Genomic DNA, 129725 nt, shown 5'->3' on the forward strand with positions numbered 1-129725 from the left:
TGCTTCGGTGGGGGCTCGAGACCACGGCCGGTTCAGTCCTGCTTGGAGGTGGTGGCCTTGCCGCCCTGGCCACCTTGCCGATGGCGGCGAGGCGCTCCCTACATGCCGCGACCCCTGTAGGCCTCCTGAGACGAGGAGCGTGCCGCCTGGCGGTAGGACGACGAGCCACCGCTGGATCCCTTGGAGGCACCCTGTCTGCCTCCGGAGCTCCAAAAAGGGCCGTCGTTGCTGAAGGGCTCCTAAGGCGCGGGCCGTCTCCGTGTCCGTTTTTATGGCTTGGAGGGACTCGTCCACCGCCTTCCCGAACAAGTTGCTGCCGTCGAACGGCATGTCCAACACCCTGGTCTGGACGCCCTGACGGAAGTCGGTCGCCCGGAGCCAACCCCGTTGTCGTAGGCAAACACCGTTGCCAAGCTGGCGGAACCCGTTTATCGGCAATATCGGTTGCCACCGTTATGACGTGGTCCGACGCCACCTCGCCCTCTTGCAGTATTTCCAGGGCCTCGGACCTCTTGTCGTCCGGCAGGAAGTCCAATATGGGGGCCAGCTTAAACCAGAGCTCCCTGTCGTAACGGGCCACGATCGCCAGGGCATTGGCCGCTTTGATTGTCGTCGCCGCCGACGAAATGACCTGCCGTCCCATGGCGTCCAACTTCTTTCCCTCGCCGTCCGGCGGGGAATTCGACGTCGAGGCTCCTGACCCCACCGCTTTCTTCTTCGCCGCCGCCGAGACGACCGAGTCTGGCGTTGGCTGGGCCCTGAGGCACAGGGGAGCGGTTTCGGGGACCCGGTACTTCTTCTCGTACCGGTCCCGTTTGGCTGGTGCCGTGGAGGGGTTTTTGAGAACCGACAGGCCCTCCTCCCAAATGTCATCGATTAGGGGCACCGCGATGACCGTCTTCCTCTTGGCCTCCCGGCGCTGATAGAGGAAACCTTCCTTTTTCTGCTCCTCCGGGCAGAGCTGGAACAATTCGGACGCCCTGGCGATCATGGCGTGGAATGAGCCAATCTCGTCGGGCGGCGAGGCCCGTGCGACGGGAGACCCGTTCCGTCGTCGTCGCACTCAGAACCCGTCGTCGAGCCCAACGCACCGTCATCTCCCGACTCGTGGGAGGATGAGGAGGGAACTGTAGGCCTTACGGGGGCGAGCGGAGGAGAGGGTTGGGTCCTCCGTCGTTTGTACTGAGGACTTCCCGACGGGCCAGGTTGCGGTTCCTCCGGCCTGGGCCGTGGGAATCTCGTCCTTATCTCAGAGCATAAGGACTGGATGGCAGACAAAATGGCCGCCGAGCCATCCTGAGGCCTAGGATCCGGCTGTGCCGGAAGGGAAGGCCGCTCTCCCTCACCATCGTCGTCTTCCTCAGTTATCTCCCGAGGATCTTCCTGACGGGATCGAACCTTCTCGAATTGGACTTCGAGGTTCCTCACGGCCTCGGTCAGTTCCTCCTCCGAGGCTGACTCCGAGCTCGAGGAGGGCACCGTGCCCCCCCTCGCTTCTTCCATCATGGCGGCCACGACGATGGGCTGAAAAGAGGATTCCCTCCTTGGCGGCAGGGAAACTCTAGTCCTGGAGGCAGTCTCCGCTGGCGGTGTCTCTGCCGGCTTGGCAAGAGTCGCCACGATAGCCTTGATAGAGGCCTTCGCCTGCTCGGTAGGGGCCTTCACCACCTTGGTGCGTCCCGGGCCTTCTCCTTCGGGGGAGGGGCGACGCCTCGCTCCCCCTCTTCCGAGATCGGACGGGGCTTCTCCCGAAGCTTACCCGGGGTCTCGGACTTTCTCTTCCTCGAACCGGAGCGTTGGCTCGTGGTTGACGGTGCGCCCAGCCTGGCGACCGAAGAGTCCGACCTTTCGGCGCTCGCGGAGCCAGCGGACTTGCGGCGCTTTGCCTGGTGTTGGGCCCCCGTCGCCGGGGCGCCCGCACAGGACTTAGAAGCCCGCTCGGACCCTTTCTTCTTCTTCTCACCCGTCGAGCCCTTCTCCAACCAGCTTGCGAGACGGGATCGACGGTCCTTCATGGTCCGCTCCGACAAGTTCTTGCAGAACTGGCAGTCCTTCTCTACATGAGTCTTGTCCCCATAAAGACAGTAGAGGCATCGCGAATGTTCGTCTTCCTTAAACACATTCTGCAGCCCGCATCCAGGGCAGCTGCGAAACAGCTTGGGTCCTGGCGACGAACTCGCATCCTGGGCCATCCCGAAGTAGGCCGCAAATCTTCTGGAATCCTCCAAGAAGTTGATTCGACGAAATCATCACCCTTGAGGGGCGTAGGAAAATCTCGCACCGGGTAGCCGTTAACGGGAGTAGAAACGGTGGAGCTTGAGGCTCGATTAACCGAAAAAATGTGAAAATTCACCTGAAAAAGCGCGAAACACGCAGTAAAAGCTTGTGAGCTAAGCACGAGGACTCCCAACACTTGAACGTGCGGTAAAAATCTGAAGATGGCTGCCAGAGGCGGGGCTTAGGTAGACGGCAGTCATTGGCTGTGGTCAGTATGACGCAGAGATCAGTGATTGGTTACTACTACGAAAGACAGATCAGAAACGAAACTGATACTGATTTTTTCTTTACCGAGGATTCCCAGCCTGACGACAGGGAATATTCATGAGCATGTGAATCCATGCCAGACCCCATGCTGGAGAAGTGTAGCTTTTGGTGGAAGTTCTTCTTTCTCCAGGTATATTGGTAAGGTTGTAACAAGGGGAAATAATCCATGTTGGCCAGTTCTTGCGTGTTTTTGATATTGCATTTTTCTCTATGGTATTGCTCAGTAATGTTTTTTACTGTAGTGTTTGTTAGCTATGGGAGTTTGCCTTGATTTACTAATTCAATATGATGCTCCATGTTGTATCTCGTAGTTTTTGTCGGTACTACCCATGCTGTAATTAAGATGTTGTGGTCACTGTTTGTTCGTTTGACCTCAAAGAAGGAGATCAGTGCCAGGGGACTCCTGGACACATAAATATGGTCAGTGTTCGCCATTCTGCCTCCGTGTTCCCATGTCGGGATAATCGGTTTGTGTTTGGTCCTTACAGTATGTAAGTTATGAAGGTCTCTTGAGGTCATGAGATGAGCCCACTGACTGCCTCTTCGACCAACTGTAGAGGTCTTTTTCTCTGGATACATCTCCTCAACGTGGTTGCCATAAGTGTCCATTCCAGTTTCCGTTCCTTGGTTTGCACAGGTGGCGTTTAGGTATTAGAACGTGACTGATCTCGTGATCTGAGATAGCTTTGTCGATGGCTAGTCATATCTCATTCAGAAAATTCTCGTCAGTCTGCGCTTTAGGGTTCCAGTAGATGTTGATTAAGAGTAAGAGGTCCTTAGCCTTACTTCCCCTTGATGTTGTAGTCTGGCTTCCCGCAGTTGTGATGGCTAAGATGAAGGCGTCAGTCCTCAGAATGGAGTCCAGGTAAAAGCCGCTGCCTGGTTGAATTGCTGCGAGTAGGCCCTCAGCCGGTCTTCCATTAGCACCTTTTGTTGCTGGGGAGCTGACAACCTCAACACCATCTAAAGTTGGTGGGTCTAGTAACCAGGTCTTTTGAAGTCTTCCTTCAAGAGACCTGCGCAGGTCAAAATCACCCAGGTTATAAAATTAATAATCTCCCTGGAATGGGAAATGTCTTTAAACATGCAAATGTTTTTGTAGTTTGATGCTGTAATGAAGAAGCATGTTTTTAGAACATGTTGGCATCAATAGTTTAGTAATTTCTTTATTAAATAAACATAGCCTTAATATATTGAACACAACACAGAGTCCAATCAAGTCTCTGTATGTATGACTCTTGGATTCTGGGTCTGAATGGACGTTCCCTTCACAACCACTGATTGTCTTTCAAACTTGGTCAAGCTGTGCTGGGGCAGACTGTTCTATGGCATAAGTCTGCAAAACATGTGCATTTACAAAAGACGCTAAGCTGCCAAATTAGTGTTATGGATAATAAACTTTTACATACATGTTTATTAATGTCAGATCCTAGTTTTGTTCTAGTGGTCCCTTCATGCGCCTAGCGATTTAAGACCCACAAATATCAGTGTTCAGGGACATTGTAAAAAGCAGATTCACCTGTATGAAAAACAAGGAATCCTATAACAGGTGGGGGATGAAGTGGGAGGGAGACTCTTTAATAACATTTCAAAGATAATTCCAGATGGACACAATGCAATGAGGTTTCAATTACCAATACCCACTTAAGGTCCTGTCATTGTATTGCTGTCCATGTATCTTTTTGTGCTTGAAACACATCTCAGTCAACAGAGCTGAGGAAATCTGGAGAGTAATAAAATGTCTGCAACCTTGTGCTGCGTCACAGACCATAAATGTTTGACTTTGTGCCACTCTGTAATATACATTTGAATCCATCAGTGCACTAAAGCTTTTAACAAAGTATATTGACATAACATATTAATTGTATGTCCATAGCTGAATGCTTTTAGAAATAATTAAACATGCAGTAGCATTAATGGGTGATCCCTATAGAAAGAATTCATTGTGTCTACAAATCCGTCCCGTAGCCTACATTCTATATATATATACATCTTTGTAAGGTGGCAGGCAAGGCTTGATGCATTTACAGAAAGTGAGCTCCATTCAGTTGGCATTCATGTTCTGATGATCTGGGAGTTGTGCCCGTCTGTGCACTGTCGTTGTACCCCACATGCCGCTATTTGAGGGGGCTTTCTTCCATACTATTTAATGCTAACAGATAGCTGTGCTTGAAGTTTCAGCTTGTGCAGATTTGTATATTTTTAGTATTTACCATTTTCCTGCCTAGTCTGGTCTTGTGATGGATGTGTATAAGCAGATGACGTAGGAATGTTTTCATCAATGTTTTCACACTAATAAATAAAACTTATTTTTTTCTCCTGGAGCAGGCATTCTTTGTCTGCTCATCGCATTTTAGCTGCATTTACGTTATCAAGTTGTATTGCCTCTAGAGGTCTTGAATTGGGTGATTAACTTTTGCATTGATATACAGGTATTTTATCAGATCTGCTTCGTGAAGGCGAATGTGCAAATATCCTGAGTAGTTCTTTTTGATCGCCTTTCTTTTTTCGCCAGGCATCTTACGTTTTAGCTGCATTTACGAAGTTGTATTGCCTTTAGAGGTCTTGAAGTGGATGATTAAATTTTGCATTTATATACAGGTATTTGATCAGATTTGCTTCGTGAAGTCGAATGTGCAAAGATTCTGAGTAGTTCTCCTTGATCGCCTTTCTTATTGGAATGTTTTTCGCCAGGCATCTTACATTTAGCTGGTTCCCTCCTCTGGAATACAAAGACAAAATCGATCAGAACAAACTATTAATTATACCATAGCAACGCATAAAGTTTGATTATTGTTTAAGGTTTAAAAGAATTCAAACCTTTACAACTTTACAATTCATTATAAATCAAATCCAAAGAGAAAGAATAAGAAAAAAGAGAAGAAAAGGATAAGCAAAAATTCATCAACATACATTTTTTCGATGGGTTTTTTGACGACTTATTTCTCTTGAAAAACCCCATTGGGAAAAATAGGGGGCTGTCTGTCAGCAAGGGTATATAAGGGGTGGCGGGTCAGGAATAGTGTTAGATTAATGGGGGAGGTTGGGTGGGAGGGGCAACACCCCTAAAAATAAAACACATTTGCGATGGGTTTTTTTGAGAAAATAAATTTAGGCAAAGAATCCATCGAAAAAACGCCATGTCGATAAATGAACATAGAACCGTTGAGTGCCTACTAAAATCTTAAAACACTCCATTATCAACATAATTTACATAATAAAAAAAAATCTTACTACTGCTTCTATCAAGGAATTTGAGGCCCCATTCAACATAGATAGCCACAACAGATTGGACTAGCAAATGTTTTCAGCTCTCAGTCATGCCTGGGAGTTTGCAGAATCTACACAGAGAGTTCTCTTGATCAAGACCATTCCTAATGCCCAGTATTTCTTTTCTGCCCAATGCATGTAGCTGAAACCATATAAAATCTGTCATACACTTGTTGTCAGGGAAACAGTGGGCATAAAATTCCATTCTTCCTGCTTTTTTAGATATCGCTGTCACATGACCATACAGGTAATATTTGCTCAAGTCTTCTCCTATGTTGATCCAGTCATTCAAATGAATCATTGCTTTCACCCTGCCTGGATTTGTCCATAAAGTTTCCTCAGACAGATTCAGAGGTTCTAGCTGGGTTTTACAATTATTAACACACTCATTCAGGGGTGCTTCACAGCGGTGCGCACATTCTTTACCCAGATGAGAGTACATCAGATCATCTTTTGCAATTCTTCATTTTGTAAACTGTGCTAATTGAAGGCAGCCCACTCGACTTTTCAGTGATTGGAGACCTAATTCCCAACCAAGTGCCATCAGGGGGGTATATTTTGGTAGAACATACAGTACTTGTTTCCAAATCATGGCCTCCAGGCTATCCAGTTCCTCCAATTGCCAGTTCGGCCTCACTTCCATCCCATATACACGTTTTGGAACAACTTTTCCATTATAGAATTTTACTATGTGGTTCAGGGATAATTTGCCATATCTGTTATTTATGAATGCCATCCGGGCGGCTGGCTTACTGGCTTTTGTTTTCAAAATCTCTCGTAAGGTGGATTTCGCTGGGGTGGCTGTACAGAGAAACCATGCTAAACCAGACCGTCCACTACTTTCAATCTGGATTTCCCCTCAAAAACTAAGGACAGCTCTGCTTCTTCCTTTTGTTGCTAATGTTCAAAATTATCGTTTTCAGGGTTTTCATTTTTTATCTGTTGGAGTTCATATAGTTTTCAAATGCAATCTTTGGGTGCCTACGGGAGTCTTGGCAAATAGGACAAAGCATTTCACGTAAGATAGCCATTTTTTTTAAGACCCCCAATACGTGGGACAATGAAGGAAGCCTGATTGAGGTGGACCCCTATATCAGCTGCGTACAAGTTAAATAGACCGGGGTCCAACACACATCCTTGCCTCAATCCTACGAGGGTTTTGATTTTAACAGATAGAAGGCCCTCTCTGTCTAGTTTACCTATTTCGTGGTATTCTGATGGAGATGGACTAATATGCTTAATAAGCCCTGATCAATTCCCCATAGACCTAATTTGGACCACAGCACATTTCTATCTACCATGTCATAGGCCATAGATAGATCTAAGGATGCAACGAATGTAGGGGGTTGCATTCTATTGCCAGGCAGATCTTTGTATACATGACATTATGAGCCTGTTGCAATCCGTCTCAATCCCCCTTCTGAAGCCTGTTTGATTTATTATTTAGCATGCCCTTTTGGTTAATCCAGGCTTCCAAATCTTTTAATATTAGCGCTGCAAAAAACCTTGTTGTCAGCATCAAAAGCGCTATCAGGCGATAATTGAGCGGCTCTGTTCGGCTGCCTTTCTTATAGATTGGGATGATCCCGGAATGTTTCCATGATATTGGGGGTCCATTTTTTTCCCATTATATCAGAAAACAGTGAAGACATGGTTACTGCCCACATCTCCGGGTCCCTTTTGAACAGTTTATTCGCAAGTCGATTTGGTCCCCCGGCTCTCGAGCTGCTAGTCTTCCGAATGGCTCTTTCTATATCATCCACTGTGAATTTTAAACGCCACAGACTATTCTTGTTTGATACCACCAACGTCACATTACCTTCCTTATATCCATACAGCGGAGTGAAATGGTTCATCCATGCCTCCTCCAGTATTGGTATAGCTTGCACATGTTCTTGATTCAGCTCTAAGCTATTAATCATTGCTCACAAATTCGAATTTTGGTTTTGCATCAGCATGGATAGCATTATTTCTCCATCTTGTTAAAACAACTGATGTCTGTGGTTAATCAGCCAGTTCTTATATCTCTGTCTCCCTTTCCTGACCAGTTCTGCAAAGACCCATTTAATTTTATTTACTTTTTTAATGTACTGGATAAGCTTTGCAAGTGTTTTTTTTTGTTCTGCCACTACCCCAGCCATTCTATGATTGTTTTTTTAAAAGGGTATGGAGAAACAACATTGACGCAGTTTCCCGCAAAGCATATCTAACAAGGAAGCCATATTCCTGGCCAATAACATTTCAACCTTTTGCTGCATATTGCTGTTAATCATTACATGCCTGAGTTCAATATCAGTGATCCCAATATTATGGTAATTCCATTTGACCCTGTTACCAGCCCAGCTTACATTCAACTCATTGCCTCAATAACAAAAGAGATGCATTTGTCCAACAAACCGCGAGAGACAAAAATAAAGCCGATGGTTCAGCTAGATTGACCTGACACCTCAATATTCATTCAACAGATAAAGACCCTGATTCTATGCAAATTGTTGCCACAATTCACCCGTGAGCACTCTTATCATTAGATTGACTCAACCTATTCAATAGATGCACGCAGAAAGAACTGGTATCCCCGGCTAGCATGACCAATCCTCCCGGAGATCTTGTGAGCCACCCTTCAGGATTTCTGACAGACTGGATAGGAAGCTTTGGAGACCACAATGCGCCTTCTGCCAATAGATGTTAATAATCAAAATATTTTCTACCACTGCTCCCATTCTTCAAAAGCCAATTGCCAAGATGCCCCTATTAGAGTCCCATCGTTGCATAAAGGCAAACCATGCATCATTTCTAACAGCAGTAATAAGGCCCCCCAATGGATGCCCCTGTTTACCCTTGATAGCTGGCTATAACCACATCTGTACCCCGTTCATTGCTGGAGTAGAATTCAACCAGACCTCCCATAGGAGAACAATGTTTATTTTATTATTTATAACACGCACCAGATCCGAGGGTATCGGGGCGCAGAAAGAGACCAGAATATTTTCAGCTTGGTTACAGTGCTGTTCACATATATACAGTAAGGAGGTAGTCAATAGGTTTATACAACAGACATGAGAAGGGTAGGGAGTTCCACAGCTGGGCAGCTTTGACTGAGCAGCTACACCCTCCAGTTTTGGATCTTTTAAACCTAGGTATCGCCAGGAGGTTCGTGTTGGCCATTCTTGTAGGACGGTTAGATGATTGTCTTTTGAATCTTTCTATAAGGTAACGCCGGGTGGCATTATTTAGGCACTTATGTGTGAGTGAGACCGTTTTTAGCAGGATTTTGTCATTGATGGTGAGCCAGTTGTTAATTCTCCCTGTCTCTGAGATGTGATTTTTTTTGCAATACCCAGCGCTGCTCTGAGGGCGTTGTTTTGTAGAATCTGGATTTTAATAATTATATGCTTGTTGGCTCCCAGATACAGGGCATTACAATAGTCCAGTTTCGAAGGAATTAGGGCTCTGGCCATGGTAGTGCAGCTGAGCGTGGAGAAGAAGGGCTTGGCTACTCTAATTAGCTTACAAGTGCAGGCAGAGGCCATGGAGTTGACCTGTTTGGTGAGGGAGAGGGTGGCGTCTAAGTAAAAGCCTATTGTTTTAATTTCTTTGTCAACTTTGTGTTGCCATCAATGTCAAAACGAGTGTATTTGTGGCCGAGTTTATTAAGATTGGGGGTGGTGCCGAGGATGATGAGCTCAGTTTTGTCATCATTCAGGCATAGACAATGGATGACCATCCATGCCTGGGTGATGAGGTACACCCTATTCACCAAGGCCAAATCCTTGTCATAATCTCCCGTCAGCGGTAAGAGGATCTGAGTATCATCTGCATAGTTCGTGTAGGTGATACCAAGACCATCAAGATCATTGAAAAGGGGCTTAGTGAATATGTTGTACATAGTGGGTGACACACATGAGCCTTGTAGCACTCCGCAGGTGATGGGAATGGGGTCAGCGGATGCTGTTGGTGAAAAGACATGCATGGTCCTATTTTTCATGAAGGATTGTATCCAGCCTATTGCTTCCTGCGGAAAGTGTGCAGCCGTGTCCAAGTGGTACAGAGGACTTTGTGGTCTACCAAGTCGAACGCGGCTAATAGGTCGAGCAGGAGCAACAGGGCGGTTTTACCATTATCCCTAAAGTGCATCAATTTGAGCCTTGAGGTCTATCAACGCTGTTTCGGTCCTGTGTTGGGGCCTGAAACCTGACTGGCGGACTCCTAAGAGATGATTTTGTTCTAGATATTTCTGTATTTGGATGTATGCTACCCTAGCTAATATTTTGAGCAGGAAAGAAATTGTGGTGATGGGTCTATAGTTTGTGGGTATGGTGGGGTCTAAAGATTGCTTTTTGAGTAGTGGGAGTACCCAGGACTCCTTGCGGTTTCTGGGGATAGTAACAGTGGAGAAAGATGCGTTGATGAGCTTCGAGATGAAGAGTGATAGGTCTCTGGCAGCATCTTTAATAATTTGGGCAGGGCATGGGTCTCCTTGGCAGTTGGACGGTTTAAGTGTGAGGATGAGTGTCTCAACCTCTAGGATAGAAACTTAAAATGAAGCGATGCGTGGGCTTGTGTGTGGATGTGGGCTTGCTGGGTTGTTGGACTAGGTTATTTGTTTTTTTTCATGGCAATCTTGTCCTGTAGGGTTGCTACTTTGTTGGATAGAGCTTTTTGAATACTGGTGCACCAGTTGTTATCCTTAACACAGGTGCCTGGTACAGGTATTGGGGATTCGAGTTCTTTAAGGATTATGAATAGTTCTTTTGTGCTCGAGTTGGCTTGCATAATTCTCTTGTTATAGGTGTCTTGTTTGGCTAGGAGTATTCCATTCTTGTAGTGGGATGAGTGCTTAAATATACTCTGGCAGAGGAGGTCATTGCTCATTGGGGGATAAGCAGCTGAGAGATTCCATGGCTCTAAAGGTGCTGCTTTAAGTCTCTCAGTTGCGTAATTGATTATTTTAATGAGAACGCTAACCACTGCCACTCACTGGACCCTAAGAGGTTGGCATCAGTTTTAATTTCTTTCAGCTTCTTAATGCTGCATCTTAACCGGGAGCCATCATTGACCCCGACTGCTGGCATATGCCCTCCTTCTTGAGCATATGCTATCTGGCCCCCTCACCAGCCAGGCTCCTCACTTTATAGGGAGCAAGATAGTAGCCCAATTGCCTCAAACTGCAGATTCCATCCAACAGAGCATTATAATACCAGACGTGATGTGATGGTCAATACCACTCGATCAACATGGTTACTATCTATAAAATCAACCTGGTCGATATCCTTTGATGAAATAAGGCATAGGATAGGTACCTCATATAGTAGCTCTAGCATCTTGACTCTATTCAACACAACTTGGCCACCGACTTCGAACAGATATTCTAACATCAACCTGGTACGATTTTGATTTTTAATTCAAACACCATCCGACCACACTTTTTACACCACACTTATTGCCACCAAGACCCCCTTGTTGTTTCTATGAGAACTTTCTATGGGAACTGTTCCCTGATCTTGTCCAAGTGGCATGGATGTTTGACAGTCAACATGTCTTTGACCTGGTTCTGGATGATCATCTCCCCTCTTTACTCCCTGTGCTCTTGTAGGGGGTGCTGCAGGAGATCTCAGCAGGACAGTCTCGCAGCAGGCCTCCACGAACCCATCTTTATGCATATCTGGCGCTCCCCTTCAGAAAGGGTTATTGGATTGATGGTCATCCCTTCCCGCCAGTGCTCTCAGGCTGGCATCCCCAGGAATATTCCAGTTCCATATCTTATTAATCAATGTTTGGCATGCTGTAGTTGTAGCTCCTATAGTCACTGGAAAGGATTCCATTTTGCCAGTTTTTCGAGAACATATTTTTCACTTGCTGACCATTCCAATGGCTTTTTTCTTTTTTGCAGTTACCCCTAAATATTCAATTCCTTTCCCTTTGCTACAGAGACTTTTTATTGGGGCTGGAGGTCGACACATGAGCTGCAGAATCCGGTCTATCTTCATATAGGAAACTTCCCACTTTAATAATAGACATTTGCTATTCAGCATCTATCAATGATGTTGTCAGTGCTGGATCAGGATTCACCAATGACATTTTACCATTTAGTGAGACTTCCTTTTGTCTCCTAATAAACTCTGAAAGAGTCCTTAAGAACTTTCTAGATGAGTTAGGGCCTTATTGGATATTATTGTTCTTTTTTTTTCCTTTACCCTTACCACTCATACCTGTGACCTGTGTTAGTCCATTATCCTTCACCACCTATTCTTTCATGTCTGTTGTTACATTCACTGTCCTTTTATCCTGAATGGGAAGTGAGGTTTGTGTGGGGTTTAGTTGGATGCCCTTTCTCTTTCCAACCCTTTTCCTCCCGCCCCAAGCTGGTAGTCCAACCAGAGTCTCCAATTCTCAGAGCTTGATTTTATTTAAGGGACACAGCAATCGGGTTCAATATTCTTGTCTGACCCTTTAGTTCATCCAAAGGTTCTTCATGTATTCCCTTTATTGAGGAATTCAACAGGGCATCCGGGTCTAGGTTCTTGTTACGGCTGGTTTCTCCAGTATTCTTACCCCTGATTCATCTTCAATCGGGACTTCTGAGCCTTAGACTGATAAATCCTCTCCTGTAAAAATATGCGGGGTGTTGAGCAATGAGGCTGATAATTGAGGTAAATCAATTATATTAATTTCCGTCCCCTGCCCTCCCACTTCTGAAGGAGCCGATTTCCCTAAAATTTGATTTGTTTATTGTTCGAGGTAAGGAGCCAAGGTCACTCACTTGAGAGGCTTCTAGATCAACTACTGTGCTTGTAGGAGATAGAAAATAGTCATTTTGGAAATGATGTAGAGCCTTTTCTTTGGGTCGACAATTGTTGGATGGCCACTGATGCACATGTTGAGGGCAAACTGTCAGACACAATATTAGGAGAGGGAGAAAGTAGCATGCAACTGCCCAACTCATACTATTGCGGTTGTTTGAGAAAATCAGTGCCGCTTCCAAGAGCAACACTTTGGGCTGAGGTCCCCCCTTTCCTCCTCAAATCATACATGATGCACAGTAGGCGCAAATTTCACTCCGCAGATCAGGCAAAGGGAACTTTTCTTGCGTATGGATTTCAACATGTTGCACGCTACTGCAACTGCGTGGTAAGTGTTTCCTCCACCTGACACTCACACTGTGCAACCAAGCAGCGCCCTGCTTTGCACTTTGCTTTGCCGGGCGTGCTATCTCAGGGGTATTTAATGATCCACAACAGGAAATCCCTGCACACACACCTCCAAAGCATCTAGAATGTTAACTGCACTTAACTCATCACGCACTGAACGAGGATTGAGAAATAGGCTTAGCCGGCAGAGATAATGCCCAACACTAGTTCGAAAGCGATAACCACTATAGTCCCAATCAGGCACTGCTTACCTGGTCTAGGGACAGGAACCTCTAATGCATCCAATCTACTGAGTTGTCGGAGTTGAGGCGGTTTTACTTGGCTCAAACCGGGGGTTGTCGCCACTCCAGGTCTTCCTTCTCAGCACAGTGTTGCCTTTACCAAATGGAGAACTTTCCTGCTCTGTCTCGCCCACAGCGGCAGCTCACTACAGTATCTGCAGCGTACTGCATCAGCCGCTTCCAACCAGAGGAGAGCACCAAGAAACGGGTAAGCATCAAGTCGCACTGCCTGTCCCCGAACGCTCACGCACTAAGGCAGCCGCCTCAGGCACTTCCTTTGTGGCTACAGTTGGCTTATCAACATAATTGGCGCAGCATTTCACCTGGCCAATAGTATCATTACCCGAAACAGCCTCTAGCAGAGGCAAAAAAAAGGTATACAGTTACAATGACCCCCCCACCCCCAATCAAGGGAGTGGGGGGGTGTCACTAAATATTTGAAACTCTTCTCGTCCACTCCTGCTGTGTCACTCACAGGGTGCCAAATGCACTCACCGCACTGACACAGAGCATGACATAGAGCAAGACTATGGGGACTAGCACCACTCCCAAGGCACACACAGAAGCCCACAAGAAACTTGTGGCACTATGATGCACTGCACAATGGCTGCATGTTCTTCAGTCTAATACGCCTATTAGCCTGTTAGCCTGTAAGCATGCAGGACTCACCACAAGCATGGAGACGCCCCACCGGGCTACGAGGCTACTGGAGTGACGCGGCTACCCTCTGGGAACCGCTGCACTGAGAACCTGTGCCACTGTGTCATGGGCTCCCGAAACACCCCCTGAGTGTCCCTCTCAACCACTCATCGCCACACAGTGAGCCCGGGCACAACTTGATCGCGCCTCAGACCTCGTCCCTCCATATGCTCTCAGACAGAACCGTGAAAGGCTCTAAAGGAAAGCACCAGTAAGCGTGTAGGGCGTCAACCTGCACTGCCTCAGCTCACATCGCTTTGATGCTTCAACATGGCAGCCACTTTCGGGACCTTCCCAAAGCCAGAACTCTGTATACATATTGTTACATAATGGCCAAACACCTGGTGGGTTCTGCAATTTGGTTAGCCGTTTGAGCTGTAGTTATATGTGATGAAAGGATTCATTATCGGGCTCATCTTTAGTATTTTCCACTAAATTGGATTTCCTACGATAACCACTTTCCAATACTGAGTGCCTGATAATTGGAGGGTTTCCTATAGTAACCCTTTGGTAATCACCAGTGCAATTGATGTAACTTTTATATTAAAATCATGTTGATCCCCGCAACCCTTTCCGCAGTAATCGCCAATATTATATTAGCAGCCAATACCCTGGTAACGTCCAATGTAATCCTTCTGATCTATCCTGTAGCAATGCTCTGCTAAATCCTGATCTAATCCATCCACCCTCTCCTATATTATTATCGAACTTAATGCCTGGAAACTCTCGTATAATATTCTGCGTCAAACCCACAAGGTCAACCCTGTAACGCTCTGTACAGATGTCCCCTCTTCTGCATCAGCTCGCCAGTGTACTCCCTCAACATCGAGGGTTAGCAAGAGATTACTAAAGGAACTGATTAATCAATGTCATGCATTATACACGAAGACCAATGTTAATCTCTGCAATTGTTTCTGAAATAATCCGCCCTATCACATGGAGGCGACGTCTTCTATAACCTGATAATGCCCAATGAAATCCTAGTGGCCCATCCCAGAGCAATGATGTGCTATTCTCAATGCTGTAATCCCATCAATCGCCCCTATAATAATCCTTGCGACCTTCCCATTATAGCAATATGCTGCCAACCCATGGATCAATACTCCTCATATTTAGCAAGGTATTCAAATAGCCTCTGGTGTTCGAAGGCTCGTCAGGATATAACTTGCAGGACAGATGCATATTGTTTCTATGTTGACCCTTTAAGGCCTTGCGAAGGGGTTTTCTCCCTCAGACATCCAGGAAAGTCTCTGAAGAGGAAGGGACGGAAATGACGCATGGCACGTCAGCAATGGTGAAGGTGCAAAACTGGGTCTACCTGCTTCAGCAAAGTCACCATGAAACGGTGACCGGCCTGGAGTTATTCTGACAGACAATCCCACGAGAGGAAAGGAGCCGCTGCAAAACTGAGAACTGCACCTTGTCTTGTACCAGCCGCACATAGTAATACTTTTGGGAGCTCGCTCCTGCCTCCAATTCCCTTGCTGCCCGATTACTGGAACACATAATGAATACCTTATTTGCACCAGCATCGGTAACCCACTGTTAGGAAAGATTTCGTAATTGTAGGTAATTTTCCTTCCATGTGGCAACCCCTAAACTTTTTGCTGTTGTTTTTCACCTTGTTCTTGACTTTGCCAGCGAAGTGCAGCCTTCTGCCGCACTCCTCTGGGCTTTCGCTCCTTCTTACGGGGAAACTGACATGCCCTTAAGACAGTCAGTACCGGGGAACGCTGTTTCCCGTAGTTTCTTTTATCATGTTGCGGCTTTCGTGCAAAATGACACAAGAGGGCACTGTAAGCTAAGTTACAGCTCTCTTGGGTCTCTAGCCTTCTACAGGCCCTAGATACTCGTTTAGGATTGTATTTGATCAGTGCAAGTCATTCAGGGACTGGAATGGTGGCAGCGATCGTTTTGTGTATTTTGAGCTCCTTTTGGCGTACTAAGCGCGTTTTTCGCGCTGAACCCAAAATGGTGGCCTGGCTCCAAAAATGGCCAGACCACGAGGCTCCTTTGTCCTGTCCGCTGACCGTCTTGCTCCCTTCACCTTCCCCAGGTCGAGCCGACCCGGGGCCTTCCTTATTTGGGCATGTACTTTCCCGCGAAACCTGGTTGCTTTCGCGGGCTTCTACATGTCTTTTGTGTGCCTCCAGGGTGTGGGCTGGGATGTCTGGTCCCAATACACATCCTGGGTGCCAGAGAGTCTAGGGTGGTGTGAATGCCTGGGACCACCGTGGTCCGTGATTGGTCCACGAATGGTGTGTGTGTTGATGAGCGGATCTCCCATTGGCTCCCCTCCGTTTTGGCGCGAAGGGAACCGTGGATAAGAGGGGGCTGGAAACACCACTACCATGTCGATCTCCTGAGTTCTCACGAACAAAGGGATACAGGAGCCAAGTATCCTGCAACCAAGAGGCTGGACCGAGGAATCGCTGGTGACCCGCTGAAGGACTCCTCCTTTGCACTGCTGTCGTCCTGTGAAACCCTTTCCTCCTTTGATCGAACCAGAAGGCCTGTACTGGTGCTTCGACCTTTGGAATAGCAGGAACAGCTATTCTCTGCGACTTCATCATCTCCTGCCAGTAAGCCTTCGGAAGCGTCTCTGGGCCATCCAGTTGACTGACCAGCTTACACGGGAGTCCTGCTCTGTAACCGCCGCCAGGTTGTGTTGTATTTCGAGTCCTGGTCACTCTCACACGCTTCGTACACTTGGCGTTCCCAAGTCTGAAGTGAGTAGTGTACATTTGGCTCGTATACACACGGCCGCTCCGTTGCCCTGCTGTGGTGACAAAACTGTGCAGGTTTCTTCGATTGGGACGTCTTTTTTTCTCTACACGACGACGAGGCATTCCCGGCTCTTCTGAACCTGCCAGCTGCTGAAACTAACGTGGAGAAGCCTGGGTCTGCTTGCATCGGGGACCGGTGAGTAGTATAGCTAGGATCTGGTCGCCCTCCTGCAGTAGCCCATTGCTTTTCCCCGCTGTGTAAAAACAGCACCCTTTTGTCCGTACTCGCGCTCTGCTTCTGCTCACTGTGGAGGCTGCGCTTGAGTCGCGGAACCTGTTCTTCTTCTGTTGTGCACTACCCGAACTGCCTGACTTCCTCCGAAGAGCTTCTCCTTTTGCCCGTTGGCACCAGCGTGTGCAGGTACTTTGAGCACAAGGCTCCACTCTTCACAGGGCTCGGACTTCCATCTAGTTAGGTGCCTCTGAAGGCGAACTGAGTCTAAAGCATTATCGCACTGCCTGTTTTCCTTCCCTTTCAGGTGGACTACACATTTCGTGCGACTGTCGTATTTGTATATATATTGTGTTGATATGGTATGTGTTGGCTTAATATTGTGATATTGTGATTTTCTCGCTGCGGTCATTATTTTAAAGGCCTTAAAATATATTTTTGATATAACAACTGTTTGGAGTAGTTTGTAAGCGCTCTTGCTTTGTGTGCTCATTGCGGGCTTTCAGTCACCCTCACCCCTCTTGAGACCTAGTCTTGACCGCCGCGATCGCTACCTTGATTGGTCTGGCTCGTCCAGAGGTTACCCTGTTCCAAGTAATTAGGTTGGCCTTCTGAACTTCTGCGCCACCAGGACAGAGTTCAGAAATCCGTCTTAACAAATTGGTGTACAGCGGTGGGATACGACTGAAGGTATCCAGTGTTGCGCACGAACGAGGGCATTTCAGGTTATTCCAACCAGGACACGTAGTGAATTGTTGTAGTATAACTTTAAAAAGGCCATAGTCCTATCTAACAGTATGGAAACAAATACCTTGTTAACTTTAAATGCTTCCAAATCAGAAACATTGAAGAAGATGTGTGCGGAGAGAGGTGTTTCCTCTCAAGGCACGAAATTGGAAATGATCCAAAGAATCGTGGCGTGGCAAGAAGCGCAGCTTGACGCTATAACTTCTGAGGACAGTGCGGAAGGTGGTGGGGCTGCTCTCACTGGTAGAACCGACGGTTCTGCCGCCGCACTGATCCATCGCGACCACGAGGACAGGGAGGACGAGATGTCTAATGTTTCCTCTGCCAGTGTTGATGGGGATGCTATGCTTGAATTCAAGAAGCAAGAGCTGCGGTTTAGGCAGCAGGAGCTTGAATTCAGCATAGCCAAACTAAAAATCGAACAGGCAGAAAAACAGAAAGACAGGGATCACCAGTTGGAACTGGCCAAGCTTCAGGTTGCAAATGGGTCCAAGGGTCCTGGACATGGGTCTGGGGCCTCCTCTCATCCACGGTTTCCGAAAGATCTGCTCAGTGTGTATGAGGAAAGGAATGACATTATGGACTGGCTGAATGCGTTTGAGTATGCATGCGAAGTTCAACAAGTTGACAATGCTGATAAGATTGCCTGGTTACTCAGCAGACTGCCCCATTCTGGCTGTAGTGCCATTATGGAAATGTCGAAGGCTGAGCGAGCTGATTTCGCAATGTTAAAGCAAACTCTCATTTTAAAGTTTGGGAAGACTCCGGCCCAATATTTGAAACGTTTCAGAGAGTATAAGAAAAAGGAAGGTGGTACTTGGGTATCTTATGTCACTGAATCCTTGAAAAACTTAACTGGCTGGGTCGAATCTTGTCATGCTGGAACACATTTTTGCTTCTTCTTCCCCGGAGCTTAAGCAGTATTTGGCCGATTCGAAGGAGATAGATCCTAAGAAGCTGGCCATTGCAGCAGACTTATGGGTGTCACATCGAGTGTCCCATAAGGACAAAACTCATCCTGGTAAGCAGGAGGAAGGGAAAAAGTCCAAAGATGTGGAGGGTGGAGAATCTGCTAAATCTTCTTCTCATAAGGGCCACAAAAAGAAAAATAAGGGTAAGACACAAGAGAACTCGCAGGGTAGTGGAGGTCCGCCTCCGAAACAGAACTCTGGTTACAATAAGCCTCCCTATGTAAACAGACCCAATGGATCTTGTTTTGCTTGTGGAGCAACTGACCACGTGAAGGGGGATCCCCGTTGTAAGGTTAGACCTTTGGGGGTCCACTCCGCTAATCTGGCCTTCTCCTCCTACGAGGAAGAAGAGATTACAGGAGCATCCTTCTCCTCAGACTCATTTCCCAGCGGGATAGAGGCTGAGGTAGTTTTAGTGTCCCTGGGTTCCTGGGAGCCTAAAGTCGCAGAGGCTTATGCTAGGATTCCGGATAATACCAAGCACTACTTTAAAGACAGTGTGCTGATCAATGGAGTAGATACTCCAGCTCTTAGGGATAGTGGGTGCAGTCGCACTGTAGTGGATTCTACCTTGGTAGACTCAGAGGAAGTTGCCAGAGCTACTCTGATGCCCACTAAGTTGGCTGACGGCCCCCTCCGTATGTTTCCCGTAATACCTGTAAATCTTACTTTAAATGGTACAGCAGTCAGGATTCCAGTGAGCATTCAGAGAAACGTCCCGGGAAAGGTCTTGTTAGGTAATGGTCTCAGAGCTTTAGGGCTCGTAGGAGACACTGCCGAAAGACCCCACACACGGTCTCAAGCATGGGCAGCATTGGCCAAGTCCAATACGCCGCCCCAGCCGAAGGGGAAACCCAAGTCGAAAGGAGTCGACAAGTCACGACGAGGGAAAGAGAATATTCCCCCGAGCTCGCCTACCACTGCGGTGGAGGAAGTTGGTCAATCGCCCGGGCCTGACGAGGAGGTGGCGATGCCTGAAGTATTCGACCCCAACGATCATCCTGAACTAAAAGACTTGTTAGTTGAAGGAGGTCCTGATAGGGACGAATTCAGTAAAGGCCAACGTGAGTGCCCATCTCTGGAAGGCCTAAGGAGACAGGCCTGCTCCCAGCTTGAGGGTGAACCTCCTGGGACGCATAGGATTTATTGGGAAGGTGGACTCCTGTATAGCGAGCCCACAGAGTCTACAGAAGGAGACCATAGGAGGTTGGTGGTTCCCCTTGCTGTTAGGCCCTTCCTCCTGCAGTTGGCGCATGAAGTTCCCCTTGCTGGTCACCTTGGTATGAAGAGGACCAAGCAAAGGTTATCCATGCACTTCTACTGGCCCAAGATGGGGGTGCAAGTAGAAACTCACTGCAGGAGTTGTACCTCCTGCCAGTTGTCTGGTAAGGTTGGCGCGTCAATCCAAGCTCCGTTGGTACCGCTCCCAGTTGTGGGGGTACCATTTGAAAGGGTAGGGATCGACATCGTTGGTCCCCCTGACCCGCAAACATCCTCGGGCAATAGGTTTATCCTGGTGCTGGTCGACCATGCAACCAGGTATCCTGAGGCCATCCCATTGAAAACTGTAACTGCCAAGTCAGTTGCAAAAGCTTTACTCGGCATATTTACTAGGGTTGGCTTCCCTAAAGAAGTTGTGTCGGATCGTGGCAGCAACTTTATGTCGAAGTATATGCAGGCTATGTGGAAAGAATGTGGGGTCACCTACAAGTTCTCTTCTGCATACCATCCCCAGACCAATGGTCTGGTGGAACGTTTCAACAGAACGTTAAAAAGCATGATTGGGGCTCTGGAGGAACCTCAGAGAAGAAAATGGGATCTTCTTTTACCATGCTTACTGTTTGCCTACCGAGAGGTACCACAGGAGGGTGTTGGCTTCAGCCCCGTCGAACTTCTGTTCGGTCATCCTGTACGGGGACCCTTAGCCATCGTCAAAGAGGGATGGGAGATGCCCACTCCCCCTGTTACTACCAACGTAGTTGATTATGTGCTAGGGCTCAGAAAACGGATGGTACTTCTGATGGGCTTGGCTAGTGATAAATTGAAGGCAGGACAAGCGCTGGTGAAACATTGGTACGACCAGAAAGCTTCCCTCATCAACTTTACACCTGGTCAGCAAGTCCTGATCATGAATCCCATAAGGCCTCGAGCTTTACAGGACAAATGGTCAGGCCCTTACACAGTGGTGGAGCCCCTGGGTGAGGTTAACTATTTAGTGGACCTTGGAAGGCCTGGACAGGCTCCAAAAGTGTTTCACGTGAATAGGCTGAAGGCTTTCGTCCCAAGAGTCGTAATCGCAGCACTGCTACTGGCTTCAGACGTTGAGGAAGAGGAGTCTGAACCTCTCCCCGACCTGTTCCAAAGCGGTCCTTCAGATAGCTCCTTTGAGGGTGTTCGAGTGGCCCCTCACCTGACTTCTGATCAGCAGGCTGAGGTGAAAAGTTTGCTTAGGCAGTTTTGCCCCCTGTTTTCACAGTCGCCTGGTTTGACACCTTGGTGCAAACATAACATTGACACAGGAGACAGTGTACCTACCAAAAGTAGGGGATACAGGATGTCAGACAAAGTACGGTCTTATATTAAGACCGAGGTCAACAAGATGTTAGACCTTGGGGTGATTGAACCCTCTAGTAGTCCTTGGTCCAGCCCTGTGGTTTTGGTTCCAAAGGCAGGCACTTCTGAATTGAGGTTCTGCGTGGATTACAGGGCTCTGAATGCTGTCACCAAGACAGATGCACACCCCTTGCCTCGAACAGATGAGCTGGTGGATACTTTGGGTGCCTCCAAGTACCTCAGCACGTTTGACCTCACTGCTGGCTATTGGCAAATAGCTTTAGCAGAGCATGCCAAGGAGAAGACAGCATTTTCTACTCCAGACGGCCTTTACCAATTCCGGGTAATGCCGTTCGGGTTGAAGAATGCACCTGCCACTTTCCAGAGGCTTGTGAATCATGTGTTGAATGGGTTGGACGAATTCTGTCTTGCATATCTGGACGATATAGCAGTTTTCAGTGCCACCTGGGAAGACCATGTGAAACACCTCGGGATTGTGCTCCAGGCTCTTCAGAAAGCCCACTTGACCATAAAGGCTAGTAAATGCCAGATTGGACAAGGCTCAGTGGTTTACCTTGGACATGAAGTAGGTGGAGGGAGGATACAGCCTCTACCCAGTAAAGTACAAGCAGTACAAGACTGGCCTACCCCCACTACGCAAACCCAAGTGAGAGCCTTCTTAGGACTCACGGGGTATTACCGCAATTTTATGGCAGACTATGGCACCATAGCTGCTCCTCTGACTGCCCTCACAACTCCGAAGAAACCCAAGAAGGTAACTTGGACCGACGAGTGTGAGAAGGCCTTCAATGGCTTAAAAGACTCCTTGTGCCAGGCCCCTGTCCTCAGGGCCCCTGATTATCAAAGACCTTTTATCATGCAGACAGACGCCTCTGACACTGGGATAGGAGCTGTACTATCACAAGTAGATGAGAAGGGTAAGGAACACCCTATCGGTTTTATTAGTCGCCAGCTTAAGGACAGAGAGCTCAGATGGTCCACGGTAGAGAAAGAATGTTTCTCTGTTGTGTGGGCCCTAAGGAAGCTGAGGCCCTACCTCTATGGGACCCACTTCACTGTGCAAACTGACCATAAGCCGTTAAAGTGGCTAATGAACATGAAGGGGGAGAATCCAAAGTTGCTTAGGTGGTCCATAAGTCTACAAGGCTTCGACTTCACTATTGAGCATAGGCCAGGTGTCCAACATAGCAATGCTGATGGGTTGTCCAGAATGTTTAACCGACCTGAACAAGAGACTCATCCAGGGGTGGATTAGTTCCCCCTGTCCATAGTCTGGGAGGGGCGAGTGTTAGGAAAGATTTCGTAATTGTAGGTAATTTGCCTTCCATGTGGCAACCCCTAAACTTTTTGCTGTTGTTTTTCACCTTGTTCTTGACTTTGCCAGAGAAGTGCAGCCTTCTGCCGCACTCCTCTGGGCTTTCGCTCCTTCTTACGGGGAAACTGACATGCCCTTAAGACAGTCAGTACTGGGGAACACTGTTTCCCGTAGTTTCTTTTATCATGTTGCGGCTTTCGTGCAACATGACACAAGAGGGCACTGTAAGCTAAGTTACAGCTCTCTTGGGTCTCTAGCCTTCTACAGGCCCTAGATACTCGTTTAGGATTGTATTTGATCGGTGCAAGTCATTCAAGGGATACAGGAGCCAAGTATCCTGCAACCAAGAGACTGGACCGAGGAATCGCTGGTGACCCGCTGAAGGACTCCTCCTTTGCACTGCTGTCGTCCTGTGAAACCCTTTACTCCTTTGATCGAACCAGAAGGCCTGTACTGGTGCTTCGACCTTTGGAATAGCAGGAACAGCTATTCTCGGCGACTTCATCATCTCCTGCCAGTAAGCCTTCGGAAGCGTCTCTGGGCCATCCAGTTGACTGACCAGCTTACACGGGAGTCCTGCTCTGTAACCGCCGCCAGGTTGTGTTGTATTTCGAGTCCTGGTCACTCTCACATGCTTCGTACACTTGGCGTTCCCAAGTCTGAAGTGAGTAGTGTACATTTGGCTCGGATACACACGGCCGCTCTGTTGCCCTGCTGTGGTGACAAAACTGTGCAGGTTTCTTCGATTGGGACGTCTTTTTTTCTCTACACGACGACGAGGCATTCCCGGCTCTTCTGAACCTGTCAGCTGCTGAAACTAACGTGGAGAAGCCTGGGTCTGCTTGCATCGGGGACCGGTGAGTAGTATAGCTAGGATCTGGTCGCCCTCCTGCAGTAGCCCATTGCTTTTCCCCGCTGTGTAAAAACAGCACCCTTTTGTCCGTACTCGCGCTCTGCTTCTGCTCACTGTGGAGGCTGCGCTTGAGTCGCGGAACCTGTTCTTCTTCTGTTGTGCACTACCCGAACTGCCTGACTTCCTCCGAAGAGCTTCTCCTTTTGCCCGTTGGCACCAGCGTGTGCAGGTACTTTGAGCACAAGGCTCCACTCTTCGCAGGGCTCGGACTTCCATCTAGTTAGGTGCCTCTGAAGGCGAACTGAGTCTAAAGCATTATCGCACTCCTGTTTTCCTTCCCTTTCAGGTGGACTACACATTTCGTGCATATAACGCTTGCGACTGTCGTATTTGTATATATATTGTGTTGGCTTAATATTGTGATATTGTGATTTTCTCGCTGCGGTCATTATTTTAAAGGCCTTAAAATAAATGTGTATATATTTTTGATATAACAACTGTTTGGAGTAGTTTGTAAGCGCTCTTGCTTTGTGTGCTAATTGCGGGCTTTCAGTCACCCTCACCCCTCTTGAGACCTAGTCTTGACCGCCGCGATCGCTACCTTGATTGGTCTGGCTCGTCCAGAGGTTACCCTGTTCCAAGTAATTAGGTTGGCCTTCTGAACTTCTGCGCCACCAGGACAGAGTTCAGAAATCCGTCTTAACACCCACGAATCACAGTGGGACTAAAAAAAGAGTGCATTGCAGAGAAACCCCCAGCTTTTTCGTATGAAGGACTCTAGAGCAGACTCCCTATTTGCGGCAGCTGTAGAGAAGCGCCAGCCTCCCTCTAGGTCTTCAGGAAGATGAGCACTGCTTCAGCCAATCCCACAGGCGCAACAACTTAATGAAATGACCAATCCTTATGGGCCTATGTCCAAACATTTGCCGTTTAGTTTCCAATATACGAAATGTGCCATATAACCTTTGAGGGTGCAGAGGAACCTTCCGCTGTGGGACCTGCGCAACAAGCTCTTCCAACCTTCATCTTTCCACTCCGAAACCAAGTGTCCAGCACACAATCCTGGACCCACTCCGAAACCAAGTGTCCAGCACCCAATCCTGAACCCACAAACCACCACAAACCACATGTCCAGCGCACAATCCTGAACCCACAAACCACTTGTCCACTGCACAATCCTGAACCCACTCCGAAACCATGTGTCCAGTGCACAATCCTGAACCCACAAACCACATGTCCAGTGCACAATCCTGAACACACAACCACATGTCCAGTGCACAATCCTGAACCCACAAACCACATGTCCAGTGCACAATCCTGAACCCACAAACCACATGTCCAGTGCACAATCCTGAACACACAACCACGTGTCCAGCATACAATCCTGAACACACAACCACATGTCCAGTGCACAATCCTGAACACACAACTACGCGTCCAGCACACTTGGAACAGGGTATAAATAAACTAAATACAAATACAAATACAATCCTGAACACACAACCACATGTCCAGCACACAATCCTGAACCCACTCCGAAACCATCTGCCCAGTGCACAGTCCTGAGCCCACAAACCACATGTCCAGTGCACAATCCTGAACACACAACTACGTGTCCAGCACACAATCCTGAACACACAACCACATGTCCAGCACACAATCCTGAACCCACCCTCGAAACCACGTGTCCAGTTGCACAATCCTGAACCCTCGTGTCCAGTGCACAATCCTGACCCCACTCCAAAACCACATGTCCAGCACACAATCCTGAACCCACAAACCACATGTCCAGCACACAATCAATCCTAAACCTACTCCGAAACCACATGTCCAGCACACAATCCCAAACCCACTCCAAAACCACATGCCCAGCACACAATCCTGAACTCACAAACCACATGCCCAGCACACAATCCTGAACCCATAAACCACATGTCCAGTACACAATCCTGAACCCACAACCACATGTCCAGCACAGAATCCTGAACCCACTCTGCAACCACATGTCCAGTACACAATCCTGAACACACAACCACACGTCCAGCACACAATCCTGAACCCACTCCGAAACCCTACATGTCCAGTACACAATCCTGAACCCACAACCACATGTCCAGCACACAATCCTGAACCCACTCTGCAACCACATGTCCAGTACACAATCCTGAACCCACATGTCCAGCACACAATCCTGAACACACAACCACACGTCCAGCACACAATCCTGAACCCACTCCGAAACCCTACATGTCCAGTACACAATCCTGAACCCACAACCACATGTCCAGCACACAATCCTGAACCCACTCTGCAACCACATGTCCAGTACACAATCCTGAACCCACATGTCCAGCACACAATCCTGAACACACAACCACACGTCCAGCACACAATCCTGAACCCACTCCGAAACCCTACATGTCCAGTACACAATCCTGAACCCACAACCACATGTCCAGCACACAATCCTGAACCCACTCTGCAACCACATGTCCAGTACACAATCCTGAACCCACAACCACATGTCCAGCACACAATCCTGAACCCACTCTGCAACCACATGTCCAGTACACAATCCTGAACCCACATGTCCAGCACACAATCCTGAACACACAACCACACGTCCAGCACACAATCCTGAACCCACTCCGAAACCCTACATGTCCGGTACACAATCCTGAACCCACTCCAAAATCACATGCCCAGCACACAATCCTGAACCCACATGTCCAGTACACCATCCTGCACCGACTCCAAAACCACATGTCCAGCACACAATACTGAACCCACAAACCACATGTCCAGTACACAATCCTGCACCCACTCCAAAACCACATGCCCAGCACACAATCCTGAACCCACAAACCACATGCCCAGCACACAATCCTGAACCCATAAACCACATGTCCAGTACACAATCCTGAACCCACAACCACATGTCCAGCACACAATCCTGAACCCACTCTGCAACCACATGTCCAGTACACAATCCTGAACACACAACCACACGTCCAGCACACAATCCTGAACCCACTCCGAAACCCTACATGTCCAGTACAAAATCCTGAACGCACTCCAAAATCACATGCCCAGCACACAATCCTGAATCCACATGTCCAGTACACCATCCTGAACCGACTCCAAAACCACATGTCCAGCACACAATACTGAACCCACTCGAAACCCCCATGTCCAGCACACAATCATGAACCCACAAACCACATGTGCAGTACAAAATCCTGAACACATAACCACATGTCTGGTACACAATCCTGAACACACAACCACATGTCCAGCACACCATCCTGAAGCCACTCAGAATCCACATGTCGAGCACACCATCCTGAAAACACAAACCACATGTCCAGTACATAATCCTGAACACACAACCACTTGTCCAGTACACAATCCTGAACACACAACCACATGTTGAGCACACAATGTTAAAGGTATTTCCCAAAGCTACTCCGAAACCACATGTCCAGTCACAATCCTGAACCCACATGTCCAGTACACAATACTGAACCCACTCTGCAACCACATGTCCAGTACACAATCCTGAACCCACATGTCCAGTGCACAATCCTGAACCCACTCTGCAACCGCATGTCCAGCATACAATCCTGAACCCACTCCGCAATCACATGTCCAGTACACAATCCTGAACCCACATGTCCAGTACACAATCCTGAACCCACTCCGAAATCACATGTCCAGTGCACAATCCTGAACCCACTCTGCAACCACATGTCCAGCATACAATCCTGAACCCACTCCGCAATCACATGTCCAGTACACAATCCTGAACCCACATGTCTAGTACACAATCCTGAACCCACTCCGAAATCACATATCCAGTATACCATTCTGAACCCACATGTCCAGCACACAATCCTGAACCCACTCTGCAACCACTTGTCCACCACACAATCCTGAATCCACTCCGAAACCACATGTCCAGTATACAATCCTGAACCCACTCGGAAACCGTATATCCAGTATACAATCCTGAACCCACTCAGAAATCACATGCCCAGTAGACAATCCTGAACCCACATGTCCAGTACACAATACTGAACCCACTCTGCAACCACATGTCCAGTACACAATCCTGAACCCACTCTGCAACCGCATGTCAGCATACAATCCTGAACCCACTCCGCAATCACATGTCCAGTACACAATCCTGAACCCACATGTCCAGTACACAATCCTGAACCCACTCCGAAATCACATGTCCAGTGCACAATCCTGAACCCACTCTGCAACCACATGTCCAGCATACAATCCTGAACCCACTCCGCAATCACATGTCCAGTACACAATCCTGAACCCACATGTCTAGTACACAATCCTGAACCCACTCCGAAATCACATGTCCAGTATACCATTCTGAACGCACATGTCCAGCACACAATCCTGAACCCACTCTGCAACCACTTGTCCACCACACAATCCTGAACCGACTCCAAAACCACATGTCCACCACACAATACTGAACCCACTCGAAACCCCCATGTCCAGCACACAATCATGAACCCACAAACCACATGTGCAGTACAAAATCCTGAACACATAACCACATGTCTGGTACACAATCCTGAACACACAACCACATGTCCAGCACACCATCCTGAAGCCACTCCGAAACCACATGTCGAGCACACCATCCTGAACCCACAAACCACATGTCCAGTACATAATCCTGAACACACAACCACTTGTCCAGTACACAATCCTGAACACACAACCACATGTTGAGCACACAATGTTAAAGGTATTTCCCAAAGCTACTCCGAAACCACATGTCCAGTCACAATCCTGAACCCACATGTCCAGTACACAATCCTGAACCCACTCTGCAACCACATGTCCAGTACACAATCCTGAACCCACATGTCCAGCATACAATCCTGAACCCACTCCGCAATCACATGTCCAGTACACAATCCTGAACCCACATGTCCAGTACACAATCCTGAACCCACTCCGAAATCACATGTCCAGTGCACAATCCTGAACCCACTCTGCAACCACATGTCCAGCATACAATCCTGAACCCACTCCGCAATCACATGTCCAGTACACAATCCTGAACCCACATGTCCAGTACACAATCCTGAACCCACTCCGAAATCACATGTCCAGTGCACAATCCTGAACCCACTCTGCAACCACATGTCCAGCATACAATCCTGAACCCACTCCGCAATCACATGTCCAGTACACAATCCTGAACCCACATGTCTAGTACACAATCCTGAACCCACTCCGAAATCACATGTCCAGTATACCATTCTGAACCCACATGTCCAGCACACAATCCTGAACCCACTCTGCAACCACTTGTCCACCACACAATCCTGAATCCACTCCGAAACCACATGTCCAGTATACAATCCTGAACCCACTCGGAAACCGTATATCCAGTATACAATCCTGAACCCACTCAGAAATCACATGCCCAGTAGACAATCCTGAACACACAACCACATGTCCAGCACACAATTCTGAACCCACTCCGAAACCACATGTCCAGTATACAATCCTGAACCCACTCGGAAACTGTATATCCAGTATACAATCCTGAACCCACTCGGAAATCACATGCCCAGTAGACACTCCTGAACACACAACCACATGTCCAGCACACAATCCTGAACCCACTCCGAAACCACATGTCCGGTACACAATCCTGAACCCACTGCAAAGCCACATATCCAGTACACAATCTGAACCCACTGCAAAACCACATGTCCAGCACACAATCCTGAACCCACAAACCACATGTCCAGCACACAATCCTGAACCCACAAACCACATATCCAGCACACAATCCTGAACCCACTCTGCAACCACATGTCCACCACACAATCCTGAACTGAACCCAATACAAAATCACATGCCCAGCACACAATCCTGACCTGACTCCGAAATCACATGTCCAGTATACAATCCTGAACCCACTCCGAAACCACATGTCCAGTACACAATCCTGAACCCACTCCGAAACCACATGCCCAGCACACAATCCTGAACCCACTCCGAAACCACATGCCCAGCACACAATCCTGAACCCACAAACCACATGTCCAGCACACAATCTTGAAAACACATGTCCAGTACACAATCCTGAAGCTTCCATTTTGAGGAAACTCTGTCTTTGTTCTCATTCCGATGGCTCAGTAAATGGCATGAAATCCGAAGCAGAGAAATTAAAAACTATGGGCCTTGAGCACAGAAAGTATGGACCTTCCTTTTTTTCACACAAGACCCAATCTGAGTTTGTGAAGCAACACCAACCCCTGCCCCACCAATTCCAGGAGAGGCCTCAATGCCAGCAAGCAAGAGGCAGCAGAGAGAGGCATCCCCCAGCAGCAGCGGGTACACGTACCCCTTTGCCTCAAAACAACAAGTCTAAGGTATTATCTCCTCCCCAGGGGTGGGGGCGGGAGGTGGGGGGGGATTTCTGGCAGGTAGAGGACACTTTGTTTCCTCCCCAAAATACATTTCCTCAAGGATGGGGTTTTTCCTGATCACAAGGACGGGCTGGTCCATGTGGTGAACATATTGTTACAAAATAGAGCTGCAGGTCTCTTCCCCAGACCTCAGTTCACCCTCCTTTCTAGTAGAATAGAAAGGGGGTGCCAGCTGCCATTCAGGGGCATCGTGGGATGCCAGAGCAGCCAGGGGGCCTTGAAGTGGTGGCGTTCTAGCCTATTAGCCTCTTGCTCTTTCCTCCTTTTCATCGCTAGAGAAGGGAAATCTGTCATTTTGAAGAAAACCGTGCTGTGCTTTTTGGAGGTTCATTGAACATATGTGTTGTGTGTTGGTCTAGTGTTTGGATGCGAGAGAGCGTCATGACTATGTCATGACGCCTCTCTAATAAAAGGGGCTCTGCTGGCGCACAGAGGGCAGTGCAGCAGAGCCCCAGGAAGCAGCAACTCGTGTCTCTGTACTTCCTTGTGAGTCCTATTGCAGCGTGGTCGCGGCCTGGTTGGTAGCCTTGCCTGAGTGCCCCCAGTGACTGGGCTGTTGGTCCTGGGGTGATACCCAGCCTGGTGATCTATGCACTGGTGAGCCGGGCGCTGCAGGGTGATCCCTGCTAACAATCTACTGTGTAGACGCAGCGTCCTTGTGCTGTGTGGGGTGGACCCGACACAATTGGTGGCCCAACCCGGTGACCGGAGGCGGGCCACAACACTGGCGACGTGGTGGTCTGGCCCCGTGTGTTGGAAACACGCAGGCTGCGTGAAGCCTGTTGACTCGAAGCGGCGTCCGGCCGCATGTGACGAAAGGAGGCAGCCGCAGGATGTCTGGGCCGCTGGTGGCCCAGGGACTTCGTGCTGGGCATCAGCGCAGGTCGCCTGGTGCCATTGTATGGCAGTGCGACTAACTTCGGGTGCGGCAGTGTTGGCTGCGTGGCCGGCCATTGGAGGCGGAGCCGGCCCTCCGGTTGCCCTGCAGCGGCCTGCGGTCAGCGGAGCATCTTTGCAGGCGGCTGCCCTGTGGGGAGAATCAACGGCCCCACTAAGACCCAGGCTGCGAGGTTATAGCACATTTGCAGCGCGACTCCGTCTGGGCCCAGGGTGAGGCCCAGTGAAGGGGGCATGGCCTCGCCACAAGTCCAGCATACAGCGAACAAAGGCGGTGGGCTTGGCCCACGAATACCCGGGCCCGGCAGTGACAGTGAAAGGAGGTGTCGTGGTCTCCACTGGAAGGAGAAGAGGCAGCTGATCACGACCCTGGAAGGGGCGAACTGCCATTTGACAACCCGGGCCGCGTGGTGATCTTCAAAAACATTTCGGAGGTTTGGCTCTGAGCGGTGACATGCCGAAAAGGAAGGGGCGTGGCCTCTAAGAACGGGGCTGCAACTTCATAGCCCCAGAGACCAAGGAATAGGGTGTGGCCTGGAGGACAGGGCCGCGGCGATGAATGGAAAAAAAAAACAGCTGGTCTGGGCAGTGAGTACACAAGAAGGAGCCCCAGAGCAACGGGCCAGCTGTTAAGAGAAGGGGAGAATAACGTTTGTTCTCTTCTCCTTTTTACATCGGGGAGGTGAGACAGTAGAAGAAGGCCGTCCTCTGTAAGGGGGGGGGGTGTCACCAACCCCTCCTGTGTCCTACATCCGCCCCAGGCCCCGGGGGTAGCGGCTCCACCCAGAGTGCTCGTGCGCCCTTGTGAAACCTGAGTCAGGTGGGGTCAAACACCCAGTGCCAAGTTATCACCAACGACAAGCCACCAAGAGGGTAGTGGCTCCCCAGGAGCGTTTGTGCGCCATCAAAGAGGTCGACAAAAGGGGCAGGCACTCCCAAGACCCACCAGCAGTAGTTGCATCTGGGGCCCCGCCCAGTGTTCAGCATGACAGACGACAACGAGGGGGTATGTCGAGGACTGCTCGCGCCACTACACCACTTTGACCTGGCGGGTTCTCCTGCCAGCTTGGGACCACGGTGAACAGCCTGGGTAGAGAACCCGGAGCTGTACTTTGAGGTATTGGAGATTAAGGACACAGCCAAACGCCCAACACTCCTGTACTCCACCGGGCTGGCTGTCCAGAGGCTGTTCAAGACATTAAGGCCCGCAAATCAGACCTATGATGCAGCCATCGCAGCCCTGAACGAGTACTTCAGACAGACCCATGGTCAACAGGGACTATGAACGGTTCAGGATGAGGTGTGCGAGGCAGGAGGAAGGGGAGAGCCTCGACGCATTTCACAGGAAGCTGCACGGTATTGCACTGTCCTGTGCCCTGGGAAATTTTGAGGAGGACGAGATCAGAGCGCAGATCATCTACGGCTGCAGTTCTTCGAAGCTGCGCAAGCAAGTCCTGAGGGACCCAGCGCTAACCCTCGAACAGATCCTAGACCTTGGCCGTGCTCAGGAGCTAGCAGAGGTGCGGTCCTCTCTCATGGACTCATCTAGGCAACACCTCTAGTTGGAGGCCCTCATGCAGCGGGTCAAGCTGGAGGAGGTGTCAGCTGTCAGCAAGTGGCAAGGAGGAAAGCCGATGAGGGAAGACTGGCCAAGGAGAGACCCCAATGCCACAATATGCCATCAGTGCGGGTGGGATCTTCCACACCAGCAGGACTGCCCTGCTAAAGGACACATCTGTGGGAGGTGCGGGAAGGTGGATCACTTCGCACAGGTGTACCTCGCCCCGACACCAGCCAGCATGGCAGGGACATCGGGGGGGGGGGAGTGAGTCGAAGGGGAGAAAGACCTCCATGGTGGCGGTGGTCCAAGTGGCGGAGGACCAAAGGAGAACGCAGTATGATGTTGGAGAGAAGGAAGATGAAGAAAATGTATTCTTGTCCTGCAGCAGCGCCACTGGCCAGTTCGATCCCAGAATCTTCTGAACTAAAACAGCCCACTGTCGGGCCCTGTGGTGTGCGGACTGGAACACACGTGTTTGTTTGCAGTGCTAAAAGTTCAAGGTTGTGAGTAGTTATTAGGTGGTGCTCGGACTGGAATGCACCCAATGTTTGCAGTGATGATGTAGGAGTACAATGGGTGCGCGGACTGGAATGCACCAAGTTAGACCCAGTAGAGGGTTGCTGTTTTGAAGTGGGGGGTGATTTTTCTTTTGTTATAATAAAGGAGGGATGTTGTGTGTTGGTCTAGTGTTTGGATGCGAGAAAGCGTCATGACGCCTCTCATAAAAGGGGCTTTGCTGGCACGCAGAGAGCAGTGCAGCAGAGCCCCAGGAAGTGGCAACTCGTGTCTGTGTACTTCCTTGTGGGTCCTATTGCTGTGTGGTCGCGGCCTGGGTGGCAGCCTTGCCTGGGTGCCCCCAGTGACTGGGCTGTCGGTGCTGGGGTGATCCCCACCCTGGTGATCTATGCGCTGGTGAGCCGGGCGCTGCAGGGTGGTCCCTGCTAATCTGCTGCGTGGACGCAGCATCCTTGTGCTGTGTCGGGTAGACCCGACATGATTGGTGGCCCGCCCCAGTGACCGGAGGCGGGCCACAACAATATGGGGGGCCGAGGCGGGAGTAAAAATAGGCTTTCGAAATAAATGTTTAACTTGCTCATATGAAACGTTTTCCCTTGGATAAAGTGTTCAGAGATCCTGCACAGAGGTGATGAAATTCTGTATTTTGGGTTTTATAGTAAGGGACCCATGAAGGTTGTTACTTCCCCTTTCTAGTACCGTTAATTAGTGCAGGAGCCGAGTCTCCTTTCTATTGTTGCAGCTTTGGTGGGCTGCGACGCAGGTGTAAGTAGGTAGGCGGGGCTACCGCCTACAACTCAGTTTGCGCTAAAATAAAGAGCTGTCAAGACGTATATTACACCGGCTCCGTGCTTTATTGAAGTAAGCCTTATTCATTTCGATCATGGCCGCAATCTTTAGCCTGCATTTAACAATGGTGACAAGGTAATCCAGATCACCTGAGGCAGTGCTCCACTCCGCTCGGCAATCCACTGCATTCTGCCTTGTCGACAGGGGGCGCGACCGCACACTGAAGGGCTCCTCAAGCCATAAATACCTCAGGCACCACGCAGACATCTGCCAAAACCAACACGCTCACACACGGGAGCAAGATCAACTAATTACAGGCGACGCCACAGAGGAAACTATCATTTTTCTTCTGCCTGTACCACACGCATGCTGCGCATGACACGTGATACTGCCAGCTGCCCCATTGAGTCCACAACCTCCTACAAACAGTACTGCCACGACCAACAGACAGCAGAGTGCCCAAGGACAGCAACAGTGCCTGGAAAAGGAGAAACCAAGGCCTAAATCACTGCACCAGCAAGCAGTCTACACTTTAAACACCAACAAAAGGAAAATAGCTGCACCATTTCTGAAAGCAACACTGACAGCAGCCTACAGATACCTCAATCCAGCTCTATGCTGCATCGCCCCTCACCCAGAGAAGATGGGGGCACTGAATCATTACAATTACAAGCCTTGCAGTATTTTGATATCTCAGACACTAACAGCGTGGCACCCAGATGGGTCAGGTGGCTCAAAGAACTACAGATCTACATCGACGCATCAGGAGTGCGAGAGGCGCAAAGACTACGAGGTATTGCACTCACCTGCTCCAGTGGTAAGTGATGCCATAAAACCAATACAGACACATTCTAAGGCATCAATGATTCCCTCAATAATAAGTTTGCACCACTGAGACATGTAGACTATTAAGACACATGTGCCACATCACCACGCAAGAAAAGGGTGAAAACATGGACAATTTTGTAATGAGGCTAAGAAAGAGGGTGAAATATTGCGACTTTGATCGATACTACCCGAAGGAAACTCTTAAATCGCAGGCCATAGCAGGGTGCGAATCCCCTGAATTCCGCAAGAAACTCTTACAGAAAAGCAGAACGCTAGATGACATTCTGCAGCTAGCGAGAGCTGACTCTGCCCTAGCACTGCAAACAGAATCGTTGGGAAACATCAAGATTACCCAGTACGCCTCAATGACAAAAGTATTCTCCATTCGCACGACAGCAGACACAGCAGAACAAAAGAAATGCTATAGATGCGGATTCAAATTTCCTCACACTGGTCCATGCCCAGCTATAGGACATCGGTGCGACAAGTGAGGTGGTGAAAACCATTTCCAATCCGTCTGTAAGAACATTACATTCTATCAATCCGCTGAAACAAGCAGGGATTCATGGAGACAAGATGGCCGCAACACAAGGCGGGAAAGTCCACAGCCCCACAGGAGGCGATCACCCTCCTCCAGAAGGCACCATTCCCACAGTGCCTCACAAGAGTCATCACGAAATTACAGATGGCGAGAGAAAAGGAGAGACAGACCCAGCCGCTACCGGAGCAGACATGACCCCCAAAGAAGGAAACCAAGACAACAAATTAGATATCTTGATGATTCGCCACAACGAAAACGTGACTCACGCTCATCCTCTTCCAGTGGAGACCGCAAGAGAGGTTACGACCACGCCATCAGTAACAGCATAGCTGCGGAATATAGCCCAATGCTACTAATGCAATTAAACAGACAGAATCAATACTTTCTAATAGATATAGGCGCAACAGTGAATGTGATCAATAGTCTCTCGCCACAAAAAGAGAGCTAAAAGAAGCAGACACCCTGATCTACCCCTACAGGTCAAACAAACCCCTCAATTGCTGAGGCATGTTCACAGCTACATGCCAATACAAAGACAAAAGTCAAAGAGTCAAGATCTACGTCATAAAAGGAGGGGTACCAGGGGGAAGCATATTGAGTTTCACATCATGTACCAAATCATGTCAGCATACACCACTAGCCGAAGGACATGATGCAGAAAATGTTTTCAGCCCTCTTTAAAGGCCTGGGAAAACTAAAGGACAAACAGATAAAGCTACACATACATTTGCAGATAACCCCGACGGCTCAACATTACAGGGGCATTCCCCTAAATATTCAGAGGTACGTCAAAGACGAAATTCATTCCCTACTACAGCAGGACATTATTGAACCGGCATCAGGACCAACACTGTGGGTAACTCCAATCGTGACAATGCCCAAAAACGAGAACAAGAACAGCATTTACATCTATGTGGACATGAGGGCCCCAAAAGAAGCCATTGAAAGAGAACGTCATCTCACTACCAGGATGACGGACATGATGCACTTATTACATGGGGCAAAAGTGTTCTTGAATCTGGACCTAAATAAGGGCTACCACCAGCTCGAACTGCACCCATCATCAAGATATATCACCACATTCTCAACACACTTGGGACTATTTAGATACAAGTGACTCAGCTTTGGTGTGTCATTGGCGGCTGAAATCTTTCAAAACGAGATCCATCAAGTGATAAAGCACATCCCAAATTGCTTAAATTATAGCGATGACATTTTGATATGCGGCACCACTCAAGAAAATCACGATGACACCCTGAGAAGAGTGTGCATGGCCCTTCAAAATGCCCACCTCACGCTCAACCCAGACAAGCGTGAAATCAGTAAGTCAACACTAACATTTTTTGGGCACATATTCTCAAGCAACAGCCTACATCCCCGACCCAGAAAAGGTAGAGGCTCTGGTGGAAGCCCCTACGCCCACCTCTGTGTCGGCAATACGCTCATTCCTGGGCATGGCAAGCTATTGCATGCGCTACATCCAAGACTTTGCGTCCATAAGCACATCACTTAGATTACTCATGGGAAACACCAAGAATTTCACTGGTCGACTGAATGCGAGGAGGCTTTCCAGGAAATTAAAAGGCGCATTGCGTTGGTATTGTGCCTGGCCTACTATGATCCAGACTTTGACACTGAACTGACGGTAGATGCCAGTCCAGTCGGGCTAGGAGCGATTCTAGCACAATCCAAGCCAGGTGTGCCACCGGATTCCCCGAGACGCATTGTGGCATATACAAGCCACAGCTTATCAGCCACTAAATGTGCATATTCTCAACCCAAAAAGGAAAGTCTGGCAGTCGTGTGGGCATGTGAACACTACCACCTATTCCTATATGGACGCCCCTTCACGATCGTCACAGACCACCAAGCCCTTAGCACCATATATGGCAAGCCGACTGCCAAGATGCCAATACGCATCGGCAGATGGGGGTTAAGACTACAGGAGTATTCCTTCAGAATTGTACATCATCCGGGAAAGGACAACAACCCGGCAGATTTCCTATCCAGATATCCGCTGCCAGCCCATGATGAGCGTCAGTCATCCAAGGCAAATCAATACCTAAACTATCTGATAAGCACCACGCTTCCCAAATCCATCACGACAGCTCAATTGCTAGAAGCCATGGATAAAGACCATCAACTTCAAACGGTAGAAGAATGTCTAAGGTCGGGACAATGGCACAACAGGCGGAAAAATTGCCATACTTCGTCACCAGAGGAGGAACAACATTTCTGCACTTTCAAACTCATTAGAGAGACACTATCTTCTAAAAGAAAACAGGTTGTCATCCCAATCCGACCTTCAGGAACAAGTACTAGCTCTTGCGCATACTGGACACAGGGCAATAGTGTCGACAAAACGACAACTCAGAACCAAAGTGTGGTTCCCCCACATGGATGAAAAAGTTGAACTATTAAGAAAATGTATCGCATGCCAAGTAGTTGCCCCACGCACATTCCCAGAACCACTCAGAACCTCTCCCATGCCCCTGCAGGTATGGGACGAAGTAGCCGTTGACATGTTCGGGCCCCTGGCAAATGGCAAATACGCACTAGTGATTGTTGACGAGATGTCTAGATTTCCAGAAGTGCACCTCATCCACTCTACAAGTGCCCAAGCTGTAATACCAGCTCTAGACAAAACTTTTGCAGACTATGGAATCCCATCAATAGTGAAATCAGACAACGGCTCACCATTTAGTGGACATAACTTCGCCATGTTTTCAGAACACCTGGGCTTCCAGCACCATAAGATCATGCCACTGTGGCCCCAAGCGAAAGGAATGGCAGAGAAATTTATGAGCAACCTAAAACACACCCTCCAAGTGTGTTCCATCACCAACGGATCATTCATGCAGGCCATCTGCACTCGACTAGGTGACTATAGGAACACTCCTCACAGCTCGACAGGGGAATGTCCATCAGCCCTGATGTTTGGACGAGTAATAAGGACCACGCTACCACACAAACCTCATACCACTCTTCCAACATCGTACGTCGATACTGCAAGAGCAAAAGACAAGGAAAACAAAACAAAAATGAAAGAATTTGCAGATCGTCGGAGGCAAGCAAGACCAAACTCCATCTAGATAGGCCACCAGTCTTATTTCGAAAAAATCAGAACACCAAAGCCACTCCAGCCCTCAAACCCAAGCCCATGACCGTAACTCACATACAAGGGTCAATGATAACGGCAGCAAGCCCACAAGGCACCATCACGAGAAATTCATCATTCTTACGGACATGTGAGGGGGATGAAAGGCAAACAGGCACCACACTGACCACGGCAGATGAGGTATCAGATATAGATCCTGAGTACAGAGAGGAGGACAGAGACGCTGATGACAACGCAAACGCAAGTACCCATCTGCCTGCATGAAGCCCTTTGAGGAGGACCATACCAAACCCTTACGATGGATAGAAGAAATTAACTAAACCACCCCGTTAAATGTTAAGGAGGGGGGAGATGTTACGTCCCCTTTCCATAATTAGTGCAGGAGTCGAGTCTCCTTTCTATTGTTGCAGCTTTGGTAGGCTGCGACCCACGTGTAAGTAGGTAGGCGGGGCTACCGCCTACAACTCAGTTTGCACTAAAATAAAGAGCTGCCAAGATGTATATTACACTGGCTCCGTGCTTTATTGAAGTGAGCCTTATTCATTTCGATCACGGCCGAAATCTTTAGCCTGCATTTAACAATGGTAGATTGGGGTTACAAGTAACGAGTAGCATTTCCTTACTGACCACAGTGAGACGAGAGACCCAGACATTGATTGCAAATAGCCACCGTCCCTGGGCGTGTTTAATGTTTCCAATTGGACATTTGTCACTTTAGGCTAATGTTGAGCAAGTGAAAGCAGGACCCGTGGCTTCCTGAGTCAGGATTGGGGACCACATGGACACAGGAGAGCATATATATATATATATATATATATATATATATATATATATATATATACATATATATATATATATATATATATCTATATCTATATATATATATATCTATATATATATATATATATATATATATATATATATATATATATATATATATATATATATTGGGATAATGTCCTCTGGAGCTGAGAGAATCTACCACTCCACATTGTGTCCCGAGGAGCTGCTGCAAAGGTCTATTTGTGAGACAGAATCTGACGGTGCTTTCCTTCAATGGCAAGGAATGCCAGTCAGGACACGTGGGCTGTTTTGCCGTGATCCAGCCAGTCATCGCGGTAGTAGGGGCATGGGCACGAGAACATCGAAGACAAGCTGCCACAGTAACAGTAGTTTTGATGTTGGTGGAGATGTGAGGGACCACGCTTCGGCAGGAAGAGAGAACTTTGTACTCTCGCATGGAATCCGTGTGTACAAATCAATGCAGTGCTGTACACCGGTGCTGGACATATTTTCCTAAAGGACATTTTTTATTTTTAGGTCCTATGCGTGTGGGAGACTGTTTATCATGGTCCAGACCAGTCTGTTTTCTGCATAGCCTGAGTCCTGTTCCGGTCACTAACTTCTTAGGCATGCTTCCACCCGGAACATTAAGGAAACTAAGTGAAGCCTTTGGAGTTTCGGTGCTGGAGACACTGAATCCTCTTAACATGCTGTAATTTGTTCTCCGGCAAACAAATATTTCCAGGAGTTTTCGAAAGTAAGCTCTGTCACCACAAAAATGTTTAGCTGTGCAGGTCTATTTTGGTCTTAAGGAACACTGGTTGTGTCAAGAAAACACATTTGCCTGCTGGTCTTGCATTCTTAAAATAACCACATGTGTATTGGGTCCTTAAGAGAATCCTCTTCTGTGATCTAATTGGAGCTAAGATCACCCATTCGCAAATAACTGGATCATTTCACCACTCGAAACACTGCCAACAAGATCGCCTTTACTTATGCGCAGCCTGCGCTGTACATTGTCTGCCCACGCCTGTCGCAGAAAATGATGTGTCTGCCCGGGGTGCCAAGGTGTGTCTAATACTGCTGTTGCCCACCTAGCAGTCTCCTGAAATCTGTTGCGGTGCACACTCTGCAAAAGGTATTGCACAATGCACTCCTTGGTGTAATTGTTTTAAACTGAATCACATTTAAATCAAGGTAAAGCTATCGTATTCAATATGTTGAGGTGCGCAGGACAAAAATCAGTCCTGGCACATGGGCTGACATTGACAATAATAGCAAAAGAATAGTAGGGAACTCCCGTCCCGTGCAGACTTTCACAGGCCAAACCATTTTTTTACACATTCATTTTGGAAGTGGGCATAGTGAGCAGATTAACAGTTTATGAGGATTAAAATTCAGCACATCAGGCCCTACGTGTCAGCATAGACACGCTAACATGGATGACCCAAGGAGTAGACAAACTGCAGGACCTAAAAATCCCTGCAATACATTAAGGCTTAGGAGTGCCGAGCCCCTGACCCCTCGCGCTTCACACCTACATCGGGTGTTACAGCCTCATCATGGCCCAGGGAGCAGAAGGGCCAAAACCGGAGGTCCAGAACGGGATACAAACGCCAGCTAGATGGCGCGGATCAACATGCGTTGAGCCGTGCCTGCACAGCTTACAGCTTCCAAGATTAGAGAAGGGAACCTAGAGGCGTAACATGCGGAGCGCCATCACCCGTCAAGCCGCACTGCAAAAGCAGTCGCTTCTGATGCAGTGGGTTCATGGAGACCCATGGTGAGACCTTGATTAGAAGTTGTCCAAAATGTATTGATACACTGTTTAGCCATAAGAATTGTTTAGGATATCGCAGATATTGACCAATCTAAGGGACATTATGAACATTTTTGGGAAAAATCATATATTAAACTGATTGTTTGGCCTGTGAAAGTGTGCAGGGGACGGGAGTTCCCTATCTTTGTGAACTTGTCTTTCTTTTGCGGTGTATACTCTGTCCAACCAAGTAACCCTGCAGCCTATGTGTTATCCAGTTGCTGATGACCCTGTGCCATTGGTGGCCTGTCTAACTAGGAGCACATTAGTGGCAGGGAATAGGGATGCTTTCATTGTGCAGTGCATGTCCCTCCAGTGAATCTTTTCTGGGTAGCCACTGCTCATGTACAATTTAAGAGGTCATTTTTCTACTGATGTCCTGTCCACCCACACGTCCTGCCTTGTCTGGCCTGGTCTGTGCCTAGTGTTTATGAAAGGCTTAGAGACCTAGGCTACTCCTCACTGATTAGGCCCAACAAGGCCGAAACATGTCTGGAGATGCTTGTGGTCTCCTGCAGGAGGGATGTGACCTAGCATTTCTGGTTGGACAGCCCCTTTTGGGGTAGGACCAAGCCTGATTTGCATATGCAAGTTCCCCTCCTGTAATGGCTTGGCGGTGAAGAACAATGGTTTGGAGGGTTGCCCAGAGCGATGACAGAGGTTAAGATGAATGCTAAACCTTCCAGCCATCACCTCTTTTGTTTGGTTCTGAAAGATCTATATTAATGAAGGATAATTCTCAACAGAAGGATATTCTGAAGTACTAAAATGTTACCTTTGCTTTCAATTTTGAAGTCCTCTGGCAGCAGATTATCCTGTCGATTCCCAAGGACAAAAGCAAGAAAGGACAGGATGAGGGCGTCCAGAATAGCTACAATGGCAAGGATGTATGCCCAGCGTACAGTGCAGGCACCCAACGTGTACTTGTCCGTCTTGTCCCCGCACATCCGCTTCACTTCAGCAGAGTCCCAGCCGTCTGGGTAAATCATGCATCCAATCATTAGACCAGCCGCTGCGAGTAAAGGTGGGGAGGGGCGGACAGGGGCAAACAGAAACAAATTAGACGCCTATACCCAGTCACCAGAGCAATAAAGCATGTATAAGCAATAATTCAGTCATGCCTATAGAATGTCTCTTTATGGGTGTTACCAGGACACATGCTCTGCAGTACAAAAGAAAGCAAAGTACCTCCCACTGCCTAGGCCACTCCCCCAGTGCTACTTCTATCTGGTGGTGTCTATTCGCAAGACCAATCAGTAAATGCCGCTGAATGTATACTCTTTATGAGGACGCGGGGTAAAAAGTCCAGAAAGTCTACTACTTACCAGGACGAAGGGTATATGGTGCACATTTCCTGCCATTTACCAAGACGCCCACACATGAGAGGGCCTTCAAGGGAACTAGTCAGCAGTACCGATTGTCCTGGTGAATAGTCCAGCTTTGCTACAATCTACCAGAACAAAGGTAAATAGTACAGAATCTCTAGTATTGCAAGGGCAAAAGATAAATAGTGCAGAATCTCTAGTATTGCAAGGGCAAAAGAGAAATAGTGCAGAATCTTTGCTATTTACCAATGTGCCCTGGATGCAGCCCTGAGATACTGTTTCGAGAGCAGCCAGACATCATTCCCCCACCCGGACCGAATACCAGTTATCCTGGTAAATAGTGAACATTTGCTACTATTCACCAGGACGAAGGGTAACATTCTCTGCTACTTAGCAGGACGTCGGAGAAGCAACTACGGTAGAATCTTAGAGGGGAGCTAGTAAGCAGGAACCATTTTCCTGATAAATAGTACAGTGTTACTACAATTTACCTCGATGAAGGCTAAATAGTGCAACATCTGTACTGTGTACCAGGGCAAAGGGTATAAATAGTGCACATTTTATTCTAGTTATCAGGACACCTTAGAAGCAGCTCAGACTCTTTGAGGTGAGCCAGCCGTCATTACCCTTTGTCCTGGTAAATAGTGAAGTTTTGCTACTCTTTAACAGGATGTTGGATACAAAGTGCAAATTCTCTACTATTTAGAAGGTCGCCCTGGATGCAGCCCTGTGGAAGTCTTGCACAAGTACTTGTCAGCAGTTCCATCCGCCTGGGGCCAGATTATCAAAGATTTGCACTTGTGCAAAAAAGTGGAGCAAATGAATTTAGCACCAATCTTGCTGCTTTGATAATAGAGAATGGAGCAAACAGATTTCGCCACAATGGGTATTCTCTAAAAATGGTTTCACCTGGGGAAAATTGGAGCAGGCTGTTTTTATTTACTATGTTTTCTGCGTAACATGCAACATTTATTTGCATGTTATGCAGCAAACATAGTGAAAAAAGAAGCCGGATTGATTCTTGCCGTGTGCAAACCTTTTTGGATAATATGGATTGTGATGAAATCGGTTTGCTCCGTTTTGTTTTATCAAAGCATTCGCTCACTTATTAGCACCAGTGCAAATGGTAGATAAGCTGGCCCACCGCGCTGCATATTTGTTGGTTTTGCTGCCTACAGAGGGAAACCAGAGTAACGGGCATGTGCCTGTCACGTGTCAGTACCAGCAGTGCAGTGTTTGTGTGTTCAGACCACAACTATCACAACACAATCAACACAGAAGCGGTCTAGCCTCGCGCTATCTGATCCAAAGACGCCATTTTAGATAAGCAGAGCTTATAAAGAGGTTTCAAGGGCAGAGCCTTTGATGAGTCAGGCTTCTGTCAATGTATCAAGGCTTCAGTTGTGCCATGCTTTTCCCTTCCACAAGGAATGACGTATGCAAATTAAAGTTTCTGGGCCATTCAGAACCTAGATCCAAGAGCCAATAGAAAACAATTGTACTGTTTCTGTTAATTTAAACTGTATCATATTTCTACTTATTAAATTGTGTCTCTGGTTCATTGTTTTTACTTAATTCATTTTCTGGATGGTAAGTGAAAAAAATGTCTGTTTGTTTTAACATCCAGAGGCTGATTCATGGAATTTGTGCACCGAAAAACAGGGATTTGTGTGCTGAAAAACGGGTATTTGTGCGCCATTCTGCCCGCAAATCCCTGTTTAACAAATGGGGATAAGCGGGCAGAATGGCGCACAAATCTCTGGTTTTCGGCGCATAAATGCCATGATTAGACCCCTAAATGTTACTGTAAATCATAGTCCCGTACAATGTACCAACAACCGTTGGCCAAACGTGTGTTCTGATCATTACTTGCAAAAGCTCTTCAGACCTGTGTTAAAGCGCCCTGAAGCCAGTGAGATAGCTAGGTTTGCCAGCACGGAGGTAGTTTGGAGGGTCTGGCTTTTCTCCAGAGGATGCCTGGCATCAGTTTGCAGGTCTAGTTCGAGGTTAATAACTGAAGGTTTTTAAACATGCCCAGACAGACGCATATCCAGAATACCATTACATCTTGTCAAACAAAACACAAATGATGTTTGGACACTTTAATAAACCTGGTTAGATTTGCCTTAACTGGGCAAATTCAGTGTTCTGGTTTCAAACTCTGAGGATTCAGATCCTCCAATTGACAGATTTAAGTGATGGATTGAAAGAAAATGTCCAGCAGCTACCCAACAGCCTCGGCCAATGAGGTTTATTTATTTTATTTATTTGAACATTTATATCACGCACAAAACCCAGAGGTATCCAGGCGCTTGAACTTAAGAAATTGGTTACAGGCAGATAATTCACTTATACATCCTTAGTTGGTTTACAGGCATAGCATGTGGTCCAGTGCATAAGTAAAGGTTGTATCATATATTCAAATCAGGCATAAACATACATTATTTAAAGACTTTCAGGAGATGTACACCTGTTTACAAAAATTTGCCAACCCTAATGTGTTGCAAGATCAACATGCATTGCTGGTGTCTGCAGATGGCACCCTTAGTTAGATAAAGGCTTTTTAGCTTGGCTTGGTGACAATTAATGTTTGTTTGTTTATGTTTAATCATTTATATTGCGCGCCAAGGTACCCGAACGCTTAAGGGCACAAATAAAACAAAGACCAAAAAATACAAACAAGTCTTACATAAAACAAGGAACAAACAACAGGGTAAATAAAACATCCAAGTACAAAAACAAACAGCAGCATGTGAAAACAAGGAGTTATGGAGGACTAAAAAAATCAGTTGTGCATAAGGAACGATAAATAAAAGAGCCCCCCTAAACAGCGATGGGCATCAAATAATCAGATTACAGCTGGAAGATCCTCTAGAAAGATATCTACACAATTTTAAGAATGCAGGTAAAGTACTAGACCCAAAGCCCACTAGGACGCAGTCATTATTAGATTACGAGCTAATGGGCATCTTGATTGAAAAGCATAGTTTTTACTCTTTTACGGAATTACCACAAGGATGCGTCAGTTCTTAGTGTTAACAATAAGATGTTCCATAGTTTGGCTGCGATCACTGGGAAGCTGGATCTGCCAGCTTTCTGTCTGCTATATCTCGGTGTAGAGATTAGGTTGGAATAGGAGGCCCGGGTTGCCATAGCCTTGCTTGTTCTCCTTTCGCAGGTGCCATCAAGTAAAAAAACGAGTTGACCGTTTTACTGAAGGGCTCAGTTCAGCCCTTGAGGACAGTAAGGCCCACGCCAGATGCGTAGAACAAGGCATGTTTTGTGTTAGAATTTTCTGATCCACGAAAAATACTCAGAAGATAATGTCATGCTTCAAATGAAACAGCGAGCATACTTTTGGAATTAAATTGGAACCAGGCCTTAATACTACCATGCAAGGCCACCATCTCAAATGTGCCTCTGACACTTTAAAGAAGTGGAGTTTACCAACCAACGGGATCAATATCTTTGTGAACACCTATGGTGCCGATTAAAGTCTGAGCATAAGATTTGAAACAGTGACATCGAGGAGCCTACTGCAAACCATAAAAAGAAGTTTCGGTGCAGGCCTATTTGCACACACGCAATGTCATCAATTCATCCGGACAGACTAACGACCCAACATGCTGAGAAGTCTCCATCGAACAGGGGGCGATAGCTGATGTACCGATTCTGTCTCTTCAGATCCAATATAGGGTGGACTTGGTGTCCTCACCAGAACGTTTGCAAAATACTCCCACCTTCCTAGAAAAGACACATGAACAATGGCTCTCTTTTTGGGGAGGCATCCCCTATTAATACTCTGTTTTTGGGGGAGGTATAGCCTATTACTACTCCCTTATTGAGGAGGCATAAACTATTACTACTCTGTTTTTGGGGAGGCATACCCTATTACTACTCTCTTTTTGGGCAGGCGTTTCAGTCCAGGCTTATAATGCAAATTGCTTCGTCATGTCTTTGGACATGGGTGTTGCCCTTATGTATCCTTATGTCACCTGGGATCGACAACTACATACAACATCTCTTATGAAATTAGTTTTGTTGAGACAAATTAAGTTGGATCGGTTACAGGTCTTTCCCGAAGGGTTCCGTCTTTGTGATAGGGATGGCAGAAAGGCTTCTGGAGGGTCAATCTTCAGAGTTTCCTTAGGCTCAGCTGTACTCTTCCAGTATTTCCTCTCCTTGCTCTGGTGGCTCTAAAGAAAACAGAACAACGTTGCTATCCTGGCCTGCTTTTTTATTCTCTGCTTTCCTTCTTGATAGGTCTTGACTGGGGCTTGTAGTCAGTTCTCTCCTCTTTCTCTCCTACCCCATTCACTGTTGGATCCAGGCCCCACCCACCTCCACTTTGCAGTTCCCAGCCCCCTCCCCAGTTGTTGTCTTTGGGGCTGCAAAGGTGCGGGCTCCAACCCTTCCTGTTACATTGGGGAATACTGGAAAGCAATTATTTTGGGCATTTCATAATCCCACTTGTGGACCGGGTGGGCCTCTGTCCCATCCATCTCATTGCGGGGGCCAGTGTGGTCTGTGGAAGCTGCATCCTGTGTATGCCCGTCTTCTATTGGGGGGGTGTATCCAAGTAGGATGCCCCTCGTTCCTGGTCCGCCCCATTGTTCTTTGTCTACCTGTTTTGGCTCCCCCCTTACCCAGTCATTCTCCACCATCCTCCCAAGGTGGAAACATCCTCTGGCAGGGTGTGCTTCCATGTTCTCAGTATGCTTCTTTTTGCTTTGGCCTACCCATCTTGGGCCTCTTGCTCCTCACAGTACCCTTGCATCCGGATGGTTTCTATGAATTGCAAGGCATAGCCATTGATAACAATTTCCTGCACCCATGAAGCTGCAATATCCTCCCTTGTTCTTCGGGATTGAGGGATTCTGCCACAACTGAACCCTCCTCTCGGTCTTCAAGCTCAGCTTGGGAGGAGGGCCGGGGAGGTTGGGGGGGAAAGGCATTGGCTCTGCCATAAAAAGTGTTTCTTACTTCAGGTGAAGTAACCTTACAGGTGGACTTCTAGCAGACCTCAAGAGATGATGGTCATCTACCCCTGTAAGGCCTGCCCACGATCGTTAAAGGACTTAATAAAAAATGAGCCCAACCTGGGAGCAAAATGACAAGGGCCCAGAATAGGTCATTTTTTCAAGGAGGCTCTTTAAGCAGCTTCTGCTTTAACTGGAAACAGAGAGCAATAATTAAACTGGCTCTATGTTTTAATGTCGTCTGACAACGATTGTGTACTAATAGGTTAGTTGCAAAAGACTGTTTCCTTGCAGACCAACTTTGTTGTGTGTCTTTTAATACACACCTCCAAATGGCTGTCTGTCCATGGCCATAGGTTTTGAAGCTTGCTGCCCACTTGGAAAAATGTCCCAACCTACCATGCCACACTCCCTTGTGCATTTCTCCCTATATGACCATCCAGAATTCCAGCATATCGAATGCCCTCCCACCCTCTGCACCCCATGCACAGTACCTAAAGGGAAGGAACACCCCCACAAACCCCTTCTCATTTCCACTACCCAGCTACCATTCAAAAAATCTTCTTACTTGAGCAGGGATCAGCTCTGCACTCCCTTCTGGCTGCCTCAAATCCAGTTCAGAGATATTCATTATTTGAGGGGAACACGCCACGTACCTGCGTCTCCTCGCGTTCAAGGAAAGTCATTCCCTGGGCTGCTGCTATACCAAACAAGCTTACATTGAAAATTGCTGTTGCTTTAAAATATAAAAACTATACAGATGTTTCTCCCTTTCTTGGTCGAAGTGGGTGAAACTGTAAACAGACTCCTGACTGCTGAAGTTTGATGCTGTGCCCTTCCCAAACATATAAAAATGGTGATTTTCAACAGAACGTCTCTCTTTTCAGGATGGCCTATTGATGTAATGAGCTTTGTGAAACACTCTTTGGACTGGAGACCTGTTGAATCTCCACCCAACACTGCACCCCTCAGGATGTCATATCCAACAACGCAGGCATGTTTGCTCCCTCTTGGTAGGACATGGACAAAGAATGGAAATCAGCCAGCATGGGCTGTGTCTCTTAAGCTGAATAGGATCCAGCTTTCACAATCATGTTGATGCAGATTACATCCTCTAGAGCACACTTCCAGTTTTGTACTTATAGAGCACTTTGGCCAATGTGCTGTACAATTGATTGAAATAAATGGTATTAAAATGAGTAACATCAGTAGGCAATTAACATGCCGTTAAAAATGAATGAGAAGATAAGTTGTCAACGAGGCAAGAAGAAACAGGAGTAGGTGGAGAACATATTGATAGAGACTGGTTGTTGCATAATTTTGGGGTGAAAAGAGAAAATGAACAGAAACAGAACTCAGCACAAGGAGGATGAGTAGCAGCCAAAAGAAAGCGAGGAATAGCAAAGTGTATGACAAGGACAATATACTGCAAACACGGAAGAGATATAAGGTGGGGAGAAGGTCCATGAAGACACTTAAAGACAATACTTACAAATGAAACTGGAGCTGGGCAGGAAAGGAAAGCCAGTGAAGAGCAGCAAGAGGGGGGGGAGATGCAAGGGCGAGGAGGAAAGAGACCAAAAAGATGAATAGCAGAATTGCAGCTCGACTGACGAGGGCAAAGAGTATCGCAAAGAAGATGAAAGTGACAGATGTGGGTAAGAGAAGAAATAAGAGCAGACCAATAAAGAGATGGGCCAAAGATTGGATGAGTAGAAAAGAATAGCCATTGGCATAAGAATGGCAATGAAACCTAAATGAGAATTTCATAGTTGAGAGGAATCATGTAGATGGAGAACAAAATGACTAAACAGAACGTTGTGGCATAAGAAAGTGCAAAGGTAAAGAACAAGAAGAGTCACCAGGCGAAGAAACGGAATAGAACTAGTTAGAGAGATAAGAGGAAAGCCAAAAAAGAGCTTAGCCAGGTCTGCCAAGAAATGATGGGGACGAGGAGGGCTTAGAATGACCCACTGTGTCACAAACTGCAGCTAAATCTCAAAGAATAGGAAGGGAATACTGTTTAGGATGATGGAAAGGGGTATGGAAAGTTGTAATATGGCAGTTTTTGTGGAATGGGCAGGATGAAAGTCTGATTATAATGATTGTAGGAGAGAATAAGAATGAAGATAGAAATATAGTTGTGAACAAGCTGCACATTCAAGAAGTTTAGAGGGAAAAGGAAGAAAAATAGGACGATGATTGGAAGCAAGAGATGGACCAATAGCTGGTTCCTTGGGGATTGGGAGAGTATTAGAAGATGCCAGCAGAGATGTAAGAAGAGAATGGAGAACTTAGATGGGAACTAAGAGACTGTTCCCTGAGAGTTAGGAACTGAAGGAATTGTGTCGGCTTTGGGGTTGTTAAACTAGAGCAGCAGGCAAGTTTGGAAGGAGGAGAAAAAGATACAATGGTGACAGGAGAAGGAGACGAAAGAGGAGAGGCAGATGAGAATGAGGAATGAAGATTGTCAATTCTAAAGTAAAGTAGGAAGCAAAGCCAGAAGTGGAAAGAGACGAATGTAGAACAGGATCAGAAGGGCAAGGAGCCAGGGCATTGTTAAGAAAATACGATAAATAGGTAGTCTGTAAAAGAGAAGCAATGAGAGATTGATAAATGAGTTGTTTTTGTTTAGCTCTGAATATTTCAAGGACATAGGAAGCATGAAGAGAAGAGAATACCTCCAGATAAGAAAGGGAATGAGACTTCTTTCAGTGATGTTACAGTTTGCAACAGAGGTTACGAGAAGACTGAAGCGAGAGGGTAAAACAGGTTTTGGGAGGCTTGTCAGAAGAGAGTAATAAGAGAATTAAGAAAGGTTGCAGAGGAATAAAGAACAGAGGAAGAATCAAGATGCAGAAAACAGAATTCACAAGAGCAGGAAGAGATGGATGGACATTATTAGAAAATGAAGAGGCATAAAACACATGGTGATCCATATGTCAAAAATGAATAGGAAGAGGGGGAGGATAGGAAAGATTCTGAGAGAAAAATATAAACATACGGTCAGCCAAAAAAAAGAAAATCATAGACAGAAAAAGAAGAATCAAACGCACTGGTGGTAAAATGAGATCAAAAGAAGATTCAGAAGGAGACATGGGAAGTTGGGTTTTAGGGAAAAATTGTCTGAAAAGGCAACTTTCCCTCTATTTTTGGAACCCCCAAACATTTTGCTTTTGTTTTAGCATCCTGACCTGACTTTTGCCAGTTGAGCACAGCTTTCAGTTGCACTCCCCTGGGCCTTTGCCTAGTTATGGGGAAACTGACATGTACTTCAGGCTGTCAGTACTGAGAAACCTTGTTTCTCTTAACCGTCTGACTTTGTTGCCACTTTTGGTAACATTTTAACATTGCACAAAGTACATTACAGTACCGCACAATGGGGTCCTTGTATCTTCTGGCCCTTGTCATCCACTAAGGATTTTTTGGTGACTGAACAATGTGCATAGGATTGGACTGGTGGCAGCACAAGCTTCTTCATGTATTTTTATAACTTTTGACAGAGCCATACTGCACTTGCCACATTTGGTTTGTGACTGTGGCTAGTGTCCATCATGGCCATACCACAAAGTCTTTTGTCTACTCCTTTGGCCATTTTGTCCATTGGCCTTCCCTTGGTGTTAGTGACCCGGGCCTCCCTTATTTGGGCATGCAGTTGCCAGCGAAAGCTGCTTCTTTTGCACCCTCCAGCAGGTCACGTGTGTGGGTACTGAGGAAGTGGGCTGGGAGGGCTGGGACAGTCTGTTCCCAAATTCCAGACTACTGGTGCCAGGATGTCTGATGTGTACGAGAGCATGAGAGCCACAGTGGTCCCTGATTGGACTACTGCTGGCGTGCATGAGTGGGGCAGATCTCCTCATTGGTCGGCGGGGTGCAAGCACTCACCGGACTTGTGGATATGAGGAGGGGACCTGAATTCAGACCTGCAGCTCAGCACCAGGTCTGAATCGACCTGTAGAAGGAGCCAAGTATCCAGAAGAGACGAGCAGATCCAAGTACTAGCCAGAACCGCGCTGAGGAAGGTTGGCACCCTGAGCCCGGTATTGTCCCGATAGAGCCCTGCTTTGTGCTCGCTTTCTGAAGACCTTTGAAGGTGCTTCAAAACTTTGGAGTGGTGGGACCAATCACCATCAACGCCTCCTGGTTGCCCTGCTAACAAGCTTGTTTTGAAGTGTTCCGGAAACCACTTACCAGTGGCCCCTGGTTCATCCATTGCATTTCACGCACAGATGATCCGTTGTGGTCCTCTCTTCGGCTAGCCTCTGCTTCCTAAAGTCCTCCAAAAGTTGTCAATAGCTTTGTTCATCGCAGAAGATCCTCCACTGACTCTTGGAACCCATTCTCATCCTTCAGAACCCTGTCCCTAACTTTGCCAGCTCCTTAGAGAAGTACTCTTGTGTCTTTATACACGACCAAGCGCTTTTATACACGCCTCGAACATTGAGCACAAGGCTCCATTCATCGTAGCGTTGGACTTCTAAAGTTAGGGTTTTTCATTTCTGAAGACTCTCTATGCTATAAAGATTACCTTCCCTTTTCCCTTACAGGTATTGGTGGAGTTTCCAACTTTACTGGATTGACTCCAATGACTGCGTATATTTTACATAGTGTGTTTCTTGTGGGGTATTTTCACATTGCTTTTCATTATACATTTGTGTTTATTCTTGGGCCTAATAAATAGTATATTTTCATATACTTCTGTCTAATGGTGATTCTTGGTGTTTCACTGTGTGTACTCACCAAAGACCTCCGATTCCCCCCACTCCTCCTGAGACTTAGCCTTGACTGCTCTCCAAGCTACCGTGAATTGGTCTGGCAATCTACCCAAAAGTGTCCCCTGTTTCACTAACAAGGGTGGCCTCCTAAACTTCTGTTCTCCAGAGCAGAGTTTAGAAATCCATTCTAACAAATTGGTGTACAGTGATGGGATAAGACCTGAGGTACTTTGGTGTTGCACACTAGTGTAGTACCTGAATTATAGTTACACAGTAACACAGTGGCTTTTGTTAGCTAGTAATTGTAAACCACATGCTAAACTTATAAAATGGAATCAGTCACTGCTATTAATTTAGGTGCTTCCAAGTCTGAAAGCTGTGTGTTGAGAGAGGTATCACGACCTCTGGCACAAAAACTGAACTGATCCAAAAGATTGTAGATTGGCAGGAAAGTAGAATTATGCCTCTCCCCACATATGATAGTGCAGAAGGTGCTGGGGCTGCTCCCAGTTACAATCATGATATGGCTGTTGCGGCCATCATAGAGAGAGAGGATGCAGAGGATGATGTTCAATCCCATGTGTCATCTGTTTCCTCTGAAGCTGAGGCTGTGTTGGTACTCAAGAGACAAAAGCTTAGTTGTAGAGAAAAGGAACTTGAGTTCAACATGGCTAATCTGGAGATGGAAAAGATGGAGAAACCGAAAGATAGGGAACATTAGTTGGAGCTTGCCAAGCTTCAATCTGCCAACATCTCCCCAAGAGGGTCTGGGAATGGTTCTGGTCCCTCCTCACATCTGTAAGGGAGGAAGGGTCTCCCAGTCCCCCCTTCATTCCTGAGGACGCACACAAAATGCTCATTTCAGGGTTGACAGCGCACCTCTGGCCAAGGTGTGAGGTAGCCATTGAATGATACAAGACTGTGCAGGGCCTATGAGCCACGAGACTCCATTTTGTATGAACTGCAGACTCCATTTTCTATTAGGCAGCACATACACACTGGATGTGAACATGCACCTCTCCCCTTCTCTTGCTGCGCACAGCCAGGCTTCTACCCCCCCCACCTCCTCCCCTCTGCCGGCTCCACGGCTGTTCTGTTCTCATTGAAGCTTGGGCACAATTTGTTGCAAGCTAACACTGTATCTCTCTTCTTCCTCCGAGATCACTGTCCTGTGGGTGACCTGGCTAGAGGCTGGCCATAGAAAAAGCATCCATCTCCACAAATCTGCCTCTGCTCTGACAAAACCCCTCCTTGAGAATGATGCACCTTGAACCCCCTAACCTTATGTCCCTTTGATTATTTCTTTTTTTTTAAACATTTATTTTATTAAGAGAGCAGGTTAGCATTCAGACCGTCCACAAAAGAAATAATTTGACAAGGTATTGAGGCATGTACAGTATTGGCACATATATACAGAGTAGCAAGAAAAACACATCAAACATCCCACATCATGGCGAAGGGAGAGGCGTAGCATCCTCGTCCGGTATCTGGGAACACAAATAAATACGCAACAGCGACCAAATGTCTTTGGGCCGACACTGTGTCGGGACCGATAAAACAAAGTTATTCATCGTCGTTTACCAAACATAAGTCTTTTAAGAAATTGGCTCTGGATGGTGCAGTTGTAGACTTCCATGATTTAAGGATACAGCGCTTGGCGACAACACATGAAATATTAAATAAACGCCTCGTAGTTTCTTTCACCTTACCAATGTCACCAAGCAAGTACTTTAAGGGGGACAGGGTCGCCGGAATTGATGTTATGTCTTCGAGGAGTTCTGCCACCTCCCGCCAGAATTCCATAATCAAAGGGCATGACCAGTACATGTGGTAGGGGCTAGCGTTTGGTGCATTGCACTTGGGGCAGGCTCCCGTGCAACTCTCAACAAATTTGGCCAGTCTGGCAGGGGCATAGTGGAGCTGATTCAGAACTTTAAACTGGATCAGCCGTAGCCCCGCGTTCATAGAGACGGATCTGGTGAGTTGACAGAAGCGTGACCACCGTATTTCATCAATCTGAGTGCCCGTATCCCGCTCCCAGGTCTCTCTTATCGTATTATGTGACGGGGAGTGGGTTTGTACTAGTGAGTATACCAACGAGACCCCTTTATTGTGACTATTAGGGGATACTATTGCCCTAATACATTCATGTACCTGGGGTTCCAACGGGAAAGATGGCCATCTAGCCGCAAAAGCAGTTTTCATATGATGATATTGAAAGAGTTTAAGTGGGCCTCCTCCCACCATCCCGATGAAGTCAGTGAGTTCACAGAATGTGCCATTTGGGAACATGTCCCTTAGTGTGAATAACTTGTTAGGATCCCAGGATTGTTGAATGGCTTTATCAAATGTTGGGGATATACTCGAGAAGTTCCACAGGAGGACCTCCGGGTCATAGGGGGTCTCAAGGCCTAATCTGTTATATATCTTGGCCCAGGCGCGTATGGTTGTATATACCGGGTCAAACAGGCATGTGTCTCCATAGACAGGGTTTAGAAGAAGTGATCTGATGTCATTGGGGCGATCAGCATGTTTCTCCATGGGGATGTGGGGAGATGTGTCATCAGGGTCAAACCAGTGTTTAACAAATTGAGCCTGTGCAGCCAGATAATATAGTTAAAAATCTGGCGCACCAATGCCATCCCGTGAGAATGGTTCCACCATCTTATCCCACCCCAATCTGGCCGTCTTCCCATTCCAAACGAAATTAGAGGCGAGCGACTTGAGTTTCATGAAAAAGGACTTGCCGGGCCATATCGTAATGTTGTTAAAATAATATAAGAGTTTGGGTAAGACTACCATTTTGAGAATAGCCACTCTACCATACAAGGACAAGGGAAGGCTAGCCCACGTTTGGAACTTGGTCGTCAAACTCAGTAACAGTTCACCATGGTTCTGTGTATATAACAATTGTTTGTCCCTGGCCACCATAATACCCAAGTAACGTACTTGAGTCAGGGTGGGCCTAAGCCCAGCAATTGCAGCAATGTTACCCGTACAATCCGTAAGGGAAAATATTTCGGACTTGGGAACATTGATTCTGTACCCTGAATATTCCGAGAACTCATGTATGTCCGACATTATGTGCTGTACGTTCTCTACTGGGTCGCGGACATATAGCAGGGTATCGTCAGCATATAGTGAAATGATCTGGGGGTGGGGCGGTCATCCTAAGCCCTCTATGTGAGTGGTTCTGGCGTATATGTTCCGCCATGGGCTTGATAGTAAGTGCGAAAAGTATAGGTGAAAAGGGACAGCCCTGCCTGGTACCTCTGTAGAGCCTAAACGAGGGGGACAAAGTGGCGTTGGTCAGAACCTTAGCAGTCGGGTGAGTGTTTAGTAGCTGTACGCATTTGATGAAGTATCAGCCAAAGCCAAATCGTTCAAGCACCGGGAAGAGATAAGACCAGGACACGGAATCGAAGGCCTTCTCGGCATCAAGGGCCACCACGGCAGCCTTTGTTGTGGGATCAATGTGTGCCATAACATTAAACAAGCGCCTCAGGTTGAGAGCTGTAGATCTAGTTGGTATAAAGCCCGCCTGGTCTGGGTGAGCAAGGATAGACATGTACGGCAGGAGCCTAGTGGCTAACACCTTGGCGAAAATTTTCGCATCAGTATTAATCAAGGAGAGCGGTCTATACGAACCCATGTCATTTGCAGGTCTATGGGGTTTCAGGAGGACAGTAATAATGGCTTCGCGCATCGATTCTGGAAGGTTCCCTTGATCCATCGCCTCCTCCCACACCTTTAACAGTAGGGGGGCTAGTTCAGTCCTCAATTCCTTATATAGTTCCACGCTAAGTCCATCCGAGCCGGGGGCGCGGCTCCCTGACAGAGATTTAATGGCTTCTACGATTTCTTCAATAGTGATGGGCTGATCCAGTATGTTACGGGTCTCAGTGGTCAGTGTAGGGAGGTCTAGGCTATCCAAATACCGGAACGTGTCTTCTTTACTTTTGATGTCATGATTGGAATAAAGGGAGGAATAAAACTCAGCGAAGGTGGAATTAATGTCTTGCTCCTTATTAACCAAAGCCCCAGTGGGTGTCAAAATACCAGGGATTGGGCTCCGACGTCTATCTGTTTTAAGCATGGTGTATCTACGGGCCTTGGCAGGCACAGCCATGTATAAGACTTCCCTGCTGGCTAACGCGTTGAATTCCTTCAACGCGACATGCATTTGCGATAGTGTTGCCTTGTCCTGTGTGGCGCTATATTCAGTTTGTAACAGGCCTATTTTAGTTTCGACTGCGCCCAGCTCCCGTCTTACAGCTTTAAGCATACCCGTGGACTTGCCTAGGATAGTACCCCGGATCCAGAACTTGAATGCCTCCCAGAGAGTAGCATAAGTGGTTACCGATCCCTCATTTATTTCAATAAATTCCGTGATCTCAGTATGGAGGGCTTCGCAAATATTAGTGTCCCTGAGTATGGCGGGGGGCATTCTCCACCTTCTAACTGGAGGAGGGGCATCACCCAGCTGAATGCCAAGTGTTACTGGTGAGTGGTCAGATAGGGTGCGGGGGTGTATTTCACAACTGGTGACCATGCCGGCCAGGGGTGAGCTAATGAACCAGTAATCGATACGTGAATGGGAATCATGGACAGAAGAGTAAAAGGTGAATTTCCTCTCAGTAGGGTGCAGTGTGCGCCAAGCGGCTACCACATCCATCTGTTCCATCAACTGCCGCACAACCAATGCGGCTCTGGAGGGGTCCCTGGGGGCAGTAGAGGACCGATCAAGGGACTGGTCCAAAATAGTATTGAGATTGCCGCCCCAGATTATCAGTGCCTCCCCTGACGTAGTCAGCATATCAAGTATCGTACAATAGAACTGTGGATCGTCCACATTTGGCCCATATGTATTAACAAGTATTAATTGGTATCCCGCCAACTCCCCCCAGACTAGTGCATATCTGCCAAGCAGATCTATTTTACTGGAGTGGTATTTAAAGCACAGCTTGGGGTGTATGAGGGTTAACACTCCCCTAGACTGTGTTGAGTATTCCGTGTAGTATCTCTGGGGGCCCCATCTTGGCAGGAATGCAGAATTGACATTACCCAGTGCGTGCGTCTCTTGAATGAAAAGAACATGAGGATCGTGGCGTTTAACATATGCTGCCACCTTCCTCGCCTTCACCGGGTTGTTAAGCCCGCGAATATTCCAGGAGAGTAGCTTGACTTCTAAGCCCCTATCAGCCTGTGCCATACCCGCATGTTGTAAAAATCATCTGTCCGTAGCCTCGCCCCTGTCGCAAGTGATGCGGCCATTCTGCCATGCAACTGCTCTCTGATTTTAACAATCAAACTCCTTTAAACAGAAACTCCCCAAAGCATCCCGATCTGACACCAGGAACCCACAACATCTGCCCCAACTTTGTCCCACCCACCGCCCACATCAACTGCGGAATATTGGCCCACTCAATAACCGTGGTCGAGCTTGTTTTGGCATTGACCAAACCTCCGGCCGAAGCCAACCTTGTATTCGAATGAAACCCCTTCAGGTGGTCCAAATTTCCACACCAAGAACACCCATTTCCAACCCCTCTTACCTCCCCCCCACCCTCATCATCACCCCCAACTTGACGCTGTACCCAAAAACAATCGTGGAACATTCCTGGGGTAGCCATGTTGCCTCACATGGCCGCCTGATTGGCTCCAATCTCCAATAGTCACATGGAATGGAGCCGCCCTGCTTGTAGGACCCATAAGGCTGCAGTGGATACTACATAAGGATACAGACCAATCCGGTCGCCGAAGATCCCTAGTCCTCGGGTCTTGGTCTATTGTTCTGTGCCGGCCTGCCCCCCCTCGGGGGGAGAGGTATGGAAGTCTCTATATACTGTGTGGCCTCAGTCGGGGGTTCGAAAAAATGCGCCCTACCCGCATGTTGGATCCTCATCTTTGCCGGGAACATCAGAGCATATGGAATCTGGCGGTCTCTAAGGAGTCTCTTGGCTGGTTCATATGATCGCTTGCTCGCCTGGACCCCGGCAGAAAAGTCTGGATATATATGTATTCGGCATTCCTCATGTTGAAGCGTACCAGCCTCCCTGGCCAGCCGCAGGATTGTGTCCCTATCTCTATAGTTAAGCAGCCGTGCAATTATTGTGCGAGGGGGAGCACCTGGTTTGGGGGCCGGGGCAAGAGTACGGTGGGCTCTCTACCAAGAAATGTTCGAAGAATGACTCAGGACCGAATAGTGTTTTAAGCAGTTGTTCAAGTTGTTTCTCCATTTGGCCATTCCCAAATGACTCCGCCACGCCGACCACACGGATGTTATTACGTCTTGATCTAGATTCAAGATCCTCGCATTTATGTTGCATTTTAGTCATGGCTTCCTTAAGCTGAGCGATGTCACGACCATGTTGTGAGATAGCGTCTTCGTTACTACTAATTCTATTTTCTGCATCAGTGACACGTATGCTCTCTTTTTCAACTCTTGCCTTCAGGGAGCCAATGGTAGACACTATATCGTCCAGTTTCATGTTCACTGCTCGGAATCCATTTTCCACAAGCATGGTCAGCTTGTCCTCCCGTCCTTCAATGTCTGAGGTGGGGTTTCATTAGCGTCAGCGTGCACCTCAGTTATGGCGTCCGGCGCCTGGCTGCCGGTAAATGCATCCATAGGACCCTTCCTCTTGTTACTGGGCGTCTTGCCTCCCTTCCCAGCCCTGTGCGGCTCGCCCATGGTGCCAGCCCCGGCACGTTGTTTATGGATATTCAGCGAAGCCATCTGGATCAGGACGACAGAGTTTGCCCCTGGGGCAACAGGGGTCCTCCGCCTCACCCCCCTTGCTCCCAAGACGTCTGTAGATTTTCCAGCAGGGACCCCAGCACCAGGGCACCAAGGCCCAATGTTAGGCACCAGCGATGGATATTTTCTCCCACGTAGTTAGGTGTCAAAACTCAGGGCGCGCCACAGTTTACGCCAAAGAGGGCCTATATAGATGACTGGGTGTCCACCAGCGCGTGGGGTCGTCCAGGCCACCAGCACAGGGCTTCATGCGCTAGGGCGACTGTGCCTGAAGTCGCCAAAGGTAGTGCAATCTCCTGCGTATGTGCAACCACGACAAACAGATAGTTCTGGATGGGGACCGGGAGGCAAGGACTCCGCAGCAGACTACACGGATGTAGGGCGTGCAATGTAATATCAGGAGCAATGTTGCCCGCTAGTAGGGCTTTTCCTTCAGTCCCCCCTCACTGGCACAGGGGCCCCTCACCTCCCGCTGTTTCACGAAGCCGTGGGCTTTGGCCTCCGTAAATTTATGTAATGTCTTAGCGGGCGTGGGCCCGCACGTAACACAGAGACCGGCTTCCCGTCCACCGGGAGTGTCGGATCACTCGGGGCCAATTCCTCCGCGCCCCACGTGCCGGCTCCCTGCCACGGGCAGCCGCGTAACAGGATGTCACCGCCGTGTCTAGTGGCGTCTCCGCCGCAAATTCCGGGGTGTGGGGCCACAGAAGAGTAGCGGGTATCGTACCTGAGGGCGGCACAACGTCTCCCCGTCTTCACGGCCGAACAGCTCTCAGTCCGCAGCTGTTCAGCGTGGGCGCGAGTCAGGCGCGGGCCGCTGACAATGGCCCCGCCCCCACTCGGCCTCCTCCTCGCCAGAGTCCACGGCTCCGCGTTGCCTCTGCCTGGAACTCCGAGCCGGATCGCGCTCCCAACACCAGTCAGGCCAAATTCAGAGCGGCGTAACTTCGGCGCCAGAGACCGATTTCCACCAAGATTTGGAGGCGTTGGGGACCAGACCTTGGCTCGTCTACACAGCCATTTGTGGGTGCTTAGGTGGCTCCAAAACGGATGTTTCTGGACGGATCTTGTACTGGAGCAGGAGCTCAGGATTCAGGCGGCCATCTTCGTCGTGCGCAACAGCGCCCCCTGTCCCTTTGATTATTGATGTGTAGTGCCCTGTCTTCTCCTACCAATGAGCAGCACGTATTGTATCCCCTATAGCACACGTCATCGATGACATGTTTTTGTAATATAATGTGTATTTTCTGTTGTTTGGGCAGAGCGCTCGGAGTAGCAGAGTTCTCTGTGTGCCCCATTTAACTTTATATAAAGACATCTCTTTTACTCACTCGCAATTGTCCTGGTCTCATTCCCTACTGGGGTGTGTCCATTGGTGTCTTATTATTTGGTTATTTTACTGTAAGAGTGGGGAATGCCAGCTTTCACATCCTTGATTTCCTAAAGATCTGCTCTGTGTGTATGATGAAAAAAATGACATGGGCTGGCTGACTGTGTTTGAGTATGCATGTGAAGTGCAAGAGGTAAGTAGTAGAGGCTGGCAAGATTGCATGATTACTCAGTAGACTGCCAAGTGCCAGTGTGGAAATCTCTCAAAGACTCAGAGAAAACATTTTGCTAAATTTAAGCAAACCCTGATCTTAAAGTTTGGGAAGACACCTTTGCAATACTTGAAAAGATTCAGGGAGTACAAAAACAGAGAAGGTAGTTCTTGGGTCCCATATGTTCCTGAATCTTTATAAATCTTAACTGGTTGGTTGGAAAGTTATAAGGTCACCATGTTTGAAGCATTATCATTAATTTCGTCATGCTGGAACATATTTTTGCCTCTGAGCTTAAGCAGCATTTGGCTGACTCTAAGAAGATAGATCCTAAGAAGCTGGACACTGCAGCAAACTTATGGGTATTCCACAAGGTGTTCCATAAGGACAAGCCTGATTCTGTGAAGCAGGGAGAGGGAAAGAAGCAAAAAGTGAAGGAGGGTGGTACATTTGAAAAATCCTCATCCCAACAGTGCCATACAAGGTTTAAAAAGGGTACATCACACAACCATGTACAGGGTAGAGGGACTAATCATCCCAAGCACAACTCTGGTTATTCTAAGCCTCCCTATGTCCCAAGACCCAGTGGATCCTGTGTGGCTTGTGGAACCAATGACCATGTGCAGTGGGACCAGAGATGTAAGGTCAAAACCTTGGGGTCTATTCTGCGAATCTGGCCTTCTCTCGTGATGAGTAAGAATTACTCACAGGAGCATCCTTCTCTTCTGACTCCTTACCCTGTGGGATCAGATCAGAAGTAGTCTTAGTTTCCCTGGGATCCTGGGAATATAGAGTAGCTGAGGCATTTGCCTCCATCCCTGATAACACAAAGCATGACTTCAGGAATCGTGTCATGGTAAATGGTGTAGTAACCTCTGCCATTAGGGACACTGGGGCCAGAACCGTAGAAGAATACACTTTGGTAAACCCAGATGAGCTAGCCAGAGCTCTGTTGGGAAATGTTATCAGAGACCTAGGTCTGGTGGACGATACAGCAGAACGACCCTGCACTAGGTCTCAGACCAAGGCTGCCCAGGCCAAGCCCAAGGCTGAACCAAAGCCAAAGGGGAAACCCCACGATAAAGGAGTAAAGAAACCAAAAAGAGGGAAAGAGAATATTCTCCCAACTCACCTACCACTGAGGTGGAGGCAGTTGGCCAAGCCCATGAACCAGACGAGGAACGGGGGCTACCTGAAATTCTCAACCCCCATAACCATCCTGGACTGCAGAGCTTGCATGCTGAAGGTGGTCCTGACAGGGCTGAGTTTAGTAAGGGCCGACATGAGTGCCTATCTTTGGAAGGCCCAAGGAGACAGCCCTGTTCCCAGCTTGAGGGTGAACCTCCTGGGAAACAGAGTTTATTGGGAAGGTGGGCTCCTATATAGCGAGCCCACAGAGTCTACTGAAGGAGACAATATGAGGTTGGTGGTCCTCCTTCAAGTGAGATCCTTCCTCCTGCAGTTGGCACATGAGGTCCCCCTTGCAGGTCATCTTGGCATCAAGAAGACTAAGGAGCGGTTAGCTATGCACTTCTACTGGCCCAAGATGGAGGCCAGATAGAAAGCCACTGAAGGAGTTGTGCCACTTGCCAGATGTCTGGAAAACGTGGTGCAACAATTCAGGCTTCATTGATATCATCCCCTGTAGGAGGCGTACCATTTGAGAGGGTAGTGTGGGAAATCTGAAGGTGTCTCACTCGCTAGTCCCCAGGGATCCTTCATCCAGGTGGCCAGGTCATGGCCATCGCTATTGGATCCTGTTTCTTGGTGTGGACCAGTGCGGGAGGATCACCTGGATGGGGGTCTTCGGGGAGTGGAAGTGGGACACCAAAGGGTGAGATGCAGTACTCCTTTCCTTATGCCACCTTTTCCCCATCCTACCCCGTAGGATATTTAGAAGCTCTAACCCCAAAGCCCCCTTTTCTTACACAAACACTTTCTGACACCGCGAAAGACAACGGACTAACACCAGAGCCCTTTACCTGACATGTACCAACACAAGGGTCAGGCAGAGTCAGGCAATTGCCGATAACTACACACACCTGACGGCCCTTTACCCTTCCCCACAGGGATAAAAGGCAGAGCACAAGAGCACACTTTGAGCAAGGCCGAAGGCGCGAGGAAGCAGCTATTCCGGGGCGGCAGTTCAAGTGAAGGAAAAAGGCGGTGGAAACCGAAAGGACAACAAGGAAGGTATAGCCCTTGCCCTTTTCAACCAGACCCTCAAAGCATTAGGTGAAAGAAACGTAAGACCGGGAATTGCAGCTGGCGATTGGTGTGGTAGATGTCAACGGTACACGGGGCCCTCCGACAGAGATAGCCAGGAAAGGGAAAAGAGAATGCCGCTGTGGTACCGTCCTTGACTCCAGCGGAAGAAAAGCCAATGCGTTCAGCACAGCCGGTGAGTTGGAGAAAACTGATAGTCGACCGGACTGTGTTCAGCTCAAGGTTGCAGTGTTAACATTTGTGTAAAGGAAAGAAGATAATAGACAAAGGTCTTTTTGTGAACAAGTGAGGCATTAGGGTTAGAGTGGTCCAGCGCCACATAAGCGCTCGTTCGAAAGACTAACGCCCTACTCCAGAACAAGGATATGTTAAATTGAGAAAATGGCAAGAACCAAGAGGCCTAGGTGAAGCCGTCATGAGATGTCAATGTGGTCATACAAGGGTCGAGTCAACCCCCCTGTACAGTTGAAAGTCTTTGACATGTTGTGAATTGAAAGGCTAAAGTGAACTGCATTGTGGAGACAAATGTGAACCCGACTGAGGGATGTCCACAGTGTGATGTTGGTGTCATGCCTGCTGGACATATCTCTGGACCAGGAACGACCTCTCCATACAAAATGAGTTACGCCCATAGAACCACTAGACCATTCTACTCAAAATGGAGGTTGTTCGATGCATTGCCCGGAAAACGACGTCTGCATTTTTCACGTTGTTAAAATTCACGTGACTTGGTTCCGTCACGTGTATCACGGCAGTGTGTACATAAGCAACGTGCAAACTCTGATCGCTGCTTCTGATTAAGTCAATTTTGGCGTTTTGTAGCTGAACTCCGGCCCTGCGTTCTCGCATTCCCTTCAGCAACTTCTTTGGCCTTTTTTGAGCGTGCTTTCCTCCAAACGCTAATTCCTGAGCTGCGTGTATCCTGTTCGCGTGCCAAATCTCCACGCGGATGCTGTCTGCAAGCGCGGCTGTCCTGAGCTGCGTGTATCCTGTTCGAGTGCCAAATCTCCACGCGGACGCTGTCTGCAAGCGCGGCTGTTCTGAGCTGCGTGTATCCTGTTTGCGTGCCAAATCTCCACGCGGACGCTGTCTGCAAGCGCGGCTGTCCTGAGCTGCGTGAATCCTGTTCGCGTGCCAAATCTCCACGCGGACGCTGTCCGCAAGCGCGGCTGTCCTGGGCTGCGTGTATCCAGTTCGCGTGCTAAATCTCCATGTGGAAACGCTGTCTCCAAGCGCGGCTGGCCTGGCTGCGTGTATGCTATCGCGTGCAATCCTGCACGTGGTTTTCTGAACTACTTTGAACCTTTGGTACCTGTGACAGTTAACAGGTGAAATTCTAATTTTTGTTCTTCGTGGGAAAGGAAGTATTTCATGAACTATTGGAAGGTGATTGTGCACAGTACTTTGGACGCTATCCTGTGGTGCACCAACCCGGTATCTAGCGAGAGCCTCGTGCCGTTCGGGATGAGTCTCCCTTACTAATCTTCCCTTCCTTTGTCGTTTGTTCAACTCCTGGTTTTCTTCAAGAAACTTTCATGGATTACTTCAGTTTTGCCATAAGGTCAGTGTCTGAATTAATGCTAATACTGTGTTATCTTAGTAATTCGATTGGGACAGTTTCTTATGATACTTTATCTATCCTAGGCATATTTCCTACACAATTCCCACGCCCTTTCCAGTGATCCATCTCTCTGCCTGTTTCATTCAGTCAGAGAGTTGTCTCATTTGGAAGGTCTAATTTGACCTACCTACAATCAAGTCGTGTGAAAATAGGATCCGGAAGAGCCCTAACAAATTGTATCCTTTTTTGGTTACTGTATCCTTTTCAATTGATACATTGGTGATTTATGACAGAATCAGAAGCCATGGAGGGTACGGATCCTTTAACTGTTTTGACTCAGTTAATCAATGACTTGAGAAATGAAATGATTATGGCACAGGACATGCTACGGCATTGAATGGATGTTATGCAAGATGCCATGCATGCCACTCCTCAGGGAGCACAGGTTCCAGTAGCCACTGCATCTGGATCTGGGACTACGACACCCTCATTATCACAGGAAACTCTTAAAGTGGTTATGCCCACACAGTTTCCGTTGGCTCCCCCGGAAAGGTTCACAGGTGATCCTAAAACCTATAGAACTTTTGTTAATCAGTGCCGACTTCATTTCCTTTGCCGGCCTAATTCATTTCCCGATCTAACTACTAAAGCAGCATTCGTGCTTTCCCATTTGGGGGGTACAGCTGCTGCTTGGGAAAATCCTTTATTGGAATCAAATAGCCCCTTGTTGTACGATTGCGATGATCTTCTGGCTGCTATGAACAAAGTCTTTGATATGCGCTACGCTACTCAAGCCACAGATCTGGAGTTGCTGAATCTACAACAAGGCACTCAACTTCTGTTGGCTTACATCGCACGATTCAATCAATTAACAGCCGAAACCCAATGGCCGGAAGACAAGAAGACGGCTGTTTTCTACAAGGGTCTTTCAGAAGAACTCAAAGATGCCTTGTCCACGGTCCCAGTGGTTCCTACGGGTTTTTTAGAATTTCTTGATTTAATTTTACAAATTGATGCCTGAAGAAATGCCCGCAAAGGAGAGAGAAAACCTTTTCTTCATGCACCGGTTCGTTCTGATACACCGGCAGTTTCTTCGAATGATCCTGAACCAATGCAAATTGGTGCGGTGAGAGGCCGGTTGTCTAGAGCAGAAAGAGAGAACCGAAGAAAAAATAACTTATGTATGTATTGCGGTTCATCTGAGCATTTGCTGGCGGCATGTCCTAAAAAACCAAATAAGCCTTCGGGAAACGCCAAAACTCGACAGTAGCAGGAGTCCCTGTGTCGAGTGTTACATCGGACTCCATTACATTTCCAGCGCATGCACCGATAGCTGTTGAGATGACTTTACGTTTCGATTATCAAAACTTGGTTTCCAAGGCTATGGTTGACTCTGGAGCCACTAATAATTACATCGATATCACATATGCCAAGAAATGTTCTATACCCCTTATAGACAAGAACAAACCTGAAACTGTTAATACTGTGGATGGATCAGTCTTGATTTCCGGTATGGTAACTCAGGAGACTGTACCTATTCAGATGACTTTATCAAATGGTCATTCGGAGGAAATAGTCTTCGATGTCATTGCGGCTCCTCAATACAAAATATTACGTGGACTTAATTGGTTGACTCTTCATAATCCCGCCATTGACTGGGTTACGGGATTGATCCAATATCCTTCCGTTTTTTGCAATGAACATTGCTTTACCAGTCAGGTGGTGTCAAATAAATCACATATTTTGGCCTCTATGGAGGGAATTTCCACTATTAGTGTGGTACATCAGAGCGGTACACATATACCAAGTGAATATGCAGATTTTGCTGATGTGTTTGACAAAGGTCAGGCAGAACAGCTGCCTCCACATAGGCAGTATGATTGTCCAATTGAACTAATTCCTGGAGCTAAAATCCCTACTGGTCGAGTTTATTCTTTAACTCCCAAAGAAGATGTTGTCTTGAAAGAATACATCGATAAAGCTCTTGATATGGGATTTATACGGCCATCTCAATCGCCGGCTGCCTCTCCTTTATTCTTTGTTCCAAAGAAGGAAGGAGATCTAAGGCCTTGCATTGATTACAGGGCTATTAACGACATCACCATAAAGAATCAGTACCCTTTACCACTGATTAATGTTCTGTTAGATCAATTAGGAACTTCCAAGTATTTCTCTAAATTGGACTTGCGCAGTGCTTACAATCTGGTTCGCATTCACGAAGGAGACGAATGGAAGACCGCTTTTAAGACGTGGTACGGCCTTTATGAATATTTAGTGATGCCTTTTGGTCTTTGTAACGCTCCCGCCACATTTCAGTTCTTCATGAACGATATCTTCAGAGATATGATGGACCAATTCGTGGTGATTTACTTGGATGACATTTTTATATATTCATCGTCTTTTCCAGAACATGTTAAACACGTGTTAGCTGTCTTACAAAGACTGAGAGAGAACAAACTTTTTGTTAAAGCCGAGAAATGTGTCTTTCATACAGAAGAAGTGGAATTTCTGGGTTACGATATTACCAATCAAGGTGTTCGAATGAGTCATTCCAAAGTGAAGGCCATATTGAATTGGCCTGTTCCACACAATGTCAAGTCATTACAGTCATTCCTAGGTTTTGCGAATTTTTATCGCAGATTTATTCGTTCTTTCTCCAAAACAGTGGCCCCATTGACAGCTTTAACTAGTTCCAAAGTTCCATTCTGTTGGAACCAGAATGCCCAAGCTTCTTTTGAGAAGTTAAAGGAAGCATTTACCACTGCACCTGTACTTCAACATCCTGATCCAGATTGTCAGTTTATCGTTGAAGCAGACGCTTCCAGTGTCGCTACAGGAGCTGTACTTCGCAAGTTTGTGCAGAAACCAAGGAGGAGCATCCAGTTGCTTTCTTCTCACGCAAGCTTACCCCATATGAACAAAACTATACTGTCACTGAGCGTGAATTACTTGCAATTAAGGATGCTTTCCAAGAATGGCGACATCTTCTTGGGGCCAAACATCAGGTGCTGGTGTATTCGGATCATAGAAATCTTCAGGCATTCAAAACTATGAAATGTCTTACAGCTAGACAGGCCAGATGGCATGTCTTTTTTGCTCAATACGATTTTCGAATTACTACAGACAACATGTCAAGTCGGATGCTTTGTCTCGCATCGGTGAAGAGGTGAAAGAAGAACCATTGGTGCAAAATAAGTTGTTGGCAGATCACGTGATATGTAGTTGTTCTGCACAACCTTCCCTAAAAAACGAGTTACAGGAATGGGTGAAACTAAATCCACAATTGATTCAGGAATTGAATATTGATATATACAATGGTTTGCCTTTCAAACAAGGAGTACTCTATCTACCAACTGGTACCACTCAGAACAAGGCCCTCAGTTGGGGTCATGATTCCTTGATTGTCGCCCATCCTGGACAGAAGAAGACTCTAGAGTTGCTGAAAAGATGGTGTTGGTGGCCGTCTATAACACAAGATGTTATAAATTATGTTTCAATATGTTCTGTATGCAGTCAATGCAAGAACACTCCTGGCAAACCAGTGGGTTTACTCCAGCCCCTACCTGTTCCTAAAAAACCATGGGACATGATATCAATGGATTTTGTGGTAGAACTTCCAAGAAATAAAGGCTACAATACCATATGGGTGGTGGTGGACTACTTTACAAAATTGGCGCTTTTTATCCCCTGTATTGGTGTACCAACAGCTGCTGGTCTGGCTGATCTATTCATCCGGCATATATTCCGTTTTTTTGCTCTACCTTCAGTGATAATCACTGACAGGGGTTCACAATTTGCGTCACGTTTTTGGAGAGCACTAAATTCGGCATTACTAATTGATGACAGGTTGTCTAGTGCTTATCACCCTCAAACGGATGGACAGACAGAGAATCAATAGCACTATGGAACAATATCTGCGATGTTTGTGCCTGCAGTTTCAGTCAGATTGGCTCAATGTTCTGCCGGCAACGGAGTTCGCCTATAACAATTCCTACCATAGTGCCATAGGTACTTCGCCTTTCTATGCTTTGTATGGGCAACACCAACGATCCATTCCTTTGGATTCCAGTTTGTCTTTGGATACTCCTGCAGCAGGACGTAATATTAGAGATCTAAAGAGTCCACAGACGAAAGTTAAGCAGCAATTGGAGCAAGCTAAAAAACGAGATAAGACCTATGCCAATGCTCATAGAATCCCTGCACCTGTCTACAAAGCAGGTATGAAGGTATGGCTGTCCACAAAGAACTTGAGGATACCCGGTAAAAAGAAATTGTTGCCTAAATACATCGGGCCATATGAAGTGCTCCACGTTATAAATCCGGCTGCTGTCCGTCTGGCATTGCCACAACGGTGGCGAGTGCATCCTGTATTCCACATGTCACTCATCAAACCGTGCTCGGATGCTACTAGATTGCCTATACGGCCTGTTGCTATTTCTGTGAAAGGGTCAGACGAATATGAAGTACAAGACATACTGGACATGAGGCTACGGTCTGGGAAACCGTATTATCTGGTGGATTGGAAAGGTTATGGTCCCAAGGATGGATCCTGGGAACCTCTGTCTAACATTCATGCTCCTGCTTTATTAAGGCGATTCCACGCGAAAAGGGGAGAGGCTGCTCTTTTGGGGGGTGGCACTGTCATGCCTGCTGGACATATCTCTGGACCAGGAACGACTTCTCCATACAAAATGAGTTACGCCCATAGAACCACTAGACCATTCTACTCAAAATGGAGGTTGTTCGATGCATTGCCCGGAAAACGACGTCTGCATTTTTCACGTCGTTAAAATTCACGTGACTTAGTTCCGTCACGTGTATCACGGCAGTGCGTACATAAGCAGTGTGGAAACTCTGATCGCTGTTTCTGATTAAGTCAATTTTGGCGTTTTGTAGCTGAACTCCGTACCTGCGTTCTCGCATTCCCTTCAGTAACTTCTTTGGCCTTTTTTGAGCGTGTTTTCCTCCACACGCTAATTCCTGAGCTGCATGTATCCTGTTCGCGTGCCAAATCTCCACGCGGATGCTGTCTGCAAGCGTGGCTGTCCTGAGCTGCGTGTATACTGTTCACGTGCCAAATCTCCATGCGGACGCTGTCTGCAAGCGCGGCTGTCCTGAGCTGCGTGAATCCTGTTCGCGTGCCAAATCTCCACGCGGACGCTGTCTGCAAGCGCGGCTGTCCTGAGCTGCGTGAATCCTGTTCGCGTGCCAAATCTCCACGCGGATGCTGTCTGCAAGCACGGCTGTCCTGAGCTGCGTGAATCCTGTTCGCGTGCCAAATCTCCACGCGGACGCTGTTTTCAAGCGCGGCTGTCCTGGGCTGCGTGTATCCAGTTCGCGTGCTAAATCTCCACGCGGAAACGCTGTCTCCAAGCGCGGCTGGCCTGGCTGCGTGTATGCTATCACGTGCAATCCTGCACGTGGTTTTATGAACTACTTTGAACCTTTGGTGCCTATGACAGTTAACAGGTGAAATTCTAATTTTTGTTCTTCGTGGGAAAGGAAGTATTTCATGAACTATTCGAAGGTGATTGTGCACAGTACTTTGGACGCTATCCTGTGGTGCACCAACCCGGTATCTAGCGAGAGCCTCGTGCCGTTCGGGATAAGTCTCCCTTACTAATCTTCCCTTCCTTTGTCGTTTGTTCAACTCCTGGTTTTCTTCAAGAAACTTTCGTGGATTACTTCAGTTTTGCCATAAGGTCAGTGTCTGAATTAATGCTAATACTGTGTTATCTTAGTAATTCGATTGGGACAGTTTCTTATGATACTTTATCTATCCTAGGCATACTTCCTACACAATTCCCACGCCCTTTCCAGTGATCCATCTCTCTGCCTGTTTCATTCAGTCAGAGAGTTGTATCATTTGGAAGGTCTAATTTGACCTACCTACAATCAAGTCGTGTGAAAATAGGATCCGGAAGAGCCCTACCAAATTGTATCCTTTTTTGGTTACCGTATTCTTTTCAATTGATACATTGGTGATTTATGACAGTTGGTCTGAGCCCGATTGAGGAAGGCTAACATTGTGAAAGGGATCGGAGCCCGGCTGAGGAGGCTCCTCGGGTGAAGAGGAATCGCCCGACCTGAAGATTTACAGAAGGAACTGTTTGTTTGTTTGTTATGCATCAGGCCCTCTGAAGCAAGAGACTTTGCATAAAAGAGACTTAGGTACAGAAGGCCCTGATATTGGAAAAGGAACTGTAAGTTTGGGCCGGAGAAGCCCAGAAGTTTGTTGTACTCGAAAATCCCGCCTTTTCCCGTGCTTCAAACGTGGGGAAGGGAGACCCTGACCATACCATCCTGACTTGTCATTTTGTGGCACTTCTTTCTTTTCTTGTGAACATTATCCCACGCCCTTTTGTAGTATAGCGGTAAGGATTGGCAATAGGTTTTGAGTATAGGCCCTTTTTATTTGACTAGACTCCACTAGGACTGTATTCTTATTATTTGATGGTTGTAGCTTGCTCCCATCTTAGATTTGGGTTTAGATTAGGCATTTATCTCACCCATTTTTATAGTTTAATAAACACCCATAACTGTGATCACTTGTGTCTGTCTTACTTTGATACCATGCCTTCCTTATGGTATGGATTGACATTGTTGGTCCCCTTGATCCTCCAAAATCCTCTGGCAGCAGGTTTATTCTGGTGTTAGTTGACCATGGCACCAGATATCCTGACGCCATGCCACTGAAGACAGTAACTGTCAGGTCAGTTGCTAAAGCATTACTTGGTATTTTCACTAGGGTTTCCTTCCCTGAAGAGGTTGTTTCTGACAGAGGCAGCAACCTCATGTCGATTACATGCAAGCCATGTGGAAGAAGTGTGGGGCCCCCTATAGGTTTTCTTCAGCTTATCATCCACAGACAAGTGGCTTAGTTGAGAGGTTCAACATAACTCTCAAAAGCATGATCGGCGCTCTTGAGGACCCCAAGAGGAGAAAGTGGGATCTCCTTCTCCCATGCTTATTCTTTTGCCTACCAGGAGATCCCTCAACAAGTTGTTGGTTATCGTCCCTTTGAGCTTCTCTTTGGTCACCCTGTCAGGGGACCACTGGCTATAGTCAAGGAAGGATGGGAGCTCCCCACTTCTCCTGTCACTACTATTGTGGCGGACTATGTGCTTGGTTAAAAAACGAGGAGGCGAAATAGGATTGCCTTACTGATGGCTCCGGCCAGTGACAACATTGGTATGACCAGAAAGTTTCCCTTGTGCATTTTCCCCAGGCCAGAAAGTCCCGATTATGAATCCCATCAGGCCTAGGGTCTTACAGGATAAATGGTCAGGCCCTTACAAAGTTGTGGTGCACTATTTAGTGGACCTTGGGAGGCCTGGTCAAGCCCCTAAAATGTTTCATATAAATAGGCTGAAAGCATTCCACCCTAGGATTGAAATGGCTGCTCTGCTCTTGGCATCACATAGAGAGGAAGAGGAATCTGAACTCCTCCCTGGTCTGTTACAAGGCAGTCATTCAGATGGCTCCATTGAGGGTGTGAAGGTGGCTCCTCGACTGTCTCCTCTGCAGCATGGTGAGGTGAGAACTTTGTTGAGGCAATTCTCCCCTTTGTTCTCACTTACTCCAGGTTTGACACCTTCGTGCACAAATGGAATTAACACTGGAGATAGTGTGCCCAACAAAGGTAGTAGCTATAGGATGTCAGATAAAGTAAGGTCTCACATCAAGTCTGAGTTCAACAAGATATTGGATCTAGAGCTGATTTAACCCTCCAGTAGTCCATGGTCCAGACCAGTAGTTCTGGTGCCAAAGGAAGGCACCTCTGAGTGTCATGACCCTTGGCCTCCCTGGCAAGTCAGCCTTCCAGTTAAGGCCAGGTCAAAGGCCTTAAAACCTCATCCAAGACTCTCTTGGAGTCAGTCCTGGCGACTTTGGCACCAGACTCATAACCATCATGAAGACCAAGATTTTCAAGACTTGTTCCAGAAAGAACAAGCCAATACTCTACCACCGCACAGGCCCTACGATTGTCAGATCGACCTCATACCTGGTGCGCATATTCCTTGTGGTCGAATCTATGCACTTACTGAACCAGAAAACTCCATTTGAAATCTTATCTTGATCAGTACCTGGCAAATGGATTCATCCGCCCATCTAAATCACCGGCAGCCAGTCTTCGTACCAAAGAAGGAAGGAGAGTTGAGGACTTGCATCGACTATCGCGCATTAAACCAGATCACAGTAAAAAAACGTTATCCACTGCCCCTTATTCTTGAATTATTGGATCAAGTCAAAGACGCCCAAATCTATACCAAACTGGACCTTAGGGGGGCGTACCATCTTGTTCGAGTGAAGAAAGGAGACGAATGGAAAACCGCCTTTCATACCAAATACGGCTTGTATGAATACCAGGTAATGCCTTTTGGACTTTGCAATGCTTCTGCTGCATTCCAGTACTTTATGAATGATGTTTTGCGGGAGTTAATCGACGTCTGCGCCCTGGTTTACATTGATGACAACTTAGTGCATTCTGCTACAAAAGAAGACCATGCCAGGCATGTCCGCTCCGTCCTTACTAAACTCTGCCACCATAAACTGTATGTTAAACTTGAAAAATGCTCTTTTCATGTCACCGAAGTGGAGTTCCTCGGTTTTATCTTCACACCAAAAGGTATCAGAATGGATAGGCACAAGGTAATTGTCATTCTTAACTGGCCATCACCAGCTTCATTTAAAGAATTCCAGAGTATGTTGGGCTTTGCAAACCTTTACCGCCGATTCATCCCAGATTTTTCCCAAATAGTGCATCCATTACATCACTATTGAGAAAAAACAATAAAAAGTTCCATTGGACCGAAGAAGCAGAGAAGGCCTTTCAAGAACCTAAGAAAAAAAAATCACTTCTGCTACAGTTCTACGGCATCCTCCCTTATATAGTTGAAAAAGATGCCTCTAGCATGGCTATGGGAGCTGTTCTCTCACAAAGGGACCCAGGAACTGGCCAGTTACACCCTGTGGCCTTCTGGTCATGAAAATTCTCACCTCCCGAACTCAACTATGCTATCACAGACAAATAACTCTTGGCTATAAAATCAGCTTTCAAGGCATGGCGACACTATCTCCTTGGTGCGAGACATACTGTCACGGTCATAACTGATCATCGAAACCTGCAATACCTAAAAACAGCAAAGGCTCAATCATTCCGTCAACTGCGGTGGGCTCTTTTCTTCGCTGAATAGGACTATGTGATCACCTACCGGTCAGGAGTCCGAAACAGAAAGGCCGACACCTTGTCCCGCATGGGTGTTGATGAAAAGGTATACATAACTCCAGATCCAGTAGCCATCATTCCAGAAGACAAACTCCTGGGTCTTACGAAGTGCAAATGAAACGAAGAGTGTGACTAACAGAATGGCACCTGTCGTGGGCTTACTCCTGGGTCTTACGACAACATTGACACAGGGTGAACTCCAAAACAAGATCCAACTCTTAATGGATCCCACCTTCTTCCAAGAGTGGTGTACTCAAGGAGAACATTACACCATTAAAGACCAGTTACCATATTTTAGGAACGTCTATACTTGCCAAGTAAAGATTTACAAGAGCAGGTTATTACGACTCCCTGATTGAAGGTCATCCTGGAACTGCCAAAACTCTAGCTAAAGTAAAACAAAACTATTGGTGACCCACATGGTGTAAAGACATCATACAATTTATCCAATCTTGCGGTGTATGTGCACAAAACAAGTCCCAAAACCAGAAACCAGCTGGTCTTCTCCAGATCTACCTCCCAGTCAAGGATTCAACACCATCTTAGTAGTTGTAGACTTGTTCCCTAAAATGGCACACGTTATTCCTTTTAAGGGTCTTCCAAAGGCATCCAATTTAGCAAAAGTATTCCTGGAGGAAATCGTACAGCTACATGGCTTTACATCGGTCTTGATCTCAGATCGAGGTAGTCAGTTTGTATCCAACTTCTAGAGGAAATACTGTTCAATGGCCCAAATTGACATTCGACTATCCACAAGTCACCATCCTCAAACAGATGGCCAAATAGAAAGAACAAACCAAACCCTCGAGCAATACTTACGTTGCATGTTACATCAAGTGGAAAGACATTGGAAGGACTTGTTATGGATAGCTGAATATGCCTATAATAATTAATTACACACCAGCACTGGACAAACCCCTTTCTACACTATATATGGTAGACATCCACGTACTTCAGAATTGGATCTCCCAACCCCTTTGGAAATGCCAGCGGTTAAAACCCTACATACGACTATTTCCCAGGCCTTCAAAGAAGCAGCAGAACATTTACTCCAAGTCAAGAACAGACAAAAGAAATTTGCTGACCAACATCCTAGTAAAGCCCCCGACTATCAAATTGGAGACAAGGTCTGGTTAGCATCAAAATATATGCCCATAAAAGGGACTCAGACCTTTCATCCCCGATATCTGGGACCTTATTCTATTGAATCCATAATAAATCCAGTGGCAGTTAAATTAGCCCTACCACCCACTATGCAGATTCATCCCGTGTTTCACGTATCACTCCTGAAACTGGTACAACCCGGTACTCGGGTTGTACCGGGTTGACTCAAAATACACCAGATCCAAACTATACTACTTAGTTGATTGGAAGGGATACAGGTCTCAAGACAGATCATGGGAACCTAGTGAATACATCCATGCACCTCGCTAAATTAAAAAGTTCCATCAGAATTACCCAGCCAAACCAGGACCAGGCAGAAGTGCCACCGTGAGAGGGGCCTTGGGGGAAGTGCTGTCATGACCCTTGCCCCTGGCCCTCACTGGCAAGTCAGCCTTCCAGTTAGGGCCAGGTCAAAGGCGTTAAAACCTCATCCAAGACTCTCTTGTAGTCAGTCCTGGCGCCTTTGGCACCAGGCTCATAACCATCATGAAGACCAACATTAAAATGGGACTATTTACTTGGGACTATTTAACTTGAGGGGGTTCAGCCAACATGGAGGCACACACATAGCTCAGTTACAAGGAACTGAGCTATGCGGTCTAGTCTTTTGGGTGTGGCAGGCCTGGGACTGCTTTACCTGGACTACTTTGGGTGTGGCAGGCCTGGGACTATTTTACCTGGACTACTTTACCTGAGACTATTTAAACCACACCCAAACAGCAGAACATGCTTTGCTTTCTAATGCTATGGGCAGCGTAACGCTCACTGTGTCCAATTCTTTGATGCCAGCTTACCTGAAACCAAGGACCTGCAGAGCGAGAAAGAACACTACGAAACTTACCTGGAACAGTATCCTGTCTTCAATCCATCGCCAACTTCATTTCCACTCACCTGAAGGTACGAACTCCATCATCCGGCACTGCATGAATCCTGGAATACCATAACCTGGAAAGAGGCGAAAGAAAGACAGCATTAGTAAGCGTTCACTCACGTTTCCTCCAGAATGAAGAAAGCCACACAATTCTTACCTGGATAGTCATCTCCTGGTCAGTATCATTGCTGGAACATTATGGCGGTTGGCGAGGAACATCGCAACCTGCAAGGAGAGAAAAGACACAGGTTAGCAATATAAAAGGCGAAACAGGAAAGCGCATTGCGCATTACTCACCGGACAGCATCGCGCACACCGCGCTTTCGCCTACCAGCCCATGCTCATCTTCAAACTGCATGACAACACCAAAATACCTTTCCATACCTAAAAGGAAAGAAGCAAGACGTCATTATTCGAACTAAGAGGAACATAAGAACTGCATATAAAGACTGTAAAGCAGCAAACCTACGGAGTCGCAGCAGGCCTGGATTCCCACAGGGGGGCTTGCACCAGTGAAGTAACTTGGTCGCTGCTCGCCCCCCACATCTACGCGCCCCTGCCACGAGGAGCAGGACGGAGAATCCACCTTTTACAATATTAAGGTGAGGAGAGGACCCAAGGGGGAGGAAGGAGTTGAGGCCAAGGGAGGTGGGAAAACAAAGACAATCTGGTATTGAATCCAGCTCTCCTATATTGCAGACCCATCTTTAACCAGAAGCCTTACCAAGGGACCGGGAGAGGGTTCGAGAGTGCAAATCATCCAACCAGGGCTGGGTGGCGTCCCCGTGAATACCAGGTTAGCGTTGTTGAGGTTATGTGTGGATTACATGGCTCTGAATGCTGCCACCAAGATAGATGCTCAACCCCTACCAAGAACAGATGAGGAGGTATACAAGCTGGGTGCTTCCAATTATCTCAGCACGTTTGATCTCACTGCAGGGTATTGGCAAATTTTCCTGACAGATGCCAAAGGGAAGATTGCATTCTCAACCCAGAGGGGCTTTACCGGTTCAGGGTAATGCCATTTGGATTAAAGAATGCACCTGCCACTTTCAAAAGGTTGGTCAACCATGTTCTGAATGGGTTGGGTGAATTCCACAGTGCATATCTGGATGATATAGCAGTCTTCAGCCCCACTTAGGAAGAACATATGAGACACTTCGGGATAGTGTTGCAGGCCCTTCAGAAGGTCCACCTGACGATAAAGGCCAGCAAGTGTCAAATTGGTCAGGGTTCAGTGGTCTACCTTGGGCATGAGATTGGTGGAGGTAGAATACAGCCTCTTACCAGTAAGGTACAAGCAGTACAAGACTGGTCCAGCCCCACAACCCAAACCCAAATGATAGCTTTTCTGGGCCTCACTGGGTATTGCAGGAACTTCATGGCAGACCTGCTCTCACTACTCCAAAGAAACCAAAGTAAAAGTTTTTATAACTTTTACCAAGCCATACCACACTTACCGCATTTGGCTCATGGCTGTGTCTACTCCTTTGGAGCATTTTGTCTGTTGGCTTTCCTCCTGGTCTTCGTGACTCAGGACTCCCTTATTTGGGCATGTAGTTGCCCGCAAAAGCCACTTCTTTCGAGGGCTACAAGAAGATCACTTGGTCTGAGGAATGTGAGAAGGCCTTCCAAGGCTTAAAGGACTCCCTGTGCCAGGCCCCTATCCTCAGCACCCGTGACTACCAGAAATCTTTTATTCTGCAGACAGATGTTCCTGACACTGGGATAGGAGAAGTTATTTCACAGCTAGATGAGAAAGGCAGGAAACACCCTATTGGATTAATCAGTCGCAAGCTTAAAGACAGAGAGATCAGGTGGTCCACTGTGGAAAAATAATGTTTTCCATCGTGTGGGTCCTGAGGAAGCTAAGGCCCTACCTCTATGGGACCCACTTCACTGTGCAGATTGACCATAGGCCCTTAAAGTGGCTGATGAACATGAAGGGTGAGAACCCTAAGTTGCTCAGGTGGTCCATTAGCTTCCAAGGCTTTGGCCTCACTATTGTGCACACTCCAGGTGTCCAACATAGCAATGCTGATGGGTTGTCCGGAATGTTTAACTGACCTGAACATCAGACTCATCCAGGGGTGGATTAGTTCCCCCTATCCTTATTCTGGGAGGGGTGAGTGTAGGGAACATTTCTCAAAAGGCAACTTTCCCTCTATATTTGTGGACCCCCCCAAACCTTTTGCTTTTGTTTTAGCATCCTGGCCTAACTTTTGCCAGTGGAATACGGCCTTCAGCTGCACACCCCTAGGTCTTTGCTCATTGTTAAGGGGAAACTGACATGTACTTCATGCTATCAGTACTCAGAAACTTGGTTTCCTTTAGTCTTTCAACTTTGTTTCCACTTTACCGCACAATGGGGTCCTTCTGTTTTCTGGCCCTAATCATCAACTAAGGATTTTTGGTGACTGGACAATGTGCCTAGGCGTGGACTGGTGGCAGACGGAGCCTTTTCATGTATGTTTTATAACTTTTACCTAGCCATACCACACTTACCGCTTTTGGCTCATGGCTGCGTCTACTCCTTTGGAGCATTTTGTCTGTTGGCTTTCCTCCTGGTCTTCGTGACCCAGGACTCCCTTATTTGGGCATGTAGTTACCCGCAAAAGCCACTTCTTTCGAGGGATACTGCAGTTCATGTGTGTGGGTTCCCAGGAAGTGGGCTGGGACAGTCTGGTCCCAATCCACACTACTGGTGCCAAAGTGTCTGGTGTGCACAAGAGCATGAGAGCCACAGTGGTCCCTGATTGGACTTGTGGATATGAGGAGGGGTCCTGAATGCAGACCCGCAGATCAGCAACAGGTCCGAATAAACCTATAGATGGAGCTCACATATCCAGAAAATCAAGCAGATCCAAGGACTATCCAGAACCACGCTAAAGAAGGTTGGCACCCTGAGCCTGCTGTTGTCCCACTAGAGCACTGCTTTGCGCTCGATCTCTCAAGACCTGTGAAGGTGCTTCAAACCTTTGGAGTGATGGGACCAATCACTCTCAACGCCTCCTGGTTGCCCTGCAAACGAGCTTGTTCAGAAGTGTTCCTGGGCCATCAGGTGTACTGTCCAGCTCAAACCTTGGCACCCGTGCAGGAGTGTCTTCGCATTGAGCTTTGTCTCAAAACTTTGGGACATCCTAGCTTGCACTGCAAAGCACCTTTTCATCGAATGTCTTCATCCCAGCTGCTTTAGGCCACGAGGGAGAAGGTTGCAGCAGACTGCAAGAGTTGGGTGCCCCTGTGTCACTGTGCGACAGTGACGGTCGCTGAAGGTGGTTTTCCTGCATTCCTTCTTGTGCCCCGAGACCAGCTGCATCAGTGTTTTCTTTGTTCTTCAACTGAGACGAGAGATACAACTCCTGTTGCAAACCGGACTTGCATCTACACCTGCAGCGCCTGTGCACTTTGAAACCGAGCCATGGCCTGGAAATTGAGCCACTGATGCCCCCTCCAGACCTGCCAAGTTTGGACTAAAACCGAGCTCCGGGCAGAGTGTACTGAAACCACTTACAGTTGGCCCATTGTTCATCCATTGCATTCTATGCACAGAGGATCCCTTGTGCTCCTCACTTTGACCGGGTTAGCCCCCGCTTCCTAAAGTCCTCGGAAGGTTGGTAATAGCTTTGTTCATCGCAGCAGATCCTCCTCTGCCTCTTGGGACCCGTTTTCACCCTTCAGAACCCTGTCCCTAACTTTGCCAGCTCCTTAGAGAAGTACTCGTGTCTTTACGCACAACCCAGCGCTTTTACGCGCACCTCAAACATTGAGCACAAGGCTTCATTCCTCGTAGCGTTGGACTATAAAGTTAGGGATTTTTTCATTTCTGAAGACTGTCTGTGCTATAAAGACTTCCTGCCCTTTTCCCTTAGAGGTATTGGTGGAATTTCCAACTTTATTGCATTGACTCCAGTGACTGTATATATTTTACATAGTGGCCCTCATTACGAGTTCGGCAGTAGCCATGCCGCTATTGGCATTCCGAGTTCGGAAGGCCCGGTAATTCCTCCCTCTAAGGACCCGGTCCTTCCCCATTCCCATTTCAGCCCCATAAGGCTGAATGGGAGAGGGAGCAAACAGCAGGCCATTACGAGATGGCCCGTTGTTTGCTCCCTCTTCCCCTCGGGGGACCCGCTCTGCACGTCTGTTGAAACCAGACGTGCAGAACGGGTCCCCCGAGGGGAACTCGTAATCGGGCGGTACGGGGTTGACGGCACCTTTACCGTTGCCGTTAACCCCCTACCGCCCGACTCGTAATGAGGCCCAGTGTGTTGCTTGTGTGATATTTTCACAATGCTTTTCATTATTCATTTGTGTTTATTCTTGGACCTAATAAATAGTATATTTTCATATCCTTCTGTCTAATGGTGATTCTTGGCGTTTCACTGTGTGTGCTCGTCAAAGACCTCTGATGATCCCCACTACTGTGAATGTGTCTGGCTATATTCCCAGAATGTTACACTAACAAGGTTGTCTCCTAAACTTCTGTTCACCAGAGCAGTTTGGAAATCCATTCTAACATTGAGACAAGTGAAAGGAAGGAAGGAAACGGTGTCGAAAGCCAAAATTTGCCAATGCAGCCTTCTTGTTGGGGGACATCCACTTTGATGCTTCCTGGATATTTTTCATGAACACCTCGTGATGGCTTTACATCATAGCGATGCCTAGAGAAAGAGGGGTTGTCAGCATCTCTCCCCCTCTTTGAAAAGCTTGCTACCAGTAATTTCGGGGGCATCTTTGAACTGTTGCAAGAATGCTTTCCTTCTTGGCTGGGGAAGAAGCATGCAACGCCAGATTAGTTCTCATGTGGTCTAGGATCCTCTTCACATGGTCTGGCTGCTGCCCCTACTCTTCCTCAGGAGTCTGACCCAGCATCATCCTGCACTGTCATATCCCTAGCAGGCAGACATGAAGCTTAATTTAGGACTTCACAATCAGTTTCTCAGTTAAAAACTGGACCTTGGGGTAGCATACGTGCCTGTGATACATTCTTCAGCTTTCCTGCATCCGGATTTGAAGTGGACGTTCCGGAAATGTGGGAGGGAGATCCAGTGATAATTGCTATAGTTGGCGGAAGCATGGCATGTGAGACCTGTAAGGGGCCACCAACAGAACATGGTCTTATTCTCACTGGTTCACGTGAAGAACTCATGACAGCAGTGGAAACAGAGGGACGGCACACAGTAGACCATTGGCCAAGGCCATGCTACTGCATCCCTAAATTCTTGATCCTATTAGAAAAGACCAGCATGACCGGACAAGTGAATTTACTTCCAAAGCGAATAGATGTAACCACAGAAGAAGACATCTGGTAACTAGGATGTTGAAGACGTGGTGTTCCAAATAATATTCCACTGATGATGGGAATACCCTGCACAGTTGATCTGCACTGACATTCTGAGGGCCTGGAACGTAGAAGACCCCTAGGAAGATGAGGAAACATTCTGCTCAGCAGCAAAACTTTCTCGATCGAGCCTGTAGAAGACATGACTGCCTCCCCCCATACCCTTGTCGTCCCTCTTTAAGGAAAGGTGAGCTGGATCTTTCAGGAGGAAAGTCTCTTCTTTTTACTTTTTCTGAGTCTTTCTACTCTCTTCCATGGATAGAGAGGTGAACAGCCTGTGATACCATCGTGTAACTGTTATAGTTCCTATTCATCAATAGAATTCCATCCTTTAACCCTGTGAGGAACTTGTATTGGCTCTGCGGCCCTGACTCAATATTGCAAGAGTCATTCAGCCATTTGCGGTGAGATGGAGCTGAGAAGGTGGCAGAGGTTTTTGTCTGCCTGATAACGCCCGTAGGAGCAATGTATCAGGGGACACAAGCATACTGGGATGATTCTAAAACCTAATGATCAGGACCCTCATTGTGGAATTAGGCACCTACCCTGCAGAATACCATTGCACAGGTTAGACCACAACATCATGGCCAGTGGAACCTTTAAGGCAACGTACCTGAATGAAGTATTCTGTACCAGTGTGGACATGCTGTGGATCTGTGGAAGTGACTGCAATAGTGCATGTCTATTGTGATGAAGTCTCCAACAAGTGCCTGGCGACAGGGGTTGAAGGCCTTGTGCAGGCCGGGCAGCACCATAGAGGTGGGCCCATAGCTAGTATAAGCAGGGTCTTCTAAACAATCTCCTCCTTCCGGGGTCAAATTAGGAACTTCTCACCCTTAAGTCCACCCACCAGTAAGTTCAAGGCATTTCCTAAATCAGTGTCAGGAAAGCTTTTCTGTTAAAATATAGTGGATAATGGAAAATGAATACTGCTTTCCCGTGCCGGACCAAGCACATTCAGGGGCACAATGTTCCTAAAGAGCGCTGCTCTCGAGCGTTGTGTGCAAGAGGAACAGGGTGGTCTTATGCTGGAGACCATTTGGAGTGATCATCTCTGCATCGACGTCGGGAAGAAAAATAAAGATTGCGGCCAGCCTTCAAGAAGGCTTGGTCCACCTTGCAGAGCCAGAGGCTGTGGGCCACAGGGTCCCTGTGAGTTCTGCCCCCTAACTCCAATGCATTAATAGGGCCAAGCAAATTATACTCATCAGGGATGAGGAGCCTGGCCAGTGGAGTAACTTTGCTGAAAATGTTGGGTGGGACAAGGGCGGGCTGGAGGGAGGGCAGATGGTGGCTCTTAGGGATCGTTTCGGCCAAATTGTTTGAATAAATGTGGTCGAAGGGTAGATTCACTGAATTCAGTCACCACCATTAGTTCAAAGCCGAAGATACCGAACACGAAGAGCTGGGATTGCAGGGGTGTCCCTCGCTCCCCATGTTTGGTATTTTTTGCTTTAGCAGTTGCGGGGGCATCCCCCGCTTCCTCAGCATTGGGAGAAGTGACCCCACAAAATAAAAGAAGAAAAAGAGACCCTGCAGCATCAGAGGACCCATGTTAGATGGATACATCTGACAGTGCAGGGTACAGGAGAGGCGGCGGATGGAGAAAAGGTAGGTGAGGGGGGGTTATGGGTGTACTGGTGGTTTGGGGGGGACATGGGTTTGTTTTTTTGTACCAAGGTAAAAACGTATTCGCATCGAAAATGACAGTCATTTTCGCCATGATTTTGTACCTCGGTCAAACAACCTAAGTCCCTGAGTGATAACACTAGACTACTACACCACAAGAGTCGATTGCTGACGCTCTGTTATAACTTCCATAAGACTGGTGGCCTATCTTTAAAATTTAATTGGGCTCCCACAAATCTTCAGTCAGCCTGCCATGCACCCAGTGACACAACATAACATTCACAAACTTAATTCCAATAGAGCATACAAACAATGCATTATTTATCATTCATTCAGACACAAACGTCAACACTCATATGCTTGCATACACTCTCACTTACACACAAATGCACCCAGCACCTCCATTGACATACACTGTGCGCACACAACATTTATATGTACATATACAATAACACATGAAAACAGTGGCGCAGCGTCCATTGAGCAGACCAGACTTTATCACCCCCTGATCCCTGAAATTTTGGGCTAAATTGACTTGACCTAGCTGAACTATAAAGCCATGGCCAAAAGGAACAGATTCACTGGAATGTCAGCAATTCCCTTGATTTTTCCTTTCATTCAAAGGCAGAGGCCATTGGCTAATGCAGTGCACTGGGTGACCAAGTATACTTGGTATCAATTTTTAAATGCCATATATCTCCAAACTTGGGTTCTGCACAGCACCTTATATGTGTACGTGCTGATAGATTTTTTTCTACAAAATTCGGACTGATTAAAATTAAGCTATGTTTTCCGGTATTCAAATGGCTCCAAGCAGTGGAGTACCAAGCCGGGAGAGGAGGGAGGGCAAGCTGCCCTCCATGGCTCTTTTAAGAGCCAGACCAAGACATTTGTCATTGGGACACCTCTCCCGTTCGGAACATCAAAGAGGGCGCCCATCGGCAAAGGTGTCCCGCTGGACAATGCGTGCGGAGCAATTCCGGCTCAGCACGCTCATTGTCCTGGCAGCAGGACACCTTACCTGTTCCGAATAGTAGATAATGTCCCAAGGAGCTCCGGGCAGCAGAGGGTCCTCACGTTGCTCTGTATCAACAGAGCATTACAATGTGAGCCATTAGGCACTGATGGGAGCAAGGGCGGTACTATATGCAGAGACATTTGTCCCTTTAGAAATGTGAATGGGAGGGAGTGATCAGAAGTGAGAAGGGTGCATAATATTCCATGCTTTATGAAATAATGACTATGGCTTTATAACCCAAGGGGGATTTGTTAGGCTCACATTAATCTACATGATGCTATTGTCACTTTGCATGCAGAATGGGGAGAATAAATTTAAGGCCATACTCCCATTGCTCAACATATTTCTATGACATTGTATATAGTGTATGGTTAGCTTACTATGATAGGCTAGTTTATAGCCTGCTATAAGGCATTACTTCCAAGGCATTACTATAAATAATTATTTAAGCACATGAAATGTAAAGCAAAACCTTAATAAATATCTATATCAACTAAACCTGAAAATGTGTGCAGTCGCTTAAATTGTCCACATCCCAGATTCACCATTTAACCAAGTGTGTGATCCTGAGCAAATCATTTCATCATATTGTGCCTTATCTGCAGCTCTGCAAGTGACCGATTCACTTAAAAGCGTATGTTAATGTATCATGGTATTATAATGGAAAAGCCTAATGACTATAGCGTTTCTCCACATATAACAGTATTGCAATTTAGGTATTTTGCACCCCAACGTTATTTGTCACTTGACTTATTTATGGCAACTTATTTGACAGTCACTTCACGGGTGCCTCCAGGTTTCAAAGACTGATGATGCGCCTTGCAATGTCCTTTTCTGTGAAGTTACTTCTGTTGGTGCAATCCATATAATAATTAGGAAGTTTGCATGTATTTTGCTTCAGAGGGCTTGGACAGAGCTCTAATAGGTGAGTTTCCTGCATCTGGAACAAAACTGCAGTTTTTTGTTGTTGTGATGTGTTAAAATGCCATCTTCCACTAATGTTACCAAAAAAGTAGATTGGGGCAGGGGTGGGCGTTTTGGGGTGCCAATGAGACCATGTGGAATTTCACACACTGCATTTAGTTGCTCACGCCTCCTCCCCCCACTCTTACAATGCTGGATACTCCCCTGCTTAGATTGGTAAGTGAAGAAGTTTTTGGTGGCCTGTAACTCCCCTTTATTAATTTGCACCAAACCGTCCTGAAAAAGTGTCTGCAAAACTGGAAATACTTTTGCCAGTTTGGGGAAGATTATTTTTGGCGGCAAGCGGAAAAGTTATACAGGGCTCCTAAAAGTGTGTTTTTAACACAAAATCCCATACGGTTCCTTCTGTGCACCTAGAGCAAAACCTGCTTAACAAAGGTTCACCATGTCTGGAAGGCCTATAACACTCGAATACATTTAACAGAATTTGCAGAGTACCACAGTTTTGGGTCACAGGTTTTCACAGCTTGAATCTTTCCACTCTACTTGTGAAGGGCGCACCTTCAGCCAACTTAATTTTGAAATTAGGATGGTGGTGCTTTAGTAGTATCTGAAAAGTGGCAAGACAAATTTTAGAGGTGTTGAAGAGCTTTGGCTTGCCACAGAGAATGCACCATTTTCTACTGTTAGTGTGTCTTCATTCCTGGGGCCCTAATGTGTACTATGAGCTCTGCTCACATTGTCCAAATGTGATACACGCCCTCACTAGGGTCAGCCTGCAGTCCAGCCGCCCAACAAACATATAGAAACTTAATACACATATGTTTTTTAAGTACCTCTGCTCTGCTTCAAATGCCGCCCAGGACACGTCTCATGTAACACCGACCTAACCTCTTTGCACTCACGCACTTCCAGACAGAAACCAGCAAGCTGAATGAGCTTCCCAGTTCCCGTCTGTGTGTTGTACGAACAAAAAGCCATAAAGCGATTATCTGCACAGCGGCCCCTGGAACTGCTGCTGCCAGCGTGGCAGCCTAGGTTCTGTGCCCTGCAACACCCAGTTCAGCACCCTGGCTGCTGACTTTGAGTCAGGCCAGCCAGGATGAGGGACTGAGCCATGCAGGGCATCCCGGCCCTGTATGTGTTGCAGCACGGCTGCCAGGCATCTCGGCATTATGTAATGAGACAGCGCAAGCCTTGCTGGGCACCCCAGCTGGGCTCGCGCTGTCCAATTACATAATTGATGATTGTGGCCCCCCTGCCATCCCTCCAAAAAATGGGGGGAGGGGGGACAAAAAGGCGTGCCACAGAAGTTGGGGGGACAAAAACCCCTTTCCCCACCTGTAATTATGCACATGAGCCCGGGGGCAGGGCCTTTACATTATATAAGCTCCCAAACTCAGAGAGGGTGTGGGAGTCGGAGCAGGATGAGACAAAAGGGGCTGGCGGCTGGAGGAGGGAAGAAGCCAGAATGCAAGATGGAAGTGATTTCCACTACTTTTCGTTTTTTTCTGTGTATAGTTCCAGCATTTTCACATTTCCGGAGCACATTTGAAGTCGGGACATCATTTTCCCTCTCCAGGCTCTGAACTAATGGAGCAATGTCTAGGACCATGTGAACTAATGCTTCCCTGCTGCTGCGCGCGTGGGCAGGGGGCTGGCGCAACTGATAAAAAGAGGTACATGGAGAGAGATGAAAGGGGTGCGTCTTTAAGTGCATGCTTTATTCATTCATTAAGACTGCTCGCTCCTCTCCTGCAGACCTCCCAGGTACCACACACGCCCATATGGGGTAGCCTTACTACACACAAACACACAAGCCACACATCCGCCACAAGAACAATAAACAATGCAGACACTGGGCGTTGCCCCTCCAGACACAATAACCCTGGTGCATCCAATCAAAGCGCACTCAGAAAGCCAACACACACAGATGCCAGTTTCGCTGGTTCCGCAAGCACCAACACAAGAGCGCAACTCCACCCTCTCCCTCTTCCCTCACTAACCCACCCCGCCCACTTTTTCATAGAGCCTGGAGAGCATGGAAATGGTAGCAGTGTGTGGTATAAATTGGTGGCCGAAGAAATAGCTTATTTCTTTATTCGATACTTCATTGTGGGATAAAAGTCCGCCGACTTTTCATTTATTGCGGGCTGCAAGGTGTGGGCATTTAGAGGACTATTCCTGACTACGCTGCCCCGTTATCATTTCCAAAAGCATCTCCCAGCGCCTGCACAGAGGAAGAGGGGCAGAATTCACAACACAATTGCGCCACCTTCAACCCCTGGCCTATCCCTCCTCCCCTTGAAAACACATCATTGATCACTCTACATCTGAACTATTATTGCTTAAAAGAGTCTGGAGCTGTTGTACAACAATACAAGTGATGTCAGTATTGACAACGAAAGCACAGCTGCCCAGTTTCCCAGTTCCATGCAGAATCTTTCGCCGGTCCTATGTGTTTTTTTCACACTACATGCAGGGACTTGTAGGCTCACCCTTGCAATGGGAAAAACGAAACTACAAGTACCAGCATGCAATCGAAGTTAAAAGCAGGACTAGCTGGAGTTGACATGCACAGAACTAAGAAACGTGGCAGGGAGGCAAAAGGAAAATCTCGAGGGACACTCCCCCACACATTTTTTCTAGGAGGTATGGAAGTTGCAAGAATATACTCCTCCCCCCCTCCGAAGCACTGAGCAAGTGGCTTCTAAAGTGAAACCAGTTTTGAACAGGACCTAATATCATCAAACAAACTGCAGAAGTGCCCCCTTTGCCCATACCACCTATTTTCCCATCCCCCCCCCCCTCCGACGCCGCCACTGAAGTCCCTCACATGTGCACCCCCGCCTCTCCCTGTCGCTGTACTTGCTCGGGTCAAAAGTCTGTTCTTTTTAGGTCCCTCTTATATGTCTTCTTTTTTTTCCAAGGCTCACTTGGTTTTCACCTGCTGCACTTCCAGGGTTCCCCACCGGATTCGCTGGAAAACTGGTTTGTTCTACTTGCTCTGGATGCAGTGGGCTTAAGAACGGGAAGCCATCCCTCTGAACTATCCTCGCAACAATATGTGATTGTTACATGTATAATGGCCCATGCAGGTACTTCAAGCACTATAGGAGTACATCAGCCTCGCGTTGTTCTTTGAAAAAGACAGTTTTCAATAAGCAGTCTGATTGGCTATCTCATCGTTTTCTATTGGTTAGTTACCCCACCCAGTTTGCAATTTAAAAGCTCTGAATTCTTTTGTGCATAATCCTACGACCCATTAGCCACCGAGAAAGTGGCATTTCATCGTCATCTTAACATCCCATGATAACCATCCTTGCAGCTTGCAGAATTAGAGGATTGCAAGCCTTTTTGCCCGAGGATAAGGTGGTGTTTCTGCCAAAAGTGTTGTGTTGTTTCATCTGAATCCAGACGTGTGCCTTCCTCCATTCTTCTACAACTCCTTATCTGAGACCGAAAGACTCATATAATAGGGGTAGCCATCATGTCGCCCTCCTGATGTTTCAGCCTACAATTCCCATTATCACTGACTGTGTTGCCTGAGGCCGGTGGGAGTTGTAGGCCAAAACATCTGGCGGATGCCTAGTTGACCGCTCCTGCATAACCCAGGTTCAAGAAGTGCTTTTAGGTTCTGGATGGGTCCGCCTTGCTCATCACATCCTTCAGAGAATGTTCTCAGTAGTAACACAGTGGTTGCTTGTGTTTCCATGCAGAGGGGATGTGGCCTAGCGTAGGTGGCAGGTTCGAAACAAACTGATCTGTATATATAATCAGCTCTGCTCTGCAATGCTGCAGGTGCTTCTACAGATGATGGTATGGGGGTTGTCAAGAGCAAAGCCTGTCGTTCTATTAATTAAAACCCTTTCCTCAGTCACGTTTGGGTTTTAGTTTATCTCCTTAGGTGGAAGAGGGCACGCCCAGATAGGCGTCCCTTCCTCGTTGCTCATCAAGGAACCAAGGTGCACCTCAACGATCCGGCCCAGTAAGGCTAGCGCTGCTTCTGTTCATGTGCAAAGGGGATAGATTGCAGTGCTCCCATTGGTGGCAGGACCAAGACTGAATTGTATATAGCAGCCCCCACCCTTTCAGCAATGGTGTGGGAGGCCACACACATTTATCATGCAGGATGGTCAGGAGCACTCATAGTTCTGATTTCCAAACCTCCCATGACCTGGTTTTAGTTTCTGACTCAGAGCCCTAGCAGAGAAGCTTGTACGGCATGTCTTCCGTGTTTGATTGTCTCAGGCATTATTGAGGCGCGTTGGCTGAGGTGGGATAGTCCTCCATTGATCCTCTATTGATCCGTACTCTTGCACGTTAAGGATCAACTTAGCTAACAGAGACTGGTCCCAATGCACTTTGTCTGCAAAGTAGTCACCCCTAAGTCTCTCAATATTATGGTTAGCGTGTTCTTTTCAGATCTGATGGGCAATGTGGGCAGGCAGGGCTCATTAAACTGCCTAGCTATACCCATAGTGAATGTTGTCGCTGCCTTCATGTCCGTGTATTGCCAGGTTCCTCTGAGTTGATGCTATGGTATGGGGTCGTACCCTTACTACCCTCCTGCCCTTCACTGGTCTGTCCCAGGACTGCCATCCTCTCTGCTTCCTGCCTAACTACATATGTCATCCTGGTAGCTGTGAAATATTTTGAGCTACTCAGCATGGCAGTTTATTTGGAAATATATCCTTCATATTTATCTAGAGGTGGAAGTGTAAAACAATTAGTATATTCAAAGTGCGCATCTTTAGTATAAAGGCTCTCGAAAAGAGTCCTAGCCGTATTTTCTTTATATGAAGCTTAATGAGGAACTTGTTTGGGGATATCAACTCCTAGATCTCAGCGCCCTGTATTGTCTTTTAAAGTTTCATAAAGTGTTGCGTGCATGTGAAGGCATAAATGGACACACGAGTTCCTCTACTCCGTTTGACATGACATTGTACGGCATTACTTCACACATACACACGCGCCACAAGAAAGCTATTTGAGGCGAATTTGTACTAAGATCCAACTCAGGTTTTATTATTGAGTGGTGTTCATAAATCAGTTAGCCCTCTGTGATAACACGTGTTTCGGCAAAGCAGACTGCCTTTGTCAAATCAGGGCAAGTCAAAATAAAACTCAAAATCTATGGCTTAAATTAGCCTAAAGCAAAAACGGAACCCAACTGTAGTAATGTGAATTTTCACCATATCTTGAAGTTGGGCTGACTGCATCACGAGTTAAATTCCTCCTGAAAAGATCTGTGTCCTTCCCGTCCATATGGCCACGCGTTCTTAATACATTTAGAATCAACTCAGGTGGCTTGGACGAGCAAGCAGTGCCCATTTCCCAAGTCACAGCCTGGCTGACACACACACAGAAACACGCGTGCGTGACAGCGCATGCACTCTTTTTCTCTCCGTCTCTCCCTCCGTCTCTGCAGCCTACACCTTAACGACCTTGCAAACTAATTTCTTTTGTTATCAGCAGCAGAGCCTTTCTTATGCGCGATAGCATATTTCCAACTGAGAGACCAGGAAACAGCAGTATCTTATTTATTTATCATGCAAATTGGTGCCCACTTCAAAATCGTTTGAATTAACAGAATAAAGCTTTGTTTATACCCATGATATGTACTAGCTTGACAAGCAAGAAAAGGTTTGCTTTAGGTCCATGGTGAAATATTCTTAACGTCATACATAGCTAGGAGCTGGACAAAGACTCCATAACTAACTCACTTTATTACACAATTTCAGTGTATGTCTGGAAATGGTAAAGTACAGTCGCATTAAGTATATGATGTTAAACGCTTTTATTATTTTGCAGTTATGGTCTTACAGTTTCCCTTTCTGGAGGTGATACATAAATCTACAATAATATTATTTTAGCTTAACAGGTTTCTTTAATGATTTACATGTTGTCAGGTTGCTGCAAAGAGTATTTTGCACGTCAACTCTATCATACAGTATATTACTGTAGGCCTTGATATACAAAACTTAAATATTTTTACCAAGTAAAGCTTTGGAGGAGTGTGTTCAAGTGCTTAAATTAATTGTAGAGTGGGGTAAAATCCATGTTTCACTGTTTAGCCAAACTGTGTGATCCTGAGCAAAATAGGTAATCTCACTCACACTTAACTGCACACATTAGATCCCTTATGAGTGATTAAATTCACACTGTATGACAAAAAGACGTCCTAACAATGGCGCAGATTTACTCAATTTTACGGACAAAATGGTATACCTTCCAGTTCCTCTGTTAGTGGCCCCCCAATGCAGTCGCCTAGATACGCATTATTGTTGCATTGGCCCTCCCTCAGTCCCATATCACAAATTTGACAGACAGGTATATAGTCTCACCAGCTAATCAGTACAAAAGAGATTCATGTACAGGCGGGGGGACTGCGGCAGATCTCTCTTCATGCGCTGTCACTCTCTTTTTGCTCTTCATGTGCCGTCACTTTCTTTCTGCACTATCGTCCCTCTGTGTGATGTGACTCTCTGTCCTTGCGTTTAACTGTCTCTCCTTGCGTTGTCACCCTCCCTTTCTCACCTCGCAATGCCACACTCTCTCACCTTGTACTCTCGCACTCTCTCTTTGCACCCTTCCTCCTTGCGCCCTTACTCTTCCTCTCCCCCGGCATCCGTGAAGACATCCCCTCTTGCACCCTCATTCCATCTTCTCTAACTTTCACATTTGCTTGTAGGCCTTTCTTTTCTCGCATTCTTCATCTTACACCCCTGCTTTTTTGATTACCCTATCCATCTCACCCTTTCTCGCTCATACTTCCTCTTGTTTATCATCGATAGCACCCTCTCTCAGTGGCTTCCTCCCTTTCTCTATTCCTCTGCGTATTCTCTTGCACACCGGCATCCATGCTTGCATCCTCCCTTGACACTTTGTGCTTTCCTCCTAGCACCCTGGTGCCTATAAATTCAAAGAACAGCAGTAAACACCAAAACGATTGGCTTTGCCAATGCTCGTTTGTCACTGACACTGCATGATGGATGTGATTCTTTGGTGGCTTGTCAAAAAGGGGAAGAAGAGCAGTGGCCCACAGCCCGCTGCGCAGGAGTCGAGCGCTCACTAGACTTCCAAGCTATTGCATCAGCTAGTTCCTGTCCTGGCACCGAGCCACTTGGCTACATAGCCGGGAACGCCTGTCTGCGTCTGTCGATAGATTCACCCAGTAAATGCCCATGTCTGGTGGATCTCGCCCTCTGGTGGCATGCTCAGCAGTCAGGACCAGGAACAAGGACCATGCAGCTGCAGAGCAGAGCATGATCTGTACACAAATAAGGATGTGCTGACTGTATGATAACACATGATGCAACGAATCCCACTTGTATTGTAACCTCCTCTGTATCCAGATAAGCAATCCTGTGTAACTTATGCCGTGATACCTGCGGGTTTGGCCGTGTAGCAAATGCTATAAATAAAACTAAAATAAATAAACAAGGATGTTGGTGGCTGATGTCTGTGTGTAGGCGAGAAACTGATAGGTACCATGCCAGTGCGTGTGCATGTGTTTGGGAGGGGGGGAGGGTGGGAGGGGGGTGATATTACAGTGAATGTGGTCGGGGAAGGGAATTTATCAGATCATAACAGGTGGGAGGGTGGTGTGCAGGCATGTAAACCTTCTGTGGACATTTTTCTGGGGGTGCATTGTGAAATGGGCGTGATCTGTGTCTGGGGTAAATTTGTGTATTTATTTATGGAGGGGCAAAGTGTTTCACCCAGAGAAACCGTATTCAGGGCAATCTTGAAACAGGTGGCGTACATTGGCGGGAAGAGTGGCGATAAACAGATCAGTTGCTTGAGTGGAATATATTGGCAGAATGAGTTGGGACCAGATAGGTGTGGTTCCGGGGGACTGGCTATGTACAGGATGCTAAATACAGAGTGGTCAGTCTTAAGGTGGTCAGCGAGGGGCGGAAGTGTGGCCACAAGTTATGGGATCATCCTCACTGTTCATGAGGGGGTGTTTAAGAGAGGATTTTAAAGAATGGGTGGTCATGGATATTTTGACAAGTATGGATAAGGAGGTCCAGAGGTTTACGGCAAAGAGGTAGATGGAGAAAACTTTAGTCCCTATGCAGGGTGGTCGGGGAGCAGAGAGATTGGGGAGGGTAGTGGAGCGAGGTTGCACAAGTATTCCAGCATGTGGAATAACACTTTTCTTGATGAGGAATTTTGAAACTGGGGCGCTGTTGAAAATTGGCATGGTATTTTTCTAGGGAAGTTATGACATTACAATGTACTTAAGTGGCACAAAAACAATCAGGTGATACTGTTGAAGATGGCAGAACAATGTACAAGCAAGAGAAACTGGCATTGTCATTTTCTAGGATCAATGAACCTGCATGGTTGTGGTCAGGGGCAATGTGAAACTGGCCAAACTGACATGAAATGGAGAGAGTGAAATGAAGGGGCATGAGTATGTGCTTAACCGGGTTAAAATGGCAGCCAGCGGACCGAAAGAGTTTGTAGGACATAGTTACAAAAAATTGGCAGGTGTTCAAAGCATTTGTTTCTGCTAGTCCACATCAGGGCATTATTTGGTCTGACATTTTACTGCTTCTGACCAACCTCTCAGCCTCATTTACTAAGAAGGCTGGTAAAAGGAAGGGAAGGCGGCACCCTGGGTTGGTTTAATGCAGACTGCACAACATCTAAGTCCTCCCTGCTTGAAACTTTGAACAATCCCTGCCCACGAAGCGCAATATAGTCATGGCTCGGGCCTCTTACAAGAAAGCCATTGCTTCTAGAAAGGCACATTGTAAATAATGGGCCTTTTTACAAATATCAGTATAATGGCACAGTTGTGATGGTCTCGGGCCAGGCTTGGGTTTCCCATTATTCCTCCTTATATAGCAGTGGTACTTTGGTAGTGGCTGCCAACCGGCAGCGAGCTCTGGATGTGCAACAGCTATTAGCTTCGACGAAAGATAAAATTACCTTCACAGTTGGGGACATTCTGATGTCAAGCTATGAATAGGGCTCCTGGCCCGGATAATGTTCAAGCCGATTTGTTTCTGGCAGAACGGGACCTTTGGGCCCCTATTTTGCCCCCGGGTTCAATGCTATCTGTGCAAGAGGTACTCACCCTGTCTCTTAGTCTCGTGCAGTAATCCAGCCAATTTATAAAAAGGGGCCAAGGGTGTTCCAAGTCTCATACAGACCAATTTCTCTTTTGGATGCAGTGTTTAAGATCTTGGGCACTGCCCTCCTGCGGAGGCTGGAGTCTTGGGCGGAGAGTAGTAACATCCTCTCCCCTATTCTGCTTGATTTTAGATTGGGTCTTGGAACCGCAGAGCAGGACTTGAATCTCTATTCGGTGGTGGAGCGCCCTTTATATTTTAAGGAGGAGCCCAATTTCCTGGCTTTTATGGATCTGAGCACTGCATTCGACAAGGTCAGTCGCGACAAGTTGTGGAGTGTGCTCAGATCCATGAATTGCCCAGGTGCTTTGGTGGACATGCTGGAGGAGGTTACATCTCTTAACGGTGGCGTGTGCGAGGAGTGGGGTATATGGACAAAGCACCACATTTTTCCGGGTGGAGTGAGGGGAGAGACAGAGCTGTGTATTGGCCCCTCCGCTCTTCTGCCTATATATAAGTAGCCTATATGGCCATTTACTGAAATCTATGCCGGACACACCAAGGCTGGGCAATAGACGTCTCCCATTATTGACTTATGCAGACGATACAGTCTTATTAGCCCGTACCCCTAGAGCCCTGCTGTGCCTACTTGATGATTATTCTCGATTTATGGATTCGTTGGACCTGAAAATAAATGCCCAGAAATCAGCTGTTATGGTCTGCTGTAGGGGGAAGCATCCTCCAAATGTTTGCCAATATTTAGCATGGGTGAGTTAATGCCTAGAGTGGACAATGTTGATTATCTGAAGGATAGATTTTCATCCAACTTCAGAGCTGAAGCGCAAGTTGATAAGCAGACCATAAGATTAAGACAGGCTATTGCTGGGGTTGCTAGAGCTTTGAGAGCGTTCAAAACAAAGCCGATTGAGCTAGTGCTCAAAGTTTATAATGGCAAAGCCTCCTCTGTTGCCAGGTACGGTGTGGAGTTATGGGGTTATGGCAAGATTGAGCGTATTCAGGGGGTGGAAAATGCCATTAGAGAATATTGGGGCTTCCTAGCTCAGCCCCTAATTTTGCGGTGCACCAGGAAGTGGGGTGCAGGTTTCTTAGCGATCTTATCGCATCCCAGCCTGTAATTCATTGGCTAAGAGTCTGGGGGAATAGTAAAGTCATTTTGACCCACGCGCTAATCAAATATCTGGTACCTAGGGACTCCCATGTGACGATCCCCTGGCTCGGGTATGTCAAAGCATCACTGGTGGCAATGGATGCAAATCAATATTTTTACATGTTAGAGCTTATGTCTTCTAATGTCGTAAAACTGTGAAAGCCAGTGTAAGGGTGTTTTAGAGAGAAGAGCGTAGCTGGAGATCATGAGGCCGGCCAATTGGAGACACGTGATTATTGTGGCCCAAGGTCTCCAGAAGTATGTGTGCTGGGCTCAGAATCCTTCTCAGCGTATACTTATCACAACGGCGCATTTTACTGCATCCATTTCAGAGCAGCCGTAGCGGCCTGCTCAAAGGGTAGAGGATCACTCGTGTGTATTCTGTGCCGCGGCTAAAGAAGACTTAGCGCATTTTGTATGGTTTCATCCGGCATTCTCACCCATTAGAGAGCACACATTAAAGCCAGTTCTGCAGGGCCAAGGATTCAGTTGTTACGAGCCTGCTTTGCAATATTTGTTATGGGCAGACTGTAGGGTGGGCACTTTTGTTCTTTTTACAGCGTGCATTGTATCTGAGGATGTTTTTATTATGGTTTGCTTGAACCCAAGTACCATGGCGATGTTTTTTTGGTTTTAATGTTGTTGGTATTTTTATTATTTTATTTAGAACTGTAATATTGTGGGTTGTTGATTAGTGCTGTGTTTTTTTATAGAAACTGCCATAAGACTGTGCTTTACAGGCATCATGTGCAACAGCAGTCTAATGTTTACACTGACACATTGAGCACAACTATGAAATATTTGTGAACATCAGGGAATATTTGAGCAACACCCCAGGCAAGCTAGTGCATTGGCACTGTACTATAAACTGCACCCCAGAACGCTTGAGTGACACTTACATATACTTCGGAAGTAACTTTGCATGTGGTGGCATCACCCAGGCACATAACAGTATTTTCTGGCAATTGTGTTGCATTTTGTATCTCCTACCTAGCACAATATTTAAATCTGGTGCATTGCATATGGGTGCCTGGACAGTACTGGATGTGACATTTTGATTAAGGGAGACCATGTGAAACTAACAGGGCCTGGGGAAAAAGAACACCGAATACACCCGGCCTGAGAAGAAGTGACCACTCTGAGTGCTTTGGACAGACATGAGCCTTGAGTACACAGGGCCCTAGAAAGTGGGCCTCGAACAAAAATGGGAATGGAACAGAGACTGGGCATTGAACAAACTAGGCCTGAGAACGCGGTCCTGGAACCGATGGGGGCCTTGAAAGGAGTGCATGGAACCGTCAAAGGCCGTTGAAAGAGTTGGCCTGGGAGAAGGGGTGTACGTGGAATAACCAGGCCTGGGGAAGAGCGCATGGAATAGACAATACCTGGGGAGCAGCATGTGGCATAGCTGGGCCTTGGGAGATGCGCATATACTAGAAGACCTGAGGAGGAATGCATGTCACATGCTTGGCTTCAGGAAGAGCGCATGGAATAGACAAAACTGGGGAGCAGCATGTGGCATAGCTGGGTCTTGCGAGCCCCTCATATAATAGCAGACTTGAAGAGGAATGCATGGAACATGCTGGGCCTGAGGAAGAGCGCATGGAATAGACAATACCTGGGGAGCAGCATGTGGCATAGCTGGGCCTTGGGAGATGCGCATATACTAGAAGACCTGAGGAGGAATGCATGTCACATGCTTGGCTTCAGGAAGAGCGCATGGAATAGACAAAACTGGGGAGCAGCATGTGGCATAGCTGGGCCTTGGGAGATGCGCATATACTAGAAGACCTGAGGAGGAACGCATGTCACATGCTTGGCTTCAGGAAGAGCGCATGGAATAGACAATACCTGGGGAGCAGCATGTGGCATAGCTGGACCTTGGGAGATGCGCATATACTAGAAGACCTGAGGAGGAATGCATGTCACATGCTTGGCTTCAGGAAGAGCGCATGGAATAGACAATACCTGGGGAGCAGCATGTGGCATAGCTGGGCCTTGGGAGATGCGCATATACTAGCAGACCTGAGGAGGAATGCATGTCACATGCTTGGCTTCAGGAAGAGCGCATGGAATAGACAATACCTGGGGAGCAGCATGTGGCATAGCTGGGCCTTGCGAGCCCCTCATATAATAGCAGACTTGAGGAGGAATGCATGGAACATGCTGGGCCTGAGGAAGAGCGCATGGAATAGACAATACCTGGGGAGCAGCACGTGGCATAGCTGGGCCTTGCAAGCCCCTCATATAATAGCAGACTTGAAGAGGAATGCATGGAACATGCTGGGCCTGAGGAAGAGCGCATGGAATAGACAATACCTGGGGAGCAGCACGTGGCATAGCTGGGCCTTGCGAGCCCCTCATATAATAGCAGACTTGAGGAGGAATGCATGGAACATGCTGGGCCTGAGGAAAAGCGCATGGAATAGACAATACCTGGGGAGCAGCACGTGGCATAGCTGGGCCTTGCAAGCCCCTCATATAATAGCAGACTTGAGGAGGAATGCATGTCACATGCTAGGCATGAGGAAGAGCGCATGGAATAGACAATACCTGGGGAGCAGCATGTGGCATAGGTGGGCCTTGGGAGATGCGCATATACTAGCAGACCTGAGGAGGAATGCATGTCACATGCTGGGCCCGAGGAAGAGCGCATGGAATAGACAATACCTGGGGAGCAGCATGTGGCATAGCTTGGCCTTGGGAGATGCGCATATACTAGAAGACCTGAGGAGGAATGCATGTCACATGCTTGGCTTCAAGAAGAGCGCATGGAATAGACAATACCTGGGGAGCAGCATGTGGCATAGCTGGGCCTTGTGAGCCCCTCATATAATAGCAGACTTGAGGAGGAATGCATGTCACATGCTGGGCATGAGGAAGATCGCATGGAATAGACAATACCTGGGGAGCAGCATGTGGCATAGGTGGGCCTTGGGAGATGCGCATATACTAGAAGACCTGAGGTGGAATGCATGTCACATGCTTGGCTTCAGGAAGAGCGCATGGAATAGACAATACCTGGGGAGCAGCATGTGGCATAGCTGGGCCTTGGGAGATGCGCATATACTAGAAGACCTGAGGAGGAATGCATGTCACATGCTTGGCTTCAGGAAGAGCGCATGGAATAGACAATACCTGGGGAGCAGCATGTGGCATAGCTGGGCCTTGGGAGATGCGCATATACTAGAAGACCTGAGGAGGAATGCATGTCACATTCTTGGCTTCAGGAAGAGCGCATGGAATAGACAATACCTAGGGAGCAGCATGTGGCATAGCTGGGCCTTGGGAGATGCGCATATACTAGAAGACCTGAGGAGGAATGCATGTCACATGCTTGGCTTCAGGAAGAGCGCATGGAATAGACAAAACTGGGGAGCAGCATGTGGCATAGCTGGGCCTTGGGAGATGCGCATATACTAGCAGACCTGAGGAGGAATGCATGTCACATGCTTGTCACATGCTCCTTGAAAGGAGTGCATGGAACCGTCAAAGGCCTTTGAAAGAGTTGGCCTGGGAGAAGGGGTGTACGTGGAATAACCAGGCCTGGGGAAGAGCGCATGGAATAGACAATACCTGGGAGCAGCATGTGGCATAGCTGGGCCTTGGGAGATGCGCATATACTAGCAGACCTGAGGAGGAATGCATGTCACATGCTTGGCTTCAGGAAGAGCGCATGCAATAGACAATACCTGGGGAGCAGCATGTGGCATAGCTGGGCCTTGCGAGCCCCTCATATAATAGCAGACTTGAGGAGGAATGCATGGAACATGCTGGGCCTGAGGAAGAGCGCATGAAATAGACAATACCTGGGGAGCAGCATGTGGCATAGCTGGGCCTTGGGAGATGTGCATATACTAGAAGACCTGAGGAGGAATGCATGTCACATGCTTGGCTTCAGGAAGAGCGCATGGAATAGACAATACCTGGGGAGCAGCATGTGGCATAGCTGGGCCTTGGGAGATGCGCATATACTTGCAGACCTGAGGTGGAATGCATGTCACATGCTTGGCTTCAGGAAGAGCGCATGGAATAGACAATACCTGGGGAGCAGCATGTGGCATAGCTGGGCCTTGCGAGCCCCTCATATAATAGCAGACTTGAGGAGGAATGCATGGAACATGCTGGGCCTGAGGAAGAGCGCATGAAATAGACAATACCTGGGGAGCAGCATGTGGCATAGCTGGGCCTTGGGAGATGCGCATATACTAGAAGACCTGAGGAGGAATGCATGTCACATGCTTAGCTTCAGGAAGAGCGCATGGAATAGACAATACCTGGGGAGCAGCATGTGGCATAGCTGGGCCTTGCAAGCCCCTCATATAATAGCAGACCTGAAGAGGAATGCATGGAACATGCTGGGCCTGAGGAAGAGCGCATGGAATAGACAATACCTGGGGAGCAGCACGTGGCATAGCTGGGCCTTGCGAGCCCCTCATATAATAGCAGACTTGAGGAGGAATGCATGGAACATGCTGGGCCTGAGGAAGAGCGCATGGAATAGACAATACCTGGGGAGCAGCACGTGGCATAGCTGGGCCTTGCGAGCCCCTCATATAATAGACTTGAGGAGGAATGCATGGAACATGCTTGGCCTGAGGAAGAGCGCATGGAATAGACAATACCTGGGGAGCAGCACGTGGCATAGCTGGGCCTTGCGAGCCCCTCATATAATAGCAGACTTGAGGAGGAATGCATGTCACATGCTGGGCATGAGGAAGAGCGCATGGAATACACAATACCTGGGGAGCAGCATGTGGCATAGGTGGGCCTTGGGAGATGCGCATATACTAGCAGACCTGAGGAGGAATGCATGGAACATGCTGGGCCTGAGGAAGAGCGCATGGAATAGACAATACCTGGGGAGCAGCACGTGGCATAGCTGGGCCTTGCAAGCCCCTCATATAATAGCAGACTTGAAGAGGAATGCATGGAACATGCTGGGCCTGAGGAAGAGCGCATGGAATAGACAATACCTGGGGAGCAGCACGTGGCATAGCTGGGCCTTGCGAGCCCCTCATATAATAGCAGACTTGAGGAGGAATGCATGGAACATGCTGGGCCTGAGGAAAAGCGCATGGAATAGACAATACCTGGGGAGCAGCACGTGGCATAGCTGGGCCTTGCAAGCCCCTCATATAATAGCAGACTTGAGGAGGAATGCATGTCACATGCTAGGCATGAGGAAGAGCGCATGGAATAGACAATACCTGGGGAGCAGCATGTGGCATAGGTGGGCCTTGGGAGATGCGCATATACTAGCAGACCTGAGGAGGAATGCATGTCACATGCTGGGCCCGAGGAAGAGCGCATGGAATAGACAATACCTGGGGAGCAGCATGTGGCATAGCTTGGCCTTGGGAGATGCGCATATACTAGAAGACCTGAGGAGGAATGCATGTCACATGCTTGGCTTCAAGAAGAGCGCATGGAATAGACAATACCTGGGGAGCAGCATGTGGCATAGCTGGGCCTTGTGAGCCCCTCATATAATAGCAGACTTGAGGAGGAATGCATGTCACATGCTGGGCATGAGGAAGAGCGCATGGAATAGACAATACCTGGGGAGCAGCATGTGGCATAGGTGGGCCTTGGGAGATGCGCATATACTAGAAGACCTGAGGAGGAATGCATGTCACATGCTTGGCTTCAGGAAGAGCGCATGGAATAGACAATACCTGGGGAGCAGCATGTGGCATAGCTGGGCCTTGGGAGATGCGCATATACTAGAAGACCTGAGGAGGAATGCATGTCACATGCTTGGCTTCAGGAAGAGCGCATGGAATAGACAATACCTGGGGAGCAGCATGTGGCATAGCTGGGCCTTGGGAGATGCGCATATACTAGAAGACCTGAGGAGGAATGCATGTCACATTCTTGGCTTCAGGAAGAGCGCATGGAATAGACAATACCTAGGGAGCAGCATGTGGCATAGCTGGGCCTTGGGAGATGCGCATATACTAGAAGACCTGAGGAGGAATGCATGTCACATGCTTGGCTTCAGGAAGAGCGCATGGAATAGACAAAACTGGGGAGCAGCATGTGGCATAGCTGGGCCTTGGGAGATGCGCATATACTAGCAGACCTGAGGAGGAATGCATGTCACATGCTTGTCACATGCTCCTTGAAAGGAGTGCATGGAACCGTCAAAGGCCTTTGAAAGAGTTGGCCTGGGAGAAGGGGTGTACGTGGAATAACCAGGCCTGGGGAAGAGCGCATGGAATAGACAATACCTGGGGAGCAGCATATGGCATAGCTGGGCCTTGGGAGATGCGCATATACTAGCAGACCTGAGGAGGAATGCATGTCACATGCTTGGCTTCAGGAAGAGCGCATGCAATAGACAATACCTGGGGAGCAGCATGTGGCATAGCTGGGCCTTGCGAGCCCCTCATATAATAGCAGACTTGAGGAGGAATGCATGGAACATGCTGGGCCTGAGGAAGAGCGCATGAAATAGACAATACCTGGGGAGCAGCATGTGGCATAGCTGGGCCTTGGGAGATGTGCATATACTAGAAGACCTGAGGAGGAATGCATGTCACATGCTTGGCTTCAGGAAGAGCGCATGGAATAGACAATACCTGGGGAGCAGCATGTGGCATAGCTGGGCCTTGGGAGATGCGCATATACTTGCAGACCTGACGTGGAATGCATGTCACATGCTTGGCTTCAGGAAGAGCGCATGGAATAGACAATACCTGGGGAGCAGCATGTGGCATAGCTGGGCCTTGCGAGCCCCTCATATAATAGCAGACTTGAGGAGGAATGCATGGAACATGCTGGGCCTGAGGAAGAGCGCATGAAATAGACAATACCTGGGGAGCAGCATGTGGCATAGCTGGGCCTTGGGAGATGTGCATATACTAGAAGACCTGAGGAGGAATGCATGTCACATGCTTGGCTTCAGAAAGAGCGCATGGAATAGACAATACCTGGGGAGCAGCATGTGGCATAGCTGGGCCTTGGGAGATGCGCATATACTAGAAGACCTGAGGAGGAATGCATGTCACATGCTTAGCTTCAGGAAGAGCGCATGGAATAGACAATACCTGGGGAGCAGCATGTGGCATAGCTGGGCCTTGCAAGCCCCTCATATAATAGCAGACCTGAAGAGGAATGCATGGAACATGCTGGGCCTGAGGAAGAGCGCATGGAATAGACAATACCTGGGGAGCAGCACGTGGCATAGCTGGGCCTTGCGAGCCCCTCATATAATAGCAGACTTGAGGAGGAATGCATGGAACATGCTGGGCCTGAGGAAGAGCGCATGGAATAGACAATACCTGGGGAGCAGCACGTGGCATAGCTGGGCCTTGCGAGCCCCTCATATAATAGACTTGAGGAGGAATGCATGGAACATGCTTGGCCTGAGGAAGAGCGCATGGAATAGACAATACCTGGGGAGCAGCACGTGGCATAGCTGGGCCTTGCGAGCCCCTCATATAATAGCAGACTTGAAGAGGAATGCATGGAACATGCTGGGCCTGAGGAAGAGCGCATGGAATACACAATACCTGGGGAGCAGCATGTGGCATAGCTGGGCCTTGCGAGCCCCTCATATAATAGCAGACTTGAGGAGGAATGCATGTCACATGCTGGGCATGAGGAAGAGCGCATGGAATACACAATACCTGGGGAGCAGCATGTGGCATAGGTGGGCCTTGGGAGATGCGCATATACTAGCAGACCTGAGGAGGAATGCATGGAACATGCTGGGCCTGAGGAAGAGCGCATGGAATAGACAATACCTGGGGAGCAGCACGTGGCATAGCTGGGCCTTGCAAGCCCCTCATATAATAGCAGACTTGAAGAGGAATGCATGGAACATGCTGGGCCTGAGGAAGAGCGCATGGAATAGACAATACCTGGGGAGCAGCACGTGGCATAGCTGGGCCTTGCGAGCCCCTCATATAATAGCAGACTTGAGGAGGAATGCATGGAACATGCTGGGCCTGAGGAAAAGCGCATGGAATAGACAATACCTGGGGAGCAGCACGTGGCATAGCTGGGCCTTGCAAGCCCCTCATATAATAGCAGACTTGAGGAGGAATGCATGTCACATGCTAGGCATGAGGAAGAGCGCATGGAATAGACAATACCTGGGGAGCAGCATGTGGCATAGGTGGGCCTTGGGAGATGCGCATATACTAGCAGACCTGAGGAGGAATGCATGTCACATGCTGGGCCCGAGGAAGAGCGCATGGAATAGACAATACCTGGGGAGCAGCATGTGGCATAGCTTGGCCTTGGGAGATGCGCATATACTAGAAGACCTGAGGAGGAATGCATGTCACATGCTTGGCTTCAAGAAGAGCGCATGGAATAGACAATACCTGGGGAGCAGCATGTGGCATAGCTGGGCCTTGTGAGCCCCTCATATAATAGCAGACTTGAGGAGGAATGCATGTCACATGCTGGGCATGAGGAAGAGCGCATGGAATAGACAATACCTGGGGAGCAGCATGTGGCATAGGTGGGCCTTGGGAGATGCGCATATACTAGAAGACCTGAGGAGGAATGCATGTCACATGCTTGGCTTCAGGAAGAGCGCATGGAACAGACAATACCTGGGGAGCAGCATGTGGCATAGCTGGGCCTTGGGAGATGCGCATATACTAGAAGACCTGAGGAGGAATGCATGTCACATGCTTGGCTTCAGGAAGAGCGCATGGAATAGACAATACCTGGGGAGCAGCATGTGGCATAGCTGGGCCTTGGGAGATGCGCATATACTAGAAGACCTGAGGAGGAATGCATGTCACATTCTTGGCTTCAGGAAGAGCGCATGGAATAGACAATACCTAGGGAGCAGCATGTGGCATAGCTGGGCCTTGGGAGATGCGCATATACTAGAAGACCTGAGGAGGAATGCATGTCACATGCTTGGCTTCAGGAAGAGCGCATGGAATAGACAAAACTGGGGAGCAGCATGTGGCATAGCTGGGCCTTGGGAGATGCGCATATACTAGCAGACCTGAGGAGGAATGCATGTCACATGCTTGTCACATGCTCCTTGAAAGGAGTGCATGGAACCGTCAAAGGCCTTTGAAAGAGTTGGCCTGGGAGAAGGGGTGTACGTGGAATAACCAGGCCTGGGGAAGAGCGCATGGAATAGACAATACCTGGGGAGCAGCATGTGGCATAGCTGGGCCTTGGGAGATGCGCATATACTAGCAGACCTGAGGAGGAATGCATGTCACATGCTTGGCTTCAGGAAGAGCGCATGCAATAGACAATACCTGGGGAGCAGCATGTGGCATAGCTGGGCCTTGCGAGCCCCTCATATAATAGCAGACTTGAGGAGGAATGCATGGAACATGCTGGGCCTGGGGAAGAGCGCATGGAATAGACAATACCTGGGGAGCAGCATGTGGCATAGCTGGGCCTTGGGAGATGTGCATATACTAGAAGACCTGAGGAGGAATGCATGTCACATGCTTGGCTTCAGGAAGAGCGCATGGAATAGACAATACCTGGGGAGCAGCATGTGGCATAGCTGGGCCTTGGGAGATGCGCATATACTTGCAGACCTGAGGTGGAATGCATGTCACATGCTTGGCTTCAGGAAGAGCGCATGGAATAGACAATACCTGGGGAGCAGCATGTGGCATAGCTGGGCCTTGCGAGCCCCTCATATAATAGCAGACTTGAGGAGGAATGCATGGAACATGCTGGGCCTGAGGAAGAGCGCATGAAATAGACAATACCTGGGGAGCAGCATGTGGCATAGCTGGGCCTTGGGAGATGTGCATATACTAGAAGACCTGAGGAGGAATGCATGTCACATGCTTGGCTTCAGAAAGAGCGCATGGAATAGACAATACCTGGGGAGCAGCATGTGGCATAGCTGGGCCTTGGGAGATGCGCATATACTAGAAGACCTGAGGAGGAATGCATGTCACATGCTTAGCTTCAGGAAGAGCGCATGGAATAGACAATACCTGGGGAGCAGCATGTGGCATAGCTGGGCCTTGCAAGCCCCTCATATAATAGCAGACCTGAAGAGGAATGCATGGAACATGCTGGGCCTGAGGAAGAGCGCATGGAATAGACAATACCTGGGGAGCAGCACGTGGCATAGCTGGGCCTTGCGAGCCCCTCATATAATAGCAGACTTGAGGAGGAATGCATGGAACATGCTGGGCCTGAGGAAGAGCGCATGGAATAGACAATACCTGGGGAGCAGCACGTGGCATAGCTGGGCCTTGCGAGCCCCTCATATAATAGACTTGAGGAGGAATGCATGGAACATGCTTGGCCTGAGGAAGAGCGCATGGAATAGACAATACCTGGGGAGCAGCACGTGGCATAGCTGGGCCTTGCGAGCCCCACATATAATAGCAGACTTGAGGAGGAATGCATGTCACATGCTGGGCATGAGGAAGAGCGCATGGAATACACAATACCTGGGGAGCAGCATGTGGCATAGGTGGGCCATGGGAGATGCGCATATACTAGCAGGCCTGAGGAGGAATGCATGTCACATGCTGGGCCCGAGGAAGAGCGCATGGAATAGACAATACCTGGGGAGCAGCATGTGGCATAGCTGGGCCTTGGGAGATGCGCATATACTAGAAGACCTGAGGAGGAATGCATGTCACATGCTTGGCTTCAGGAAGAGCGCATGGAATAGACAATACCTGGGGAGCAGCATGTGGCATAGCTGGGCCTTGCGAGCCCCTCATATAATAGCAGACTTGAGGAGGAATGCATGGAACATGCTGGGCCTGAGGAAGAGCGCATGGAATAGACAATACCTGGGGAGCAGCACGTGGCATAGCTGGGCCTTGCGAGCCCCTCATATAATAGCAGACTTGAGGAGGAATGCATGGAACATGCTGGGCCTGAGGAAGAGCGCATGGAATAGACAATACCTGGGGAGCAGCACGTGGCATAGCTGGGCCTTGCGAACCCCTCATATAATAGCAGACTTGAGGAGGAATGCATGGAGCATGCTGGGCCTGAGGAAGAGCGCATGGAATAGACAATACCTGGGGAGCAGCACGTGGCATAGCTGGGCCTTGCGAGCCCCTCATATAATAGCAGACTTGAGGAGGAATGCATGGAACATGCTGGGCCTGAGGAAGAGCGCATGGAATAGACAATACCTGGGGAGCAGCACGTGGCATAGCTGAGCCTTGCGAGCCCCTCATATAATAGCAGACTTTAGGAGGAATGCATGGAACATGCTGGGCCTGAGGAAGAGCGCATGGAATAGACTTTACCTGGGGAGCAGCACGTGGCATAGCTGGGCCTTGCGAGCCCCTCATATAATAGCAGACTTGAGGAGGAATGCATAGAACATGCTGGGCCTGAGGAAGAGCGCATGGAATAGACAATACCTGGGGAGCAGCACGTGGCATAGCTGGGCCTTGCGAGCCCCTCATATAATAGCAGACTTGAGGAGGAATGCATGGAACATGCTTGGCCTGAGGAAGAGCGCATGGAATAGACAATACCTGGGGAGCAGCACGTGGCATAGCTGGACCTTGAGAGCCCCTCATATAATAACAGACTTGAGGAGGAATGCATGTCACATGCTGGGCATGAGGAAGAGCGCATGGAATAGACAATACCTGGGGAGCAGCATGTGGCATTGGTGGGCCTTGGGAGATGCGCATATACTAGAAGACCTGCGGAGGAATGCATGTCACATGCTTGGCTTCAGGAAGAGCGCATGGAATAGACTTTACCTGGGGAGCAGCACGTGACATAGCTGGGCCTTGCAAGCCCCTCATATAATAGCACACTTGAGGAGGAATGTATAGAACATGCTGGGCCTGAGGAAGAGCGCATGGAATAGACAATACCTGGGGAGCAGCACGTGGCATAGCTGGGCCTTGTGAGCCCCTCATATTATAGCAGACTTGAGGAGGAATGCATGGAACATGCTTGGCCTGAGGAAGAGCGCATGGAATAGACAATACCTGGGGAGCAGCATGTGGCTTAGCTGGGCCTTGCGAGCCCCTCATATAATAGCAGACTTGAGGAGGAATGCATGTCACATGCTAGGCATGAGGAAGAGCGCATGGAATAGACAATACCTGGGGAGCAGCATGTGGCATAGGTGGGCCTTGGGAGATGCGCCTATACTAGCAGACCTGAGGAGGAATGCATGTCACATGCTGGGCCCGAGGAAGAGCGCATGGAATAGACAATACCTGGGGAGCAGCATGTGGCATAGCTGGGCCTAGGTACCCTCTCATGGAATAGACCAGCCAGAGAAGGAATGCATGGTCTATGCCGGCTCTTAAGGAATAGTGCAAAGTGTAGATAGCCCTGTGCAGGTGCAAATGGAATAGAGAATTGGGTGCTTTGAAACAGTATGTTCTTACTGTATAAGCACCTAGCAAGCGAACAATAAATAAAGGTTTAGGCGACAACACATGGCGCACTAGACCCGGTCTGGGGAAAATGCAGCACCAATCTACGTGGCAGCGCAGGGTATAGGGGCATTGGCCAGAGTGTCGGGACCAGACTGATTTGTACACAGTCGAGTTAGTTTGTAAAAGGTCTGAGACCCGGAGGTGTGACCACGCTTTGCAGTTTAAATCCTTTCCCTTGCACTCGATGGGAAAATAATTGCTAGGCCTTTCTACTCTTCTTTCTTACTGGATCACTGCAGGAAAGGAAGGCTATCTAAATGCATGTTATCCTTCCATCTCACGGCATGAACAGTTATATCCTTCTACCCCATTAGATCACTGCTTAATTTTAAGAGGAAACACAGAAATTCTATTTCAGTGTATCACTGCATAAAGTAAACAAGAACCCTGCATACGTACATCCATCCACCTCAGACATTTCTGCACATTCAGTGTCACTGGATCCCTGTGTGATGTGAAGAACATCGCCCGAATATTTCCACACCTCCAGTATCACTGGATCACTGCATTGGGTAAAGAACATCGCCCGGATATTTCCACACCTCCAGTATCACTGGATCACTGCATTGGGTAAAGAACATCGCCGAGGCAATTCTATACCTTCAGTATCACTGGATCACTGCATTGGGTAAAGACCATCAATCACACATTTCCACACCTTCAGTCACTGCATTGGGTAAAGACCATCACCCAGACATTTCCACACCTTCAGTATCACTGAATCACTGCATTGGGTAAAGACCATCACCCAGACATTTCCACACCTTCAGTATCACTGGATCACTGCATTGGGGAAAGAACATCGCCGAGGTAATTCTATACCTTCAGTGTCACTGGATCACTGTGTGGTGTAAAGACCATCGCCCAGGCAATTCTATACCTTCAGTGTCACTGGATCGCTGTATGGTATAAAGGCCATCCCCAGATATGCCCGGAGGTGTGACCACGCTTTGCAGTTTAAATCCTTTCCCTTGCACTCGATGGGAAAATAATTGCTAGGCCTTTCTACTCTTCTTTCTTACTGGATCACTGCAGGAAAGGAAGGCTATCTAAATGCATGTTATCCTTCCATCTCACGGCATGAACAGTTATATCCTTCTACCCCATTAGATCACTGCTTAATTTTAAGAGGAAACACAGAAATTCTATTTCAGTGTATCACTGCATAAAGTAAACAAGAACCCTGCATACGTACATCCATCCACCTCAGACATTTCTGCACATTCAGTGTCACTGGATCCCTGTGTGATGTGAAGAACATCGCCCGAATATTTCCACACCTCCAGTATCACTGGATCACTGCATTGGGTAAAGAACATCGCCCGGATATTTCCACACCTCCAGTATCACTGGATCACTGCATTGGGTAAAGAACATCGCCGAGGCAATTCTATACCTTCAGTATCACTGGATCACTGCATTGGGTAAAGACCATCAATCACACATTTCCACACCTTCAGTCACTGCATTGGGTAAAGACCATCACCCAGACATTTCCACACCTTCAGTATCACTGAATCACTGCATTGGGTAAAGACCATCACCCAGACATTTCCACACCTTCAGTATCACTGGATCACTGCATTGGGGAAAGAACATCGCCGAGGTAATTCTATACCTTCAGTGTCACTGGATCACTGTGTGGTGTAAAGACCATCGCCCAGGCAATTCTATACCTTCAGTGTCACTGGATCGCTGTATGGTATAAAGGCCATCCCCAGATATGTCTTCGTGTTAATTGTCAATGGATATCTGCATACTATAAAGGCTGAACCCAGACATTTCTACATGTTCAATGTCGATGGATACCTGCATGCTATAAAGGCCGTCCCCAGACATTTCTACATGTTCATTGTTGATGGATCCTTGCATGCTATAAAGGACCTCCCCAGACATTTCTATATGTTAATTGTCGATGGATACCTGCATGCTATAAAGGCCGTCCCCAGACATTTCTACATGTTCATTGTTGATGGATCCTTGCATGCTATAAAGGACCTCCCCAGACATTTCTATATGTTCATTGTTGATGGATACCTGCATGCTATAAAGGCTCTTCCAAAACATTTCTATATATCCATTGTCGATGGATACTGGCATGCTATAAAGGCTGTCACCAGACATTTCGACATGTTCATTGTAAATGGATACTTGCATGCTATAAGGGCTGTCCCCAGATATTTCTACACATTCATGGTCGATGGATACCTGCATGCTATAGAGGCCCTCCCAAGACATTTCTATATACGTTCATTGTCGATGGATACTTGCATGCTATGAAGGCCGTCCCCAGACATTTTGACACGTTCATTGCCAATGGATACCTGCATGCTATAAGGGCTGTCCCCAGATATTTCTACACCTTCATTGTCAATGGATACCTGCATGCTATAAAGGCCCTCCCCAGACATTTCTATATGTTCATTGTCGATGGATACCTGTATGCTATAAAGTCCATCTCCAGACATTTCTACACGTTCAGTGTCGATGGATATCTGCATGCTATAAAGGCCCTCCCCAGACATTACTATATGTTAATTGTCAATGGATACCTGCATGCTACAAGGGCTGTCCCTAGATATTTCTACACCTTCATTGACAGTGGATACCTGCATGCTATAAAGGCCCTCCCCAGACATTTCTATATGTTCATTGTCGATGGATACCTGCATGCTATAAAGGCTGTCCACAGGCATTTCGACCCCTTCACTGCCACCGAATCACTCATGGTGTGAGGAGCAACACCAGATATGGTGTCTCCACTCTCAGGGAGTCATATTGTGGAGTAAAGGCCATCCTTGCCTTTCTATGCAAGACCCTGGGTGTTTTTAATTTGATAAAGACAAGAGTTGGCCCGCTTTGGAATTTGTAATGTCCCTGCCTTGTACCCATGCCAATTCCCAACTTACCAGCTGCCAGCTGCATCCAGGCGCACACCTTGTACACAGTGGCAGAGTTGCAGAAGAAGAAGAGACCAAAGCAGAGCATGGAACCCACGATAAGGAACATGGAGATACCCACAAAGAACATGGCCGTCTTAAAGGCCCCGGAGGGGATGCTGGCGAAGTCCAGGGCGCTGCCCTTGCAGATGAGCTCAGAGGTGAGTGCGTTGCCGATACAGTAACTGAAGAGGCCGAAGTAGCCGGCCTGGGGAGTGTTGATGCTGTCCCCGATCCAGTAGGGCTGGATGAAGACCACCACCATGATGATGGTGAAGCATATGGTGAAGACGGCCCAGAGAACCCCAATGGCGCGCGCGTTGCGCACATAGTTGGTGTGGTAGATCTTGGCAGCCTCTTGGGCTGGCAGCATCTTCCCCATGGTTCTTCCGGGGGATGGTTTCCTTCAAGGTGGGCAGAAACGGAGGCAGCTGCGGATTGGCAGATGCAGCTAGGCTCACTCTATGGATTCTTGTATCTGGAGAACGTGTAGAAATACACGATTGTGTTGGAGTCTTCTTAGGACGCTACCAGACTGGTCTCTCTGGTCCTGAAAAGTAAACGAGTGGACGTATCCGGTCGTGTCACAAAAGCCTAGCTGTCCCGGGGGACGTCATCTCCATGGAGCTAGTCCTCCCGAGCCCTGGCTAATGGCGTTTAGATCAGATTCCGTAACCCAAGGCCGGCTGAAATATTCATGAACCTGAACGTCTCTGCGCATGTCCACCGTGCCCAGTCTCCCTGACAGGCTCAGGCCCAGAAGGGCACCGTGGGCCCTGCTAATGCTAATTGGTTTAAAGGGAATTAAGAGAAGTGCAGGGAGACGTAATGGCCGCTGCCCGGAAGAACTCTGCCAGGCCTGCTGTCTAGTGACGCACATACGTAGGACGGATCTGTGGAGAACCGCGCGGGATCAGGAGTGCTACTTGCGAGTAGAAATGTGGCTTTGAAGTCGGCCGGGGCAGTCGCGCGCACGCTTAAAGAAAGGGGGAGGGGTCTGCGTAAACTGGGCAGCAAAAGAGCACGTTACCTTCAAAGGCGTTGCTAGGAGTAAGCGAAGTGATAAACTCGCTAATGTCCAATATGTGAATGGTCATTGTTGTTATTAAATACTATGAATAATAATGATAATATTAACATCTGTTGGGCAATAGCATCCCCTACGTTTTTTTTTAAAGAGACGCTTTAACGGTTACCTCTAGGGACTTCTAATTTTGACAGCTAAGTCACAGCAAGATAACATTATTTGCTCCAGATCACACACTTTAGATAAGGGGTGAAGCTGAGAATTGAGATCAGTCTGCCACTCTGTCATTTGACCACATACCTTCCTATCTTGCATGTGTCCTCTTTCTGGTGCACGAAATCAATCTCAGTAAAAAAAAAAAAATAACATACAAATACTGTGTTTTACAGAGATGTCTTAAAAAGTACACCACTCAGAACAAATGCCTCTGACATGTAAATACTTATGGTACTGAGATATATAACACTTGCCGCTGTCATTTGCATGGTCTCCAGGGACTATCGCAGAGCTGAAAGAGAGGTGGGTGGGTTAGCTTCATGTCAACCATTACTGCCACAACTTGTAAAACACACATGCACACATGCCAACATTCAGATGCACCTGGGAGGGAGATTTCCACAGGGAAATCGGGAGACACACATTTCCCCATAGGAACGCATTGGGGCTCCAGTTATTTTAGGCGGGAGACTGTGAAAAATAGCGATATTTTTCACCTAAAAATCGGGAGTCTCCCGCCTAAATCGGGAGGGTTGGCATCCATGCGACATGCACAAGCCGCCTGTGATCTTTTCTTGTCCATAAACTACCCCTGCACCTCATCTTGCTAACTATTCTGCCACAGTCTTGCAACTACAATGGTCTGTAAACTGTACAAATCAAGGATCTCTGTGTGTGCCAGGTAGCAGTGCAGTTGTACCTCTGTGTGTGCCAGTTAGCAGTGCAGTTGGACCTCTGTGTGTAACAGGTAGCAGTGCAGTTGGACCTCTGTGTGTGCCGGGTAGCAGTGCAGTTGGACATCTCTGTGTGCCAGTTAGCAGTGCTGTTGGACCTCTGTGTGTGCCAGGTAGCAGTGCAGTTGGACTTCTTTGTGTGCCGGGTAGCAGTGCAGTTGGACATCTCTGTGTGCCAGTTAGCAGTGCTGTTGGACCTCTGTTTGTGCAGGGTAGTAGTGCAGTTGGACCTCTGTGTGTGCGAGGTGCAGTGCAGTTGGACCTCTGTGTGTGCCAGTTAGCAGTGCTGTTGGACCTCTGCGTGTGCCAGATAGCAGTGCAGTTGGACTTCTTTGTGTGCCAGGTGGCAGTGCAGTTGGACCTCTGTGTGTGCCGGGTAGTAGTGCAGTTGGGCCTCTGTGTGTGACAGGTAGCAGTGCAGTTGGACCTCTGTGTGTGATGGGTAGCAGTGCAGTTGGACCTCTGTGTGTGCCGGGTAGCAGTGCAGTTGGACCTCTGTTAGTGTCAGTTAGCAGTGCTGTTGGACCTCTGTTTTTGCAGGATAGTAGTGCAGTTGGACCTCTGTGTGTGCCAGGTGCAGTGCAGTTGGACCTCTGTGTGTGCCTGTTAGCAGTGCAGTTGGACTTCTTTGTGTGCCAGGTGGCAGTGCAGTTGGACCTCTGTGTGTGCCGGGTAGTAGTGCAGTTGGGCCTCTGTGTGTGACAGGTAGCAGTGCAGTTGGACCTCTGTGTGTGCCAGGTAGCAGTGCAGTTGGACTTCTTTGTGTGCCAGGTGGCAGTGCAGTTGGACCTCTGTGTGCCGGGTAGTAGTGCAGTTGGACCTCTGTGTGTGCCAGGTAGCAGTGCAGTTGGACTTCTTTGTGTGCCAGGTGGCAGTGCAGTTGGACCTCTGTGTGTGCCGGGTAGTAGTGCAGTTGGGCCTCTGTGTGTGACAGGTAGCAGTGCTGTTGGACCTCTGTGTGTGCCAGGTAGCAGTGTAGTTGGACTTCTTTGTGTGCCAGGTGGCAGTGCAGTTGGACCTCTGTGTGTGCCGGGTAGTAGTGCAGTTGGGCCTCTGTGTGTGACAGGTAGCAGTGCAGTTGGACCTCTGTGTGTGATGGGTAGCAATGCAGTTGGACCTCTGTGTGTGCCGGGTAGCAGTGCAGTTGGACCTCTGTTAGTGCCAGTTAGCAGTGTTGTTGCACCTTTGTTTGTGCAGGGTAGTAGTGCAGTTGGACCTCTGTGTGTGCCAGGTGCAGTGCAGTTGGACCTCTGTGTGTGCCAGTTAGCAGTGCTGTTGGACCTCTTTGTGTGCCAGGTAGCAGTGCCGTTGGACCCTCTGTGTGTGCCAAGTAGCAGTGCAGTTGGACTTCTTTGTGTGTCAGGTGGCAGTGCAGTTGAACCTGTGTGTGTGCCGTGTTGTAGTGCAGTTGGACCTCTGTGTGTGCCTGGTAGTAGTGCAGTTGGACCTCTGTGTGTGCCAGGTGGCAGTGCAGTTGGACCTCTGTGTGTGCATGTTAGCAGTGCTGTTGGACATCTGTGTGTGCCAGGTGACAGTGCAGTTGTACCTCTCTGTGTGCCAGGTAGCAATGCAGTAGTTTTGCTGTGTGTGCTAGAGACAGCTAAGAACTCATTTTTAACATTATTCGAGTTAAGGTTGTTCATAGCTTCACCTCTGATGCCCATGCCATCTCATAATTGTAGTGAGAAATGCAGGTTCTTGAAGCTGTCAGGAAATATAAGGGGTGGTACTGAGTTCTGGGCAGCACAAGCCCTTCTGGGCACACCCTTAGCATCCCCAATGGACGGTGGGACCAAGAGTGCTACTAGATTGAAACTTTGGGGGATAGCTACAAGCTCAGTTGGTGGAGGAGGGGTCACCTCAGGAGTCTTTGTGTGGGTGGGGCCTTAATGAAATGACTACTGCTTGCAGGAGTGCAGGGATGAGTAATAGACACGACTCCTGCTTACCTCCCACTATTGCTAAACCAGCAGTGATCCCAATCCTAAAGGTGAGCCAAGCAAGGCCAGGCAGGTATACCACCGCCACCTCTTTAGGGTAGCACGAGCAGCCTTCAGGCTATACTCCTCAGGAGGGAATTGAAGTGGCGCAGAAGCAGATCAGACAACAAAACTGCTGTGGCACCAAAATAAAACAGAGTATAGACCCAATGTTCTATGAAAAATGGGATATTTCAATTCAACTAAAAATGCAAACACACTAATCAAAAACACGATAACCCTTTCCTGTAAAAGAAGACACTATGCAGACTTTGTAAGGGAATGGGGCACTCTGAGTCTGAAGACAGGGGTGCCCAGGCAATCATTTGAGCAGCAATGTCAGATCACTGAAGATGTCTTTTAAAACAGTAGAAAGTGGGTTCGTACTGGTCATTGCAGCCTTTTAAAACTGACCAGGGGGACAGAACCTCAATGCGTGTTCTTTGCTCTCAACAGCATCGATCCAGGCTTCTAGATGCTTTAAATGCTTAGAGTCAACATTGAGACTTTTTGAGTCAGCTCACGACGATCCATTAATTTGGTGCGGCCATGTTGAGTGATCGGCTTGAATCGAGTGAAAAAAACAGGCAGGTAATGAGTAGAGTTAGTGTCACAAATTGGACACAATTGGGATGCAAAGGATGCAATGCGGTTCTTCAGTGGTGATAGGCTGGAAAACATTTGGAGAACAGACAGTCAATGGGTTAAGTCAGTGGCTCGATGGCTTGACAGGAGACCAAAAGGGGGCAAGTGTCTCCAAAGCAGCAAGTGTCTCACGTGTCTGCGGCAAGCCAGTTCCATATGCTTGCAGCTGGTATCTGCAGAAATGATTGAATACAAAAATACCTAATGAGAAATGATCAGATTTGTTGGGTCGAATTCGTTAGGGATTTTTGTTCATTTTTATTAAAAATAGATTGGGGTTGGGTAAGTGACATGTTAAGGCCGGGGGAAGTGGAGGGAATGTAGCGGGGAGGGGGGGGTTGCATTATTAAAATAAATGTGATCAAAACAAAACAAATTCGGTCATCTCTCAGTACGACATTTTTTTCAATCATTTCACGGTAATCCCTTGCAGCAATGTGATCAACACCTTGAGATGGATGAGTGGGCCAAAAAAGGATTGAAGCTGAAAAACAGAGCCCAGTGCTGTTTTTTGACTACTGTCTGCTTGGAAGGTCCAGTCCAGGGTCCCGGTGGCAAGGTAGGCTCATGGTTCTGTGCTTTCCATGTTATTTTATTTTTATTTGGCTCATTACTTTATACTATATTGGTCCATGATATGATGACGTGATATTAGATATTTGATAATGCTTTGAATTTGTTTAAAAATGTATTTTCATCTTAATTTTACATGTGGTAAATGTAATTGTTGTTAACTTATTTATGATATTGTATAATAGGTTTTCATGCTAAAGTCAAAATGCACATAAAAAACAATATTCCACTGATTTGCCGCTCTTTATAATTAGACCAGTGGCTTTTGGCCTGCCCCCCCCCTAATTAAAATGTGGGCAGGCCGGGCCCTTCAAAAATGCCAAATTGACAGTAAGTACTGTGAGAAACCTGGGTGTATTCTCTGAAGTAAACCTTGAGAATCCCTTATTCAGGTGGCCAGGGGAGGGCTGGCGCTCTCAGATCCCAACCCTGGGGGTGGACGAGCGAGCGAGGATCAGCTGGTTAAGGGAACCCGGGGTTATGCTCAGGGGAATACCCAAAAGGAGACGCAGTATTATACCGAGGAGGAGGGTGAGGGGGACAAAGTCCCTGAGGTCTTCCTTGGTTACTCCACATCTACCTCCCATCCATCCAAAGAAGTTGCCTTAACAACATCCTACCACCCCGTTACCCTCAAAACCCATAACTCCCCAAATCCTTGTTTCACCGGTCTACATTCGAATACTCCCAATCATTCTTCTGCACGTCCGTCTGATTATTTCCCGCACTCCCAACCTGCTCAGATGAAATACTACAGTTCCCACAATCCCTCTTGTTTATTTCACCATCCCACCTATTCCCGTTTGCCCCACAAACTCTAAAAATCCCATCCCTCTGATTGTCACTTTCCGATCGAAAGTGACCAACAATTACAGTTCCCACAAACCCTCCTACTCATTTTGAAAACTCTCCAAAACCCACCCTTCCGAGATCACCAAAAACCCCTTTAAACAAAGGTTGTAATACCATATTGCACCGTTTCCCCGTACTATCCTGTAGGACAATTTGACACTCTAGTGCCTCCCGCTTTCAACCTGAACATTTCTTTACCTTATAACAGACAACAAATATGAAATTTATTTTCCTGGCATGTCCCAACCCAAAGGCCAGACAGAGTCAGGCAATTAACCCAAGTCACACACTCCTGATGGCCCTTTCCTTTCTCCATAGGGATAAAAGGTGGAGCAAGAAAGCACAGTATGAGCAAAGCAGACAGCACAACGAGATAGCTATCCAGACCCAGCAGTTCAAGAGGAGGAGAAGACGGTGAATATCGAGAGGCTGACAAGGAGAGACATGACCTTGCCCTTTTCAACGCAGACATGTGAAACCTCTGCATAGGGAATCGTAAGACTGAGGACAATAGCTCAAGTGGGCTGCAGCAGATGTCAACGGTACACAGAGCGCGTCAACAGTGATAAGTGCGAGCGAGGGAAACTCCTGCTACCGTGGTACTGACCCTGACTCCAGTTACGAGGAAAGCCAAGCGATTCATCACAGCCGGTGAGTCAAGGGGAGAACTGATAAGAGCTGGGCTATGGTGAATGAATGTCGCAAAGTGGCAACTTGAACCAAGTTCAAAGCACTGTAAAAGTATTAAAGTGGAGACCAGCTGTAGAGGGAACCGGCACCACAGTGCTAACTCGAGAGACTCTGGTCGATCCCCGTCTGAGTGAAACTACAGATACCAGAAGGCGTAGAAGAGCCGTCAAGTTAGGTCAAAGTGGTCATACAGGAGGTCAAGTAAAATCCCTGTATAGTCGAAAGCCTTTGACCTAAGAACTATAAAGAAAGCAAGGCAAGCGAATCCTGCCACATGAGAGAGTAAGGGAAGTGAATACCGTAAACAACGAAAGTAAATGTGGAGGCGGAGTTGGCAAGAATGAACCCGGAGAGGGATGCTGACGAAAAGGGGCAAACTGTAAGTCCCAAGAAACAGTGTGTTGACAAACGTGATCCCAGCCGAGGGATGTCCACTGGAACTGTTTAAAAAGATGTTAAGATTAGCGATACCAAAAGCCATAGTGAACTCGGTGCAGGGAGGCAGGAAATTGAGAGGGGTCTGGGCCCAGAAGAGGTCAACCCAAGGGTGAGCCATCACCACCCTGATCAAGTGAACTCGAGCAAGGGAGGTTCACAGTGAACTGATGAAAAGACATTGTACGAAAATGATAGAACTGTACGAAAACGATAGAGGAAGACTTTGTTGAAAGCCATAGTGAACCTGGCAGAGGGAGGCCAACAGTCGAGAGGGGTCCGAACCCGAATGAGGGACATACAGGGGTGAAGACATCACCCAAAGTCCATTAAGAAAAGGAACTGGTATTGATTTATGCAATATGCTTTGTGAATGGTCAGCGGCCAGAGGAGGGGGACCCAGAGGTGAATCCATCACCCAAAGAAAACGTGAAAAGGAACTTTGTGTTTGTTTGTTATTTTACTGATCCTCGAATTCAAGAGACTTTTGTTGAAAGGAGACTTGGCCATTGAGGCTTCTGTGGTCTCGTGCTGGGGAAAGCTTGAGAACTGTACTGTGCTCCAAGATCTTATCTTAGCCCGTGCTTAAAATGTGGGTAAGGGAGACCCAAGATAACGCATCCTGGCATATTATTTGCAAACCGTTTTTTTCTTTCCTTGAAAACCATCCCACACCCTTTTGTATTAATTGTAAGTTTTGGCAATAGTTTTCTTAGGATAGGCTCTTTTTCTTTGACACGACACCACTAGGGCTGCTTATTTTCATTTGATGGTCGACGCTTGCTCCCATCTTACATTTAGGTTTAGATTAGGCTTTTTTTCAACCTGCATACAGTTTAATAAACAACCTTGAACTGTGATCACTTGTGTTTGTCTTTACTGTTGCCACCATGATTTCCTTACAGTACAAAGGGCTATGAACTAGCGTGCGCCGTCGCCACTTGCTCCCATCACAGCTTATGGACACTCTAATCCCACTGCTAGCCCAATCCTTGGGCTCTCCCCACCCCACCACAGACCCTGGGCTCTCCCCACCCTGCTCCCACCAAAGTACCTGCACTCTCCCCACCCTGCTCCCACCACTATCACATGGCACCCCCATCCTGCTCCAACCACGGTCCCTGGGCTCCCCACACCCTGCTCCCATCACAGTTCCAGGGCCAGTGGTGGCTAGTGTATTTTTTTAAGTGGGGGGGCATAAATATTTCCCCCAGATATGCCTTAGCGACTGAGCATAGCGGGGGAGCTCGAACCTATCAAGGAGGATTCGAGGGGTGGATGTTCTCCCTACATGTTAAAATAACGGGTTAAAATGTTGCATTATAGAGGACACTTTTACAAAAAACTGAGTAAAAAGCCAAACAGTTTGCAATTGCCGCTGGGGAGCTCAGGCATGGCATTTTTTTTACTGGACACTGATGATAGATGTCCAGTAACAAAATACCATCCCTGTCCTCACAGTGATTATGTCTGTATGCAAGGCGCTGGGGTGCCCAGGGGGAAAGCATGGTATGTTTGGCTGGACATCTATGATAGATGTCCAATAAAACAAGCACTAGCAATGCCAACAGTTTTTGCTTTTGTGTAGGCATGGGAAAGGCATTTGCAAAGCATTGTCATAGTGGTATTAACTGGCAATCGATGGTAACAGCCGGGCATCTAATAGGAGTGTCTGGCAAGTGCCTAATACATCTACACACACCAAACTGTTGGCTTAGCCAATGCTTGATTTTAGCTGAACTTCAGTGGAGGGCATCCATAGTGCTTATAAAGAGAGTGGCTGAAGACAGACCTGGTTAAGAAATGCGTATTACACCAATTGCGCATTTACAGCTCTAATTAAATCATTGGCTATCAGGAAACTGCTTTGAAAAAACACTGGCAGGCACTTCAAACACAGAGTTTGATGGTAAGGCTTGATGAAGCTAGCTCAAATAGATCCTAGGAGGATATGTTTAGGCAGGATGTGGTAGGAAGGGGTTGGAAATGGCCACAAGGATGAGCATGGGCACTGGTGGGAATAACACCAAACCACACCTGCACGCTTGAAAGATTACGGGTGATTTTGCCTGTTTTTAGTCTTTCACTTTCCACTCCATTTTATAAAAAAATGTCATGCAGGATGCTAACAATGGTGATCGCCTGCGTGCAATTACCACTTCTAACAAAAGGACCACCTACGCGTTTCCAATGAGATATCATCACGGCTATGCGCCAGACCATAACCATGGAAGTTGAGCCGGCATTGACCATGGCTGGTGCGAAGCAAGCTCCTAGTTAAGGGCACAGAACCCCAGCATGGTACTGAGCACCCTCCAACTGTTTCCCTGTACGGGGTTTGCCTTTCTTCATGGTTCCTTTCATTTGTACTGGTACTGGCATTCCCACTACTTGTTCCTCTGTCCTGTTTGAAACAAAACTATCCCTATGGCTAAACGTCAAGGTTGCCAGGACGCCCCTCTACTTGTGGAAATCCAAGAAGATGCAGCTTAAAAAAACCTGTGGCTCCCCGTGGAGCGAAAAAGCATAGTCCAGGCCTTCTGCCCTCCCACATCACAAGATCCCCGATGAAAGTCGCAGATTGAAAGCAGAAATCCCAGTCCCATTAAGTACACACCTGAATTTAACTTCCAATCTATCCATCTTAACTGTTAAATAACATGTCAGTAGAAAGGAACACAGCTATAGATCCCTTAGCACACAGGGTTCTACTCTGTAGAACAGCCCGGACCTCCTTGAGGGCACCACCTTGTCATCAGCTTTGCAGAAAATCCTGGAAAACTACCCTGGTTAGACAATCCCCTGGCACTTAACACAATGGTGCAGGACCAACCCAACCTCCTCATGTCCAGAAATGACCAGATCAGGACCCCATTGTTCATTGTTCAAGGGGCATTTACAACTCAGGACTCGCCTGCCTAAGGCAGCCTGACCCATTCTGCAAATTCTGCATCTTAAAATGAAGCAAAGGCCCTGGGACCACACCCGCTCCAAAAACAACCCCGGTGCTCCTGCACCCTCTCCAAAAACAACCCAAAAAAACCCCAACCTTTCCACAAACAACCCCAGGGCTCTCCCACCTGCTTAAAAAATAACCACATGCCCCCCAGCTGCTGCAAAAACAACCCCAGGGCTCCCTCGCCTTCTCCCAAAAGACCCCACTACTCTTTCCACAAATAACCCCAGCGCTCCCCCACCCGCTCCAAGAACAACCCCAGAGCCCCTCTCCTTATCTCGTATAATACCGGTCCCACTTTGTTTCTGCAACTGGATTCAAACCCTGGAAGCGTGCTCTCTGGAAAGGGATAGAGAGCGTGTTCCCGTGTGTCTATTTCCTAGGTCAGCCACTCCCACTGACCCTAAGCCTGGCCCCGTCACACTGAGCATGTGCCACGGGGCCATGTTAGGAATGGATATGCATAAACCTTCATGTCCCATCCCAGACCAGCTTTTCTTTCCTCCCTTTAAAAAAATGTTTGGGGGTAATTTCAGGCTGCGGTCCCACGCCCCCCACAGGAATCAGGCCACACCTCCCTGGGCTGGGAGGGGGCACAACACAGTTTGAAGACCACTGAATAAGACTGAACGGCGAATCAATGGAACACAGTGGGGCAGATTCTAAAAAAACTGCCAGAAAGAAAGAAACTCAGAGGATGGGCTTCTTTTTTTTAACGGCACATTTTAGTTATGCTGACAAGCAGCACAATTGATACCCCGGCCACCCTGCTTGCATGCATTAGCGTGAAGAGGAACATATGTATGACAGGGTTAGAAATGCGCCTGCCATGCAGTGTGCATCCGCTTACACCAGTTCCAAACAGGCACAGGAGAATGGGCTTAAATTCTGCTTATTTCAAAGTGCAACGCATTATTGAATTCAGGAGGCGCAATGAAATGCGCAGGCCTATCGCCTTACTTTCATAAATGCACACAAATGCATGCATTAATCACATGCTCCAAAACATGTTTGTATAAATCTGCCCCTCTTAAGTTTAATAGAAACATATCCATATTTTAATGAAGCGTACATGCCACAAATTGTACATTTTTGTGCTGGAATATTTACATTTTCTTGCAGTGGATTTATTAAACCAATTCTATAATATCCTGGGGGTCTGCTCAACATTACTTGACAGTGAGGGAACCCTGGGCTTGAAAGCCTGGCTTCATCTCATCACAGTGAGATAAACTGCAGACACTGCATCACTGTGACAACCAACTTCCATTATATATTGCATCAAGAAACAATGCCCCCCCCCCACCTATCAGCTGTTCACCTTTTGGGCCCTCATTATGTTGGGACTGGATGATGAGGTGCATCTGGCCGGTTCGGCTCTTTCACCCTCATTCTGATCTGCCTCTGCAAAGGGCCAGGTCAGGAGTTTATGATATTCACAAGGCACCAATGACTCAAGAGTGATCTCTGCCATGAACGCACACACCTGGCAGCAACCATAGTGGCCATCTTGGAAAACAAGGCTGCTCTCATTGTCTATTGATTTTATTGGGGAGGAGACAGGGTCTTCCCACCCCCTTAGGCGATACCGAATAAGGCACAAATGCTAGAAGACACATTCGGGAATCAGTGGGAAGAGGAAACACACAAAGGGGGGGAAACGAGCACTGTAATGCATGTTTTAGGAGCTATAGAAGACACGTAAACGCAAACGCCATCTTAGACAAATGGCAGCCACCCTAGAACGTAGGCCCAAGTGCGGCAAAGAGTATTAGGCGCTTGAATATTAGGTCCCTCGCATGAGCGCGAACAACACCCCCACCCCGGCCAAGTCCCACACGGCCCATGAAAATCCTTAATTTTTCCAAAGAGTTGCAGGCCCTTGCACACAGGAAAGAATGTGCCCTGCGAGGACATGAGAAGGGAGCAGTGCACCTCTTGGCAATACCATCTCATGAGACGGACAGCAAGGCCCATGTCCCCAACGATCCCAACATAAGAAATAGAGCTTTGCAATGCTTTCATCCTGAGACCCCTGCATGCCATAGCATCACCCAAGCCCAGACCACTGACCATAAACCTTTTACACCCCTCGATCCATCACTAACATTAGAAGACAAGGCTATCGGGCCTTCAGAAATGGGTCTCGTGATTTGTGCAGTGAGGTGTAGAATAACAACTAAATTATAGCCCAAAACTAAGGTGAAGGATCTTGGGAGTTGCTGAGCTACATGAGAATGAGTGAGGCAGATGAGTTAGTGTGACCTTGACTTTCCTGCAGCCCATTGGTGTGTGTGTGCCAGGTGTTTGCAGCAATGATAAGGTAACAGTGCCTAACGGAGTAGCCAATTAGTGTTAGACCAGCTGCACCACGGATAACGAGCCAAGCAGCACCCACGTGAATGAAGATGGACAGATGAAGACGACCTGGTCTGGCATCCCATATAGAGCAGACCCTATATGTGTAGTGACCGTCCAATTGGGATGGTAACATTGTACTGTATAGTGTGATGTAATGGGTGACGCTGTGTGTAGTCATAATGTACTGCATGTGTTCCCAGAGCTCAGAACATTCTCATGCCGCAGAGTCCTTTGCTGATGTTTTTCCTGTTCCATGGAAATAAAGACTTGTTACCCTTGCAAGCGCACCTGGGCTTTTTTCCCCAGCAGGTTGTCTTTTTTTTTCGGGTGGGAGGGTACAGGGGCGTGCCTTCAATTTCTATGGTCTACCACAGCACCTGACAAAATACTGTGTGGATTATCCTCACTATAATAAAAATGTGTTCTCGTTTGTAGTGCCTCATGCTGACTTACTTGCACTTCTAAGCACTGTAAAAACAGGTGTTATTATCACCCCATTTTAATGGTACTAAGTGTGTCGACTTGGAAGCAGTAAAGCCTGACTGTGCACTGCCCTAGCAAAGTGCAGGCTGGCTGCATGTGAGCCGAGCACTTAACTTGTGAGCCACTACGCACCTGGGGTAGAAGTCTCCAGCATGACTGAATGCACGGTCCCAGGGCAAGTCAAGGGACTATGCGAGTAGACGGCATCCACTGTCTTTTTGGAGATAGCGAACGTCATCCCCCAAGTGTGTTTGAGAAGTAAAAATATACATATATATATTACCAAGGTGCAGTGTTGTGGCCGAGATTCGAACCGTGAACTGCTTTCGAACCCTGGTCACCTCTGAAAGGAGACACAGCCACAAGACCACTGCAATCGTTGGTTATGGCGTTGCAAAATGTCTCCCAGCAAGGTAATATGAAAAACCGCTCTCTTGGCAAATGCTTTTTTGTTGTGTGTGTCTTTTTTTTTTATCAATCATGAAAGACAAGTCTGAATGAAATTTGAATATTTCACTTTGACGTCCCATGACGAGCAAACACGCCCCTAGCACTTAATTAAAGCAGCAATGACATGTCCTTACCATCCCTGCTTTCTCTTTCTTTTTCACTGAATCTGAGATCGCATGTTTATACAAAATCATCGGAATAAAATAAGACCAGTGCTAATGATCCTGGGGACTAGAATGGATTCATGTGAAAAATAGGGGAACACATACTCAAAAGAGCACAATCTCACATTGTCATTTTTATAGTGCCTTTTCCCATTGGTATGGCCTCAAAGCGCTGTAGGTGATCGATCTCGGGTGACCGAAAAGCAAGGTATGGGAGACTTGTCAGAAGACTTTAAAATTCATGTGTGAATTTTAGCCAATACGTAGGTATGCAGGGGTGGCCAAGTCCCTGTTAACTACCCATGTCGAGCTGGCATGTGGATGGGTGATGTGAGGAATTTTGGATAGTTGCGAGTGCAGGAGAATCATTATGTGTCCAGCTAGACCACATTTTTGTTGTGGGGGATAGCTGCGTTCTTATGGCTGAGGTGTTGTGCAATGTGTTTTAAAGTAGTGTATGATAGCAGTTTGGTGCGGGCCGGTGGCCGTGCCTTCGGCTATCTTCCATAAGCATGGAGTGTGATATGTACCTGCGTGTCCAGGCTGATTTCTTGGTTTCGTAGTTGTGGTATGGATTCTATCCTGTGATATGCTGGAGTTTATTCTCTCCGTTGCTCAGTACATTTTGTGGCAGGGCTCATTGCTGTCCCGGCTTACCTGAGAGGTTAAGTAGCGTGAAGTGTTTGCATGGGTTCATCAGGATGCAGGGTTGGTGGGGAGGGGTGAGGGAACCCAGGTTTTGAGGGCTCTCTGAAAGGCAAGGTGATCCTCTATGCAGCGGATCCTTGGGGAATTTGTGTTCCAGATTGAGGGGACTTGAACAGACAAGGAGTTACACCCTTTTCTTGTTCATTTGAAGGGAGGAATCACAAGGAGGAGTGCAGTGCTTGATCGCATGTTTCTATTGGGTTGATAACGGAGAGGTTTCTGTTGAAGGTATTCTGGGCCTGCAATGTGGATGGCATGGTGGGTGATGCATATGGCTTTGAAAGAGGCTTTTCGCCCAACAGGGAGCCAGTGGAGGACACAGAGGGCCGGTGGGTGCCATCTGGGGCAAAGGGCCAGGAGGAGTCCAGCTGCAGAGTTGTGGACCTGTTAGCGCTTTCTGAGTTGATTTGCCAGGGCGTGCAGGTAAAGGGAATTAGCATAGGCTAGGTGGGAGAGGACGATAGCCATGATTGCTGTGACTCTGTGAGGGTAGGAGAGGTAGGATAAGATGTGTCTGAGAATGCTGAGGTGTAGATAGCAAGATTTAGACACAGAGTTGATGTGGTGTGAAAGTGTCATAGCGTCCATGGTGCATCCCAGATTCTTGACTGCATTGGATGCGGCGGGAGGAGGACCTAGGAAGGACGGCCAGGGGGTGGGTTGGGTGAAGAGTGCTGTCTTTTCGCAGATCATAATTTCAGTTTTTCCGGGGTTGAGGAGGATGTGGTTAGCTGCCATCCAGTGGTCAATTTCTATGAGGCGTGAGGTGAGGTAGGAATGGGGGATGGAAGAGGCCTTAGAGATCTTGAAGGTGATCTGGATGTCATCTGCGTAGTTGTAGCAGGATAGGTCATGTGAGTGAATAAGAGCAGGGAGGGCACTCAGTGTTAGGCGGAAACCTGTGCAGTTCCCTCTGGGACCACTGCAAAAGATTTAGGACTACAGGTGTTTGGCAGTAAACCCACTTGGTAGCAGTCTGTACCACACAGATTCACTTGGTAGCTGTGGCTGAGCAGTCAGACTTCCCTCAAGAAGAGTTAAGCAGTATGTGGAGTATACAATATAGGGCAATTCTTCACAGTAAGACAAGCAACCACGCAACGAGGCTCAGTGTAAAGATATTAAGGTATTTATTTATAACGACACATCTATCAAAAACACTATGGCACTATCACGGCACACAAATCAAATACAATTACTCTACGAAGAAGAAACGATCAATCCCCCTAGCAATATTTCGACAAGTCTAGGTTCTACCGGCACCACTTATTTGCAGACAGAGGTGTATGCCTCAACCTAGATGGCACTCTAATATTAGTTAGGACGGGAGAGAAAAATAAGCAGGTTACGAAATCAACACAGCTCAATACTTCACGGGAAAAATGCAAATCAAGAAGGCAAGAACCACAATAGATCATAAAGTTCAGAGGCCAGGCCCACTCGGTGAGAGGCAAGGCGATATGTCCCAAAAGTCTCTTGTGGAGAAGCGTTCGAGTCTTTGTAGCAAATTGTTATCGGCAGATTGAACTAGTTCAGAATAATATGTGAGAAAGCTTAGAGGCGACCCAACGGAAAGGAGAGGATTAAGACACCTCACTCGAACCGATCGAAAGGGAAGCCAGGCGGACACGGTACCTTGTTGTGGAGGGCAGCTCCGGCGGGGGCAGTTGTTCCTGGTGGTGGATGCGCGTCGGGTCTTTGCCAAGAGTAGAGATGATCTTGTCGTCGAAGAAAAGTGAAGTCCAGTGCACCACCAGGGAAGAGACCAGCCGCGGAGTGCTCCGTCACAAGGCACCACCTTTTGGTCACGGTACAGGGGTAGTGGCTATCCGGTTGCCGAGGTGCTCTGCACGGGCAATTCGACCACTGCGTCCTGAGGCGAATAAAAAGCAAAGGGGACTGGTTGTTCCCACCAGTCAGGGGAAGAGACTCTCTGGCAGGGAGATCTCCTCTGTCGTCGGGAAGTGGTGAGTCGGTTCCGCAGGGCTCCACCGGAGGTGTCGTCGTGCAGGTCGGCTCAGCGTTACCCTCGTCGGATTCTTAGGTCCTGTGGCGACTTCTGAAGATCCAGTCCCAAAAGCCCTGCTTTTATGCAGAAAACCCCCATTCATTCAGCCTAGCTGTCAATCAACACATGCTAAGTGGTGAGCGGGGAGGCTCACCACTTGGGCCAATCACTCCAGAGTGCGACCGGAGTTGGCAAGGCAACCCCGTCCAGGGTGCCTAAACCCCCTCCCACACCCCTGTGGTAACCCAGACAGAATGGCACCACTTTGGAGGGTCTCTGTACAGAGCCCGCCAAAAGTGGAACAAAGGGCTCGACCTTTGGTTTAGGAGTCACAGAGACGAACACAGATGCCATTTTACAAACCGAGTTCTGGCAGAAAATACCATCCGATAAACTTATTAAAGATAAGTAGACCGGTGGTACGTTAGAGATTAACGAGAAAAAGTATCAATCTCCAACAATGGGACGAATCCGATAGGGTTATGTTAGGGGTCGAACATAACAAGTAGTTTCCACTGCCACCAGCCAAAACTCGACGAGCGGGGACGGGTCAGTGCCCCCTCGAGTAACAGATCCAGGAGTAATCGAATTACCCCTACTAGTACGTCCACAATAAGATGGTTTGTACTAGTTCTGTTAGTAAATTTAGGTCTAGTAAAGCCAATGGTGACTTTACATGCCCAGGGAAACAGTAGTCAGTCCCCGGGTATGGAGTCTATGGTGGGGGTCCGCTAGGACGCCCCAGTGCTACGGCACGTAGGGTGCGGTGTAACATACATAGAAAAACATATGAGACCCTATGGAGTAAAAGACCCCATAGCCCATAGAACACATTGACATTCAAAGGAATTACACACATACATGTCCAAGAGTGGGAGAAAAAGAGTCTCACTCTTGGCAGGATGGAAAAAAACAAACTCCAGAAATCCAGCAAAGCTGCTGGGGGACTCACTAGGTTAGGAAATTCAGCCTAAACAGAGAATTCTCCCTAACACTCGCCCCCCCCCAGACAAAGGGACAGGAGGATTTAATCCACTCCTGGATGAATCTCATACCTGTAGTCGATGACATACATCCTAGAGAGACCATCAGCATTTTGGTGGTGACACCCTGACCTGTGTGCTCAATGGTGAAATCAAACCCTTGCAGGCAGATCGACCATCTCAATAGTTTTGGGTTTTCCCCTTTCATTTGCATTAACCATCTCAAGGGTTGGTGATCAGTCTGAATGACAAAAGTAGAACCATACAAGTACGGCCTAAACTTCTTCAGAGCCCACACGATAGCAAAGCACTCTCTTTCGATTGTTGCCCACCTTGTTTCAGGATCCTTCAGCTTGCGGCTGATGAAGCAAACGGGGTGCTCCCTACCTTTCCCATCCAGTTGACTGAGTACAGCACCTATTCCTACATTTGAAGCATCTGTCTGCACAATGAAGTGTTGGCGGTAATCAGGAGCTCTGAGTACTGGGGCTTGGCAAAGAGCCTTTTTCAGGTTTTCAAAAGCCTGATTGCACTCCTCGTTCCATCTAACCTTTTTAGGAAATTTGGGCGAGGAGATGACATTCAGTGGAGAAGCTATGGTCCCATAGTTCTCTATGAAATTCCTGTAATACCCAGTGAGGCCTAGGAAGGCTCTCACTTGGGTTTGAGTAGTCGGTGTTGTCCAATTTTGCACAGCTTCAATCTTACTGAGCAAAGGCCTTATTTCTCCACCTCCTACCTCGTGTCCAAGATAGACTACCTTACTCTGTCCAATTTGGCATTTACTCGCCTTTATGGTCAGATTGGCTCGTCCAAGAGCCTGCAAAACATCTCTCAGGTGGGTTACATGTTCTTCCCAGGAATTGCTGAACACTGCGATGTCATCCAAGTATGCCATGCAGAAGTCCTCCATCCCATTCAGAACCTGGTTTACCATCCGTTGAAACGTAGCAGGTGCATTCTTCAATCCGACAGGCATTACCTTAAACTGGTATAAGCCAACGGGGGTAGAGAATGCAGTTTTCTCCTTGGCATGGTCTGTCAGGGCTATTTGCCAATAGCCTGACGTCAAGTCAAATGTGCTGAGGAACTTGGCGGCGCCAAGTTTATCCACCAACTCATCTGTTCTTGGCAAAGGGTGGGCCTCAGTCTAAGTGACTGCATTAAGAGCTCTATAATCCATGCAGAATCTAAGTTCTTTAGATCCGGCCTTTGGTACTAACACAACTGGGCTAGACCATGGACTAGTAGAGGGCTTTATTACCACGAGATCAAGCATCTTGCTGACCTCACCTTTGATGTGGGTACGTACGTTCTCTGACATTCGGTATCCTCTGCTTTTGACCGGCAGACAGTCACCAGTGAGTATGTCATGCTGGCCCCAAGGGGTCAAGCCTGGTGAAAGCGAAAACAGAGAGGCAAACTGATTCAACATAGATTTGCACTCTTCTTGTTGTTCGGGTGTCAGATTGGAGGAGAGATTTACTCCTTCAATTTTTTCATCTAAAGGTAAGCCTCTGAGGCGATCCGGGAGAGCTTCACTCTCTTCTTCTTCCTCGGATGATGCTAGAAGCAACGCTCCTACATCGGGTCTTGAGACATACGCTTTGAGTCGGTTGGTGTGAAAGACTGTCGGAGCCTCCTTGGGATTGCCCAAGTCCACCAGATAGTTGACCTCTCTGAGTTTACCCACAACTCTGAAGGGTCCCATCCACTTATCTTGCAAGGCCCTCTGCCTTGTTGGGATCATAACGAGAACGAGCTGGTCTTGAGCGAACTCAACCATGTTAGCCTTTTGATCGTGCCAGTGCTTGACCAATGCTTGTCCAGCTTTCAAGTTATCGCTTGCTTCCGTCATCATGTGCGACATACTCCTCCGGAGACCTATCACGTAGTCAGTCACTCTGACTGGCTTGGGGGAAGGAGCACTCTCCAACCCCTCCTTAATCAGGGCCAATGGACCTCTGACGGGATGACCATAGAGAAGCTCGAAGGGAGAGTAACCTACTCCCTCCTGAGGGACTTCTCTATAAGCGAAGAGAAGGCATGGCAGTAGAAGGTCCCACTTACGCTTAAGGCGTTCTTCTAAAGCACCTATCATGCTCTTCATGGTTCGGTTGAACCGTTCTACCAACCCATTGGTTTGTGGGTGGTAAGCTGTTGAGAATTTGTAAGTAACTCCACAGGTTTTCCACATGGCTTTCATGTAGTGGGACATAAAGTTTGACCCCCTGTCAGAGATTACTTCCTTAGGAAACCCGACCCTAGTAAAAATACCAAGGAGGGCCTTAGCCACAGCCGGAGCTGTAACAGTCCTCATAGGAATTGCCTCAGGATACCTAGTAGCATGGTCTACTACAACACGTATAAACCTGTTGCCTGAGGAGGTTGGAGGATCAAGGGGACCAACAATGTCAATCCCTACTCTCTCAAATGGGACTCCCACGCCTGGGAGAGGCACTAAAGGTGGCACATTCTTGGAGCCAACCTTACCAGAGGTCTGGCAGGTGTGGCAGCTCCTGCAGTGTTTTTCCACTTCGGCCCCCATCTTCGGCCAATAGAAGTAGAGAGAGAGCCTTTCCTTAGTCTTCTTGAAACTCAAGTGACCAGCCAAAGGAATCTCGTGGGCTAACTGCAAGAACTGTGGTCTGTTCTCTTGGGGTACTACAAGTCATTTGTAGTCTCCAGGTGCAGACTCGGTCGGTTCACTGTAGAAGAGGCCATCTTCCCAGTGCAACCTGTATTTCCCAGGCTCTTGCCCTTGAGCCTGAGCTTCTGCCTGGTGGCGAAGACCTTCCAGAGTTGGACATTCCCTCTGTCCCTTACTGAAGTCTGTCCTGCTGGGTCCACCTTCTGCCAGTAAAGACTGCAGCTCAGGATGGTCAACAGGATCCAGATC

General features: G+C 47.8%; 1 protein-coding gene across 1 annotated transcript; it reads right to left on the reverse strand.

The window, feature by feature from the left end:
• Positions 1–3922: 3922 nt before the first annotated feature.
• Positions 3923–110526, reverse strand: LHFPL5 (LHFPL tetraspan subfamily member 5). Its single transcript, XM_069633442.1, has 3 exons — positions 109533–110526; positions 41467–41703; positions 3923–5266 (listed from the first exon to the last, which is right to left on the reverse strand). Exons 1-3 carry the CDS (start codon positions 109942–109944, stop codon positions 5250–5252), a joined length of 666 nt encoding a protein of 221 aa, XP_069489543.1. The 5' UTR covers positions 109945–110526; the 3' UTR covers positions 3923–5249.
• Between the last annotated feature and the right edge of the window lie 19199 nt (positions 110527–129725).

Source organism: Ambystoma mexicanum, chromosome 13, assembly GCF_040938575.1.
Source record: "Ambystoma mexicanum isolate Mex_15411 chromosome 13, UKY_AmexF1_1, whole genome shotgun sequence".
NCBI classification, from domain to species: Eukaryota; Metazoa; Chordata; class Amphibia; order Caudata; family Ambystomatidae; genus Ambystoma; species Ambystoma mexicanum.

Excerpts from the sequence above, each read along its gene's own strand:
- LHFPL5 (XM_069633442.1), bottom strand. The coding sequence starts at position 109,944 with ATGGGGAAGATGCTGCCAGCCCAAGAGGCTGCCAAGATCTACCACACC. Across the intron at positions 41,704-109,532 it reads CTGGATGCAGCTGGCAGCTG|CGGCTGGTCTAATGATTGGA; the intron begins GTAAGTTGGGAA and ends CTTTACTCGCAG.